This window comes from Onychostruthus taczanowskii, unplaced genomic scaffold, assembly GCF_017590055.1.
Source record: "Onychostruthus taczanowskii isolate IOZ18803 unplaced genomic scaffold, ASM1759005v1 scaffold45, whole genome shotgun sequence".
Lineage (NCBI taxonomy): Eukaryota > Metazoa > Chordata > Aves > Passeriformes > Passeridae > Onychostruthus > Onychostruthus taczanowskii.
In genome coordinates this window covers 96739-240917 of record NW_024502014.1, presented here as the reverse complement: position 1 = coordinate 240917, position 144179 = coordinate 96739, and the positions used below count along the sequence as shown (strand labels likewise).

Genomic DNA, 144179 nt, shown 5'->3' with positions numbered 1-144179 from the left:
TTGCCACCCCCAGAGATGCATTTTCCCTGTAAGTGTGACCCCTTGGTTTAAAATTAGAAGATTTTCACCAAAGGAGAGAAAAAAATCACACAAGATCCTATAAGGGGACTAATAAAAATTGCAAGACAGAAAACCCCTGCCCCTAAACCCTAAAAAAGGGCTAGCCTTGGCTCTTTCCCCCACACATGGCAGAAAGTTCTTGTGCCTTCTGAGTTCACTTCTGAGAATGAAACGCTCTGGCAAACAGGGTGAAAGGAGAGGGTGGAGAAGAGGGAATGAAGAGGATGAATGGGAGGGATCCAGCCCTGTTCTTATCTGATGGCTGCTGAGTGAGGCATGATGAATTCCCCAGCAACAGGTCTGTTTTGTCAGAAGGCCTCTTATCAGATGGCAGAAGCCCAGTGGTCTGGCCATGGCCATTAATCACCTATCAGCAGCTCTCCTCCAAAGAGAAAAGTTTTCCCCCTCCTTTTCCCCGTTGGCCCCAAGCCATGCTCCCATAAGCTGCAGGAAGAAACTTCTAACCAGCCAAAGCCCCCCACCCCCAGAGGAGCACAGGAGATGGCTCCGAGATGGGGATGGTGGAGACCTCACACCCTTCAGATAAGGGATTGGAAGTGGGTGTGAGGTGTGGGAGAGCAAACTGCCCCAGTGCCACCAGCCCTCTTCCCCTCTGTATTGAGTGCCCAGGACATGGTGGCCAGGCCATATCTGCTGGGATCAGCTGGTGTCCATCCCTGTGCTGGGAGGAGCAGGATGGGCCAGAACAGCAGGGTGATCGGGCATCCCAGACTTACATACGGCCCCCTTGTCTCATCTCTGCCACCACAGCCAAAGCTGCAGAGCCTCTGGCCCAGCATCCTCATGCCAGGGGCTTTGGGAAGCAGGTTTGGTGGCCGGTTTGGCTCCCACAGCAAACCAGGGGCCCTGGCACCCCCCTTGCCTGTACTCTCTAATCCCCAGGCTGTTGCTCCGTCCTCCCTGCACAGCAGCTGCCGGCTGCCCGGAGCTGCACAGGGCTCTCAGCTCGCTCCATTTTCTCACGGTGCTTTGTCTGCAGCTGGTGGTGGGTGACAGGCTCTGCGAGCTGAGCTCTAGAAAACCCTTTTTCATTTTATAACCTGTCCTTCCTTGTCTCTCTGGGGTTAGCTGTGTCTCAGGAGTGCAGATGCCCCTGCTCCAGGGTGACAGGGGGACAGGAGGAGCCATGAGAAGCAACTTTAATGCAAAGCAATATGTCAGAGCAAAGGGAAAATATGCAAATGTGCATATGTGTCATCTTGTAATGTATGTGGGCATATCAGAGCCCAAACATCAGGGTGGCCCCAGAAGGTGGGAAGACGCCTCATGATCAAAGATGTCCCTTTGCCTGTGTGACAACCCCTTGCAGCACGTGGACTGTGTGTGGCCCTGGACCTCTTGGGGACACCAGTGGGCTGCAACCCTGCAGGACTGCAAACTGTTCCAGCAGTGAGACTGTCTCCATGTATCACCATGATGACACACTGGAGGGAAATGCTGGATACCAGCTCAAACATGGACACAGATCAAATCCAGGAAGGGGTAACCAGGAATGAGAGTGGTGTTTGAAAGGCACCAGAGACGAGAGAGGCCAGGGGAGAGGGAAGAGGGGGATGCTCATTCCATCTGGCCACAGATGCCTCAGTCAGACCAAAAGTGACTGGAGTCCAGCTTTTCCAAGCCAGAGGAATCACCAATCCACTGACACATCTTCATGCAGCATGCAACTGCCCCTGTAAAACCTTTGGTATGCTTAAAGCATGCAGAGGTGAAGCTGCATGAAGAAGGCAGGTGGGGCTTTTTTTAGGGTCACACTGCCTGGAAGCAGAGCAGGAGTATTCCTGTTCTAGTGCTCTGCAGGATGCAACTGGAGTGGGACATCTGCCCCTGGCCCTGGCTACAGTGGGACTGCAGGCTGGAAAATTTCAGCCAGGAGGAGAAAGGAGGGGTCAGTGTCAGGAGCTGGCTGCAGTGTGTTGGTGTTCTCTTACCTCCCTCCAGAGCAGTGCCAGGGCTGCTGGAGGAGCTGTCTGCGTGCTTCGGGTCTGGTGCCATCAGCATAAAGGTGACATTTGTCCCCTGGTCACACTTTCCCCATGCGCAGATGGTGCAAAGTCCTCACTGTCCCTGTGTCAGCTGAGGCATGGAACAGGGATGCCAGCTTGGCAGATGACACCGAAGCCATGTCGGGGGGTGCAGGGAGGGGATTGCCATGTGTGGCTCCCACTTCAGGGAGCTGAGCACATCCACCCTCCCTGGGAGATTCTAGAACTAGCTGTCTGTTGTCACAAAGAGGACAAACAAGGTTCTTCTGTCTCCTGACACTCATTCTGTGAGACATCACATGGGACTGCTGCAGCAGTAGGCCACTGTAGAATGGGGGTTTACTGCCAGAAGATTCACCCTGGAAAAGCAAGGCTTTGACCCAGGGTCTGACTGAAGGTGAGGTCCATCACTGCATGGTGGCAATCTGTTTGCTCAGCTCCTGGTGGAATCCTGGGTTGTGCCAGTGAGGCCAGCACTGGGCCCCACTGTGCCATGCCAACTTGATGTCACAGGAAGGAAAAATAGCTGTGAATGAGAGCTCATGGCCATGAGTAATGGAAAGCAGTTGTCTCTTGTAATGCCTGGCCATAAAATGTCAGATAGATGTAAAAGTTATAAATACATCATAGAGCAAATAATTACAGCATGGCTCTAACTCCTTGCTTCAGGAGAGCTGCTGACCTCCCTGGGCAGTGCCTAGCCCTGGGGAGATGAGCCAAGAACAACCTGAGCATGGGACCAAAATGTGTGCAAGCTCCCTTTGCTGGCAAGTGCTTATCTGCTGCCTCTGGCAGTGTGGGTGAGTGCTGGTGCTTGCAGGGGATCTCAGAGCTGCCCAGTGCATTGCTAAGTCTCACAGGTGAGATATCTGAGTGCAGCTGTGTTGAAGGATGTTGTGTGCCTCGTGGTGTGATTAGCCAGGTAAAAGCCAAGGGCAGACATGTGCCCAGCTGCACTGAACATGGGAGGCAGCCACCTGTAAGGTTTTAGGTGGGGCATGTTCTGATGGCAGGGAATTTTGCAGCATGTGGGAGGAATAGCTGTACAGCAGAGCACCATGGATTGGGTTGTTCACGTACTTCCCAGTGAACATGCATTGAAGGAGGAACAAGAGTTCCAGATGCCTCCATCCTAGCCACCACTATGCAAATAATAGTGGCACAACCATCTGGACAAGGACTTAGGATGTTCAGCATCCCCTTGGTACCAAACTGATGGTGCAGCATTCCCAAAGCAAGTGTCTGTGGGTGTTCAGGAGGAGCAGCCAGAGCAGGGTCCTGCTGAGGACCAGCACTGTTAGAAGGGCTGGATACACTGCCCTCAGTGCCAAGAAATTGCCCTCTGCTTGCTTGCCATTGTGGTGGGATGCCAGAAATTTCCCATATATATATATACACACATACACTCATACATCTATACATGGCTATAACAGTTGAAGCAGACCCCAAACCCTTATAGAACATTCCTGAGAAACCTCTTGCTTCTGCAGTGCCAAGACTTCAGAGCATGGCCTCAGAGCTCCAAAGGTACGACTCAAGGGTGAAACACAAGCCCAGCATGGAATTCCTGCAGGAGGGTTTCACAGAAGGGCAAGATGCAGAGGAGAAGGAGGGCTCAGAGGAACAGGTGCAGGCAGTCTTGCAATGCTTCCCTCTGTCTACAAATACACCAGTGGAAATAGTGAGAGGAGCAGAGAGCAACGATGCAATAAATCTTTTAAAAGAAACAATAAGAGCAGGACAGCTGGCATAAAAAGGAACATGTTCCCCTGGCTACCAGTGGCTTTAGGAATGAAAAAAGTGGAGTGAGTGAGGGACAACATAGTGGCAGGGTAAAAACAATGATCCCAGAGAAATTTAAATCCTGGGATCCTGAGAAAGATTCCTAGGAAAACTGGGTGTTTTTCAAAAGACTTAGAGGAGAGTTAGTCCCTGTCCAGAACACCATGTGAGGAAAAGAAATGCCAGAGATTGTGGTGCTTAAGCTACATACAGAAAGAAAACCAACACAGAATATGTGAAATCATTGGTGTACTGAGGAGGTATGGGAGGAGAGGCTGCTGAGGGAGCAAGTGTGGAGGAAAAGCACCCATCTGAGCTCATCTGTGCACTTTACACATTGGTGTTTCTTCCCAAGACTCATAGGGTTTATGCCTAACCTTCAGTCCCCAGCACCTTAGCCAGAGAAGCACCACTCTAATACCCAGCTCCAGCCTTGGCTCACTGGTGTCTTGGGCTGAGTTTTCATGTCTTAATAATCTGTTTCCTTCTGTGTCCAGCTGTGAATTTGCTACTATTTAATTTCTTTGCCTTACCCTCTTGGTCTGGTATTGCCAGAGACTCTAACACAGGCTCCTGTGCTCCCCCTGACTCTCCCCTTCTCCTATTCACAACCTCTTTCCAACATGAAATGAGAAGCAGCTTCCCCCCAGGCTGCCCCTGTGTATGCCTCCAGCTTGTTCTCTTGGCTACGTTTCTGTAGAGGAACATGCTGGAATGCTAAAGCTGTGGTAATGAGTAACACACTTCTTCAATGGGACGATGCTTTCTGAATGCACTGTGCTTTACAGCTACCATAAATAATGAAATCAGTATTTGTAAACTATACTTTAAGGAATCCATTCTTTTCCAGAGATTTCAAAAGCGTGTCATTTTCCAGATTGAGAAGCTTGCCAGTTCATCTATTTTTAGAAATTCTCACTCTACTGATGTGGTCAAGACAGTCCTTAAACAGAAAAGGGTGGCTGCATGCCTCGAAGGTATAAACAGCCAGACATGTGATGGGAAATGCTTCAGAGGTGAGCCCTGCAGACTCCTAGACATCAAAGTTGTTGGGTGGTGAAACTGCAGGGACAAATCAGTGTGCGGGCTGGAGAAACAGGCACTGAAAAACATCTTAGAAGTTACTTTTCTTGGGGACCTGAAGAGTCCTTAAAATAGTCTCACGTCCCAGGAAATGAGACAGATCCTGTGGAAAACTGGCATCGTGGCCTCAGCCAGAAATGCACTTCCTTGGAATCCTTACTGTCTATAAACATAAAAGTGGGAGGAATAAACAAACAAACAAAAAAAAAGCCCCACAAGCAAGCCAGGCTGTCTGAGAAGGTCTTCTGGGCTGTGTGGCTCTGCCAGAGCCACCAGCTCCCTTAGATGGCTTCTCTTGCATCCCCCATCCTCATGCCTCAGCCCATGCAGAGCCCTGAGGGTTGCCTAGGGAGCAGGGACAGCCCTGCCCTGAGCAGGTGAGGGCTCCACAGTTGTGATAAAGGAACACAGACCCAAATCTGAAGACCTCCCAGTATTTGAAATCTCCCAAACTTGGTAATGTTATGGATCCAGCTGACTGTGATCCTGCCCTTTACCCTGCCTCCCGTGCAGCACAGCATGATCTGGTCAAGCTGCTGGGACTTAGAAGTTCTTTGAGGCCTCTATTCCTAACTTGTTTAGTATAAGTCAAATTTTTACTGCACTTAATGTTTCAAAGATGCTCAATTTGGTCAATTTCCTTCCTGTGTACATGCTTTTTTATATTTAAAAGCTGTTGATTCTTTTGCTTAAAATGCATGCATATATTTATTTGGTTACTAGATAACAAAACGGGATAATGCCTTGCTGCTGCAGTCTTCTCATTTTGATTAAGATAACGGACTTTGAGTATTTCTCTATGTATTCAGCTTAAAAGTTCTTGCCTTTATCTTTCACTTTTCAAGCCCCAGCCTTATGTTCCCTGCAGAGAACACCAGCTGCACAGAAGGAGTGTTTCTCCCACTCCACAATGAGACCTTGTCCTTGTTTGAGATATGCTGGCCAGCCCCCCTGGGAAGGAGTTATCCTATGTAATTTCAGGTCCCCTCTTTGCCACAGACAGTGTCTTGTCTCCAGCTGCAACTCTTCTTAAGTGCTCCCAGGAAAGATGACAACCCTCCTGGCTGCATAGAACCAGTGCCACTTTTGGAATGAAGGACCTCTCTGACTCTTGCAGGTGCCTCAGTTATCTTTGAAACTTCTCTCTGCTGAGCTGGACCCCTTTTGCCTCTCATCTCAGGGCTTGCCTAGCCAGGCCCTTTCTTGGCCTCTCCTTGTGTCCCACATTCTCCTCCAGGTGCCAATTTCAGCACTGATTACTGCATCTTCTCCCATCCCGGTTGCTCCTTCTTTAGATTCCTCAGGCCTGAGCTGGGGCCTGGACCCATGGGGACTCCCAGGTCTTCCTTCAAACCATGACGTTCCCAGGCACCCCTGGCTTCCTGGGCTGACCACTGGGGATCTATTAGGACTGGCTGTGATCCCACAGCCAGGTGTGACCCCATTCCTGGCTGCAGAGGGTGAAGTGTACACCCTGGAGCAGCCCCTCTCTTTGTGCTTTCACACCTGGAGGACAAAGCAATGGTGCCCAGTGCATCACAGGTGGGGACAGCCCTGCACTGTGGACACCGAGCTGCTGTGGCAGCATCCTTCCAGCCCATGGGCAGAGCTCACACAAGGGTGTGCAGCTCCCCTTGCAGAAGTCACCCCAGCTCTGCTCTGAGCTGCCTGTTGGGACAGGAGGCAGCAACACACAAACACCTCCCTGCATCCTGTCTCCCTCTCAAATCTGTTTTTTTCAAACCACGAGACTCCCATCAAACCTGGCCCTGCTCCAAGGTTCACACAGGCAGTGGTGGGGTGGGAGGAGGAGGGAAGCAGAGAGCAATCCATAACCTTTGTAGCACTCTTGAGAGCAGCTGTCTGGCAAATGTCAAGCACTGTCTAGGGCTATTTTGGGCACTTTATTTTTATAAAGGATGCTTTGAGCTGGGGGAAGGGTGCAAAGGGGGTTTTCTCAGTGCCAGCACCTTAAAGAATAAAATCCAGAGAGGAAAATTGAAGAACCCTCCTTGGCTATGTGGCTGATGCCACATCCCACTGGAGCATCCCTGGAGGCTCTCAGACAGGCAGGACAGTGGAGAAAGGCCTTGGCTTCTCTTGTGATTAGAGACCTCCTGGAGGAGCTGAAACTCCTTGGGATCCAGGGTGAGGATGTGGCTCATGCTGTGGACATGCAGGTACCATTCCTGCAAGGGGGACCAGCACCCCATGCAGCCCAGCCCCAGGAGGATTCCGGGGTGAGAAACCACCACCTTTTGAATGTTCCTTCTAAGGAGCCTCATAAATATCATCTTAATTCTGGATGTTTTCCACTGCTGTCCCATTGAACTCTCCAAGGCCCAGGAGCCCTCAGACTCCTTCACTTTCAGCAGAGTTGAGCCCCAGTGCCAAGATATTACACAAGGAGGAGCAGAACATCTGAAAGATCCTTGCCTGAAAGATGTATGGAGCATAACTGGAACATCCAACAGAAAAGCATTCCTATTGACAAGAAGGGATGTTCTTCCAAGAGTGGAAACAGTTGCAGAAAGTCAGGGTGTTTGTCTTTGTAAACATTTCTTCCGGTGAGCCTGGAGAAAAAAAGTAGTTCGCATTTGTAATAATTGGAGACTTCAGTCCCTCCAAAATATGCCTCTTTATCAGAGACAAAAGTAGCATGGAAGTAGGAGAAACAACCCCTCAGTATTTTTTACTATAAAATGTTATGTGGTCCATTTAGTGTTTTTAGACTGGATGATCCATTTTAGGATTAAACTGGGATCCAACTCTGTGCAAGGATCTCAGAGCCATCAGTGGCTGGGAAGATGCTCTCAGTAGCCTGAGACCATCAACCACACTACCCATCTAACTGAGGGAAAAAGGAGTGGGAAGCTACAAACCCCTTCCCATCCCAGAAAAATGCTGGCATGAATAATCCGAAGCAGTTTTGTGAGCATCTGGAAGTTAGCACAGAGATGAGTAATACCTGATATAACTTTGTCAAGAATGAGACACGTCGGGCCAGTTTAATTTCCTTCAGCAGCGGGGTACAAGGAGCCTGCAGATGGCGAAGCAGCGGTGCCTGTGGGACGGGGATGCTGTGCTTGCCCTGCTGCAGGACGGGGAACAGGGCCAGGCAGGGTGCTCAGGATGGGTGCAGAGGGAGCGAGGGGCAGTTCTGCGAAAGCAGCTCTCAAAGGCTCACTGTGGGGCTGGAAAGCCGCAATTGAGCACTCCCATTAACAGCCAGCATGGAGAAACAGAGAGAGTATTTATCAAATTTGCATGCCAAGAAAGACCGGGGCTGCAGACAGAAGAAGGATTGTGGCAAACTTGAGAAACGGGATGAAAAGCTGGGAGGAGACTGAGAAGGAGGGGAGCATGCTGTGGCATGCTCCTGCTCAAAGGGGCAGGGGAAGCTGTCCCCTGGACTGCTGCTGCCTGCTGTCACCTCTGCTGAAGCCTGGAGCTATGGAGGCAGCCCCAGGAGGTGCTGCTGACCATGCAAATGCAGAGAGGAGAGGTTCAAGTGCAGTCCTACGGAGCCTGCAGTGTCTGGGCAAACACAGGTGACAGTCACCTGTGGGCATCCACCACACTGGACCAGATCTGACACGTGTGAAGTGCTATCAAACTGATATACCTTTAATTCACAGCACTGTGGTCTGAGCCATTTCTGTATTAAATTGAATCGATTTAACAGGGGAAGCTGTCAGCACCAGCTGGGTGGCCTCCGTTATGGATGGTAGTGCAGGGGGGTAAAAACCAGCAACAACTCAAACCTCCTGTACTGGTCCCAGGAAGCTTGTCCCTTGCTGGAAGGAAAGGCATGCCTAGGAACAAAACCCTGGTACCCAGCTGCAGCCAGCTGCTTTCTGCCAGTGCTGGGATAAGGGATAGCTTACAGTGAGCTACTGAAGGCCACAGTGAAAAATGAAATACGAGTAAATGCATCTCCCTGCAGCCCCTGCCTGCAATGGAAAGAGGATGCTGAAGCGGGGATATGACTGCAGGAAAGCTGGGCACCCCACAGCTGAGAACCAGTGGAGCTGTGGGGCAGCTGCCAGCCTGGGCAGGGATGTCTTTCACCCGCAGCAGCGTCAAACAGAAATGGAAAAGAGTTTACTTCTCTCTTTGTCAGCCTGTGGAGCCAGAGTGGAAACAACCCCCCAGATCCTGTTTTTCCGTACTCTCAGAAGAATGTAAACCTTTTTAAACAAAACCAAAGCTTCTTAGCAAAGGAAAAATAGAAAGAAAAAAATAAAGCCGGTCCAAACTTAATTTCTGTCAAACCCCAGCAGCTCAACAGGAGGGAAACCCTGGTGGGGAGGCACTGAGACCTGCTGACAGTTCAGCTCCCTGATGGGACGTGACCCCCTTCTTGCCACCCAGCGAGAATGTGACATCCCAAAGCTGTCCCACCCCAGTCCCAGAGCAGGGGCCGGCCACATCCTGAGCCACTGTGGCCCCACGAGGGCTCGTGCCGAGTGTTGGGAGCAGGACCCCAGCTCAGCGACAGGCCGGGGTCAACGGGGGAGGCTGGGGCAGGGCAGGAATTTGCCGGCGGGCGCTGGCTGCCTGGCTGGTCCCCCAGTGCAAGGCCATGTGGTTTCCCTGTGCAGGGAAATAAAAGGAAGGCTTTGAAAGTTGGCGTGTGACGGGGCGTCCCCCCGGGGAGCGGGGAGGCAGCGAGCGCGTGCGTCTGCGAGCGGCCCTGGCCGGCCGCCACGCTCCTTCCGTTTATTTACGGTGCTTTATCAGGGGCTGTGGGCTGCGATAAAGCTTATGAAAATAAAAGGCATCTCCAGCAGGCCGGGACGAGAGCAGGCCCTGCCGTTTCTTTCCCACACTGATTAGGATCTGGGCAGGCTTCGGCGCTCCAGATCTCCGATGAAAGCTGCAGGACCGGCAGTGCTTCCCTTCCTGGCCCCCACTCAGGGCCAGAGGCAGCGAGAGGTCAGCGCGCCACAGGCCGCGCCCCACACAGCACGGGCTGCACGCACCGCGCCTCGCACGGGCCAGCGTGAGGGGCACCGCGGCGCCAGGCACCGCGGCACCGGGCTGCGACACACCGGGCTGGGACACACCGGGCTGGAACACACTGGGATGGGACACACCGGGATGGGACACACCGGGATGGGACACACCGGGCTGGGCACTGCAGTACCCTGCTCAGACACACTGTGCCTGGCACTATGGGCACCATGCCAGGACACCCCGTACCAGGGACTGTGGGCACTCTGCACCGAGCACCCCACACTGGGCACTGCAGCACCCACCATGTACTGAGCACCGTGCTGTGCCAGCCAGGCACTGTGGACCTCATGCCAGGCAGCCCCCCAATTCCCTGTGCTCCCACGCTCCTCTGTTGGACCTGGGGAAGGTCCCTTTGAAGGACCACATGGGACAGCATCAGGGTAAGGCATCCGGCTGGGATGCAGCTGGGGCAGGAGCAGGCCCGTCCCCAGCATGGGCAGCCGTCCCCATCCCCAGGGTGTTGGCCAAGGTCATGGCCTCTTTCCGTCAATTGTCTGGTGGAGGCCAGGCTCTGGCTTCCTCCTGGTCACGAGTCTGACTCTGACCATGATGTGAGTGCCAGGGCTGGCGCCTCAATCCCTGCTGGGAATGGGCATTTCCAGGGCAGGCAGGCTCCAGGGAACAGAGTCTTCCGCAAGCTTTACCTTCAGAATTCACTGGGCTGCGCTGCCAGGCAGTCTGGGCAGAAACAGGCACATGAAGAACAAAACACGGGGAGATTTGCTAGCTGGAAAATGGGAGGGGTTAGGAGGAATTTGGGCAATGGCAGTAATGGAAGGTTCCATCCCCCAATTGCTGCTGGGTTTGGAAATGTTCAGTTAAGTGTGGGTTTTGTGGGGGATGGTTTTATTGCCCCTTTTCACCTCCAGCACACTCTGGAAGAGGTGCTGGGAACCGAAACACTTAAAAGCAGCTCATGATGAAACCTCAAACCACACAAATCGTGCTTGGTCTGGGGTTTTCTCACAGGCTTAGAGTACCGGCATGGTCCTCAAAGGAGCCGTGAATCTCTGAATGAGGCTGGCTGGAGGCTTGTGGTTTTAAGAGAAAGGCAGCTCCTCCTCTCTGCCGCCTTTTCCCTCTTACAGACTGTTTCCCTGCCTGGAAAAATCAGGTGGATGCTCCGAACCAAACCTTGCTTTGGGTGGCACAGGATCCTTGCACAGACCCTCCTGGTGACCTAGCAGCCCCCCTCACCACCACCCCCTGCAAACCAAACAGTGGGGAGGGCTCTTTCCTTTCTTACAGCAAGTGTCAAGATTTATGGGGCACTGGCACCAGATCAAAAGCAAATTCAGTCATTTACAGTAAAATCAAAGCAGGCAGAACAATGAATATGAAGTGAGGTTAAAACACCTTGTTACAGGAACAAATTGTGCAGCTGACATCAAAATAATGGAATTTATGTCCCTGCTGGTTGAAGCCAAATTATTTGCAGTGGCATTTGTCGAAGCATGAGCATCAGGAGAGGTGCTTGATACTGCTGCTGAGATATTTTTGGGGTCAGGCAGCAGCCTCACATGACATGAGCAGCAGGAGAGGGACAGAGCTCAGGATCCAGCCCCTGTCAACCATCTCACATCCTCTGGGGTGGGAGGACGTGGGGAACCCCCTACACCTTCTTGTGTGGTCTGCACAGGACTTGCCCTGGCTGTAAAGCATGGATGCATTTATGTTCCTGGCACCTGCCCAGGAGATGCTGCTTCCTCCCTAATGAGTTCAATGTGCCCTGTAGCCCCAGAGCTACATATTAGGTGTGACTGGCCCACAAGCTCCATGCTCCTCACCTGAGGTCTCCACCAGTCTGGGTGGCATTGCCAGCTCCTTGAGTGGCAGCTGGAGTTTTATCCCACCTCTCAACCCCCTTGTCTTCCCAGCAATTTGGGGCAGCATGTCCTTTTTCCTTGTCTGCTGAGCCCTGGCTCTGCTCATACATCTTGCACTTGTCAGACTCTGGGATGTCCCAACGCATGACATGGCTCTGAAAATCCACCTTGCCCCTGGCACAGAAATAACCTCACTGCCAACCCCCAGGGCATGGATTGGGCTGCCCAATGCCTCCCAAGGGACAATCCCTCCCTATCCCTGGCCTGTGCCAGGCTGGCAGCCCCTCAAGCACCCCCAGGAAGGCAGGTGACATGTCCCACTCCAGCAGCTCTCCCTGCGTGCGGTGTGGCTGGGCTTGTTTTGAAAATTGATTGTGAAGCACTTCATTGCTATGGAGACTTACTTTATGGACAAATAAATATTTGTCTGTTTCTCCTCTTGCCTTAAAAGTCTGTCTCTTCTCCTCGCTCACCGCATCCTTTTGGCTCTGTGTATGGGTTTTATATTGCAGGGTCTCTGCTCCTTCCTCATCCTCCTCTCCTGTCCATTCATGTCCTTCATCACCCTTCAGCCTCTTCCTCCTCCTCAGCCCACAGATTAGTGTGATGGGGCCCCTTTAGAATGAGAAAGAAGGAGAAACCCTCCCATCTTAATTTTTAAGCATTTTTGCTTTTTGCAAGTATGAAAATTATTTTATCCTCTTAATTCTTGGTATTTGCATCTCAGCAGCAGCAGTGCAGCTGCTTGCAGATTTTCTGGTCCCAGCGCTGTCTCCTTGGTTGGGCTCCACTTGCCACGTCCAGTGTTTCTTTCAGGATGGTTGGTCCCATCACAGTTGCTCCTCATTGCGGCCCCCATGTGTCTCTTGGGATTTTTGGGTGGGTTTCAGGAGATCTGGGTGAAGATTTTGCTGGCACAAAGCAAAATCTTCACCAACTCTCCTAACCCCCCCCCCCGCCCCAAAGCCATTAAAAATAGCAACTGGCAAAGCAACCACCAATTAACTGAGCAGGGGAAGGGGAGGCAAGACACAAATGAACCTCCTTCATTAATAAATCCTAGCAGCTGTGGAAAGTTTGAGGCAAGTGAGAGCACCCAGACAGAAAATTAAAAAACTAATAAAGTCCTCAGTGTGGGGGCACTGGCATCAGGTCAGCTTTACTTCTGTAGGCACCTCGTAAAGAGACATTCCAGGACACTAACTCATAAGGGAAAGCTGCAGGGGTCAAGGAGAACAGTGGAAAGCTAACCATGGTAACTCAAGTATACTGGAAAGGCAGCAGAAAAACAGCAAGGAGTTGGGCTTTTTCTTTTTTCCTTCTTTTTTTCTCTCTCTGTTGGTTTTTGGGTGAGCAGAGTTTGGAGTGTCTTGGGCATGGTGGGGCAGCCAAGCGGAGCCCAGTGAAGAACCCTCTCCAGTGGGATGGCTGGGAATGGGAACAGGCTGTTTCCAAGGCAGGAGCAGAAGCCGCTCACTGCCCTCTCCCTGCCCCAGCTGCACCACTCCTGCCTGTCTGGGATGTGCCATAGCCTGAGACCACCTGCTAAAATGCACAATACACTTCAGTGTTAACTGTAAGTCTAAATGGGAATGCTTTGCTGTAATGGGGGTAAAAGGTGAAAAATTTTCCTTAGCACTTTGTATTTCTTTTTGTGTCCCCAGGCTGGTGCTGCAGCTCTTTCTCCTAGAGCATACTCCCTACCCTCCCACTGCCTTCCATCAGGAGGGTGAGGGAAATGTGGAGCGTGGGGTGAAGTATGCTGTCCACCTGCAGCACCTCTGTGCAGGACCAGGCACTCTCACAGCTGGTAGGGGATATGTGTGTGTCCCCTGCAAGGGAAGTGCCGTGCCTTTGGGGGCCCAGAGCCATGCCCAGCAGCATGCTGGCCTCTCTCCTCTTTTCTAGCTATCCTGGTGGAAAGAACAAGGGAAGAAAGTAGTCTTGCCTGCCCTGGGAGATCATGCTCACAGTGAAATCCCAGCCTGCAAATCCTCTTCACAGCTCTTTAAAATAGGCAAATACATCTATCTCAAAATCAGCTTCCCAGGAGTGAGAAGGGACGGGATGAAGGGAGGAGGCCTGGATGTGTGCTTGTCCCATGGCCAGGCAGCACGCCCCAGGAGCGAGCAGCCAGGCCAGGGTGGGATCCAGGCTCAGCAAGCTGCTGGCCAGGAGACCCTCTTACAGGACTCTGGCCACATAAAAGCCTCCTGCCAAGTGCTGGGCTGGTGTCATTGCTGGCCATGGCTGTCTATCAGGCACCTGGACCAGGATGCACAGCTCTTGGCCAGGCTCCAGGCAAGGCACACCGTGGGTATGGTTATTGCAGAGGAGTGTCAGGTGGTTTCCTGGTCCTTGTCTGGTGGCCAGAAGAACCAGGAGTCCTGGTCCCACACCCTCACCCTGCTGCAGCTCACCAGCTCTGGCTCTGGTGCTGTGCCTCTAGTTTGTCTTTTGGTAAATTCACCTCATTGTTTGCATTGCCACATCACCTGTGAGCCCGGGATCCCACGGGGTGAGTGCTGGCCCAGCAGCCCTGCCCTGCCTGTCCTGTCCTCCTGCCTGGGGACACAGCACTCTCCCCGAGGCAGGCAAGGCCACTCAGGGGGTCTCTCTGGGCTTCCAGGGCAGTGTGCCAAGTCCTGCTGCCCACACAGCTTGCTGAAGGAGCCCCCTCAATTTGCCTGCCTGTGAGAAGCAATGTGTGAGTGTGGGAGCAGCTGCATCGAATATTTCAGCAGAGAAACGTGAGTTTCGCTGGCTTGCCAGAGCCCAGCCTGGAGGGCAGTTTCACAGCCAAGCTATAAACCTTGCAACCAGGGGTTTCTAATGGAAACATTGACATAACCTGTAGCTGACAGAGCAACAGCTCTGCTCACGTTAAGCCTGTATTTTCATCCCTAATCCCTGCAGCTCCTGGCCTGTCTCAGGAACGGACCCGTGCAGCTGGCTGAGCATCCCCAGGGATCCAGTGGATGGCTGGGCTGCTGGGGGGGGTTGCAGGGATTTGGCTGCTCCCCACCATGCCAGCCCTGACCTGCCACACTGCAGGCAAGGGGCTGATGGCTGGGGAGGCACAACAGTCCTTTGCCACCAAAAAGGCAAAAGAAAACGGCAGAGTGGTTCAGTTGGTTGTAAAAATTAATGAGTTCAGATACAGACTTGCTTTATTCCGGTCCAGCTGCGTAACCACGGCGATTGTGTCCGGCACACTAGACAGTTACATCAGCTCCACACCCCTGTACAATAAGACTCTGTTTGATCTCAGAAACAAGATCAGACTCCTGGGCTTTGCACATCCTGCTTCCTACATATGTAAAATCATTTTATTACCAGCCAGGAGAGTTCATCTAAGCTGGTCTTGCTGTGCAGCTGATGTGGAGAGAACATGCCCCTGTCTGCACTTCTTTTACCAGATGGAGATCTACCGAGAGATTGAAGAGCTGCTACTCCTCCAAGTTTGTTTTGTTTTGTTTTATTTTCCTAAATTCCTGATCTTAGATTGGAAACTCTGGGGCAGGACCTGAGTGTCCTCATGTCTTTATGCAGTCCCATCACAGTGGGAGGTGTGTAAGGCTCAGCTCTCCTGAATATAAGTGGTAAATAAGCAGCCATGTGTTTCTGCTTGGCTTTACCCCCTTTTTGTCCTATCTACCCAGGAGAGGAAGTTCTTAGAAAAAGTCTGCTCTGCCCTTCAAACATCTGCTCAAATCCCCCTCTGTTTGTCAGGTCCACGATACACTCGGGAGCTGTCAGATATTTCACATCCTCCCTGTATTCAAACATTTACCCTGTCCCACATGAGTAACCAATGTCAGCAAGGCAGTTATGAATGTGCCCAAGCTGCTACAGGCTCAGCCTGACTTGCCCCAGCACCACGACTCTCTTTTGCTGAGCACAGATCACTCAGCAGAGTTACAGGGCACTGACTCCCCTCTAACCACGGCTATTCCAGTTACATGGTCCCACTGGCATTGTCTGCTGCTGGCCCCACGTATCCCAATGGCTGAGCTGCAACACACAGATGCTTTTGTGCTGGTGGCACAGCACTGGTGTGCAGAGACTCCTGGGTTTTGGGATGTGTCTGCAGTGCTGTGCACATCACTGCATCCCCGGATGCCACTGCTGCACAAAGACAGTGCCAGAGGGCTCACCCAAATTAGGGCACATTCCCAAAGAAAATGCACTTTTCAGCCCAGGAGTCCTCTGCTGATGATGTCTGCAGGGCTGTGTGGCCAGAGCTCAGTGACTCACTGCACACAGGTCATCCAGCAGCTGCCGGGTGGTAACTCTTATTTACTGCTCAGTTGTGGTTGGATTTAAACCAGCAGCACAGGGAAAGGGAGGGGAAATCCCCTCCTTCCCTTCCCAGCCCTGCAGAGTCAGCCAGTCTAACTGGAGCAGCTACTCTTGAGTGCATCTAGTTTAGGGCTTTGTTTCACCCTGAGTTTCTAGCTCAGCTCTCCTGGCTTTGTTAAATTTCCAGTCCAAAGGCTTCCGGGCGCTTACAGCTTTGGAAAAAGCTCTTGGAGCCTAAGCCAGGTCACACACCCTGTAGTCCCGCAAATCTAACACCAGGACACATCTGTTCAGCAGCAGCAATGAAAATTGCTGCCAGTCCACACTCACCATCCTGTTTGGAAAGGAGAAACTGCCCAGTGTAGGAGCCACCAGCATGGGCACACGCATCCCCGTCCCATACAGCCCTTATAGCCTTCCTTGGCAGCACTGACCTGCCTGAATCAGGCATGACAAAAGATGCTGATGAATCCTTTTTGCTGAAAGCTATTGTGAGCACATGTGTCAGACCAGATTAAAGTTCAGCTTCCCTGTACATGTACCCTGAAGAGCTTTGCTGATCAAGTCATGCTGTTGGGGCAGGGCCACCATTCTGATTCAGGTGTGATGGCATCCCATGCCTCCCATCTTTGCCTCCTGGGCCCATGAGTCAAACAAGGATCTCATCCTCTCATCCATCTCCTCTCCTCTCCCTCCAAGGCTTGGTTTGGAGAAACTGAGGCTGGCACTTGTGCTGTGGGAAGCTCTGGCCATCAGGGTGGACCAGCACTGTCCCAGCTGCTTTCATGCTCTTAAGGGTGTATTTATCCTATTGCCACCAGGATAATTGCCAAAGATTTTGCATGTAGCAATGACTTCTTCCTCTCTGGGGTGCTCCCAGCTCTTCCAGACACATTCCAGGCAATTTTTTGCTGTGTTCTGTCTCTCCCCATCCTCTCTAGATCCTGTTTTTTGTAAGCATATTTTGACCCCAGCTCAGGACCATGTGTGCGTGTTTTCGCAAGCAAAGTAAACCAAAAAACCCCCAACTGCCTCTGCAGCCATTCCACGGCAATGCTGGAGTGCCTGCCATTGCCAGTGGCTTTTCCTGTTGTTGGTTTGTAATTACCTTGGGATGCCATTCCCCACATTGCTCTGACAACTGGGATTTAAGGCCCTGCAAAGAGCAGAGCTGCCTGATCTCCAAAGCCTCCCAGGTTTACAGCCAGCATCGTTCTCATCAATCATCTTCTGTCAGATGGGGAATTTGAGCAACCCCAATCCAAATCAGAATATGGAAGGGAGGCCTTCCCCAACCCACCCTCCCCTGTTTGACAGCTCAGCTCGAATAAACAAAACCTGAAAGGGCCAAGGCAGCTCAAAAGGAAACTGTAAACGATCCCATCTGTGAGCCTTGGCAATATCTTCTCCAGGAGGGGGGTGTGGGGGAGAGAAAACAAGCTGAAGGGTCTTTTTTTTCTCTCAGAAGGAAATACCATTGTGTTCAAACGTTGCTACTGCTCCAAATGTCATTCCAGAGCCCAGGCCCAGGCTCCTCCTTAGGCAGGTCTCTTAGCCAGGATGGTGGCAGGAGCCTTGGAGAGGGGTTGTCATTTGCGGGAATAATTAATACTACAGGCAGCTGAACACAGGTGAACTGAGCTCGGGGTTGAAGGTGTGGATAGAGGAGCAAAAGCATGGTGACACATGATATGTGTAAAAGTCGTATTCCATAGTGATAAATGTGTTTTGTAAGGCAGTAAAACAACATCCCTGCTCACACTGGAGCACCCCAGTTTGCTGTGTTCCTGCCCATGACCCACAGGCACTGGTGTCTGGGTGCTCAGCTGATCTTGGTGCTCCCAGCTCAGTGTGAGCTGGCTGGGGACCTTTGAAAATGCAGGTCCTGGGGTGGCAATCAGGAAGAGCAGAGCCTATGCTCAGGCAGCAGCCTGAAAAGTTTATCTGTGCCCAAGTTTAGGAGTCAACATAGTCCAGGACCATCAATTCATCATCCCTTCCCCATTCTTGAAACTTGCCCAGTTTTCCATTTTTCAGGGCTACAGAATGGCCTGTTAGCCATCCCCCATTTCCCTGAGCTTTCCTAGGCAGCCCCTCTGCCTTCTGGCCCCCGACTCGGAGGTTGGGCTGAGCACTTGATAAGGGACATTGCAATTGTATTGGCAGCCTCGGTGCATGACAAAAGCACTGGCATCACAAAGCAGCTTTATCTCACCAGGTTCCCAGCTCTGTTCCCCAGTCTCAAAGGCTGGGATTGTGAGTAAGGGCACTTTGCATCTTCAAAGAGCAGGAGCAGTTTCAGGATGAGCCCAGGGTGCCCTGGAGACCTCAGCAATCCAGCCCCGAGGGAGTCTGAAATTCAGGTCGGAGTTGTGGAGCAGGAGCCATGTGTGCCAAAGGCAGCTGGGAGAGCCAGGAGATGCACTGGGAAATGCTCTGTGCATCACCCACAACCACTACAGCTCCTGCTTGGTTATTCAGAGAAACAGCTCACCAGAGACAGATGCAGAAGGCAAAATATTCCAATGCTTTTGATTAACTGTTGGCTTTTAAACAGGAGTTAATAGTTAATTGAGAATTCAACTTTCAAGCTTGCCAGTGAGAGTGAGGAATGTTTAAGACTGCACTGTAGATGAGATGAGGCAGGGAAAGGGACCAGCAAGTGATGAAGGGCTCAGGGTGAGGACTAAGAACTTTCTGGTTCAGAAAGGAGGATGTGTCTCCAGCAGGGTGATGCTGTGGCTAAACACCAAGGAGATCCTGGGACACTGTCACAGGAAAGAGCTTATCAACTTCTTGTGCTCACACTGCAAAAGTGCACTGAAAAGTTGGCAAGTGCCAAGAGAGCCACAAAAATTACTTGAAGGCAAAATGGAGCTTGCAGAGCTCACCCTGTTTTCCATGGAAAAATGATCAGATGGTTAAACCTGTAAAAATGATGATAAGAAGAAATAAAGGAATATTCTATTTAGTAGGGAATGTTATAACAAGACTCAGACCCAGGAAAGGGAATCAAGGCAAATGTAAGAGGAAATTGGGCATTTATTTTTAAAGGATAGGGTCAGGAACCACTGTAACAAGCCAGGAAAAGGAGAAACACATGCTCAATCCAAGGAAAGATTGTTTTCTATCCCTTCGTGGGGTCAGCTCAGGCATTTCTGGGGAAGATGTGATGCCTGTGAAATACACACCTTCCATCCTGAATAAGTCCCACCAACTCCTGCAGTTGTAAGCAACATATGCTCATAGAACCAGGGAGAAAATGAGGGAAATGACATCCAGGAGCAGAGTGGGTGGGTGGCAGGTGCTGGTTCTGAGCCTCCTGAAGCGGCTGAGGATGAAGTAAATGAGCACGATAGTGTAAGTGCAGTGGGCATATGACCTGTGGAGGGCAGGCAGTTCACTTGGTGCCAGTGTCTTCCTTCCACTGCCCTGGAAGTGTCACCCCTTCAGCTCCCCTGGCACAAACTCACCAGGCTTGCCTTGGGATGTGTGGCCTGGCTGGTCCCGGTCCCCTTTGCAAGCACTGTAAAGCAGAGGGGAAATGCTGTTTCTGCAGCTCTGCCTCTGCTCATTAGCTAATGTGAATTAAATCCCTTTTATCTTCACACTCATTTTCTAAGGATAATAATCCCTTTTTGTGTGCACCCACTTTAACTGTTCCCAAACTGAGCTGTAATTGCTGATAGTAATTAAGTTAATACATATTTATAGCCATGTAGAGTTACAGAAGGTCTCCCGTAGTTTTATTTGGGGCATTTTCTTTAACCTGCTATAAAATCATCAACAAGTTGTTCAGTGTTAATTGCCTCCAATGTTGGTCTCATCCCCTTGCCTCCAGACAAGGCAGGGCAGCAGATGGCTTCTCCAGGACAGCCACTTTCTCTCTGCTCCCACCCTACTGCAAGGCAGAAGTGACCTCACCTGTCTTTTTTTTTTTTTGATCCAGTTTTGGCAAACTCATCTCTACGGACAGCTTTCCAAGCCATTTGCAAAAAGAGCCTTGCAGGGGTTGACGTGCCCACGTCCAAGCATGCCATGAGGACGGATGGGGCAGTGGGACCCTGGCAGAGCAGGGGTCCAGCAGGACGCAGTCTCAGCCCCTGCCTGCAGCTCCGCCGAGTTCTGGGCAGCAACCCCCCCATGCCCGATTTTCTCCTGCTTGCATGTGTGCTTTTGTGCTTGCCAAGAGCCCCAAACCACTTGGCAAACAGCGTGTGTGGTGAGAGATCACCCCGTGTAATCTCCGGGCGAATCCCCCCATTATACAGTTGGCTAATTAACTCCGGGTACAGGGTCAGGATGAGCTGTCGGCTCCAGGAATGTCCTCCCCAAAGGGAAGTAAATATCACTGCAAGAGCAGGGAGCCCCTTTCTATGGCAGTGAATCCTGATAAAGAGCTTCACTCCATTCTCCTGCTGTTGGCTCCAGCTTAGTGTTTTTAAAGCTGATTCTCCCTGTGCTAATCTGGAGGGTCCATTCAGCCCCAAACTCAACATCTGAGTCTATTTGCAAAGTGTGCAGCTGTGTCAATTTGCAAAGACAAAGGAAAGCTCCTCTGTCAACAGGTCGGGGAGCTCAGGTAGCACGAGCGAATTGAGGGCAAGAAGTCAAAGTGGTTTCACAAACCATCAGACCATGTTTAAATCCCATCCAGCCTGAGAGGCCAGGGCAGTGCAAGGGATAAAGGGAGCACAGAGGAGTGGACTGAAGGGCCAGGGCTAGGAGGCCACCAATTAGTGCTATTAAAGAAAGATAATTAGATCTGCTCCATGGAAACCCCAGAGGAGGCAGAATGCAATTTCCATTTGGGCCTATTTTAATAAAGGTTAGAAGTGCCAGGAGGTGCCATAATTGTGCTGTTGGCAATATGAGCAGGGCCCTCATTGTGGGGTAGAGGAGTTACAGGGCAGCAGGAGAGGATCACAGCCCTTTAAGGATACAGGAGGCTGTCAGCTCAAGGGATCATACTTTAAAATTTTGAACTTCCAGATAAAAAAATTTTGAACACTTCCAGGTAAAGAAATTCAGCTTTTTTAAGAGGCTTTGCTTATCTGGCAACTTTTCTTTCAACTCTGCACATAGGCAGAAGCCACTGAGATGCTTAGTGGTGATGTGCTCTGAGCTGAGAGCAGGGCTGGAAATGGTCATTCTCAGGGTGCCCAGGATGGAGTTGTGAGGAAGGCAGGAGTCATCCTGATGTCCCCTGAGAGAGCACAAAGTAATAATGGGGAGGAAATTGAACTTCTCACTTAGATCATTAATCTCAGTGCCATCAGGTCAGGTAAATTCTTATCCCTAGTTCACACAAGAGAAAGAGTCTCAGGAAGTGAAGTCTGAGATTTCTGAAGTCAGCCTGTGGTTTAGGATGTGGTTTAGCCCTGTCTGGGCCCTCATTAGCCATTGGCAATTGAGGACCTTGGCACCGTAGAAGCTCTTGGTTTGGTGGCAGGGACCAGCCAGTGTTTGAATGGAATACAGGAATGTCTGTGGGATTTGTAACCTTCAGTTAATGAGAAAAGGGAATAAGGAGTTATCACATAGTCAGTATAGGAGAAGGTCCTAAGTCTCCTCATTTGTAATAATCTAAGATACTTTGCTGTGATTCAGAGATCTACAAAATAAGCTGTGTTTAAGCAAATCCATTTTGCCACTGAAAACTTCCCCATCAGAAAAACTTCCACTGGAAATAAAGGCAGCTTCAATCTTTCCTTGGATTTTTGAGACAAAAAGTAGCATGGTTGGTTCAGAAGGATGTTGCTGAAACTGTAACTTTGCCTTCAGGTTGACACTACATGTGGGAAGAGGAATTTCAAAGATGAACAGCTGGAAGGCTGAAACAGCCGAGTGTGGTTGATTTTGGTGTCAGTCATGTGCTGCTCTCACCCCCAGCAGTTGGCCCTCCCTGTGCCTGTGGAGCAAATGTAACTTCAACAAGTCCCATTGGGAGGAGATTTAGATATTGTCCATTGGATAAATATTCACAGATGTGCAATAATAAACACCATTAAATAGCATTAGTGGATGCAGTTAGCAAAATATACATCACATATACACATATAGGTGGATCTCTAGTGAGCAGGGAGAACAGGTGAATTTCCATGTCATGCCATGACACAAGGTCCAAAATGATCTTCTGCCCACCTGCTTCTTCATTCTAACACAAAATGCCAGGGCACTTATATGGAGATGTATAAAATTTGACTAGATACTACATTTTCCTCTTACAGGTGAGCATATTTATTTTGATAATGTCTGGCTATATAAAACCTGTAACATTAATAAACACTGTCATCCCTTTCAAATATATTTCATACTTACTGATTTTTTTTCTTGGAGATAATAAATCACATGAATAAACCTTATTAATCATTTAAGCAGACCCTTAAAACACTGTTGAAAAGATTTTCCAACTCAAATACCTTTTAAGACGCAATGACATCATGTCTGTCGGGACATTGTTATGCAGTGATGATTGTGAGACATTTTCCCCCCATAAAGTTGCTGTAATAAAGTTTGTTACTGCAGTCATTAAATTCATGTTTTCTTCTCTTACCTTCTTCCTTTCTCTGGTGCTACCCATTGTTAGGGAGAAAGAGAAAACTTGCCACAGTGAAAAATTTGTGGATCTAATAATGGAGCCTCCCACAAAGCAAAATACCCATTGATTTCAGCAAGAGTTGTAATCTGCTTTACACCGATTCCAGGAGTACTTGGATCTTCTTGAGCAGGTAGAACAAGCATGGAGAGAAGAAGGGAAGACACCAAAATCTACCTGGAAATGCTGAAAAACTGAGGAAATTATATTGTTTCATAGAACTGAACATCCTTGGAGGAGCTAATCCTCACTGGAAGCCTTCACTTGTGCATATCCTGACCCAGAGGAAGGTGCTGGCCAAGCTGACGTGTTCAATGGAGCTTTGCCTGGTGATCGTAGCAAAGGTTTGTTTGACTAAGCTAAAAGAGAGAGCAGAAGATGAGGGTAATGAGTTTTATCAGTTGGAGACTGCAGATGCTTGGGTGGTAGCAGCAACTTCTGAGTGTGCTGAAAGCCATGATAAAGATGATATTGATGTCTCTTCCTGCTGTTCCAGGAGTTGAGCTCTGTGCTGTTTTGAACAGACCCTGGAGGGTGCTGCAGACCCTGTGCCAGCAGCTCCCCTGAGCTCACCCAGCTGTGGTGATGGCTCTTTGGTGGTCTGTGAAACCAAAACCTCAGACGTGCCATCGGTGCCTGTGACTCAGATCCGCTGTGTGCCTCCTCCCTCACCCTGCCCAGAGGAAGAGAAGCATATGTGAAAATAAGTTTTGGGTTTGGCTGCTTCAAGAAGTGCCTCTCTGGGCAGATGGTCCCTTCTGGGAAGGGAATGCTGTGGAGTGTGTGTCCTGCAAGCAGGGATGTGTGTCTTGCAGCACAATGAGCAGAGAACCTTGAAGAACACTCTCAGCCTCAGTGTCTCAGAGGTGAAGACTGGAAGAACCTCCTGAATGCACACACAAAAGTCCACCTGAATCCAACCCCCCTTGGTTAGCAGAAGATAGTTCCATGGGGTAGAGCTGTGCCTGCTGCTGGGTGGCCCCAGTGGGGACCAAGATGGAGCTAAACTTGTCTGACACCCAGCATTCCAACTGCCGTCCCAAATTAGTACACACAAAAAAAGCCTAATCCAAGCTCTGACCTAGCCCAGCTGCTGTCCCTGCAGCAGGTTTCCTTCCCAAAAGATACCCTGGCCAACTTTAAGACAATTCCCAGAGGCACACCTGCCTGATGCTGATTAGAAGCCGTCTCAGATGCCCCGTGCCACCACAATGCTCTTGATTCCAGCAGTCTGCCTCTGGGGACAGTGGCACCTCCTGCCTAGGAACCTGCATTCCTGGCTGTCTTCCCTCTTCCCTGAAAACTAGTCAGAGTGCACAACCCTCTTTAACTGAACAATTAAGCTATTAAGTCACTCAGTTAATAAATTCAGATTTTGCCCTAATACATTTCTAATGACCTTGTCTAATAAATTCAAAGCAATCTGGGAAGAATGCTTGTTCTTATATTTTAAAGGCAAAAGTGATTTATATTTGCTGAGAGAACAAAGACAGCCGCATGTGATTTATTACTATCAGTCACTGTATCTTTCATCTCTTTAATTATTTTCTCTACAGGCAGCTTCAAAAGTGCTCTTGAAGGCTGAATGGTGAGTGCCTTTCAAATTCAGATACTGCTTCAGTCTGAACGGCTGATTTTTGTCTTTGTATCTGTATCTTCAAGTATTAATCATGGAAGCTGAAATTTAGTTTGCTTAGGTTGGACTTAATGCAAGAAATGATTTTGCATGCTTGGTACCCTACCAGAGCCAAATGCCTGAAACCTCCAAGGCTTTTGTCCGTCAGTGATATTTTCCAGTGTAAAAGCCAGGAACAACTACCAACATCCATAGGCTGATTGCGTTTATAACAAGGTTTAACTTTTGTTGTCAGCCTATAGGCAGGACATGTGGGACCAAGTCTGAAAGCTGCTCTGGTTTTATTGGACAAAAAGACCAACTTTTCCATCCTTCCCAGAGAGGGGATCTTGCTTGGCATTTGCTGTGCAGCCAAAGGAGAAGATGAACTAAGTGTTGGAAAGCCTGAAGCCAGGACAGGACAAACACAATTACATGAAGAAATCAATCTTGTTTCCAGAGGGAAAAAGGCAGGAATCACCACTTAAAAGCCCCCCTTCTGTCCAGGAATGTGGGGAGGTTTCCAGAGGAGCCACATGGAGTTTGGATCCCATGTCCCAGAAAGATAGGGGAGCCAAGTTCATCCATCATTCATGTCCTTCAGAAAGCCCAGCCTAGAGCAATAAGGGAAATTATTTATATCCTTGCTCTCTTATATACCCCAGGACTTCTTAAGATTTGAGAAAATTTGATTTAATATTTGTCCAGCTTCCAGTCCCAATCAGGGCTCAAACTGTGGGAATTTTTTCTGCCAAGCCTGTCTTCCAGTTATTTCCAGGTAGTCCTCAAAACAGGCCTGGCTGGGATTCAGGCAGGAAAAAACATTTCTACAAGATTTTCTGTCTGGCTTTACAAGCCCTAAAGGTCTGGAGAATACTGGTGAATCATCCAAAACCTCGATAAGTTCCTGTGTGACTCATGGACAGAATGGACATTGGGGATGTCGGACCAGACACGGCTCGGTCCCTGCAGGGGAACCAAAACTGCCTGTCCTGAACAGCCTGGGCTCCCATCACAGGCACTGGGGCAGGAGCAGCTCCAGCCCATCCAGGTCTGCATGGCATGGAAGGGTGTTCGTGCCCAGAGCTCGCCGTGGCAGTGTCGCAATCTCAGGCTCGCACACTCTGCTTACGTGACACGGCACCGGCGTCTCGCTTGGCTCGAGTGCTCTGACTAAACAAGGAGCTTCCAAGGTTTCTTCTTCAAATCTCTCCAGACCCCACTCTGCTCAAGCATACATCTTCTCGAATGACATGCCCTCAGCTGAGTCTTTGCAGTCAGAGGAAACTTGTAGCAGCATTTTTTGGGGTCAGTTTTTCATGACTGAGACCTAGTCATGCAAACAAAGATTTGTTTTTCCTTCTGACCAAAACAACTTTAAGGAGAAAATTCTTTCCCATGACTAAAGCCAGGCTGGAATTTTTTAACATCATGTCAAAGCAGAAAGTTTCAGGGTAGGGGTCAGTTTGGGGCAATTTTACATGTACATTCTTAAAATGGGAAAAAAAACACATCTGGTATTTTGTGATTGTCATGCAAATAAGTATCATGGTCTTTACCAAGACAGGAGTCCTTGCCCATTCTCACTGCTAGCTAGAACCACTACCAGCACCAGTTGGGATTGTTTCTGACAGCATTGACTGGCTTATGTTCTAGTTTCCATCGTGAATGAGGTGAGCTGTCCAGTCATGACAGCCAGGTGAAGCTCAGCTATCCTGTACCAAATGCCTCAAAGCTCTAGAGGTATTTAAAACTTGAATACCATCACCGTCCAAGGGCCAAGATGCACTAACACCAGGACCCTGGGTTTATATTTGATTCAAAAGGCAGTAAGTTACTAAGAGGAACACAGCATCTCCTCAGAGGAGTGTGTGAAGGGCTGTGTTCATCAGCCCAGCTTCTGCTCTGGCACGTCCCTCTCCTAAAGCCATGGGAACTCAGATGGAGGGGCCATTTCTTCTGTGCAGCAGTGGAGGGTGTGGAGCCCAGGCAACAAGGGGCGATACCTTGTTCAAAATCAGAGACCTCTGCTCTGTTTATTCCCATTATTTCAGGGTGTACAGAAAGCAATAATGTGGTATTTAACCACAATAATGTGGTATTTACCACCACCAAAGCTTTGAACTGTCAAGCTTAGAAGGGTGCAGAACATTGCTCTTGCAATTTTCTGCCATGATGTTATAGCTCACAGGCTGTCAGAGGGAGCCCCAGCTACTGCACTGCAGGGAAGTACAACCCCCCCAAAAGCTGCTCCAAAGCCTGGCTGTCCATCTGACTGCCCAAATAAAATGCAGCAACAATGGAAACAGAATTCATTAAACTAAAATAGACATGATTTTATCCTTGTTGGCCTAACCTCAGTTCCTTGTACATATAAAGCTTCTATTTGTGGGCCTCGACATTAACAGATGAGTTATTAACTAGCCATGGCTAATTATAGATAGCTGCATCACCTTCTTAAAAGGGAGACATTGTCAAGGCCAGCTAGGGCCAAGGTTGAGGTCTCATGGAGTTAATCTTATTGTAAAAGCCACTCAATAGAAAATATTTTGTTTTACCTTCAGCTTCCACTGAAAATCAATTTTATGGTAATTTGAACAGTTTCCTAAAGTGTTTGCAAAACAACCATCAAAGCAGGGCAGAGGTAAAACAGGTTAGTCTGTTTTCATTGTCTGAGCTGGCACTGAACAGCATGTATCGGTGAGAAGGAAATCATTAAGCCTTTAAACTTCCTTTCATTTAGATGATATACAATATTGTTAATGAACAGAGTTACGGGCATTTGCCTTCCCCAGCTGTATGACTTTTTACTTAGTACTACACTTTTAATCTTCCCACAGACTTACAGAATTGTTAGCCCTGAAAGGAAGCGAGACCTCCCTCACTGATGAAGATTTACTTTGCTAATGCTTTTTGATGAGGCAGAAACACAGCATGGAGGAATTAAAGGAATAATAAAATAAACATTTCTACCCACAGAAAGAGGAACCCACCCTCCCAAAGCACCCCTTGTTCATGGGTGGGTGTCCTGCCTTGGGGCCACACCAGAGCCTGGGGTCCTGCTAAAAATACTCAGCATGGAGGGCAGAGCAGGGTTTGAATGGTGCAAATGGAGAGAGGGAGGTGAGTTCTGAGGTGGTGGAAGCCAGTGTTGATGCCTGGACTCTGAGCCAGCACTGATTTAGCTGTGAGAATCACGACCTCTCCAGAAAATCTCCAAATGAAGACATGTGTGACATTAGCTAAGGCTTTCTAATTAATGGAGAAAACAAATCTGCTCCACCCCAGGCAGCTGCAGCTCCAGCCAGCATGTTACTTATTAGCTCAAATTATTATTATTATAAAAAACACTTGACTTTCTTGTTCAAAAAGTAAAAAGGGATTAGTGAGGTCTCTCAGACAGCTCTCCTCAGACTAACCTTCAACATCTCAGACAAAGCCTCAACTAGAACAGAGGCTTTCTCAGGGCATGGACAAAACAGATCCCAAATGGTTGCAACAGAAAGTCAAAGGCAGTACTTGACATGGCACTTAACTCTGTTTGCTGACTTTTCCTAATGCATACAATAAAATTCAGGCCAAATATGTCACTGCTGCCAATTACCCAGGGCAACAGCCGGACCCTGGAGCTGGTAAATCACTGGAGATGCCAGAGAAAGCTGCTTTCCCCAAATGTGAAGTAGGTGGAAGACCATAAATGTGAGAAGCACACCAGGAAGGATTAGAGGCTGCAGAACAAAATGTGCTGGGGGAGCTCCAAGTGAGTGGGTCCCCTGTGGCCACCAGCCCTCCCAGCTTGGGCTGAACCCAGGGCTGCACAAACCTGTACCTGGAGAGGCTGCACCCCAGCCCACTCCCACCTGGAGACCAGAGAAAGGGGGGATGATTCATCAAGCAAATGAGGATGCCAGGAAACCCCCATAGGAAGTCTGAGCTTCACCAGCGAGGGGATGGGGCTGGCTGGAATGTCAAAGCCAGCTTTCCCCAAGGCAGCAAAGCCCCAGGCTGCGTGGGAGGGGGCAAGCAGGGATGGTGTTGGCATTTGATTAAAAATTATTTGATTGGCAAATCCAAGCTGCCTGGGACTTGGTAGATAACAAGCCACAGCTTAGGTGTGAAAAGCTCTCTTTAACCTGAATGTATTTTCCTGTTAAGCAAACTGCATCATACACATCCCCATCTCTGCCAGCTCTGCTCACAGACTGAAGCTGTTCCCAGTTTTGATGGCTGAAGCACTGAAATAAGTGGAATCCAGTAATTTTTATGGGAATCCTGAACAGCAGTTGGTGTTTATCATCAGCCAGGCCCACCACACGTGTCTGGGTGCTGTGCAAATGCAGTCCTGGGGGTAGCAACACCTTTTGGGATGAGTTTGGAAAGTGGCTGAGCCTTTTCCAAGTGATTTCCTCACCTGTTCTTCAGTCCTTATGGAGAAAAGCTGTGCCTCACAAAGAGCCTGCCAAGGACCGCAGTGTTTGTGTCAGGAGGATTTTGAGGAGCGTGATGTTCCCCCACTCCCCTTCTGGGCTTTGCAGCCCTGTGTGGTGTGTAATGGTCCAGAGAAAATCAATTGGACACTGCATTTGAGAGATAAGGGTTAGGATATTATTCTGAATAACCTGGTGACCCCAATCAATCTCTGTCCCCAAACCTTCTGAAAGTTTGATACTTTAGCCTGCAATTAAGCCTCCACAGCCAAGAACTCCAGCAGATGTTCCAGTTAAAACACCTTTATTAACTATTTATTTTTTATTAATATAATGAAATACCAGCCAATGCATTTATAGGCACACCACTGGTTCTGCCTGACTGGTACATGGTCCATCTAAGGTTTTGAGCTATTTTTGACCTGCTTTTAAAGTCTTTGCGGTTTTTTTATGCTGATAAAACTAAAATAAACTGTAAAATCCCTCAGACTTCCCTTGTGATAGTGACTCTGGGAAAATAACTTTAGCCACACTGTCACAGTGGGAAGAAGAGAGCTTGAAATGTGATGGGGTATGAAAACACTCTGTCTCCCTCTCCTGAGAGGGAGCAGGGCTGGGATGATGCTGGGTGCACTTGTTCCCTTTCAATCAAACAAGAAATTACACCTGGTGGGAACGACTGCTGCTCAGGGCAAAGCAGATGCAGGAGACAAGTCTGGAGAACAAGTATTGAACATAAAGGTTAATTCCTCAGATAATAACATTTCTGCTGAGCCAAACTTAAGCTCTCTTCCTGCTCTGTGATGCCTCTGGGTCAGCTGTTCCTTGCAGTATGCACTGCTGCTGCTGCTGCATGCCCTCCTTGTGTGCTTTTGGGCACGGTTAGCAGGGGACAAGAGAGGAATAAATTCTGTGCTTGTCAGGCAGTGCAAGGGCACACAAGGAAGATGCTGTCCAGAGTATGCACAGAAAAACTCTTTCCCACAGCTGCTGCCTTCAGATATGGCCAGGACACTCCCTAGTGCAGCAAATTAATGCACATAGGGCCATCCTACCCCAAGGGCAGGACTTTTGGCTCTGTACCATGCTGCAGAGCCCTCAAAAGCCTTTCCCTGTCTGCTGGGCAGCTCCTGCATATCCATCAGCCACACAGTTGGCCACGCAGGGTCTGACCCTGAAGTCCCCAGGGCACTTTTTCCTGGTGGATATTAAAGCTGGTGAGTGATGCCCATTTACGCACCCTGCACAGCTGGCTCTGCCTACACCAAATCCCCCCGAGCTGGCCTGTTCAGGGCAGGGGGAGAAGGGCCCTTTGGCGGGAAGGTGTTTTTCATCACCCCAAGAGCTGTGTCCGATGGCATTGTCAGAAACAGCAGGTAGCAGTGACAGGCAGGGTCATTCCCCTGCCCAGCCCCAGCCCCTATTGTGCCGCCTTTCAGTGCGAGCGAAAGGTCAGCCCGCAGCCCCAGCTCCCAGCCTTCGCTTTTTTGTTACGATTGTCACAAGGTAAATTAATCAGATTTACGGCATTAAGCCTTGCCGTATCTTGAGCCTTTCAGTCCTTTCTGCCCCCAAAACTTCCCTCGTATGAACAGATTCTTTGTTTATCCTTGCCCATACAATCTTCATTTGGTGATGGGGGAGCAGTAGAGGGACAAAGACTAGAGGAGAGGGCTGCTGCCCACAGGTACCCCATGTCACAGTGCTCACCACCCAAAACACTGGTGGGTCCATTGCTTCAAATATTTATCCTAGCTAGCCAGCTGGGGAAGATCCAGTTTTCAGAGCTGCAATGCCACTAGCACATCTTTTGGGAAGAGCTGCTGCCCCTCCAATCAATGAAAGGCAAGAGCAATTCTGCAGCAGGGGCAAGACGCCACCACCGTGAGCACAAAGCACAATTTATGTCCCTCTAATGTACCTACAGCATATGGGACCATTTACACAGTTGTTTGCCATGGTCAATGGGGCTGCTGAGCCATTGGGGAGCTGGGTCTTATTTCACTTTCTGACGGGAATTTGGAAATGACCGGCCCTGCAGCCAGCACAGGGCTCCCCAGCCACGCTCCCAGCGTGAGCCAGCAGCGAGGCCGGGGGAGGTGACAGGTATCTTTATCCCACCACCCAGGAGAGCTCCAATGTCCTGCTGGCAGGAATTTGTCTGCAAATTTTCCCCCATTGAAAGGAACGAGGTGGCTGATATGAGCACTTGATTAAGGGGCAGGCGAGGAACACTTCAAAAGACTGTGCTCCAAGGAATTCCCTTCCCTATGGGAGACTGTGATCCACTGCTCCCCTCTATTTCTCACTCACAGGATCTCACATCTACAACTGCCAGTTTTGTCAGTAAGTCTGATTTCTGCAGAGCATACAGCTTAAAAAGACCTATACCTAATCCATCCATATGGAAAAGAAATCTTTAAAGGAACAGCAATGAAACTCAGAGAGGGTAATAAATGCAGCTGCAGTGAAACTCACAGCCAGATTGGGAATGGTTGGGAAACAGTATCAGTGACCTTATCTTCCATAGGTGCATTTGATTTTGATTTGATTATCCTCAGGGCAACTCATAACCGTGAAACATAAAATACATTAATGCATTTGGTTTGGGCAATGGCATGCAGATAAGAGGAAGATTATATACCACATTTGAATGCTGGGTTTGTCTTGACTTTTCTGCTTCCAGTTTTTTAACTTTTGCACAAAGAAAAAAGAAAAAAAAAAAAGCAAGATGATGGCACATAGAGTGTACATTCAAATGACCTCTCCATAATCAGAAAACTTTTGGCGTATATTTAAATCGAAAAAGGAGAACCAGATTGATATCCTAAATTCTCATCATCCATCATTCTTTGCAAAAAGACCTCTTCCCAGAGACAGCTGGCAGGCTGACTGCCTTCTCTCCAAAAATAAGCAGCGTGGGTGAGTTTGCATATAATCTTTTGGCCTGGTACTGATACACAACCAAAGATGTCTGTAGCTTTTGGAGTGTGACTGGTGTCACACTGAGTGAAAAATGAGACCTTCTGGTGAGCTGAGGATGCTCTGTGACTCAGAGCTGGTCTGTGGATAAAGCCAGCACTGCTTCCTTCCCCTGCACGGGAGCTGGCCCCCCACAACTCCTGGCCATGCTCCTCCTTCTGCAAACCCGAGCCCATGATTCATTAAAACCATGAGGGCATCAGATGTCTGGGTCGGATCTTCCCAAAGAGCAGGAGGGTGAACCTGGCATGAAACTGTAGTTCTGCTGAGTATCCTGTGTGGTACCAGCAGCAATTCATCCCTAGGTAAGATTCTGTTGAGAGATATTAATGCTTTTTAATGAAAAACGTAGTCCAGCTTTGAAGAGGAGATTGATTTTTTTTTATTGTCACTCCCTATTGACACTGTCCCACTGGAAAGCTGCCAGAACTCCCCACCTCTGCCCAACCAGCACACATGCTCTACCTGCTTCACAGGGATGAGGTGTTTGCAACAGGTTTTTTTTGCATTCTCAGATGGAAAAAGCCTTAATCAGTATAACATATTTCCTAAAAGAAGAAGAAAATAGATGTGAGTCATGCTTTTGGGCACACATCTACTTAAATGTTTTGCCAGTGTACATCAGCTACAATCATCATGGTGATTTCCTCAAGATTAAAAAAAAAAGGACGGAAGAACAGTCACTCCTGCCTGTGCCTGCATTTTTAAAATGGCGTCATTTTTTTGGCTTTGTCATTATTTTCATTTCCCTCTTCTCCCTCTCCCTAGAAATTATTAAATCATTAAAATTATTTTAAAAATAGCAAAGCAGATGTCTGGCCTGTTTGATCTCAAGCCTGAATACGGAAGAAAAAGAAGTCAAGACTCTGATTATGGAAAAAAATGTAGAAGAGAGGAAAAAAATTCTAACAGGAAAGTCATGAAGGAGAAGATTTGGCTTTGATCTCCACACTGCACTGGCTTTGCTGGGTGGGGGGCTCTGCTGAGCAAAGCTGGGCTGTTGTGTGGCTGCTTCACGGGCTCACAGGGGCAACACTTTACACCATCTGTTCAAAGGCAAACAAGTCACTCTGAGCAAGATTTCCATCCTTTGGCTCTGAGAAAGCAAGGAAAATACGTATTTGATGTTTGCAGAATGAAGCTAGACCTCAAATCACAGATGCTGTTTTGATTTCTACACAGCTAGCCTCCTTCAGCTGAAGGAGACTGATAAACAGGCTGCAGCCGTGGTTTGCTTAATCATTTTAGTGCCTTATTTGGATACCCTCCTCTTTGCCTGCTGCAGGGAATCCAGAGGGTAGGAAACAACCATTAGAAATCAGAGCAAAGAGGGTTAGCAGGCATGCAAAGCTAACCTGCTCACACTGCTCCTGGTGATTTTCAACAGCAGAAAGTATGCTGGGAACAACAAGGGATCATTTGTCATGGAATCACTGCTAGCAGAGTCTGTAGGTATGTTGGACAGAGATTGAGATTTCAGCCACTTACATTTCCACCAGGTCTCCATTGGTCCTTTGCCTTTGAGGATTTGTCATTTCAATCAGTCTCTCAAGGCTGCTTGAATTGCTTTCTATCTTGAAGGAAAAATATAAAATTATGAAGATGGCCTGAGAGCAGGACATATCACTCAAATCCATGCAGAATTTGGCAGCTCTGATAAAAATATGTGTGGTACCATGGTGTTTGGGATTGCAAGTTCCTCCAACTTCACAGCCCCACCAACACATTCCAGCCCTTTCCATAGTAAGACAGAGAAAGAGGACAGGAACTATTTTCCTGGACCTGATTTTGTTTGTCTGAGGAGCTGTCATACTCAGAGGAGACCCCAGTGAATATAGTTCAGACTTGCTTAGCATACCTACTCCTTCCTGAGCCATGGGTTTTACCTGCTGATTGCACAGCCCCCCTCTGAAAGTCCATCTCAGATGTTTCAGAAGGAGAAAGAAGTCCTACAAAATGTGGTGGTGGGGAAATCTACCCCACACAGATCCCACCTGCATGACCGGCAGTGAGGTAAGGCATCGACCTTCCAGGCATATTTTAGGATTCAGCATCTTAAAGTCTACATGTCTGAAAACAATAGATTCCTTCTTTTTGTCAGTGCAGCTCCAGGGGACAGAAGAGGCTGCTGTGATGTCTTGGGCACCAACACCCAATGCAACTTTTTTCTGCCAGCAAATCCTCTGTGGGTGGTGACTGTAGACTAAAGAGCTCCAGGTGTCTGCATCCATGTAGGGCTCCTGGAGAGAAATTCTTCTTTTCAAACATTGTGTAGAGATGTTTCCAGGAGATGATGCTAGGGGAGAGTCATTCTCCTGAAGGATCCATATTATCCAAACTTTTCTGCCCTTCAGGTGCTACGTGCAAACAGCTTCTCACCAGCCATGACTGCCTCTTTGCCTGCTGGAAAATTTGCCAATAGCAGTTTGAATGAGAGCAGACCAGTCCTGACAATCTGCTGCTTGGAGTATACCAGGCATCTCATTTTCCAACTGGAAAAGTCTTTTACCTTAGCCCTGCTGATGAAAATTAATTGAAGACACATGTTCACAAGACCCAGAGGACATCTGTGTAAAGCATTCAGTAAGGAGATCAAGACTAACTCACACCAAGAAGCCATGTGCTTAACCAGCATCACCTGTACTGCTGACTGCAGGAGGAGGCCTCAGCATGCCAGGACACCCAGTTCTCATGTCAGCCACACAGGACACAGCCCTGGCTGTCCCTGGGCATGTTTTCAGCTATCACCTCCCTGGAGATGCAGTCCCCAGGAGCAGACAGTGGTGTTTGAATGACAGGAGCAGCCTCTGATCAGAGAGGGAGCCCAGATCTGCTGGGACAGGCAGTGGCATGAGCAGAATCCAATAGCAGGCAGCTAGTGCAGAGGATGAGCAGAGCAGACAATAATTGCAGCTACACAGAGCTGTCCCAGCTGGGAGGTGTTCCCAGGGTCAGGGTGGGCTCTGGTGAGGCTTTCAGAGGGATGGCACCTGGCAGCCTGGTCCCTGTCTTTGGGCTGTCTGTCCCAGCCACGTGCCCTGAGAAGTTGGCTGCAGCTGGGAGGGTCCTACAGTGTCATCTGGGGAGGGCAGACAGCCTCTGCGAGGTGCCAGCCATGGAAAGGGCCTTTCCAAAGGTCAGAGCAGGGACAGATGGAAAATGGTCTTTATTTAGCTTGGAAAGCTTTCCTTTTGGGTGGATCTAGCATAAAGGTGGGGGTCCCCCCCGTGCCCTTTCCAAAAGAAGGCAGCAAATAGAACAAAGCTAAAATAAGAAAACCTCAATCACACCTGATCAAACAGAATATTTAACTCAAACTAAGAGAAAATATTTTGTTTTGTTTTCATGTGTTTCACTCATGGTATTTTTGATTCATTTGGGGTTTTTTAAAGTCTAAGCTCATGTATTAATTAAAAAATAGTAAATTCAACATTTCGTAGTGGGACAGCAGATCAACACAATACACAGAACTTTCTCAATTCAAAGTATGTGTGTTATATTCTTTTTTAATGTTTATTCTCCATCTTTTTTCCCTCTAAAATTATCCACTGAATGTGATCCTAATTCATAAACAGCCCCAGCCACTGTGAGTTTGGCCACACTGCCTTTACACTAGACCAACAACCAGCTCATAATGTCAGTCAGTGTTACTGGTGCCATCAGTAACAGCTGAGAAAAGGGATCTTCTGATATTTCACCAGCATTTCTGAGACTGTCTGAGAAGTTTGCTCACTGGCCTGCCAAAGGTAATACCAAATTTTTAAAACCTGAAGGTCACAAATCAGACTTTTGGGCAGCTGAAGAGAATGTCCTAGGCTGTGAGGGTGTATGAACCAGCACTGATATACTGCTGTAGTCTTGGTCCTGCTGGTGGATGCTTCCTACAAAGGGACATAGTAGGTAGAAAATACAGATTTTTGCCTCATCAAGGCTCACCAGAGCTCATCTGGAGGCCTCCTTGAATAGTCCAAGGGAGACCTGTCTACTTTGAGCTAGTTTGCACATGAAGTTAAAGCAAGTTAAGTCCAAGTGTCAATTTAAAGCACGGTTGATCAAAGCACAGAAACACAAGGCAGCATTATTCCAAGCTAAGAATTCACCCTGCTGTCAAGTGTCTCCTCAGCACCTCTACCAGGCACTGTGATCTTTCTGTGGCTGTCACCAGCTGAGAGCCAGAGCACGGAGGGGATCCTCCACTGATGGTGCCTTTGACACACACCAATGAGCACAAGTGAGTCTCAGACTGGGGAAGGCTGGGAGGAAGCACTGGATCCCCCAGCCCTCCTTGCCCCTTGGGCAGCAGGAACAGCAATCCCTCCACTTGCTGCTGTGGGGAACATGTGCTGCACAGACATGGCTGAAAAATGTGGTTTGTACTCATCCAAAAACGCGGGGCAGAATGAACTGCTTTAAAACTGGGCTTTTAAGAAAATAGTTTCATTGCTTGAAAAGTTCCTGGTCCCAAATTAAGAATTATTGCTCAGTTTCTGAAAAAAAAAAATTCATCGTGTCAAAAAAAAAAAAAAAAAAAAAAAAAAAAAAAAAAAAAAAGCAAGCAGTAAAAGTATCAAATCCCAAATGTAGGCCTTATCCAACCACATTTCTATAGAAAATACTTCTCATTTTCCTGTCTGATTTGGTGCTGAAGACACACTTCCAAGGAATACAACATTGGGTACTCAGCCAGGAGCATCTTTGCACCTCTGCCTGCTATGGATTTTGCCACTGGCTTCAAGGGTAGCAAGAGCCAGCACAGCACCCCCAACACAAACATTTGGAACCGGTTTGCTCTGCATCCCGCTCCTCACTTGGTAGGGATTAAGGAGAGGCTTTTGAAGCTGTGGGCTGGTGGGATGAGCTGTGGCTGCCTCTGAGTGTAGGAGTGGCTGGAGCCCCAGGGAGAGAACTTAGAGACAGCAGCACTGCCCCTGCCAGAAATGTGTCCCACAGCATGGCGTTGTTCCCTTCTCCCAAGGGTTTGTACTCCAGCTTCATCTTCAGAAACCTCCTCAGATTGCAGGAGGCACCTCTGCCCTGGGCCCTGGGCAGCATAGCCCCTGCTTTGGAAGGAAAAATCCTTCCACTGCTGGCTGTGTAAGGCACGAGAGCCTGCATATCATGGCACAAAGCTGCTGCTTGAGGCCTGTTTAATACCCTTACGTCAACAGCTTCCTCCTGGTTCTCACAGGCACGAGTGATGTAAAGGCAGTCCAGCCCACAGCACAGGAGTGTGTTCTTGGCCAGAGCAGCTGCAAGTGGTCTCCCAAAGCACAGATAAAGCCTGAACCACTTGGACCAAAGCCATGAGCAGCTTTGGGAAGTCCTCAGTACTGATGCTTGCAGCTGGGCCAAAAGTGTCCTGGCAGCAGTATGCTCCTGGCCCTGCCCCAAGCAGCACCTTCCCCAGCAGGTCCTAGGGGCTGGGAATGACATCTCTGCTGGGCTTTGATGGGGTGTCTGGGGGCACATCACAGGTTGCACAGGAAGAAGTGCTTAGGCCTGCCAGGGTGACTTCTCCCCTCCACACTGTGGGCATCCCTTTGGGACTGTAGAATGAAAACCAGTTCCATCTATCCATCTGCTTCTGCTCCTTCCTCACATGCTAGCAGCCATTCTGCTGTTCGAGGTGGCATCTGAGCCTGCTTCAGAGCTAGAGCAGAGGCATATGAAAGCTGAGTTATGGAGAGACTCCTGACAGGCTGGCAGCAGCCTCAGTGACTCACTAACTTGTGATTTCCTCTGTGGTGGTTTTCCAGCACAGCTGCTCCCGGCCGCAGCACATGGCGAGTGCTGGCAGAGTGAGCACCGTGTCATTTCTCAGAAGGCCAGGCTATGTGGGCAACCTGTGCATTGCTCATGCAGATCCCCACAACAAACTCTAGTAATTGCCTCAGAGGATAACAGGCCATAAATCTGGGCAGCTGCACATGTGAGGCACGCATGGTCTGGCTCCTGGAATCAAAGCGCGTGTGTTTTTGCTGTTTGCAGTGGCTGAATGTGTTTCTCATTCTGGATTCCCCTTTTCAGAGGAAACTCCCTCCATCCCCCTCACTTCTCTCATCCTCTTTACGAGAGGACCTCAGGCACTCTGGAAACATGGGAGAGGTTTATACCACTCCTGTGAGACATCTCACAACTTCTTCGTGCCATTTGACGCACGAGGAAGCTGCACACAGTAATTTTTTACACAGAGCTTGCAGGAGATGCTGAATGAAGTAAATGGCAATTTTCTGGTATCCTGATCTGATATTTTTTTCTCCAGGTTTGAAATCATAGAATTTTTGTTGTCCACAAGTTTGATTATAAAACACCCAGACTGCTTGGGTTACAAGCTTATTTGCAAACCTGAAACTTAGTTCTAGGGTCATAGACCTATTTTGTGCAAACTCAAGGCTAAGGTTTGAGTGAAAGAAGAAAGAAATCTTTTTACTCACAACTCCATGGAGGAAAAAAAAATGAAATTTAAAGAGGCTTTGTCAAACAAAACCCAACCTGGCCGGTCCAGGAACCCCACACAAAGGGGCATTGTGCTCTGCTTAAGAAACAGCAAGTCCAGTCTGTCAAGACTGTGTCCTGTACTGCCAGCGCTGAAGAAATGGACTCAGGTAGCCAAATAACCTGATGACTTCATGTCTGAGAGCTGGGTAAAAAGTATCTTTCTGCCTCCTTTCCCTTCCCACTTATTTACAGGAGGGACTCTGCAGGACAGAGCAGACTCAAACAGAGCTGATAGGAGCAAGAGGGGACAGGGTCAGGGGAGGGGGGTCAAGCACCAACACAGCCAGTGGGACCAGTCAGCAGTGGAACTGCAGCAGGGACTTGCTTACCCACAGAGCTGGCCAGCTAGGAGCATGGGGAGCAAGAGCAAGCAGAAAAAAAGCATGGTTGTTGAGATCAGCAACTGGAAGCACAAATGCACTGGGATGGTTCTGCCCTGTGGCAGAGCAGCCCAACACTGCACCGCACTGTAGTGGCCCAGGAGCCATGCTGGGGTGGCACGTGGAGGTGTCCAGCATCCTGCTGCTCCTGGGGCCCTGGGCAGAGGGCAGAGGAGGGTGACTGCCTGGGCTGTCCCTCCCAGTGAATGCTCAGGGAATGCTCTCTGGAGGATGCTGTCCTCATTTCTCCAGGACTGCTGGGGTTTCCTGGCTTGACATGCTATGGCATGTCCCTCTCCCCTCAACATCTAGCAGTGCACCCACATATTTAATTTGCTGCCCAAGAGTAGAGGGCACTACAGCTCCAAGAAAACACTGAAAAGGTATCTTAGCAGGGGTTTGCACTTCAGTGCCACAGTAAGGAGCTCTAGGAATGGACTCTGCCCCTTGGAAGCAAATTAGTGCCTGTTCCCATCTGACAGTGAAACCAACCCTATGGAAACAAAGGCAGCAGCTGAGATCCCCATGCAGCACGTGTGCACATCACCTGTATGACATCCATACAGCCTTCTGAGAGCATCCTGGGAGCCTGCAGCATTCACAGGGCTGCCAGCATCAAGATTTCTGTCCAACCTATTGCAAAGACCTTCAAGCTAAACGAGTGACCTCTCTGCTGCATGTTGCATGGGGCCTGGTCTCTCCCTGATGTGCCCTTTTCCCATAATGGACCTGAAACTTCAAGCCATGCTTTAAATAAAACAGCTGTTCTGACCACTTACAAGAAGGCAGGGAATGCAGCCACACTTTTCCAGCCCTGGAAACCACATGAAAAGCTCTACAGGCAACTTTCCCCAGCATTCCCACTCTCCTTCATACAGGCTAATCCCAAGAAAAGCCCAGCCAGAAAAAGATTTGCAGAGCTGCATGTCATAAATCCAGGGTTTCACTAACATTTGCCAAAGGGTTTTCCCTCTTCTAGGAGGGTGTCTAAATCATCCTTGATGATTTAGGGAAGTTTTTTAGGGAAGATGATTAAGTTAGGGAACAAAAACCACCAGGTCTCTTTGTCAACAGTATTTCTTTTCTGTTTCTTCCTGATGAAACTGTTAGCTGGATTTCCAAATCCCTCAGAGGAGGAGCCTTTCTATCCCTTACTGTTCATTCTTTCTGATATCCTTCCCTTTTGTTTTCAGTTTTTGTTTTGCATTTTACTGCTGTCAAGCACAGGAGAAACACTGTTTCATTTGTAGCTCTAATTACCTCTCTGGTGTTGATACAAGACTCTTGGTCCAGTCTGGTTTGTAGCCTGCGAAAAGTCCCCTGGAACACAGCAGGATGAAACTTGCAAGTCCTGTAGGAACAATTTTAACTGTCTAAGCTAAGCAGAAAACAAAGCCTTTTCTACAAGGTTTCGGGGAAAAAAACTACAGTTTTATCAGGGAATTCCATCTCCTTGGGTGAATTTATAGATAATTTTAAATATAGAAAAATAAGCACTTCCTGCCTAGAGATCACTGAAATGGAAAGCACTCCCACCCCAAGCATTGTTTTTTCAACTGAGCTAACACTGTGCTATGGAAGTGAAAATGGAGGATGGCTTCTTGAATGTGGGACATTTAACAGGACAAAGGTTTGGGGCTGCAGCAAAACCTGCTGAGATGTTCCTGTACCACAGCTCCAGTGGGTTGACAACCTAAGGCAGACCTGAGGTGCCAAAGTAACCTCCAGAAGTTTTGGGAGAAAGGACATACAGGCTAGATATGGACTTTCTGGGCTTGGCAGAGTTAGGGCACAAGCCACCCATTCAGCTGAGTGGCTTAAGGAGAGGGTCTTGATCCCTGGGGGTTTGTCCCATGGCCTTGGGGGACCCTGGGATTTCCTCCAGAATGGAGCCCAGAATGGAGGAGTGGCTGTCAAACTTTTCCTATGCCCTGGCCCACACCCTGGCCGTTTTCACAGCCATTTTCAGCCTTTGTAAAGGACCTGGATGGGCCCCTGTGGCCTTAGGGCTTCCTTTCCTGTTGCACTGGAGGTGAGAAGGATGGGTTCTGTTCAGCAGCTGGGCTGGCCAGGGATGTGGGGCACACTGAGAAGGGGGGCTGCAGGCTGCTTGCCCTCCCAGGCACCAGTCACCTGTCCCATGTCAGTCTCTGCCACCTGTGAAAAAACCCCATAATCCACATGGAATAAACATAATTTGCTTCTTTAATAAGGCCATTACCAAATTGGTTATTCACTTCCTTATGCACTACTTGCTTTCTCCCTTGCTTTTGGGCTTCACGAGTAATTTTTCTCTCTCTGGATTAAAAAGATTTGTTTTTCTGGTAGATGCAGTAAAATTGCATTTTGTTCCTGCTCTATTATATGGGCTTCCTATTTGCCATTAAGCCTGTTCATCACTTTTAATGGCTGTTCCTTTCTCTCCTCACAACAGGATGGATGAGGAGTATGGCCATATCCTGAGCAACCAGAGACCTTCCTCTCAGAGCTGCTCCAGAGCAGAGGCTCATCAGTTGCTGCCACACTGTGATTGCTGCTCTGTGTTGGTTCATTTATCCCCTCTTGCCCCTTTCCACAGCAGGGCTCTTTGTCATCTCATCTCTAGTAACAGAGCCAGGGCTAGAACTTTTTTCTTTTTTTTTGCCCCAAACTGGTATTACACAAAGCTGATTTCACATTTGGAGGCAAAACTCATTCTTTTCTCCTTGTATTTAAGCTCAGCTGTGAGAAAAAACTGTAGAAAGTGGGAATGTGTGTGACATGGGAAAGTGTGACAGCAGTCAGTTATGTCCCCTGCAGCAAACCTGGCTCCAGTGTGGTCTCAAGCAGTGCTCAGCCCCCTGCAGTGAGCTGCTCTGCCAGGGCTGGCTTAAAGGATAGACCAAGCAGGCGTCTACCCACCCCCAGGAAAAGCCTGGGCTGCTAAAAAGCAAGCTTGCTGAAGTAAAAATATTTATTCTCAATTTCCTGTTAAATTTGGCAGGAACAATGAATTTTTTCTTGTAGTATTTTATTAGGAGATAGGGATTTAATGGGAAAACCCAGCAAAACAATCTGCCTCCCCAGGAAACAGGGTAGGTCCAGGGCGATGTTTCTGTCTCACGGCTTTAACAGGGACACATCCCTCAGCTTCACCCTTGGACACTGTGGAGAAACCTCTGATCCAGTGGCAGGAGACGCAACTTCAGAGGGATCTTAGCAACAAGCCCCTCAAAAATACCTTCAGGAATGGCATTTAGGGAAATAAATGCCTCTGGCAAGAGCAGCTGCAGCACTAAGGTCACCACATAAGCCCGCTGGCCCGGCACTACCCTGCTCTGTCCAAGAGAGTCAGACTCGCAGCCAAGCTTTCAGACAGCAGCACAAATGCAATCCTGAAACAGCCCCTGGCTTGCACAGGCTATGAGGGCAAGACACAGTGGCTTCTCTTCTAGTTGGAAAAAAAAGCTGGAGTGCTCCTTCTCTTAGGAGCATAAGACTGTAGGAGAGGGCAGTGAGCTAGAGGCTTTGTATCTCCAGAGACACCCGTGAGTCAGTCCTAGTTCAGACACCACCCACAGAGGTTTATCTCAATTTTCTATTTGGAGCCTCTCATTAAAGTCAATCACTTTTCTGCTGCCCTGAGAATGATCTCTCCTCTCACCGCCCTTTCTTCCCATCCCTAACACAGAAGCTTCTGGACTACAGCCAAGGAAAGGAAGGTCCCCTCCCCACAAGAGCTCCCTATCTCAGAGCAGCCCATCTCCCTCTGGGGACCAAGCCAGACTGCTCCCCTCCCCTGCCCCAGCACCTCTTGCAGCCAGCACAGCAGTAACTCACCCTCCTCAGGTCACATCAACTACTCTTAATGCAACACACCCACGGGCCTTTTTTTCCAATTTTGCAGTCCCTGCTCTTGGTTTAAACACAGCTGCTCTCACCAGGCTCAGCTGAAGGCTACTGAGATCTGCACACCTTGGCACAGCACCGAGGGAACCCAGAGCACTGCATGTCTGTGAACAGCCACCATGCAGGAGCTCACCCTGCTCACACTCTTCCTGCACTAGGGCCAAGCTCCTTACTCCCCCCTCAAAGATCAATCCTTTTTAGCTCGGCATGCAGAGCATGAGTGCACTGACTACAGAGCCCTTTCTGCAAGCAGCTGTGTGAATACTGTGGATCCTGCAGGAAATTTGGGGAGCACTAGCAGATGCACAGCATGGGGAGAGAAAAAGGACTTGCAAGGAACCAGGATTTACTTGAGAAATACACACCCATCCCTCTGGCAGCCCAGGGGATGCTAAATAAAAGCTCACTGTTACCAGGAAAGCAGCTGGCTTGTGCATAAGGGAGGAAATCCTGCTGCTACCTGGGAGCTTTCCACTGCCCACTGGGGAGAGCAGTCAGGCTTTGTGCACAGCAGCAGAGAAGATCAGTGATCTCTCTCCTGAACTTCCAGCTGGCATGGCCTGAGCCAACATAACCCTGTCCCCCAGAGCAGCGTGTCTCTGTGGGTAGACCTGCAAGGTCAGGCTGTGCCACCCCTTTCTGGCACTCCTGTCCCTGGGCCCTGGCTCCAGGGAGGGTGTGTGTGCCCTGGGGTGCCACAGCCGTGCAGCCAGGGAGGAGTTTTTCACCTTTGCTTAGTTTGCTGGAAACCAATTGTGAATACAATGGAAAGTTTCATGCTGTGAAAAAAAACTCCTTCCCATAAAGCAAACATCTACAGATGGAAAGTTTTCATCCTGTCTAATGCCAGAGCTGGGAAAGTAGGGCTGCACAGCCAGACCAGGAAAGAAAATCCTGCAAATTACTGTGCCCAGCATGCAAGGGAGAGAAGACAGGAAAGCAAGTGTGGTGGACAGAGACCACCCTTGAATGTCCCATTTACACTTGTCACCCAGTACACCCCAGAGTGCAGTCCAAAGTGCAGGTCTTGGTCCCTGTGACCTGCACGGGCTGATAACGTGGTGCCTTCATTTGAAAGGATCCCCCCTTTACAACTTCATCGATTTTGTGTATTTAATGGCTTCAAAGTGGCTTGTGCTAATGGGCTAACTCTTACCTGGTGAACAAGATAACCATCGCTGCACCAAAGCCTGCAGCAAAGTCAATATTGACCGAGCTGGCCTGGCTGCATCGTGCCTGGCCAGGACTCCCAGGTGTGCAGCAAGGTGCTCCTCCAGGAGCTGCTCAGGTGGGGACCAGTGGAGATTAAAACCAGGAGCCACAAAGCGTGTTAGGAACAGTATAGAGAGCAACGTGGGGTTTCACAGTTCTCCAGACACAGGCAGCTCTGTTGGCTACCAACAAATAGGAAAAGATGTGCATGCAAATCACTGTCAGACCAATGCATGCATTATTGATTTTAATAATCAGACACAACTGGAGACAGACATAGAGTAATTATTCCCATATTACAAGAGAACACACATAAGGCATGGGACCCAACAGCTCTGCTGATGGAAATGATCTGTAGCTTTCCTTTCTGCCTCATGCTATTTTTCACTTGTTCCTCTATCCCAAACACATGTTCGTGTTCTAAGTGCTCTGAGCCTTTCTGTGCAGAACTCCCAGGCAGAAGGGCCAGTCCTAGGGGTGCAGACAGTCCCACTGGAGCCAGTATCAGCCCCTAACCCAAACATCACAACTGGCTGTGGTTCACCTCTCCTTAGACACTGCTCAGGGGTCCTGCAGCATGCTGAAATACTCCCCCAGGGTCAGACACAAAGCAAGTAGAGGCAGCAGGCCAGATGCATACCAGCTCCCCAGAAGCATGTTGTGTGGTGCAGGGGTCTCGTGCACAGATGGAAAGACAGTGTTGGCTAGTTTAAGAGAGGGATCAAGCACTGCAAACAGCAAACTTCCAAAAAGGCAGCTGCTACAAATAGTTTGCAAACGGCTTCTGCACTGAAACAGCACTTGAGCAGTCCTGAATGATAAATGTTGAAAGGAAAAGTCAGTTCAAAGAGAAACACTGGTCCTCCCACAGGAAAAAACCCTTGGAGGGAAAGAGATAAAGATCATAAACAATTAAGGAGCAATGGTTATTGAGTGTACTACCCCTATGATTAGAGCTCCTGAGTCTGTTTATCAGGAATGGGATGGGTGCAGTGAATACTGCATAGCCAGAAGCATCCAAATTGTTGATGAAACATGAAGGGCCCTGTCAAAACAGAGATGGTATACAAATGGAAACTCTAGTGTCCCTAGCACTAATGGCTGCTCCAAACAGGAAATCTGTAGTGTGAATTTTATGGTGAACATCTATCTCCAGCATTTAGCTCTGCCCTTCAGAGTTAAGACAGGAGAAGTGAGTTTGTTCAGCCAGAGCCTTTCCTGAGTCCACCACAGAGAAGAGGATTTGTGGTGAGATCTGTTTTTAGGCTGGACTGAATGGTTAACCAGTCTATTTAATAAATGCCAGAAGGAGGAAATAACAGGAAAATTAAACAGAAGAGAAAAAATGTTCCCCTACGTGGCTAGATAGCAAAAGTTTACAAGAATTCTGTGTCTTGTGGATAATTCTCCCCAGCTCTTACTTAACACTGTTTTAGAAGACACGATTGCAGCATCTCTGAAGTACAGAGGTGGTGGGATTTTCCATATCAGCATGTTCCTGGAGGTTCCCAGCCATTTCCTTCTCTCTTCTCACTTCCTGGAGGAAATGAAAGATGGGACACATGCCAGCTGGAAGGAGTCCTTACCTCAGCAGTATTATCTGAAGAAAGATGGTTGGTCATAAAACACTTCTTTTGTTTCTTGGGAAATTATTATATTTTTATCAATTTACTATTAAAATGTACAATTTTTAAAAATTAAAAATTATTTTGCAACTTCTTATAGGAAGCAGCTGCTGTTTTTCCATCTGTGGAAGAACAGAGGCACCCAAGGACTTGTCTGGATTTGTAAAGAGTTGTGTGATGTAGGCAAGAGAGGTGATTCTAGGTATATGCAAAAAAAAAAAAAAAAAAAAAAAAAATCCCAAACCAACCAAAACGGTGGAACATCCAGTGGATGGAAGTGTGGGGGAAGATTTTAATGCTTGTGACCCACACTAACCCATGTGCTACCCTTCTGTGATGATGTTTTTGAGTGTTTAAGAAGCAGAACCTCTGTTGTCCCTGCTTGGGAGCAGAGTTCCAGAGTGTCGCACAGAGCGTGTCTGCAGTGAAGCCGCCTGCAGGACTTGTGGAGATGCAGGAACAGTCGATGCTGTAAAGCCCTCTGGCTCAGATGCCATCAGGGGCAGATGAAGGTCCTCCTGGGCCATCTGTCCTGTTATTACCTTGCATTTTGGGAGCTGTGGGCCACAGTGATGAGTTACTAAAAGCAGTTCCCAATTTCAAGTTACCCAGTGTTTTCACACACGTGGCCATCACAGCACTGCCTACAGCAGTGAGAGTGTTAATCAGGTCAAAGTCATGTAGATATGTGGTGGCTTAGTCCTTATACATACTGGCTTTCAATTTCTTAGCAAGGATCTCTGTATAAAAAGCTGGAAAAGCAAGAGGATAACATGAAACTGAGCCTGTTCCTGCTAGAATTCCCGGTGAGTTTAGACATGTGGGAATGTGAAAATATGCTCTATAAAATGGCAAAAAAGTCTGCTATTTCTAGAGATTTTTCTCCCCACACTGCTTACTTCAGCCTCCTCTCCCAGGCCAGACTAACAGATGGCTCCTGGCTGATCCTACCCACTGAGCTACTGAAACTGATGAACCGAAGGAAAGCCAGTGGGAAGTAATTCTGGGACTCTGTGGTCTATTTCTGCTGCACAAAAGCCTATTGCTGCAGCTCCATCCTGAACACAAGCGCAGCCTGGCCCATCCCTGCATCCAGCAGCTGCCACACAGAGCCCGTGGCTGTGCCCAGCAGGCCCTGGGGGAGACAGGCTCCTGCCTGGGACAGGCTCAATGGGGCTCTTGTCCTCTTCAGCCTCGTGCTCAATTGCCTCCTGGAGCTCTGGAGCCCTCTGCTCATCCTGACACAAACCTGGGAATGAAAAACATGACGAGGCACAAGAAGTTTTTCTGTGTGAGCAGAAAGGACGTGGAGATGATTACTGTGCTCTTCCAGCTCAGAGAATTCAGCTAGAAAGGAAAGGATAGAAACTGTTTAAGAGCAATTGTTTACTGAGGTCCCAAGTATCTAACAATAAACTCAACGTAATGTCAAAACTCAAGGTATTTACCTGCACTGTCATTTACTGGAGCACATGGAGAGCCAAAGCAGGGTGTCTAACAAGGAATTGACACTGACCCTTAGTGCTGTTGAAAAAAGTAAATAAGAAAGCTGCTGAATAATATGTTCAGTGATTTTTTTTCCTCAGGTATGCGAACAGCTATTAATTTATTTTTGTTTACCTATTAGAATTATTTCTGTAGTGTGGTTGAGCCTTGTTTTGGAAGCAGTCTTTCAAGCTCAATGCAGACATTTGATATTCAAAATTGGAGTAGTCTGGGTATGTTGGATTGGACATGTAAACCAGGTGTCATGATTTCTTTGGCCAAATGAATGCAAATCTTGGAAACACTTCAAATGGTCTTTTTTATAGGTTTCAAACTCACTTTGGATAAACATTTGCTAATGACTTCAAATTGACCATGCCAGTAAGCTCATTTGATAAAAAGGCAAGAGAAAATGCATACAAAAGGATTGCAAGTACTGCAGTCAGTTCAAACACAGACCCAAGCAGACCACGACACTAAGGAGAGCTCTGTCTGGTAACACAAAAGTTCAGAGTGTCCTTTTAAGAGCGCTCGTCATTTCCTCAGCCTGCCATGGCTACAACGTGCTGAAATCTGCAGCACGCTGGGAGTCCCAGGACCCTGGGCAGCTCTGTCATCACGGGCTCTTATCACCGGGGATGTCCCAAGCAGCACTGCACACGCACAAGGCCGGCCTCAGGAAGGCAGCCCTGCATCAGAGTGTGCTCATTAACTCATCTGTTCCCTCAAACAAATTAATCCAAAGTATTAGTCACTGTGCCAAAGGATTGGTCTGCCCTGCTCTGGGAGCACACGCGTGCCTGGGCAGTGCTGACACTGACTCCAGCCCTGCAGAAGTGCCTGGATATCTCCTTGCAGCACTTCCACATCTTCCTGAAACTTTGCTGCCTGTAGCTATAAGCACTTTGCCTGGCTCTCATTTCTGTGTAAAGCACCCACCTCACTAATGTACTCACTGCGCCCCTCAGTCCTGTGGCTACAACAGAAATGAGCCAGGGATTGCAGAGATACTCATACAGTGAATTTTTTACATTTTACATTTACATTTACATACAGAGAACATTTTACATTTTCAGCCTAAAAATATATTTGTATAAAGTCCTTTTGAGGCTCTTTTCCATAAGCACTGTTTGCTCCCCATTGCCTGGCTGCAAGGGAAGGTGGAGAAGCTCATGCAAACATGAGATGACAGGATCTACTGCTCTCATACAGTGCTGCAGCTCCTCCATAAACACCAAAAAACCCGCAGACAACTATAGGAACTTTCCAATGTCAGAAAAAAAAAAAAAAAAAAAGAGTAAAGCCTCAAGAGCTATGAAAATTTGCAAAATCTCTGAATGAAAAAGCCTGTCCTCAGAGCCTTCACCCTAAACTGCTCATGCCCTCTGCAACCCCTCAGTCCCCAGCTGAGCACAGCACTGCCAGGGAGGACAGTCCTGCATAAGACACAGGATGTAGCCTGACCCCAGACAGTCACCCTCATCCAAAAAGTGATGCTCAGAGCCCAGATGGCTCTGTTCATACAGCCCCTGGCTGGCTCTTAGTGACACACAGTGCCAGACACACCAAGGAGAGGAGCTGTAGGTGCAGCAGAGGCCACACTGACAATAAAACTCCCAAGCGCACATTTTATCTCTCAGTCATAACATCAAGCTCCTTTCATTAGACACCTACTTTTTTATTTTCAGTCTATCTGTAAAAACATGATGCCTTTTTTTTGTGACATGGTGGAAAGGAAAGCACACAGAGCCTGATATTTAAAGTGTAAGACATGTTGGTTTAATCCTGTCAGGACTTTAATGTAGATTATGTAGGGACAGGCAATGACCAGAAGGAGGGAGAGAGGTGTAAATAATCCAGAGGAGTGTGGACTTGTTGGCAGGGTGGATTTATGTCCTGTCTTAATAAAGTGTCCTTTCATCTCTGGAACCTGGGCTCAGAAGCCAGTCTAGACAGGAATTAATGGGGCTCCTTCTCCACTTACAGATCTCAAGGTTTCCCAACACTGAGACCTCAATCAGCCATGGATACTGTTTTTTTGCAATGAGCTTTTAAACACAAGTTCTGACCATTTGCCCAAAAGAGTCTGCTGCTAGGCCGGGAGACAAATTAAACTCACTTTCTACTTTTTTTGTGTGATTACTTTTTCTAGCTTTTTTATGTGATTACCACCCTAAGATGAAGCCAAGCAATTGTGAGCCTGTTCTAAAGAGATGGAGTAGGGCATGCCAGGAAGATATTTGTGTGCATTGGTATGGACTGGGACTTGGCTCTGCCTGGAAACCAAGCCCAGGAACATGAGTTACTCAGGGCAATACTGCACTAAGGCCTGCAGATGCTGAGTTGTGTGAAGTCTCCTGTTGTGAAGGGAAATTGTTGACTTCTTTTCTGCTTGCAGTAAACCTTCCCTTCTGTTTATTTGTCTCCCTTAGGGGTCCAAAAGAGTAGGTGGGGATGGAGCATTCAAAAGCATTTCTGATAAAGGATCTGGGATTTCACTGGAGTGTGCAGTCAAGAGAAGCAAAGAAAGCTGTGAGCAAAAATGTACATGACCAGTGGGATTTAAAGCATTTAAAGCAAAATTCTTTGGAGAAGGGTTTGTTAAGGATTATAATTTCTTGATCTCTTAAATTGCTTTTCCTGGGTAAAGGTCACATCTTAATCTCTCATCTCTAGCTATGGACAAGGACCCCCAAATGCAGAGAGATTCAGCTCCTAATTTTACATCTGTTTAATCTTCAACAACAGGACACAGGGAACAGCAGGATGCACTGCCAGCTATTAGGGAGCCCTTTTATTATGCAAAATTTGGATCTTGTCTAAGTACAAGGCCTCCAATGAGTAAAGACAGAGCCAGTTAAAGGAAAGGAATAGGAGAACAAAGTGGTCTCCAAAGGCACAGCAAGAGGTAAGAGCCCACTGTATGCAGTGATGGACAATGTGACAGGTTTTCTTCCCAGGGTACTTCTTCTACAGACATTTGGACAGTACAGACAGAAGTGGCCAAAGAACCTCCTTCTGGGAACTCAATAGCTGCTGGCTAGGCAGAAGGACTGTAATTTGTAAACTCTTAAATTAAGATATACAAAAGTCACAGGCAATATGTAAGCAGTCCTCTGCATGATATTTTATTCTGTTTCTATAGCTTAGCACTCAGAATGAAAAAACAATGATGTTTCCTTGTGATGGTTGCCCTGGGCTGCCTGCACCATGCCGAGGGCAGCAGGAGCCCTCTCCATTCTCCTCTTCCCTGCAAGGTCAGTTCATTACAAAAGCCCACAGCCCTGCTCCATGAGGATCCTGTGCCTTGGGAAGGAAGGGTGGCAGAACATTTGTGTTTGAGGAATGATGGCTGCAGGACCATGGGAGATATGCCCAGCTCCATTCATCAAATAGCAATTGCCCTCTTTGTCCCAACCCGGGAGTCTCCTGGGACTGCCTCACAAAGCAGGAGCCACTGCCAGTGATTTAAACGAGCTCCAGGCCAAAATGCAAGATAGTTCCTGGCCTGGTGAAAACCCAGGTGTCCTCCCTGTGCAAGAGCCAGCAGTGAGACCCCGAGAGAGGAAGCACCCAAGCTCAGTTAGCTCACTTCAGGATTATACACCTTTTGGCACCTGCTGATCTGTGCTGCCTGTCCCATTGGAACTCCTCAGCTACAGCAGGAAGCCATGCAGGGCTTGGAAACAAGGGCGTGGAAGAGGATCAAGGGCTGCTCTGTCATGCAGGGTTTTGCACATTAGTGGAATTCATTAGTGGAGCCTGATAATAAAGAGCAGTAATAAAGTGCATTAGACCACCCTGCGCCTCCAGAGCTGTGCTGAGCCAGAGCCAGGCTGTGGCAGGGTGCAGCTCTGGGCTCTCCTGGCTCATATCTCAATCTGCAGCCAGAGCACAGCAGCAGTCAGGGAGATCCAAACCAGATGCAGCCTCTCAGCCTCAAGCAGAGCTAATATCAGCCAGTACAGCCTTGCTCTTCCAGCCTCTCGCCTGGGCCAGCCATGACTAAGCTGGAGCACAAAGCAGTGCAGGCAGTGAAAAAGCAGTGCAGGCAGTGATGACATGTGCAGAGCGAACTTTACCCCTCACTGCTTCAGTCCCAAACATGTGTTGTCTCCATGAAGGCAGGCTGTGCTCCTTCTGCCAGGTCCCACTCTACAGACAATTAATAAACTGGCACAGACTCTTCTGAGATTGTGTTTTGGGCTCTGTGCTGGCCAGCTTTTGGTCCACAGCTTCAATCTTGCCCAGGGCTGGATGTGGAAAGAGCAGAGCCATGGTGGCAAGAGAGCTCTGTGGAACAGAGAAGAAATTCCCCATTACACACCCCCTCCTAAGAGCTCACATGGCAATCTAAAACTTCCCACTCCCTGTTAGGCAAGGAAGACACAGAGAAGTGGATGGGAGGTGGATAGCATTTCATGTGTTGGGACAGCTGGGCCCAGTGCCTGTGGATGACACAGCCAGCCACGAGGGTCTGGCTGCTCTCCCCACTGCTCTCTGCCTCTCACTGCCCTGCAGCCCCTTCCATCCTCTCAGGAAAAGATGCTGCCTAGGAGATGTGTCAGTAAAGGACCAGCCTGCAAGGTCTGTGCTCACAACTCTTTGGACACCTGCATCTGTTCTCTGCTGGGCTAGTGAAGGTGCCAGGGACAAGACCTGAGGCACTTTTTCACAGCAGTCTCTCTGCAGTTATTGAGCCCAGTGACTGCCACTACTGCATGCGCTCAAGGCAGCCTTGTTCCCTGTCAGTGCCAGGGGGCTGTCACCTGGTACTCCAGCATCACTGACACCTGTCCCCATCTGCCCCCACTGCCTGCAGCTCTGCCACTGCCTGGGCACAGGGCTGAGGAGGGGCTGGGCTTTCAAAGGAGCGGTTTGGGTTTATGGCCTCCCAGATTGCTCCAGCAATTTGCACAACTGAGCAAGATGCCGCCCATTGTGGACCAAAAGGGACTGGCCTGAGCTCTTCCTCCCACCTGCACTGTCCCCTCCAGTGTCTTGCAGATGCTAATGGGCTGTGGGGGAAGCTGCCTCCACACTTGGAGATGCCTGCAGTGAATTTTCCTAGGTTCCTTAGATCTGACAAGCATTCATCAAGAATCAAAAACATCAAAACTCAAAGCTCTGTGTCCACAGCAGCTGCAGGTGTGTGGACCCCGGCTCCTGTTTGGATCCAGCACTGCTGAGCTCTTGGTGTATTGTAGGGAGGACAAGGGAAGGTAGGGAGTGAGGAAATGTGAAGACATAGCAAAAGTGTGAGCTGGATTGGATGGACTCCACACTGTAATGAGACAAACATGGCCTCTGACCTGGGAGCAAATCCAACCCAGCAGAGGTGGCTGCTCTTGTCCAGGTTGGTCAGGATCAGAAGTGAGAAGGAGCTGTAAAAGCCATGATGCTCCATAAACCATGCACACTCACAGCCCTCTGGCCTATCAAGGTAAAGGGATCTGGGAGCAGTGGGGTCCCATGTCCACTTTCTTTATTCTCCCTTAACACTTGGCACTTCAGTCCCACTTTGAACCATCCACTCACCTATGAGGACAGTCACCACTGACTCTCACTTTCACTCAAATGAAAGGTGTCAGAGTGTGCCGCTGAGGGCTGGTAGCTCTCTGAGGGTCTCTTCCAGGCTCCACAAAGTGCCATTCCAGGGCTGGCCCGCTGCCTTGAGCATAGCATAATGACAAGGGAGAATCCCAGCTCAGGGGAAGGAGTTCTTAGTTATCTTGGTAGGGAGAGACATGGGAGACCAGTGTTTGAAAAAGGAGTGAGGCGAGATGGATCCACAATCAGTGGGCAGCAGTGGGGTCTTCCCAGGTGGACCTGCATACAGCCAGTGACAACAGAGCCTTTGGTGCCAAAGGAACAACTGTTTCAGGAGTTTGAACCAAAGTGAGCTGAAAATTGTCGTTAATCACTGACCCCTGTGATGCTGAAAGTGCTGCATTAGGGAGGAGTTGAGTACATGAAACAAAAGCCTACAATTCCATTCCAACAGTGATTAAATTGACAGAGGTTGTGTGCTGCAATGCAGCATTATGGAAGACAAGGCAAACAAGATTAACCCACATTGACAAGGCGTTTATCCATGGCTCAGAAGAGACCCATGCCACAGCATCTCTGTCCCACAAGTTTACACCAGCCCACAAGTGTCTAATCCCTCATGGCCTGTCAAGCTATTAGGCAAATCTCTGGCTCTCATTTGCCTAATCCAATAGCTCCCAGCTTCATAAGAAAGACCTCCTAGGGGGCCTTAACAACCATGTTTGTTAGGCCTTATATAAGTAAACAATGCTCTTAAAGCCGAACGGCTTCCTCTTCCATATGGGATCTCAACACTTAACCTGGAGGTAAAACCAGCCACACTCAGGGAAGGAGGATGTGTTTATAACAGGTTGTAGAGGCAGGTTGAGTTTTGCCTCTACAATAAGCAGCATCTGAAGGATTTTGCCATCACTAGCTCTACACTTACTTCTTGCAGAGTTGTCAGGTGCCTTTGTATCTTCAAAATGAGCGTTTTCACCTGAAAATGTTAAAAGGCTTCAAGAAAGGCTTTTTGGCCATTTGAACTGCCAGCCTCTGCACTTGTCCAATCTCCAGGGATGCGAGTATGAAACATTATGTGGTTTTCATCAGTCCAGAGTGGAGTTCCCTCAGAGACTGGCAGTGAGCAGGGACCTGATCTGGAACTGTCAATCCTTCACACCCACCAGCTGAGCAGCTGTTCAGGTTAGGTCTCATTTATATGCAAAGCAGTCCAGCCATCAGCAAAGATCTCTAATGATGCAAAACAGTCGTGTGTCATCCTAGCAATGAAAGTCAAGGGAGCCCTTACTTGCTTGAATCCAGCACATTTCAGCAAAAGTGCCATTTAGTAAAAGAAAGGGGATTTCTACTGTGGAGTGTGGCCCACTACCCTCAGTCACTTTCCAGCTGAGATCACAGCTAAATCACTTATCTTTACATTTTCATACAAATCTGATTATCCTTGAAGAGCTAATTGTTTCGTAAGTGCCACTTGGAAGCTCTCCATTTCCAACACAAGTAAAGAAATTGCACTATAAAACTGTCTGCCTTTGCCATGAGTCACTTTAGCACATCGGATGAATATTTGGCACTCTTCACTTTTTCAGATTAACTCGCATATTTATTTTGGAAGAAAAAAAATGGACTGCTTTAATTCCTTCCCATCAGAATTCCTCATATTTGCTCAGCTTATTGAAACTTTTTTAATAGACCTTACAGTATGTATGTTATATAGTGACTGCTGATGGAGGAGACATTCACATCTCCTTTCATGTAAAGAAAAAGCTGAAAAATATCTATGAGAGCATCTGATATTTCACTTAGAGAGTCAGTAAACCCTACAGATTATGTTACCTGACATGAAGAAGGGTGTCATCCCTTTGGCTGAGGCCATGGAGACATCCAGCAGGGACTTAAATTCAGTGTCTTCTGGATGGAGTATGTGTTTCTCTTCCAAAGAAAAAATCTCTATGCTGTGCATTCTTGGTCAAGTTACTTACCCCAGTCTGTGAAATGTGGCATTAATTAATGGATCTTTAATTAATTAATGAATAACCAGGGAAGAAATTGCAGAGCAATATAATCAAGTGGTATATCATTACGAGAAAGGTTTGTATCAAAGCCTAATATTTTTATAAATGTAGGTGAAATGTATCTATGCAGTGACCTAACCAAAAACTTAGAAGCTGTAGGAAATCAGAGGTACTTCATGCAGGCAGGAGCCTTCCATGCTAACAGACTCTGCCTCTGCAGGAGCTACATGCCTCCATTCCTATAAACTGCAAGGAGGGCTCTGTGTGCTCCTCCCTCCCTAGATCAAAGCCTAAAATTGTCAATTAAGAAAACAAATGTGGGTACTAGACATCTTTTTGTGAGTGTCAGTCCAGCAATCACTTTATTACAAGTAATTTTAGTATTGAATGTAGTGCAATTTTGGTAATTTAGCAAAGTACAATGATGGATTGAAGTGCCTGGTGATAGACGTTTATTTCACCTTCTGAAACACAATTATTATGCACTTTACTCAATAATAGTATCTTGTTCCAACTAAAATACATGTTGTGTAATTCTTTAAGCTGTAGAATCATAGCAATTAGAGAGGGAAATGGCTGATTAGGTCACTGATTCCAAGTTCTTGCCAGCCCACGATTGCTCCCTGCCCTGTATCAACTGGAGTTTTCCCCAAACTCCTTTTTTTTACATGTTTTAGTGATGATCATATACATTAAAAAAAAAAAAAAAAAAAAAAAAGAGAGAGATACTTTAACCACAGTTGAAAGAATCAGCCTTTTACTGGAGAAAATCCTGAATTTTCACAGTGGGAAGGGTCTGAGGGGTTTTTACCTTCTTATGGCAGATGGATGAAATGCTTTCACCCAGAATGCTCTTCAATGACATTTTTTCATGGAAGTAGCTTTACTGAAAAAGTTTCCCAGTTTCCCATCTAAGTTAAAAGTATAAGTCCTGCTTTTCAGTCTGAAGTTCCTCTTACCACTTTTTGCCTCATCACAGCTTAATATTTAGCATTTACTAAAACAGAAACAGAAAGAAAAATGAGTCTGACTGAAGTTTTACTCAAGAAAAGCCACCATTCCTGACCTATACTGGCAGGGGGGTGGCTGGGGGATGTGGTTTCAAGTGGTCTTTTTAGAAAGCTCACCTGCCCAAGCCATGCCAGTGCTTGAAGACCATTCTGCTGTCAAATGCTGCTTTTGTGCCTTCTCTGCCTTTATGTATGGGTACTGTCCTTAAGAACACATGCAACCTATGGAAACAGCATGCCTTAAATAAATAAAAGAGAACTTCTTGAGAAAGCAGGCTTTCAATGTGAACTCATGGAAGCAGGTGGGCAGAAAAATCTGTGGAGCTGTGCTCTCCCAAACACTGAAGAACAGCCAGTAGGGAGCTGCACGTGCAGCCAACACCCCACGGGGTGCCCACCCCTTGCAAGCGTGGTCCAGCTGTGGATGGGCAGTGAGGATTGCCAGGCTTGGCAGAGCCAGCAGTGCCCTCGGTTTGCCATGCAGCTGGCTCCAGCAGAGGACACCATGCCCAGACACACAATATGACAGGCTCTGCTGTCACAGATAAGCTCAATTAATGGTTAAAAAGGAAAGAAATGTGTGATTCTTCCAGGCAGCTCAACCAAGCAAGCAGAGCCACAGCTTCTGTCATCCATCCATAAGCCCAGTCCTCACTCCATCATCCAGCACAGGAAAGAGATTTAGCTACAGCTATTAGAGACAACAGGCACCTCCTGGGCTAAAGTACTTTCCGTGCAAGCCGGTATTAAACTCAGCCCCACGGTCCTTTTCCTCTCTATCTCACCAGCTCTCTGAGCCTTCCTGCCTGCTTATTGTCCCTTAAGGTCATCCTGTAACGGAGCTGCACACAGGGCCATGGGTACAAAGGTGCACAGGTACAACTGACCCAAAATTAAGCACCAAACTACTTCTGTTGAATTTCAGAGTTTTCTGAGGCTTTAGCCACATAGTGAATGCCTGTGAATCTGGAGACTGGGGGGAAATATTCCCCTGGTGCAACTGTCGGGTGCCATTCAACTCCAGCCATGAAATCACAACATTTACTTTGTAGGGCCGTGCCTGTGTCTTGTCAGGGGCACAGCCTCTCACAGCACAGGAACAGGCTCTGTTCCCAGCTCTACCACAGACTTCCCGCATCTGTCTGGAAAAAAATCACTGTGAAGCACATCTGAAAAAATGTTACACACAGCTCCAGACATTTGATCTAACACCTGGCCTAGCTCTCAGCAGCACTGGACACTGCAAACACTGTTAGCCTCGACTGGGGCACTTGTAAAATGCAGACCTGATGGATGCAATGGGGATGGAGGGAACATCTGCTTCTTCACTGCGCTACACAGACTTCACATTAAGGTACCTTTTCAAGGGAGCTGTGTACAAGTCAAACCAGCTAAACCAGCGAACAGTTGCTCTTTGTTCTGCACACATGCCAGAAATTAAAAGCTCTCACAGTTTGGCACCAAGAAGACAGAGACCCAAAGCTAGTGACTGTGTTTGGAAACAGGAGACATAAACTCTTTTAGTTCTGTTTTCCCACGTGTAAACAGAGGATGCCAATTCCTGCCTGGTACTTAGGACTCCCAGGCATTTGGAAAGCACTGAGGGCATCCCATAGACGGCACAAAAAGCTGCTTGCAATACTTCTGTTTTTAAAAAGTTAGTGAGGTGCTGGCTGGACACTAGTAATGTTTGCTATGTCAAGCACAAAACAAAATACTGTTGCTCACACTGTAAAACAAATTTGAATACAGGGGCTGCTTTTTGACATTTAATCTGCTGTATTATATCCTGTCCTAGACAAAGAATGAGTGTGTGGAAATAGCTGAAAACTGGAGATTGCTTTAAAAGAAGATAAAAACAAAGTTTCAAAAGTGTTTCTCTGCCTTGCTGGATTTTTTTTTTGTTTGTTTTTTTTTTACATAGCTCTTGCTGTAGAAGTTTTGAGGAGGAATTCGCCGCTGACAGTGTTTGCCTTTGACAGGTGCCGTGTTGGGGCAGCACACCTGTGTTGCACAACCACCACACACAGCAGAGCTGAGCTGCTCTGCAGTGATGGTCTGAAAGGAGCACTGGAGCTCATGCTCCAGCAAGTGTCCATGCTCTGGATGTGCCATCTCGGCTGAGGAGGCAGAATATGCTGCTTGTTCACTGCCCATCAGTCTTGATGAGGTGGTTTTGCTGGTGTTCCAGGAGCTGTGTCTTCCACTGCAAGAGACCTGGGGATGGGTTTGATGGGTGATGTTTGCTGCCGAGGGGAGAAGAGCAATCTCAGACCTCCTCCTTTGTGAGGTAATGGCAGGCAGCAGGGGTGCTGCAGGCAGCAGGGGTGCCTTTGCTCCCCATCGCCGCAGGGGCCAGTCGGGCGGTGCGTGGCCCTCACTGTCACACTCACTGTCACACTCCACCAAGTCTGCCGGGACATGCCATGCCAAGGATCACTCCTCATCAGGGCTTTTTCAAATAAGCAAAAAAAAAAAGTGAAATGTCAAATAAAACAGAGTAAGAAAATAAAAGAGGCATCTTGTGTTCCTCTTATCTCCTTCATTCCCAGGAGTCTCTGATGCCTTAAAAGAGTGGCAACCTTTCTGAAAGCAAACCTTTTTGATAAATGGTTCAGTTATTTATTTTGCAGAAAGCTGAAATATGTCACGGTGCCGTTTTCAAAGTAACACAGCAGCTAACAAAGAGAATCACTGGCGATTTACTGCATGACACTCCATTTGTCTCAGAGGAAGAAAGACCTTGTTTGAACCTCAGGATGTGAACCTGTAATTCGACCAAACCAAAGGCTCTGAAACCTGAAGTTCAGCAGTTTTCTCCCTGAAGATAAAGCTAGGTTTTCCTGTTCCTCATGAATCACCACAACCCTGCAGGCTGCTGTGGAACATTAATTGCCCACTATACAAGAAACACCAGCATCTGTACATCCCATCAGCAAGAAGTGACCAACACAACTGTGCAGCCATCCATGCCACCAGCTGCTCCTGCTGGTGGTCTCAGGTTGGATGGTGAGGATAAGAGAATGAGATCTGGCATGTGGGATGCCTGCTGTGTCTCAGTGCTGCACACTTCCAAGTTGCTCCACTGTTTATGATCACTTCAGCTTCTCCCAAGGCATCTGACAAACAAACAGTTATTTTCCCTTCCTAAACTCCCAGCTTTGCCTCATGCTGCTCCTGCTAGGGTTGGCTTTAATGATTCACCAGGAGAAATACGTGTGAATCCAGAAGCAGCTGCGGGGGCCACCAGTGCCCATTGCAGATTTTAAGCAGAGGGTGACAAACTTGGAGCTGATCTGGAAGTCCTGCTTAACCTAAATCCCCTCTGTCCACCAGGACCCTGGCATTCATCCTGCAGCTGAGAATGCAAATGCAAACAGACAAATGCAATCTTTACAGCTTGGATCAGCACTTGCCTCCTGCGGGAAGCATGACCCCACTGCTCTGACTGCTGGCTCTGATGCAACAGGCAGCCATTGCACCAGCCAGGACCTCAGAGACAGCCCAGGGCTGCACTATCACTATGAGATAAACACCCCGGATTGCTCAATAGATCCTGTGATGATCTGAGGGTGGAAGGACTGTGCTTTTGTATTCTGCTCGGCTGACTGGGACACCCAGGACCAGCAAACCCAGGCTGACCCTAAAGGGCTGTGGTCCCAGACATCCTCGAGGGAGTCACCCTGAGCCAGACATGCCCATGCTGCCAGGAAGGGCTGGCTCTGGACACCCAGCTACTCTCCCAGCCACTGCCAGTACTGTGGCAGCAAGCTGAGCACAGAAGAACACTGGGGTTTCCAAGGAGAGAATCAAGCAGTTGGTGACAGCATTTTCCCCAAGTGTTTCCCAAATCTGCAGTGAGTTGGAAGAGGCTTGTCATAAATCTGCACTGCCAAACTCTCCCTGAAAGAATCACTCCTGACACCCAGGAGGGCAGACCTCCCTCCCCTGAGAGGAGGGGAAGGAGGCAGCTCAGGTGGGTAACCAGACACTTCTTCACTGTCTCTTCTCTCTGCCATGTGCTCAAAGCAGCCTGCCATGGGCATGTTTTTGGAGGTGGAACACCTTGGGAAGAAGGCTGCTCACCAGGCAGGCTATGGGAGCTGGGCTCTCTGCCCAGGAGGAAGGAGAGGCTGCCTCCTGCCCTGGGTGATGAACCCCCAGCTTTTCCCCAGCTCCTTTGGAGAGCAGCTCGGCTGTACCACCCCTGCTGTGGCTCACAGGCCCTCCCTGTAGGCTCAGAAGACCCATGTTCCATTCCCAGGGAGAAGTGCTGCCCTCTCACACAATTAGAGAGCAACTGCCTTCATCCTGCACGTAGGCTGCTCTGAAGATCACACGTTCACACCAAACAGCAGCGGAACTGGGGGAGGGGAACCAGGTGGGTTGTACGAGGCTCTCCTGTACAAGAGAAGGATGAGGTCATGGCCAGAGCACAGGACGGGGAATTGGGACATCCAGGTAGGATCTGTGCTGACAGACTGAGCAGCCTGGCAGGCACGGTGACATCCCATGTCTGTGTGAACCCAATTCTGCTTAGCTCAAAGCCTTTCTGCTGAGGTCTCCTGTGCTGTGCTGATGCTGTCACACTTGGCATAACATCTCTGTGGGGGATCTGCAAAACAGCTCTAAGAAAGACTTACCTGTCCCACCAATTGCTTCACTTTTTACTACCAAGCTGAAGTAAAATATTTCCTGGTGTTCTGTTGTGGGGAAATGACATTCTTCTTCCCATTTTAGTGTCAAAAGCACAGGAATAACCAAAGAAATGTAGTAAGGTCTGACTCAGGAGATTTTTGGCTGGAAGAAACAAAAAAAAAAAAAAAAAAAAAAAAAAAAAAAAAAAAAAAAAAAAGGAGCAAGGTCCAAGTCGTTAAGGGGGATTCAGGCCAAGCAGGGCTCCCAGATGAGTTCTCAGATTCTCAGTTGCTCCAGGGAAGAGCATCCAAACCAGACCTGAACTGCAGTGTGGAAGCAGTTTGTAAAACAAAATCAGTGACCAACTAGCCCATGCACACATCCTGCCAGGCAGGTGCCAGCAGCACCATTGCCCCCTCTCTGTTAGTGTCATCTGCCAACTGAGAGATCAAGAATGTGAATGCCTGCATCTGCCCACCCATGAACCCAGGGTCAGAGCCAGCTGATGTGACACACCTGTGCCACACCTGTGACACACCTGTGCCATACCTGTGCCTGCCTGGCCCCTGCCCACAGCAGAGCCAAACCTCAGCAGGCTGGTTACTGACAGGGCTTTAGCAGCAGGAAGAATTAGCAGAGAAGCTTTTGTGGCCTTGGATCTTAATGAGATTCTTTTCCAAAAAAGCCCAGGGTCTCATTGCGGTTTCCCAGCAGAAGGAGATCACCTGAGGACTTTGAAAAGGAAAGAAGAGGCACTTCATTAGTGCTACAAGAGCAGAGCTCGGCAGGAAGGGAGAGCAGAGTTGAGCCCAGGCCATGCACATGCAGGGCAGTGTCTCACCCCATCTGTGGCATGGACACTGAGTATGCTGGATTCCAGGTTAAAGGAATCCATATTCTTATCCATAATCCATTGTGCATATTCTGCTATCCACAAGTGAGATGCCACTTAAAGGTCACACTGAAGCTGACCTCTCTGTGATTCCCTAGGAGTAAAATCAGATTTGAGGCTATAATAATTTAAGAAAAAAATAGCAGAATTGCTTTTTAGGCTTCACATAGACTGGGATCTGGTTTCAGGACCTTTGCAGGGACATTCCATGCCACTTCCAAGGGCTTGTTAAAAAATACTTCATACCAGCAAAGTTCTGTGGGATTTTTTTCTTACTAGTCCTGCAGGCTACCATGGGGAAATTCACTAGCAGGATTTCTGTAGGACTCTGACTCACACAGGAACTTTTATTACTGCTTTTAAATATTTGACTGCCTTTTGGCTGCTGGCAGAAAAGTTATAAAATATTTTACCAGACAAGGCCAGAAACTCTTTATAAAAACATCTTGGCCTGGCATAAAGCATATGTCTCTACTTATCTCTGTAGCACGTGCTCAAAGCATTCACATGCCCCTGGCAGTGGAAGAAACTTTGGACCTTCATGTTTCTAAGCTGTGGATAAACAGAGCATCCAGTGTCCTGTGCTCATGTGAGTAGATCTTCTGGTATGGAAATAGTCCTGCTGCAATAGGCAAGATATATCAAATTTGCAGGACTGAAGAGGATGAGGGCCTGGTACAAACTCTAGGTTGTGGTTTACACGCACAAGAGCTCTTATTCTTGCAAGTAGTCAGTGTCACAGGTTGGGTGGCATTTTCATGCTGTGTGATAAGCTGCTTCTTTGCTTGAAGCCCTTTTCCCTCCATTGTTTTTTCTCCCTTCATTTTCCTCATGTAAATGAAGATGAAACAAAGAAAGTGTCCCACAAACCAGAGCAGAGATGAACTCTGTCCCAGTGCTGCATGGAAGAAAGCAGGAATAAAATCACTGCCTCTTTCTGTTTTCACAGCAGCAGTGAATCAGGAATCAGTGAATCAAGCTAAAGCGGCTGTTCAACAGAAGGATGTGCTTGAATTTTGTTGCTCTATTCCCTGATTATTTTGTCGTGTGATACAATGATCAAGAGCAGTGGGTTATCACTAAAAGTGACTGCTGCTTACCTGCTTGGATAGCTGTGCTTCAGGAAAGCAACAAACTTTTCACCTTCTCGGCATCCCTCCGAGAGCATCCCGTATCAGAGCCCGCCTGCGGCGGGGATAAACACGGCGGGTGAGCGGGAGGAGGGAGGATCTGCGGGTCAGGGGCTGAGCAGGCTGGGAGCAGCCCCATCCTACTGCAGGGAGCGGGGTGTGCCTCGGCTGCCCCCACGGTGCAGGGCTTACCCCTGAACGGAGCGGCTCTGGGGCTGCTGGCCGCAGCAGCTCAGGCTCGCTGGGAGCTCCGGGAGCCGGGCTGCTCCGGGCTCCAGGCTGATCCAGGCGCCGGGCTGCTCCGGGAGCCGGGCTGCTCCAGGCGCCGGGCTGCTCCGGGCTCCAGGCGCCGGCCTGCTCCGGGAGCCGGGCTGCTCCGGGCTCCAGGCTGCTCCGGGCTCCAGGCTGCTCCAGGCGCCGGGCTGCTCCGGGCTCCAGGCTGCCCCGGGAGCCGGGCTGCTCCGGGCTCCTTCCCGTGCTGGCAGCAGCGCTGGAGCGGAGCAGCCTGGGCTCAGGGCTGTCCCTGCGGGCAGAGCTCACACTGCTGTCAGCGAGCCTGAACTCCGCTGCCACGCAGGGCAGACTCGGGCCCAGCTCTGACCTGCACCATTTCACTGCGGATTATCCTCAAATTCCGCATTTCAGTGACTTCCCTCGGGGTGCACATGACAGGGTCGGGCCCCGCCAGGCAGGAGGAGCAGAGTGAGGATTCCCAAAGGCTGAGGGTGCCCTCCTGGCTGTGAGCCCCCCTGCACCCCCCATCCCCTGCACCGCTCCCAGCAGCAGCCCCGGGCCCAGGGCGAGCAGCCGTGCCCCGAAGGCGAGGGGCGGGTTCGGTTCGCAGGCTCCTTCTTCCCGCGGGCCGGCAGAGCCGGAGCATTCCCCGTGTCCGCAGGGACAGCCGCACCAGCAAGGGCCGCTGGTGCCCTCTGTTGTCGCAAGAACGCACAGGAGCTGCCGGGACGGGACGTGCCACCCGCGACGGGCCCACGGGCCCCGCTGCTTTGGGGTGCTCTGAGGAGCTCTGGGCTGCTCTGAGGAGCTCTGGGCTGCTCTGAGGTTCTCTGGGCTGCTCTGAGGAGCCTTGGGCTGCCCTGGGCTGCTTTGGGCTGCCCTGGGCTGCCGCGGGTGTTGGGACAGGGCTGAGCCTGCAGCGCGCAGGGAACAGCCCGGGCTCGCTGCAGGGAGGGCTCGGTGCTCCTGCACCCACTCAGGGCAAGCGCAGCTCACTCGGCTCTTTCACCTTCTGGCCGCAGCAGCCAGGGGATCTCAGCGCATCCCAGGGTGCTTTCCAAAATAGTTAGGGATGATCTGAAACAGTCCATAGAAATCGCATCCGTGTTTCCCGGCTAAATAGTACATGTGCAATGGAATCTGCCTTTCCTTTTAAAGGAAGGAGTGCAGCTCTGCTGTGGCTGATGGCTCAACACATGCAGAGGAACCAAGACATCCTTGCTGAGAGCAGGGCTCAGCCCTCGCTGCCCAGCTCAGGGAAGAGCTGCCGATTCCCACATTGCTGTTCTCAACATCACTTAACAGTGAGCTCCAACACCGACTGGTAATTTCCCTAATTTAGGCACAGGATCACACCAAGTACGCGCAAGGCTGCAAAGTGCTGCTAGGAGTGACACAGTGGCCCCAAAAAACCACATTTGACAATCCAGCCTCTCATCTGACAATCCAGCCTCTTTCCCCCATCCTCTCGAGGGGCAGCATGCCTCCCACCAGCTTCCAAGCAACAGCAGAGCCCTCTGGGCATCAATCAAGCACAAGGTTTTGGGCTCTGTGAAGCCAGGCTGCAGTCTCCCACCTCATTCCCAGATATAGCAGGGTGCTTACATTCCCTACTCACCCACTAACAGAAGCCCAGCCCTGCTGAACAGGCATCTGTGTGTCCTGCAGAGTCCTCAGGCTCAGACACATTTCAAGGCTTGCAGATGATATGATGATACAGCCATCACCTTCAAAATTAATATATGAAAACAGGGTCTGAACAGGAGCAGACAGATTTGACTCCATTCAGAGCAGAACAGACACCAGCAAAAAGTGGCTGGGTTCCATGTCCACAGCAATGGTCAGCTGTAATTTTTGTGCACATCACAAGGCAGCACTAGTTAATTATTATTTTAGTTCTATTATTTTTAGCATCTATCACAAAACACCCCTCTTTATGGTCTATACATTTTTGTGTAACCAAGTCTTAGCATTAATTGTTGCTGGAGATGAAAGAAAAATTGCTATCTGGTCAACTGAGTGGAAATTTTACTCTTTGTGAATTATCTCTGGAAAGATGCAATTTCTCCACAAGTGTTATTAAAAACAGCTGCAACAATTGCAGCCTCTGGTTCCTGTTAACTCCTTGTTAATGTGGCAGCTCAGGAGTTTCAGATGTAGCAATTACATGCTGTATTTCTGCTGTTTGGGAATGGTAGTAATGACATACAGGAAATCTCCCCTAAAAAACTGCACTGCTTCCTTCAAACACCACAAACACACCTGCCTCCAAAGACCTCATTGTGAATATCTGTGGGAATTACAGGCTAAGGAGCGACAGCCACAGCTGGGGCAACTCACACAGCCCTGAGAATGAATATCAATCAAATGCTGGGCAGTGCTGTGCCTTCAGCACCAATGACCCTCCCTAGAAGTCAGAGTCTTCTCTGAGAGGGCAGCAGGACTCTGTTTTTCACCAAAGGAAAGTTTTTCACACAGGCAGTCTCAAACTCTGCCCTGTTGCTCGAGCAGTCAGTCACAGAGCAGGAATGCAAGGCCATAGAGCAATCTGGCTGTTCTCTGGGCTCTCACAGGCACAGCTCAGAGCAGACCCTACACTTGCCATGCCAGCTGCCAGGCCAGCCCCCAGCCCTGCGTGGTGCTCCCCACAGACAGAGCCTCTCTGCGCGGGCAGCTCTGCTCACAGCGGAGGCAAGCGCTGCCAGGCTGCACAGCCTGCCCTTGGGAACTCCCGGATCAATGCTATTTTATTTAACAATCCCATTTCCTTTTCCTGAATTTCTGGAAAGAGTGTGGCACAGATCCAGGTTTTTCTCTTTAAAGTGTAGCCTACACATGGAAATAAAAACATTCAGAAAGGTATTGGGCACGCTAATTGACCGAACACCTCCAGCAGCCCCGAGATGCTCAGGGAGCAGAAAGAGGTGTGGAGCCTCACACCTTGTGCTGCAAGCACAGCCAGCCTGTTGGCAGTGCCAGGAGTGTTTGTTTGTGCATTGTCTGCCTCAGCTGCCCCTGTCCCTCCGTATTGATCTGCTGCAGGCAGGGACTGCCAGGCCAGAGCTGGCAGGGCTCCTGCACGCAGAGGGACAACGAGCTTTAGCAAGGATTGATTTCATGACAAAACCCATGTAGGAGCACAGCACACGCAGTGCTCTGCCTGCTGCAGACCACACAGGTGTGCAGAACTCCTTGCAGTGGCCTCAATATTATTTAGACCAAGTAAATGTTAATATAATAAATAACAAGTGGCTTAACTGCATTTTGAAGATGGGTCTGATCCTGTAACAAAGCCTTTGTGGACACCCCCATGCATCTGTATAAACCAGGTAGGATCAGGCAAACTGTTACAAGGATCCTGTTGTGGTGTTACAATAACATCTTCAGGATGTTTGTTCTTCCATCTGCATCCACATCCCCTGAAAGTGCATTGGAAATATTCCCTCCAAAGGGTTCATCCATTGCCATACTTTACAGTGAGATGACAGAGGAGAGCAAACCCCAGGCTAGAACATGCAAAGAAGCACCAAGCTGCTCTTTCATGGCCAAGAGCACTCTCTGGTTCATTTGAACCTACGCAGTCAGAGGGAGTTTGGAACTGTTCAGCCTGAAAAAGAGATTTATCAGTGTGTATAAATATCTGCAGGGAGGGAGGAAAGATGCCAGAGCCAGGCTCTTCTCAGTAATGCCCAGAGAAAGGACAACAGGCAATGGCACAAACTGAAACACAGGTTGTACTTAAACAGAAGAAAACATGTATTTACTGTGAGAGTGGTCATAAACCAGTGACCAAAGGGAAGCCAAAAAAAAGGAAGCTGGTAGTCACATCAAGCTGAGTGCTTCCACTTCTCAGACTGCTTGCTTTCTGAATAGGACAGCCAGGGTAAGCTATTGCTAGAAATATGTTTTTAGGATTATAAATTTAAAAATTTACTTTTAAATTATTTTTTTAAATAAATTTTAGTTTTTGTTTTATTTTTAAAATATAGTGTTTGGTCATTATTCAGTCTGACCTTGTATTTCTCCAGCAAAGTAGGATTTATATCCAAATGCAGCATTTTTCTGGGCTTTTAGGTTCACAAGATAAACACAGTAAAACCAGGTATCTCACCTCATTGCAGGTAGAGAAAAGCACAGATTTCTCGGCATTTTAATCACCCCGTGAAGATCAATGGATGATTTTATGCTTTTTTGTGGAGAAAGACAGGATGGGGGAAAAAACCACATATATTGATTCTCAGGCATCAGTGAAATGAATAATAGGGTGAAACACCCTACGTAAGTTCTTTGCAGGTCTTGTGAAAGCTGCCTGGCAAGGAAATGTAGCTGTGCATGTAGGTTGTGATTATGCTAAAGAGGCACTAAATTAGTACATTACATGCCCCATTTAGCACTACTGTGCAAAATCTGAAAGTGCTAATACATTTTGTTTCTAGGGTCAAGAATCATTAAAGAATGGATTCATGGTCATTCATTAGCCAGGAAATTAAAGTCTGACATCTGCTTTTCAGTTCTGATTTCTCTTAAATGGCAGTGTTATATTAGAACCCTTTTTTTTTTCTTTTAATCTTTGAGTCTGTAGAATGGTATATCATCCTTAAAGCACAGTATCCCCAAGCCATCCAGCCAGACTTTCTTCATAAGAGTGCTGTGTGGCTTTGAGGAGTATTTACAGGAGCTGAAAATGCTGCTGAGTGCTATTGAGAGTGGTTTCTTGCTCAGCTATATGGCTGTGAATGATCCGGGGTTGGAGCTGTAACCCTTCTCGGTTTGCATTACAAAGGCATCCTGCACTGAGCAAGCAGAAACAGGGCTCTGCAGCCCCCTGTGGGCCACCAGTCCCAGGAGGGCAAATGGCAGGTGCCCATGTGTGTTTGGAGAGAATGAACCTTTTTATTAAAACAAAACGAGCAAATAAACAACAGTCCTCAACTCTCAGCTGGGCTCAAGGTAGCAGAAACCCTGCTTGGTCACTAAAGCAGGCACATAACTTGGGAGAAGTCCTTGGTAACCCCAACAAACCTCTTGGGATTAGGGTCTCTGTTCTGCAAAAGCCTCTGCACGTGAGCCACGTCCGTGAGCTCAGTGGCACAGCTCACGTGAAGGCACAGCACAGCTCAGACACAAGGCTTTGGTTTGGGACGTGCAGCCCAAGGGACAGATTAGCTGACACTTGAGAGGCCTTTGTTCCCTGCTCTGCATCAGCACCCACTGCAAACACACAGGCAGACATTCCCCTTTACTCTTTTCCAGTTTGCTCCTATGAAATTTATAACAACAATAGGAAGGGTCCTGCTTGCTGCACACACAGACATCCTAATGAGAGCCCTGCTTTATGCCTCCATAGTGCTGCTCTTCCTGACAGGCCTAAAAGCATCTTGCACACTCCAGCCAATGTCTAAGCATCCTCACTGTCATATGGAGTTAACCCTCATTTTCTGTGTGAATGCAGCTGGTTTTGTGCTCATCTTTCTGAAGGGCTAGTACCTCTCTCTGTAAAAAAGCTGCTCTGAAATGGCAGCTTTGCATGGGAGAAAAGGAAGAAACAAAAGAAAAATTATTCACAGAAAGCAAAACAAAACAAAACCAACCAAAAAAACAAAAACAAAAACAAAAACAAAACACCCCCCCTTCCCCCCCAAAGAAAACCCCAAACCCAAGACAACAAGCAGCCTGGAGCCTCCTATTGATCAGAGCCCATGGCCTACCTTTTATTAATAATCTCTGCATCAATATTGCAACTGACATAATACTCAAATATGTTGCATCAAAAATGCCAACACCCAATTGGATTGGTCTGGTTATTTGTACTACAAGAGACACTCAGTTCCAGTAAGAGGAATAGTGATATGATCATCTGTATGGCTAAAGAGCAGAACTTAGAAAAAACACTTATTTCACATTCCACCCACCACAAAACACTGTCCCTTGCAGGCAGGCCATCAAATAATGGCAAAAAATTACAAAGTACATCTGAAAAACTTGGACACTTAAATAGCAGAAACAGACTAAATTCAATAATTTATTCATTAGTAATTATTTCCCCCCTTATAAATTGGTAGAATCGAAAGGCCATATTTTAATGATAAAGCTTTGCTTAGTTCTAAAGATCCTGTGCTCTTTGATAAATTTATGCTGAGTGCATTTCCCTTTTTCAAAATGTTGCTATCCCCAGAGAGCACAGCAGGAGCCATGGAGCACTACAAGCCTGACTTCAGTCTTAAGTGCTTTATCCAGTCCTGTCTTGGAGGTTTTCTGCACCAGCACAACTTGCCATTATCCTTGAGGATTATTCAGGTGCCCTGATGCCCCTTGTGTGCTGTGCTCCCAGCCCCAGGGTGACGTGATGCTGAATCTGGGTCTTGAGCTTGCTCTGGATAGGAGGAGCTCAGTGAAGATTCTGTCTCTGCATGGCGTGATCCAGGCTGCCTTCCGTGCTCACCTCAGAGCTTTCATGGTGTGAAAAGGACCCATAAAATTATTTCCATGAAGTGCAGCTGATGGTCTGCCATAACCAAGTGAGTCCAGGAGCTGGAGTCCTCCTGAGAGCACACGAGTACCCCGAAAATACTCAAACATCCAGATCCTCAAACCAAACCACCAAGAGCTGCTGACACACAGCTTTGGTGCTGGCAGCCTAGATGGTGCTTTTTCAGTCCCAGCTCAATTCCCTGTTGTATTGGCTGGTACAGTGACAACTGAGCAGGAACGGGGACCCAAACAGCCCTGTTGTGCTGGGACCAGCCTGCACAGGTCCACAGCCATGTTGTGCCCTTTCCTGTTGCTGCTTTCCACTGCTGGCCCAATCACAGCCATCCCACTCCAACAGCAGCTCTGGGCAATGCCTCACAATGCTGGTAATTATTCTCTTGCCAGGCTGTGAAAAAACAACTCTAATTAGTGTTTTCTGGAGAAGCCCCCTCCCTGCCACCCTAGGAAAGATGCTGCAGGAGGCAAATGTGGAAGCACAAGGCAGCGGAAGGCAGAGAGGAGGCTGCTTGCAAATACTCCATGAGGCTCCTGGGCCAAGCGTTATCTCCTGTTTCCTTTGAGAGCCCACAAGACACGGCCTTCCCAAAGCAACCTCTGAGGTGGCCCGTTCAGCTTTTGTCTCTCTCAGCAAAAAAATTTCTGCCCCAGCGGCTCTGAACAAGGCTTCCATTAACTCCGTCCCCGTGAGGGCAGCACGTGGGACAAAAAGCCCAACACTGCGTCCCAGCCCTCAGACAAGCCTGGAAACAAACGTTGCAGGAATTTGTCAGAATAAAATCACCCGCTCGGTGTCACTGCATAAATTTACCTACCTCAGTGCCTATTCAGGGCCCTTCCAAAGGGGCAATATTAACAGAGAGAGATCGGACACCATCTCTATAGCAACACCAACCCGGAAAAGTTATGGTTTCCCCAGCAAAGGGAATCCCTGTTTTAGGCACAGCACCAAGTCTAGGGGTTAGTCTTGGTTTTAAAAACTATTCCCATTCAACTTACTTTTGTTCCTTGCAGTAAAACTTATTTAAGCAACAAGAGCACAGCAACCTGAGTGGAAGGAGAGCAATCAGAGGATGCCCAGCACAGAAGGGATGCAGCAGAGGGATGGTGTGAAGTGCTGCAACACACACGCCTGTCAGCAATGTAAATCACCAGTCTGCTGCTGTGGGATGAGCTTTTCTGGTGCTACTAAACTCACAGCAAATCCCAGGGTACAAAATTTATCTGATGTCACACCTGAAAGCTGGGATGAAAAACATAGGTCAGAGTTCCAGTTTTTATCAAATTAATAATCACCAACTTCTCATTAAAAGAAAGTTCTTGACATTAAATGAAGTGCCTTTAAATTGTGGGGGGGAAAAAAGGTGAGAAAGCAAAGAAAGCTGTTAGAGAGCATGAACTCATGGAGGAAAGTGGGACTTATTGAAATGACAGCTTGATCCTGCAGAGGATATTAAAGCCAATCTTGCCAAAGATCCTTTAACTCAAATCACAGAGACAGGTCTGCTCTGTGTGGGGTAGAAATGAATGAGAATTTAGTTATGCCCCAAACTGGATGAGCACAATGCCCCAGTTTGTGCATACAGAGATTTGAGCCTGAGAGCAGAGACTGGGTGACTAATGGGAACAAGCATGAGAAGCAGTGTCATTTGGGGAAAATCAGCCCTCGCAGGGTTATCCACTGCAGAGCCAGCAGCAGCTCCATCTGCATGCTTTTTTTGCTTGTGGCAGGACCCAGTCTTTAGCCTCTGGTAATGCTTTCCTTGTTGGAAAGCATTCCAAATGCTTGGAAGCTTGGATCTCAGGTGATGAATTTCTAAATTTGGTATGCAAGGATCAGTTTTGGAAGGCAGGCGATCCAGCAGCATTGCAGACACTCTTACTTCATGATTCTTGACAATTTATTACACTGATCTGCATTAAAACCAAATGAGAAAGCTTGAAATAGCCCCACAATTATGCTGCAGAGAAGCCTTAGGTGACCTTCCATTAACACCTGCTCTGCAATAAATGTTCAGCATCAATTCACACCAAGATGAAAACTGGGCTTGTAGCTGGGTTTAACAAATTCTCAGCACCCCATGGCTCCCCTGGTTGCAGATTTGTCCTCCTGCACACCAATATCTTAGTGAAGGTATCCCAAATAATGGCAAAGGCTCAACAAGCTCTCCCAGTGGGGGCTTTGCGTGGGCAGCTGGAGGAAAGACCCTGAAGTGCACAGCTGAGCTATGGCTTCACACAGCTTTCTCCAATCAAAGTAGAGACTTCTAGATCTGGAACTAACATAACTTACTTGAGTCTAATCTGCCTGTCCAAACTCCAGCTGCAAAGTAAACTTGTCCAGCTGAAATTCCACTGGGAAGATTAATGCTTAGCAAATGCATTAAGTGCTGGGAAGGCAGGAGCTAAGGCAGTTGAGATATATAAGGGGAAGTCTACTTCTAAGACACATTTGTACAGTTACGTTTCAAGTATTCTTGCCAGTAATATGTACTTTGGTATGGCTTCAACAAGTAGAAAAAATAAATTGCAGTATATTTGTACCTGATGGTTTCACTAGGAACATCCTGCAGAGGTGCCTTCCCTTCCCTGCGGCTCCTTTCTCTCGCAGATACACCAGACTCCTCCCTCTGCTTGCTTCTCCTTCCCAGAGCTCTGGGCTTTCCCAGTCCTGCAGCACTGGGCCCAGCATCAGCAAGATGATGTGCTCTTCAACATCTTCATAAAGGACTTGGACACAGCACTGGGAGGGATACTGAACAAGCTCACAGACAATACAAAACTGGGAGGGAGGAGCTGCTGACTCCCCCAAAGGCTGGGAGCCCTGCAGAGAGACCTCAACAAACCAGAGGGCTGGGCAATCGCCAGTTGTATGAAGACAAGTGAATTCTGCACCTGGGACGGGATGGCCCTGGAAGGACAGACAGACTGGGGAATGAGAGGCTGGAGAGCAGTGCCACGGAAAGGGACCTGGGGATCCTGGTCACTGGAAAGTTGAATGTCAGCAGTGCCCTGGCAGCCAGGAGGGCCAACCCTTTCCTGGGGTGCCTCAGGCACAGCACGGCCAGCTGGGCAAGGGAGGGCATTGTCCTGCTCTGCTCTGCTCTAGGGCAGCCTCACCTCGAGTGCTGGGGCAGTTTTGGGCACCACAATGTGAGAAAGACACAAAACCATCAGAGAGCACCCAAAGGAGAGCTGTGAATGGGGAAGGACCTTGAGGGGAAACCGTGTGAGGAGAGGCTGAGGGCACTCGGCCTGCTCAGCCTGGAGGAGGCTGAGGGAGGCCTCGGCAGCTGCAGCTTCCTCCTGGGGGAAGAGGAGGGGCAGGCACTGATCTCCTCTCTGTGCTGCCCAGCCACAGGGCCCAAGGGAGTGGCCTGGAGTTGTGTCAGGAGATGTTTAGGCTGGATATTAGGAAAAGGTTCTGCCCGCAGAGGGTGGCTGGGCTGGAACAGCTGCCCAGGGAAGGGGTCACAGCGCAGCCTGGCAGAGCTCGGGAAGTGTTTGGGCAATGCTCTCAGGCACACGGTGTGACTCTCGGGGATGGTGCTGAGCAGGGACAGGAGTTGGACTTCATGATCCTTGTGGTCCCTTCCAACTCAGCAGATTCTGTGATTCTGTGAAGCTTCTTGCTTAGAGCTCTGGGACTCCCCAAGGAGAGATAGTGGAACAGATAAGAAAACGCAGCAGCAGAAAACCCCACTGCATGGCTCATAAGACCTCATATCCATGGCCAATACCCTATCCCAGTTTATGACAGGAAACAGCCCTCTCCAAATACCTGCCAAAAGCTTTCAGAGACCAGTACTGTCACAAGAGAGGCTCCCTTCTTGGTCTGTTGTTTCTGCCCTGCCAGATTTACTGGATAACCTTCTCTGCAAAGTGATTCTCTCATTCCCAATGGTAAGAAATATTTAGAGGCTGAAGCTGCATCTGATAAACAGCCCAACCCTTGGCAGCAGCAAATCAGACCCTTCTCCTCAGCTGTGACCACAGCTTCTCCTTGTTAAGCTCTTTATGCCATTAAGTGGCCCCACTGGGAACAGCAGAAAGCACAAGTGGGAACATTAATGAAGATCTACAGCATTACAAGAAAATGCTCAATGAATCAATGCCTCGTGCCTTATTCCCATGGCTGTGACCTGTCCCCATTAGTAACAGGAGAGGGTTTGAAAGGCGACAGATTTCCCCTTCTCTTGCTCCCTTGAGAAGTTTGTACTGCTTGGCAGTACAGAGATGCTTGCAGCCAGCAGAGGTGAGCTGTTGCCCTCAGGCATCCCTTGTGTCGATCCTCACACCCAAATGCTGCAGACACCAGCAGCTGGGACCACCACTGGCTCTGTCACACACCTCTTCTGTCAGCTGGCAGCAGCTACGGTCACTGCAAGAGCAAACACACACCTTCTCTCGTGACAAAAATGTGCACCAGGGCTCAAAAGTGCAACCAGCAGGAAATATGCAGCAGAAAGGGAGGATTAGGAGATTTTTAGGCTGCTTTAGGAAAAGCCAAAAAGCATGCATGAGACATGCTCAGAGGAGAAGCAGTTCTTACGTCCCGAAATGAAGATCTGAGGCACATGTTCAAAGTGTACCACGGGAACCCAGGTGCATGGCCAGGGGATTAGGAGGGGGCTTTACACCTGCCCACATTCACTCACAGCTGGGTTCACGCTCTGATCGAGTGGCTCAAGCAGCAGGGGGTCGGGTGAAGGAAGGGGTCAGGGGGATGGAGCTTCCTGACCCTTACAAAGTGATTAAGACAGAACCAGGTCTGACCCAGCCACGAGCTGCTGTGCTCTGTGAATGCCACCAGCAGCTCTCGTCCAGGTCCCAGCCCTGCTGCACAAGCCTGTGGGTGAGGAGTGCTTTAAGGGTTCCTGCACCCACAAGGACTTGCTGCAGGAACACATCTGTACTGGGTCACACCATAAGAACATAGGGGTGTCTATCTCCAGGAATGAAAATTGGTGAAAAACTTGGAAAATTTTTTTGATATTTCCTGTACAACCTTGGCAAATAAACCAGTAACCCTGAATTGCTCAACTACATTGAATTCCATACTTAGAGTAATCCAGCCATGGGATAAGGAGATACATGCATGTGCCTATCCATGGCACAAAAGCAGCTCCAAGGCTGACTGCAGGGAATTACTCTGCTACACAGACCCTGCTCTTCCCTTGTTGTTCTTAGTACGTGGTACTGCATTTTTTTGTCAAAAGTAGTAGCAAGGACTGTATAAAATGAAATTAATTTTGCATTTCTTTGCAAGGGATTTTTAGTGGCTTCTCTCCAGCAATGGTAAAATGAGAGCTCAGTGTTCATGCAGGACAGCACTGAGGGCACATGCGCAGTAATAACGCTTATACTGAGGGTAGATCAAAGGGTCTCTGGACTTTTAGAGCTTTCTAGCAGTCTTGGCAGGAATCTTTGCAGCACATTCAACATAGGTTTTGGACACTGATAATAAAACTCATGCTGGTACCAGTCAACCCCATCAACCTTTCCCTGACACACTGCTTTCTTGCAAAAAGGATTAGCAGTAACAGTTGTCTGTGGAAAGGAAGGAATAAAAATTTTGGGTTTGTCTGAGATCCCTGAGAATATGTCAGGAAGTCACAGCCATCCCCTCTTAGACCTGCCTTGCTCCTGATAGAAAAAAATAAAAAGGAGTTGGGTTTTGTGTGAGCCTGCTTACCCCTCCCAGTAAGGTAACAATTCATCTGTAGAAAGACTTAACACTTCCCCACCTTGCTGTAGTTTCCTTAGCCACAATTCACAGCTCCTGCTCTCTCCAATCCCTTCTCCACCTCAACAGCCCACCAGTGCATCTTCTTTCTCTAGGTTTCTCTCCTTGGCCCTGGTGTGTAAGCAGCACCACAGAGTGAGCCCGTTAGGGGCAGGATGTGCTCCTGCCATTGCCACAGTGATACTGACATGGTGACCACCTCTGTTCCTTGCAGGAGAGCTTTCCCCAGATCACTGCCCAGGGACTAGCACGGCCAGGATCAGGGAGCTGCAGTTAGGGACTGGCTGGTTCCACACACGCATTTATCCACGTGTTTGTGATGGTCTTGTTCTGACCTTGCCACCAGGCAATTGAACCTCAGGGATTTAAAATCTTAGAGCAGGTCAGCCAGACAGCAACCTTCCCTCAGACTGGAAAATCCTGGAACAGGACAGTGCAAAGCAGCCCCTTTCAGCAGACAGCAGCTCCCAGTCCAAGAGGGCCACAAATCTCCTTAGGAAGAGAGGACATAGAAGGGACTTGGTCTGTTTTGGCTTCTCTGCTGAAAAGCACAACGAAAGAGCAGGTTAGCCATAGCTCACACTGAAGTCTGCCTTTCACAGCACAACAGTGACCAGGGGTGCTAGCAGTGGCTCCTCTGCCCTTCACAAACACCTTGAGTCCACAGTGCAGTGCCAGCTCTGGGAGCCCAGCTCCAGCTCATGCTGCCTCGTTATCTTCTCAGCCTTGTTGAGTCTTTGTCTCTAGGGTAGATGGTAAACTCTCAGGGGCAGTGACCATGATTCAGTTCACTGAGTGCCAGACAACTGCCAGAGCTCAGTTAATGACCAGACAACTCCCATGGGCCCATTGTCTTAAGTGGGAGTTTTGGCTAAGTGAAGACTTCGGAGATTTGCCCAATAATAAGTCAGTAATTCAGGATGCACTTAAAGACACATTCAATGTGCCTTTGCAGCAACATCCTTGGGAAGTGAGCATTTGTACTCCAGAGAACAACTGTGAGGAAGTCTAATATTAATTAGGAAGCAAACTCAAGGGCCCTGAATAAGCCCTTATAACAAAAGATCTTTTATTGAATAATTGTAGAGGAGTGCAATGCCAAAGTTTCCATGCCAAAGTAACAATAAATGAACTGCAATTAATGCCTTTAAGGCCAGTCTGTAAATTCAGTCTTAGCTTAAACAAAACAAGGAGCTTCTAAAAACATCTTTTAAAAACAGTAAGAGGGGAAAAAGAATGAATATAAACTTAAATAAAAAACACAGGTTGATTCAACCTGTTTCAGCTGATAAACGGCATAGTACTTGTTCTGTGCCAAAGTGACACTTGACCTCTATATATCTTCTTAATGAAGTCAGCAGAGAAAGACACCCAGTGAGCCTTTGTAACACTGTAAGCAAGTTGCAAGCTGGGCTTCACTAATGGGAGCTGTCACTTGGTTTTTTCCAGGTCACAAACTAAGAAGAGCAATTAAATCAAATTGGAGGCTGTACAGATTGGAGCAAGCCTCAATAGACCAGGTACCTAAATCATTAAAGACATAGTTCTTTTCCATGATAAATTGTTGAGGAGAGTGAAACATGCTGCTGGTCATTAATCTAGGCTAATCAGCTTGAAAGCTAGGTTGTTTTATTTAGTAATTAACTGGTTATTTGAAAAAAATGATACATGGCCTATAGAGCTGCCATCCAGCAGATAATAATGCAGAGCAGTGGGGAATCTCTTGAGGGCAATTCATGCCTTTTCAATTATAGCCATTGGCAAACTCTGAAAAATGGCTCTAGGTTTGTATTGACATGTAGTAAAGAAAAACACTCCAAGCAACATAGCAGGCACCTTGTGCATGCTGGTAATTGCTCTGGCCTGCCCCTTACAGACTGCGCTACAGCAAACCAAACATTTTGGAGGAATCCTTCTTCCCATCTCTTGGATTTCTGCTGGACCTGGGGGAGAAGAGCTGCTGCATTTCAGTGGCCAGCTCTGCAGTAAAGGGGGCCAGCCTGCACAGGCAGGGGCTGCATCTCCCCACACCAGTGCTCAGTAACCAGTCTGCACTTCTCCAGAAGTGCCCCGTGGGTCCCCAGCTGGCTGAGACCAAATACAGTCTAAGCAGAGAAGCAGAAGTCAGATGTCTGCAGAACCTGCTGAGCAAGGGCACCAGTGCTGCTGTCCCACCTGTTTATTGATGGGCAAAACACTCAGGACTGGCTGTGCTGCCGTGAGAAAGCATCTTTGCAAGAACACCCTGCTCCTCTGAGAGGAACCAGTCAGGCCCCCTGCCATGGCAGTGACAGGTCAGTGTCACTCAGAGCCAGCCACAGCCATGACAAAGTTGTTTCACACTCAGCCCTTCCACTCATTTTGCACAGGGTCACCCAACACCTTTGCTCCAGCCATGGATGTATAAATAATTTTCCTTTGGTGACTGAGACAGGTTTTTTAGCATCATCAATAATTGCATCCAGGTGTCCACAAAAAGCCACCCAAATGCAGGGATCACACAAGTGAACCACATCCCCAGAATATTTTTTGTCCTTTGTTAAGTTATATTGAACACATAGACAACAGCTCTGGCTCAAAAGGCTCCTAACCAGGAGTATCATGCACCCTCGTCCTGTTTTTCACTCTACCCTAAGCATGTGCTACTGGCTAAGGTTGGAGACAGGATACTGGACTACCCAGACCAGTGGTCTGATGCAGCAGGACTGGTCTTTTGTTAGGTACCTTCTCTCCCTAAGATTCAGAGGGAAAGAAATGTGTGGCTGGCACAGCAGCAGTAAGGATCTGGGCTGGATGAAGGGCAGTACCCTTAGCAGGGTGGGTAAGCACTGTGCAGATGGAGGGGCTTGTTGCTCAGTCACTGTATCTAACCAACTGTACTTCAAAAAATATTTCTTGTTTTGAGAGTCTTTGATGGATATTTCAGAGGCAGGAGGAGAAAAGAATGAGCCTGATCAATGAGGCAGGAAGCAGCGTCCACTGTGCAGAAGCAGCATCCACCATACAAACAATGCTTGCACATACAGGCCGTGCAGGGTTATTAAACCTGGTTGTGGGGGTCAGGAGAGCCCCCAAGCCAGTAACATCCCACAGAGCAAGCAAAGCAAGTTCCAACCAGCTTAGAAAAGCACCCGCTAATGAAAAACTTTACCAGGAAAGCAGATCACATCAAGGCCACACAGAAGCCTCAGATCCTTTAAGCTGCACTTTGAAGACCAGTGGTGACAGACTGACAGATAAAGGCAAGGTCACAGGCCATGGAGACCCCCTCCAACACACCGTGCAGCTGAGTTGAAAAAAAGAAGAAAAATCATTGTTGCTATTTGACTAAACATTATGAACTAAAAATAGCTGAATATCTCTGATTAGGAGAATTCCAAGGGCTTACAATCCTTGCCACTTGGGGTCCAATTTTCCTCTCTTTTATTATGGGCATTAGGGTTTGGACAATACCAGGGCTACAGAGGGCGTATGTTAAGTTGGTCTAAGCCGGCACCATGCAAACCTTTGCACCCTGTAGGCTACTTTGCTGAATATTTCTGTCTCCAAATGAGCTGTAAAGCTTGCAGATTTTTCTGGCAGCAGCTAGCACAATTCCCATTAACACGTTTCATGAGTATAATTTCCAACAATATTAATAATTGTCCTCATAAAAGTCCATGAGAGGAACTTAATAGACTACACGGTTTTATTTCCATGAAATTCCTGCTCTTTTAAAAGCTCTCCATGCCTGGAATTAATATTTTCTACTTTCAGATCTTGACCAACTGTTTCCAGGCATAAACTTTCCTACTTCAAGCGGGCTAATGCCAAACTAAAAGCAAAGTGATCTAAAGTTCTGCCAGACCCCGCAGGTTGGGTTAAAAAAGTCAAAGATGAAAGGGGCTGAACTGCCAGTCACCCCCAGATGACCAGGGTGGGACTTTGGGGAATCATTAGCTCCAAGAAAGGATTTTTTGACTGCACTGAAGACCTCATGAACCTTTGGGAATGCTCACTGCAAGGCCTATCCCACAAGGGATGGCAACCAGCCAGACAGGGCCACACAGACATAAAACCATGATCCAGTTCCAGACCAGGACATCGGGCCTGGGGTCAGGTGGTGGAGGAGCAGCAGCCAGCATTGCTGAGCTGGTTTTGCATGTTTGGCTCATTCAGCCACTCTTAGTTTCCATCAGCAAAGCAGGGTACCAATCTCTGTAGGCACAGAACACTCTGAGCATTGAAAAAAGTTCTGGCTGAAGATATGAGGGTCTGCTTGGAAAACCAGGTTCAATACCTCTGCTTAGGCTAGGAGGGAACAGAATAAATAACCTCCAAGTTCAGCATCCAGTCATAAGTAACACTCAGTGATAATACATCCAATTCAAGACAGCTCTTAATGCATCAGATAAAAGGCAGAATTAAATCACAGCGCTTGAAACTACAGCATAAACTTAGACAAAATAAGGTGGTGCTGTTTACCAATGACTGCAATAAGTTTTGCAAACTTCTCTGGTGACAAGATCCATCACAGAGGATTGTTACATTAGCCCTCCATGCTTCTTTAGTGCAAGTCTGCCTTAGCCCAGCAGAAGTTTGGTGCAGATGATCACAGTGATCCATTCTGACCCATTTCTACCACCTAGAAATACCAAAGAGTATGAATACAAACACTTCTAACAAGCTGCTTACAAGCAGTTTGGATTTTTATTTGCTCCCTGCCATCTCCAAATTCCCCAAGACAATCTGTTATAGGAAAATAAAGAAAAAAATCTCAGACGTAGAAATGCTTTTCTTTACAAAATATTTACCCTGCACTGGAAAATCGCCTTGTAAAAACAAAAAATCAAGCAAGAAAAAGCACAAATGCTGGGTCTGGCTCAAATATTTAATGTCAATATCCATGTAATTTCATTTCCTTTGATTTCCAGTGTAAGTGGAAACAAATAGCAGGAAAAACTTCATCTAAGTCAGTGGACCCCCACTCAAACATTATCAGACAATCCAAGATTCTTGTTGATAGAAGGAGACCAGATGATCATTGGTGTGCATTACACCTCAGAATCTCCTTTTGACCAAGCAAACAACTCACCTTAACCTCTACATCTTGGACCTAAAAGGTCTGTTTTCAGCTTATTATAAATGAAATGGTGTTATCTTGAAATGTTACCTGAAGCCTGTTACACCTCTCACTCCTTCACCCTGTTGTCTTCATTATCACCTAAAGCCCTCAATTTTGCATGGGGGTGTTTGGCTGGGACAATCTTTTCTGAGGTAGTTCTGCCCTTGTTCCTCATTAGAGTAATTGGAAGCAAAGTTCACATCACTGTCCCAGTGATGACTGAGCAAAACATAACTAACAGGAATGGCATTCTGGGGGACCTGAAAACTGGAACACCGGCAAAATTCCTGAAAACAAAAGGATGTACTTGCTTTCTTGGGAATTTATGCCATAGTTCTCCAGAAAGGTTTTGACTTATTCTTTGCACACCCTATCAGCTCTCTGTCATCTAATTTGATGTGATTTCAAGGTGTTCCTTTTGTCTCTTGACAACAAATTAAGTCCTACATACAGGAAAGCTATTTCCAGAAGGACTTGGAGACAGGGGATTTCAGGCACAGCATATTTCAACCATGAGGCATTTCCAGAGCAAAAGGCTGTAGCAAAGCACTAGTTTAAGAATTCTAACAAGCAAAAAAGCCAGCCTTGTACTTCTCATCAGCCACGTGGGTTTGCACAATTAAAACACAATAGTTTCTTCAGGGCTTTGTTGAGCCTGGAATAGCCCTGTGTGAGTGTGCAGTGTGGCATACCCTGCCCATTCTCTTCTCTCTGCAGGTTTGTCTGCCCAAGGCAGCTCCTCTGCTCCATGCTAACCTTCTTCTCCCTGAATGTTGGAATGGAGTTGTAGTTTCCTGAGTTTGAGTAGTGTTTCTGATAATGTTTAGAATGAGGTGTTAGGGAACTCCAGGAAATACTCAGCTCAGGTCACAGTGAAGCCTTTGTTCAAGTCATTATTTCCTTAAACCAGAATGCAGTTTTCACATTAGCATTTATTCTAAAATTATCAGGTGCAATGAACCTGACAAATTCAGGGAAAACTCTCCTACAATACATGAATGAACATTTTGAGAGATAAAAGGTCTTACTCAGGGATTTCTAGGTCTTATTCAGGAATTATTTTCATCCTAAAATCAACTGTGCAGGTAAAAATCAGTGCAATCAAAAGTTCCAAGCTCAATGCTTACTATACACTCTGAATATGGCTTAATGCGTATTTCCACTTTTTCTGAGGTGGAGTTGATGGAGGCTACTTAAAGACTCCTTGGCTCTTTTCTATTACAGATTGTGATTATCAGTGGCTGAAAGAACCATTACCAACATGTAAGTGTTCACAATAAAATTTCTTCTGCTTCTTGGTTGGTTCCAGTTGATTTCTTTATTGCTGTTGAATATAGAGTAAAAAGGCTAAGAATCTCTGGAGCTTCTTTGCTTAGGAACTGGACTTCAGATTTATTAGAAGTCTAGTTCTCAAATATTCTTAACTAAAAAAATTGCCTTTTTGGGGTTAAGATAATTTTGAAGAATGAATTTGAAGACAACAGTTTCTGCAGGAGCAGATTTAATAAACTGGCACCAGTCCATAGGGAGCTCCCAGGCTGCCATACACATATATGCAGTTTTCAAGGCAGGCACAACCCACAACCAAACCTGTGAGAGAGATAGACAAGTCTTTTAAATGGCAATATAAAATGTTCTTGCCTTTGTTTAATACAGAGGCAGCTGTCCATCTGTAGAGGAATGGGAGTTTGTTACCATGTCATAAGTCCATCTCCACAGCCTCAGCAGGGTGGAGAGCGCTGCCAGCTGTATTTGGCTGGGAGGGAAGCTGGAAGATGCTGCCTCACACAGAATCCAGCTCATTCATCAGAAGGCTGCCATTCCCTTCCCACATGAACTCACTGCTGTCTTTACTGAAGTACCAGGCTGTCCTTTCCCCCTCTGCTTCCTTCCCCCAAACAGCCCCCAAGCTCTGGACCAGCCTTTCTGGGAGCTGCTTCCTCCAGAAGGGAAGCCAGGCTCTGCAAGTTAGTTGTCTCATTCCTAGCATAGAGTGCATATAGATGAATGCCATCTAAAAGGTAAAATCACATGAGCTGAGTGTATTGTGTAAAAATGAGCTTTAAACCTGTGAAAGACTCAGACACCAGAACTGGGTAGCAGCTGGGAAATCAGTTTCTGCTGTATCAGGCTTTGGCTGGCTCAGCCAGAACAGCAGCCACTTCTGCCATCCATGCTTGCAGGTGACACAAAAATGCTGCAGCTTTATGGGATGGTCAGGCTCATCTCTCTCATAGGGCTGATGGCTGCTTCCTTTGTCTACTTCACAGCTATTGCTGGGGGAAAAAAAGTACTTGCTTTTGCAAAGCAAGAAACAGGTCTGACTTCTCCCTCCTGGCTGGGATTTCAGTCAAGGCAGCACAGTGAAGGCCTTGTTCTCCCCTGAAAGTTCAAGACAGTTTTGTTTAAGGCAAATAGAGGCTTCACCAGCTGCTTGTTGGTAAAAGGAGCCTTATAGACAATAGGTGAATCATACCCAAAAGCAGTCACTTGACATCAGCCACAAAAGCTTCCAGCCTCATGACCAACAAACCTCTGAACTAATATGGGAAGAATTACGGTGGCATTTTCCTGAAGCGTGCAGCTTTGTCTCTCCCTTTTGCTGGGAACACAATCACAATCCCATCTCTCATTCCCTTCAGCTCTGAGTGACCCAAGACGAGACTGAAATGCAAAGCGGTCACAGGACTTGTCCTGTCTCAGCACCTGGTATTGAAATCCATGCTTGCCTCTTTCTTTTTTCTAGGGCCTTAAATTTCTTTTTAGCATGTGACTGCATTAACTCAAAGGCAAAGCTGTTGGTTTTTTTCCTGAGGCAGAAAGAAAAAGGAAGCACCAGTAGTTCAACACAAAAAGGCAACAAACAGCCTTTGCTGTCGCTATCTGTGTCTCCATCAAGGATATAAAAAGCTGTGGATTAATTTTTTAATACTTCTGTGCAGGGGACCAATCCTCCAAGCTGGTGGGCACCAGTCTAGGACAGCAGGATCCAAATGGCTGTAAATGCTCTTTCTTGCAGATTCACCTCCTAACTGGGCTAATGTTTCATATGTAATGCTGTATCTACAGGTGTGCAGCTACACAGTTTTCAAACAGGTTCAGTGTGATACAGGTTACCAGTATAGCTTGCAAGCTGGTCTAAATAAAGATTCCGTGCACTTTACATGCAAAACAAACTAGGTCAAAGTGAAGATGTGAAGCAAAGGAAGGGCAGATCTGGTTCAATCTTCACCCTTGACCTAAATATGAAACAAATAACAAAGCTGTAGTGAAAAAAGACCAAAGGTAGCAGGGGAGAAAAGCATTGTGAATGACAGCGTTGTTATGGGGCACGTCCCACTGGATCCCACCCAGCTGATGGCTCCACTCTGATCCACAGGGTCACTCACAGCAGCAAAGGAGTGAACCCCAGATGCTGGCAAAGCAGGGGAGAGGCCTTGGATTGATGCTGTGGCTGCTGGGACACAAATGACCCTGGACCTTCACAGGAGTCGTGGGGAGGTTTAATTTTGGAAAGGAGAAGGAAGAGGCAAGGAGCAGTGCTCAGCTCAGGTAACAGGATGCTTGTGATGGAATTTTTTCATCTGCATTTTGGCTCATTAGTTTTTTGCCTCTCATAACATGCTCTCCTGAAAAAGAAAGAATTGACAGTGGACTTGCAACATAGCATTTCCTTTCCAGTGGGATTAGTCTTAACTGAACCAATCCAGAATGATTTTTTAATGTCAATTATTATTTTTCAGACTCTTGAAGCCTAGTCTGGGCTCCTCAGCGTAGATCTGCAACATAATAAGGGAGGGTGGTACAGATAGCTTTTAAAAAGAGAAAAGAGCTCCTCCAACAGCAGTCATGCTGTCATCCTCCACTGTTTTCAGGAAGAGAGTGGATTGTTTCAATATCAGTTTGAAGTAACCATGGCAGAGACAGATGTTTGGTTTTAGAGAGCAGGCAGTAAGTTTATATTGTCAGAGCAAACACTTGGGACTCCAGAGCACAACATCCCGTGTTGTTTACCAAGTGTGTTATGCCAGAATCAGACGTGAAGATGCACTTCATGGTAACAAAGGAGGACAATGCTTTTATCCTGCAATTGTCAACAGTGTTACAGTGCTGAAGACTTTAGTTCAATATTTGCCAAGCAGTAAAATGAGCAATGCCTGTCAGTTTGTTGACCTAGATGCATCAGTTACTAGAAAAACTATATTGAGCAGACAGCAGTTCAGTTTCAATTGCTGGGGACCAAATTCCAGCCATAGAATTAAGTGCTATTAGTTACATTCAGATTAACAGAAAGAACTGTTGAAGTATTGTTTGGATGCTGTCACAGGGACTCAACAAACAAACACCCTTATGCTGAGACACTTTGAAAGCAAGTTTGTAACAACAGTTTTGTCAGAGCCAGGCACTACAGCTTCTGCAGACTGAAATTCCAAGAGGGGTTTAAAATGATGTAACCATCCTTCCTGGAAAGGCTAAAACCCTTTAAAAAGATGTTACCTTTTCCTTAATGCAGAATAATCACTCTGGCTTCATGGACAGATGTTCTGCAAGCATTAGGCTACAGCAAATGTTGGCACGAGGGTACATTTTAACCAAACCATAATTCTGTGATCACTTGCCTCAGCACAGCCAGAAAGGCTTGAGCTGACGATCTGCCTCTGCTGGGAAGGCTGATGGGCCAGGAAAAGTGCCTGCCCTTGTCATATATTAGGGACATATAGGGAGGATTAGTACTCCAGTTTCACCCCGTCCTGGAAAAGTGGCACAGCCTGAGGCTGACAGCAGCCTAAATGTCCTGTGCTTGCATTCACTGCAACACCTCCCACTGCCAAATCACTGCTCTATAGCTGCAATCCATGTACAAGAGAGTCACAACCGGCAGAATGGGCTGACACATTCCTGCAGAGAAAAAACAAGCAACAACATTTAGATGGAGCAAAGATCTAGCATGGTCTCCTCTGTTTACTGCAGGCACTCTTTCAGGCTTCAAAGGGATGACAACACTTAGACTTCAGCTAAAGGCCTGACAATCATCCCACCGGGCTGAACATGCAGCTTCATGCCTGCAGGTAAAAGCTGTCAGAATCAGGACAGGATCAGCATTTGTGAGAATCCCTCTTCACCTACATCACAGTGAGATACTTTTACAAAACCTTGATTGATGCAATCTGCTATAGAATATGCATTGGAGACAAGCTGGCAAAATACTTTTGCCCATCTTGCCCAAGGAATCTCCCTTTCTCAGAGCATCCCCTGCCACTGACTGTCCTGGAGCAGTGTCCTGCATCAATCCCATACTGCAGCTTCTTCCAACTGCATGGACTCTACATCAGGCTGTTTACTGACTAGCAAGCACACCAAAACAAGCATGACAAATACCCAGTATACTAAAGGCAGAGGCCCACAGTTGGCTCCAACCCATGCTTTTCTAAGACAATGCACATATGTCACAGAGATTCCTCTCCAGCTTATCCAAGCTCTCAGAAAGGCTTTTCACTAAGTTTTAAAAGAGGCCTTGGATGCTAAGATACCATTCTGCTTTCCTAAGTAATGTCACAAGACTTCTGGTTTGGCCACACAGTTGCTTTATAGAAATGAAAAGGAGATTCCGTGCTTCTGCTTGGGACAAGTGGCAAAACCACTGCAATCTTTTTTATAAAGAATGGAGGTGAAAAAAAGAGGAGAAAAAAAAAGGATCAGGAACTGAGTTCAGTCACTCTGGGAACTCAGCCTTTATGTACTGTTTACCAAAAGGATGAGCTGGGGAAAGGGGTGAGGGGCAATAGTGTGCATTAGGTCTCACCTGCTGATTCTCAGGAGTCATGAATATTCTCATAATCCCCATCTCTTGGCCCAACAGGCTACAGGCCTTTTCATCACAGAGCTTGATTTCACTGAGGATCTGGGAGTTGCTCTAAGCTTCAGCAAGTGCTATAATATTCCCTTGTTTCCATATGAAAACAGCCTCTTGCCATGAGCCACTCTCCAATGTTTCTTCTCTGTTACTCATCTACTAGTGGCATTTGTCTTTCAGACTGGATTAGATAAATTCTGGTTTGGGCTAGGCAGAGATCAGTCAGCAAGTCACGATTTCTGAGGCACTCAGCACGGTCTTTTCTCCCACAATTACGCATATGTAATATAAATGTTGAGATACAGGTATATTTATAAAATGTGATACATGCCTGCAGCTAAAACCAAGACATTAAAAATAAAACTGAAAAGAGACATGAGCAGTAGTAGACAGAGAAACTTTACCATATATTTTCAAGACAGATTATTGCAAGCATCTGATCTGACTTCAGCACCTCACAGGCCAGAGAATGTCACCTGGTGAGGGTGTAATTTTCATGCACATAGGCAGAAAAGGACAGGGAAGGAGGTTTTGCTGGCAGGGAAAGCAAACAGGGTGTGCAAAAACATCCAACAAAGCAGAGTCCAGAAATGAACCTTTCCAGATAACCTATGGCTAGCTGTACTTCCATAAACTTTACAGAATTCCAATTTTCAGGCACTAGGCAGTGGAAAATGATTTTCTTTTTCTGACAAGGGATGCATTATTTCCTCCAGCTGAAGGGACTTTGCATAAACTGACAGGAGAGAAAAAAGGACTTTTTAAAAGGGAAGCTCTTATTCTCCTTATAGCAATAGTTTCCAGTGGTAACAAGTCTTGGGTCATAAAAGAAACATTTAATAGCTTTAAAAATGCTTTCTTGCAAAAAGATCTAATTGAGCAGAACTTCCAGCTAAAAACTAACCTTCTGACCATTGGTGAGAGCAGAGTTACAAGAAGAACAAAATGGATAACATTGTCTTCCTGGTTATTGTTGGAAGATTTAAAAAAAATTAGTTATTTATATGTATTCTTGAAGGGCCTTTCACAGATAATATTCCTGCTGGTCTTGCTTGTAAGACAAGAGATATTAAGAAAGGCCTACACAAAGCTATACATCTGTAATACTGGAATCTTGTGAAAGCATTAAGTGCTTTAGCAAGGAATCCAGAAAGTGGAGCAGCAAAGCTTTTATCCATTTGGATAAAAAATTTAGTCCATAATTAGTCCCAAATTAAAAAATCGTTTGCATATGCAAATAACTTTCAGTTTAGGTGGGTTTGATATTACAACTGTTCGATGTACTCTTCATCCCCCTGAAATATACAAACACAGCACAGAGGAACCACAAAAGAAGCATGAGCAGAGTTTGTTTTGGGGATGTCACAAATCTGTGCAGGATGTGGAAGTTTGCTTTTCAAACTTAACACTACTTACTCCATAACATGTCATTATTATTACTCTATAACTGTATGCAGAAAATATGTTAATATGCATAGGCATTGATGTGATAGGCAACATCCCTTATGCTTGCACTTTCAAGCTACAGTCTACCAACAGAAAATCATTAGTATCTACATTTTTTAAGGCAACATGGGGTATGACCATCCTCATTCATCCCCTTTATGCCTGTGGCTTTGGTATCAACTCTGAGGCCTGATGTTCTTACAGATTTGTCCCAATGTCTGTTTTGGCTTGTGGAGCCTTTAGGAAAGGATACCTGCACCACAAAGTGATGGGCTTAAATGATAAAAGGGCTCTCACCAGCTTTGTGCTGGTCTGGGCACAGGGAGACTTGAACTGGACACTTCAGGCACAGCAAACTCACTGTGTACAGTGAAGACTTGGAGAGAGCACTGTTTTTGCAGGGCCAGAAGCTGTACTTCAATGATCCTGTGGGTCCCTTCCAACTCAGCAAAGACTATGATTCTATAATTTGTGCCGTGTTCGAGACTTTTGGAATCCATTACTCAGGAGGTATGAACAGTCCTCCAAACCTCCTGGCACTGGCAGTGCAGAGGGAAAATTTATGACTCTGCAGGACAGCTGTAGTGGTATTCACACCTCATGTTTTGCTGCTGGTCACATTCCTCTGTCTTCTTTCTACAAAATATATTCAATGATGCGGAGCTCAGACAACTCTGGTGTAAAAAGTGTCATTGCTCCCAAAATTCAGTCCTGGCATGCAGGACGGCTTTGTCTTCCTTACCATCAAAGACATGATTCAAGATCAATCCCTAAAACAAACCTGACTCTCTTCAAGAAGTGCTGTGCCAATTTCAGACATCAGTCTGAAATACTCCTTTGAAAGCCACTGGTGTTTGGTGTGTGCTGTAGTCAGCTTTTGCCTCAGCCTCACCTCCTGCCCAACTAAAACACATAACACTGGGCTGTTCAAAGGTCATTCTTTGTTTGCTTCTTTACTGCTCTTAAGACAGATGTTCCAGGGCAAGACAGAGGATATAAACACGTGCATACTGGGGGGAAAAAAGGTGTCCAGGTGTTTAAGCAATGCCAAATGTGAAAGAATTCCAATTCATTGCCTTCTCCTTTAATCTGGCAATTCCAAGGGACCAAGCGTGTCAAGACTTGTACCCAGAGCACTTTCCGCTCGGGTGAGTTCAGACAAGGTCTGCATTAACTCCCCAACCTGCGAGAAAATTATTTGAAACAAAAGATTCAGATATGTCCTTTTCCCTCCAACAAGTCTGGAAACAAATGGTACAGGAACAAGGTCAGAAAGGAATCATCCGCCTACCCATACCACTGAATTCATTTACCTACCTCAGAGCCCATTCAAGGAGAGGGGTGGGATGGGGAACAAGGAATGATATAAAGCGGAATGAAGCTCTGGGGTCGCTCGCTACATTACAAGATTTGACAGGCCTTTGCCAGCCTTCAGCTTCTTTGTGTCTTTCACATAATAGAGAAACACAAACTGAGCAGCCTGTGATCTGGGGGTTGCACTATTAGACAGAGCAAACCCTTTGCAAATGCTAATAGTATTGTAGCATCCTGTCAGGCAGCAACACAAAAAAGGATGTTGATTTTCACATGAACCAGAACAGACTCATTGTAAAGAAGGCTGCAATGAATGTTCCATCTCTAAACATCAAAAGCTACAGGCAATTGGCTTGTGGACATGAGGCAAACACTGCTTCCAATGTTCCTAAATATAGGAGGCACACTGTTACCTTCATACTTATTTCATGAGGCTGGCAAAGGGAGGGCAGTTGCTTGAAACAGAAATGAAAATCATTTTCAGTTATGATTTCTGTAGTGAAATAATATCTAGACCTAAAGAGGCTTTTGTTGTGCAATTTACTGTTTTCCAGCAGTCTGTAGGAGATGATCCTTTATGAAACATGAATGTGAAGATTCAGTCCAAGGCAAAGCTTCTGTCACTTCCAAATTGTAAGGTTGGTAGTAATAGAACACAAACATCCCCTGCCCTTTGCCGTTCTAAGGGTGTGGCAGCTGTCAGTCCTGTCCAGTAATGCTTAGTTAGTCAGGTGTTTCCTGGAAAGGTCTCTAAAATGGATGTAACACTCAGGTCTCTATTCTAAAAGTTATTATAGAAGACCCTTTTAATAGAAACTTCACATCTTCCCCTATATTAGTAATGGTATAAGGCAAGGTGTCATTGCACCATACTGACTAACCTTCAAAAAGTTTGTTGCTGTCCTTTGGGTGAAAAACCTGAACAAAGCTCACTTTGCTGCTTGTCCCTACCAAGGATAGTTTAGAAAGCTGTTTTAAAGTCATATTGGGAAACTACCACTGCTCTGGAAGTCTCTTGGAGCCTACAGACTTCCAAGAGCAGCAAAGAAACAGTTTTCTATCAGTGCTCTGCAACATGCAACACAAACCCACAAGCATTTGCAGCTATGCGCAATGAACTGCTTTGCAGCAGATAGGCCTAGAAATATTTCTGGAACTGGCATTGGAACAGCACCCAAAGCCAGTCCCAAGAAACTTGAGTCAATTTCAGAAACGTTTCTAGAACAATTTGTCAGGTTGGCTCTAGGACTGTCTCACCAGTACTTTCAGAACTACTTCCTCAATCACTACTAGTCAAAACTAAAATCATGTCTCTGCCTTTCAGCACTTCTTACAGAACAACAGCCTGGATAATTTCACCTTCTGATGCGCCGAAGCACTGAGGTGATGGCAGATGCAAGCAAGATTTGTATACACAGAAATATGCATGGGTTTTCCATTCCAGCACCACAGTAAACAACCATTACAATCTCTGTACCATTCCAGCTTCTTCCCATCCTTTCTGTATAGTACTTTATACTAAAAAATGCCTGGCAACACCTATATGCTGTTAAAGCTCTGTGATAGCAGCCGTCACTCATAGCACTTGTGACACTACAGCTTTAGGAGTTACCTGTCTTGCAAGGGTTTTATAATGCATTTAATTTATCTTACTGAATAAAAACTAGCAAGTGATTGATCATGGTCTATAAAGATTACTGCAAGGGAAGATGGCTTACTGGACTAATTAAAAAATAGAACAGGATCCAAGAACTTTAGACTGACGTTTAAAAAGAAAAAGGTTGCTTGGATATGGTAATTCACTAAGATGGTAAGTTTCTTCAGAAAGCCATTAATGTTAAGTTCTTGTGAGGGTATTCCCAGAATCTGAGTAAACTTTACCACTGTACATCCCATCTGTGCAAGGAAGCATTGCTGGAAGACTTCCCTAAAGCACCTCAGGACCCAGAAACACATTCCAAACAGTCAAAAAACATGTCACACTTCAGCTCTGCAAGAACACAGAGGTATCTACAGACAGTTCATACAGCAGTATCTTCCCTGACACAAGAACATCCCACAGCTCTCCAGTACCAAATCCCACTGAGAACAAAGAGCTCTAGCTGACTCAAGGGGTCCTGGGTCAGGTTTAGAAATCCCCATATTTCATCACTTCAAATTATGAAATCTCTTGCATATTTTTAAATACAATTGTTAAGAATTACTAAGCTACATTAAGATACATGAAAATTCACTAAAACTTTAGCCTTGGAACTACGTCATAACTCAGTTTATGTTCAAAAATATACTCAGCAAAGAACCAGATTCATGTGGCTTTGATGGTGAAAGAGCACACACCAGTGCGTGTGAAATAACTAAGAACTTCATTGATATATTCACACTCTATGTTTGGTTTTTACACTTCTAAACATTTCCAAAATATTATATTTCTCTCATAGTCTGATTATTTAGGATGAACTTACTTGTAACCTCTGAGGAGTAATTCCTGACATTTGAAAAGACATTATTTGTATATTTTTTATGAAAAAGTGTCAGAATACCTCTTGGCCATTAGTATTTAAACCTTGGCTCATAAATGGTTCATTTTATAAAAAACAGAAATAGCTTAGCATATCTACATAATAGTAATGAACATGCTTTGGAAATGAAATCTCCATTTATGAAACAACAACAATATTTGCATTTGGTGATTCTCCTCCCTAAACTTAAAAAGATACAGAAATTTCAGATTAGTCATTGCTCCTTACAATGAACTGCTGTCTCCAGAATCTGAAGGTAGCCTAAGAAATACAGAACACTTGTGAACTTGTACAAACCAGTTTGGAATAACATACTCTTCAGAACCACATGAATTTTAGGCAGTTCAAATAATTGTGTTTTCTGTAAAGTATTTTCTCAATACTGTTGTAACATTCAGCAAATCCTTATTATGCTGCTTGATATAAGATCTTTGTCTAAATATATTACATAAATGGTACATTAATTTATATAATAAAGACAACAATAGGTACAGTCACTGCTGACCTGGTGCTGACCCAGGTCTGCTCAATCAGGCATTTTGATATCATTAACACATACTGATATCCTTAATGTACAGCTGTTCACAACTTAACAAATGAGAAAAAAAAGGTCAAAGAGACTTCTTAGTTAGGTGCAATAACACCGTGTTCAAAACCCACATTTTATTATTCCTTCAGTTACATTTTTATTCAATAAATACCTAGTTTCCATGGAATACATCATGCTAAGTCTTAGATGAGCAGCACAGAGAAGTTGGAACTAAACCCATAGGAACATCACACTAAAAGAAATGAACGTTGGGCCACTGGATGCGATATTTTGCAACATTTACATTACACCGAAGTTTCAAACAGTGATCTCTAGGTAAATGCAAAAGTTTTTGTTTGTTTCTTTGTTTGGTTTTTTTTTACAAAGTACAGACTTCTTTCACTTGCTATACACAAAGGTGTCTGCCTTCAAAGTTGGGCAAACTTACATTTCTGAAGTTATCTTCAGAGGATGGTCATGACAAAAGCCATTTTTTCATTTTTCGGTTCTTAAACACTCATTTTCAGGAATTAATTTTAAACAGAAAATCTCCAAACATTCAGTTAGATCACCCTGAAATATTTAACCTTTCAACATAATTTTAAGCTCTATGTTAGCTTTTTGTCCACATGGCTGAATATTTTATGTCCAAACATTTGGGGAACATCTTTCCAAAATGTATTGTTTCCTCTCAGAGCAAAACAAAAGAGTATCTGTTGGAAAACATTCAGATTCCTCTCTTTTCATTTCTACATATCAAAATCACTTGCCTTTTCAAAAGGGAAAATAAATCCAGGTCAGTTTTTTAATGTACATAATCAGACAACTGCAACACAAACTGTTTCAGGCCGAACACCTTCTTCCACAGGAGTATTCAGAAGTGTATCCAGATCATTCGTGGCAAAGTGTGGGCAGAAAAATGTGGTGGTGATTAACCACCAGGCACCTATGATAGAGAGCTTATATCATGCTTAAAATTGTCTGAAGTAACATTTCTATGGCAAAACAGAAAGGCAGTTTTCAGTGCCTTACTAATTTTACTGAATGATAGACATCAAGTGGGTGTGGAAGGACCTTGTGCATAACGTTCTTAGATAAGTGATTTTGGTCTTACAGTAGCTATTAGTAAAAATTAAATTAATGACATTTTTCCTTTTTGTTTTAGTTAGGAAGTTGGAGAAGTTGGAATTATACATTCTTTTTACATTTCACATCTATTCCATCAGGTTACTCTGTACCTAAGGTGAAGGGAGGAGTTAACAAGGAAATCTGAGTCTGTGCAATCCCAGAAATGAAATGTAATCGGCTGACATTCAAGAGTAACAACATATATCAGGAAAGAACAGGTAAAAGGACCAGCTGCTGACATTATTTCCTGAGCCTAAACCTTTTAAGGTGTCACTGAATAGCAGTCTGTGCTTTCAGGTGAAAGAACTACAAGAATTGCTTGGCTGACATCTCTCAATAGTTTAGGAGTTTAACAAAATCCACCACTTCCTCTCAGGATGTCAACACAGTGCTTTTCAATCTGTACCACAGTGATCAGCAAATGCTTCAACACAGAGCATAACAGATACAAATGGCATTACTTAGAAGGGCATTTTGATGTACATACAAATACTAAAATGTTATGTCAAACTCCAGCATCATCTGCAGGCAAGAAAATGACAACAGATAAAATCATTTTATGAATCTGATCCAGCTCTACCATACAGGACACACACTAAAAATAACAAGCTTTTTTTCCCCTTTCAGGAAAAAAAGCCACTTAAATGTACAACTTCAGCAAGCTCCCAAGCAATCTCATTAAAACACAAATCAGATTCTTCTGTGCATGTAGCTTCAAAAATTAAATGAGCAGGTGGATTTTAACTGAACTTCTCAATCCCATGGGACATTATTTTCTTTCTCCTTCAACATTTCAGGATGCTCCCCAAAAGATAGGAAAGAGAATGGGACACAAAAGCCATTTCAATTCAGTCTTTGTGCAGGGTATCCTGGAGAAGGCAGCATTCTTGTGTAAAGTTGCTGTTGAAACAGAATGACAATTATTTTAAAATATGTACAAATGTATGACAGCACTTGAGCTCGTGGATTTGAGAATCAATAGAAATGAGATTTGGAAATTACCTGCATGCAAATATTTTTGCTAACAATATACAGTGTCTTTAAGGAAAACAAAAGAACCAAAATACTTCCATAGAAAAGTGTTCCATTAATTTTGATTCCAGCTAGTTATGCTTTCTTCTCGTAATACAAATAAAAATATTGAACTGAAAGTAATCAAGTAGCCTACAGTGATTCACAATACTTAAGTAACTGATCAGTAATTGTATTTTTACTAAGTTTCATATCTGCTTGTAGGGTAAAAGCAGCAAGTGTTGTTCTGCAGATTAGAAGCAAGAAGCAGCAGCAGCAGCCAGAGAATAGAATAAAACAAACAGGAATTTTCACAAAGTCTGTATGAAAACATGCATTTAAATGAGATGGATAATTTTATATAGAGCAATAATATATACAGATACAGATTTTATATAGAGCAATAATATATAGAGATATAGAGAAATTATACAGAGGTAACTGTAGCAATCTCTTTATGATCAAAACATGATTACCTGCTTGAACAATCTACTTTTCTTGATGGAGGGCTTCTATGAAAGCTTCAAGCTTCTCCTGGATTTCCCGAACTTTTTCTGGTGGAAATAAAAAGATCCCTGTTCTAATACTTGTTACTATTAAGTACCTGAAGACAGGTACCAAAAGAAAAGAAAACCCACACAAAAACCATAAACCAAAACATGCAAACACAAACAAAAATTAATTCTGTCATCAATATTACCCTAAGCCTTTTGTTTCTAAATTACAGAGGTTTACAACATTTTTCTGTATCAGAAAAAAGGAAACCCTGTTCAAGTCCTGTTCAAAGAACTACAGATATATTTTATGATTATGCTGCTAATTTAGTAATTCAAAAATTTCCTGAAGGAATCCAATACTAGAAGTGTATTTCAAAAATGTGAAATTTCCATCAGATGATGCACAGCAGAACTACTGTACACTTGTTACATGCAGGGAGCTCTCAGGTTTTAAATAATGCCCACTAGCCCCTTCTTCAACCAAATGTCCTCATTCTCCACAGCAAGTGTAACAAACACCACTAATCATTCTAAATAAAGTTGAAAGCTCATGCCCTTTCACCCAAGAGAATTTCAGGGAAACACATGTCAGTATTCAAGACACCTCCTCTAAAGGGCAGACATGATCTTAAGAATGTTTAAAACTTGCATTTTATTTTCTTACATTTCAGTAGTAACCAGATGGATGTGGGCAGAATCTCATTTTACACAAAAACTAAATCTGGGAGTTTACTTCCCTACCAAAACAAGACTTGACCATAACTACAAATAGTTATTAGGAATGAAAAGGCAAAATAGACTGCAAAAAATCCAGGGGTTTAGGCATTTTTCCACTCTTTTCTCAATTCCATACAACACTTGTCATCATATAACCTATTTGATTTATTAAATTGCTTATGAAGCAAGATTAAGAACGCAGTTGGAATCCAAAGCCTGTGAGATTTCCTGATTCTCTCTCACCACATCCTCATTTGAAGCTCCTTCTGTGTGTGATTATAGGCATGAAAAAAACACACTTCAGAAATATGAAGGAACGGGGGGAGAGCAATAGGACAGACAAAAATAAGTTAGATGAGCATAAACACAGACAAATATTTTTTTCCAAGCTAAAAATACTATTGGATTAAAGCCGTATGTTCCCTTGTCTGAGATACAGGGTTTGAGCTTTTTAAAAAAAACTTTCATTTTTTCTTCTCTTTATCAATACCATATGTTATCAACTTTGCTGAGCTGAAGTAACAGCAAAACAAAAAGAAAACAGTTAGCTTTAAATGGGATATGTAAGCACAAGTGGAAAAAAACGACCTCTAAAGAGAACTCTAAAGTAGATACGGAAACTGGAAGTTTGATCTAACAAAATGACAACCCCACAAACAAACATAAAACCAAACATAAACATAAAATCCATTCTAGAGTAATAATAATAACAACAACAACTCAACAAACCCCTGCAGTCCTGTTCTAACAGAAGTAGAGAATTTTAGTGAGCATTTGAAATAAATGAGTATGAAGTATGAGTATGAAGAAACCTCAAGCTTCTCTCTTTATCTTGCAACTCTGAGGTGATGAGGGGTAAGCCACTGACACTTTCAACACTTCAGCGTGCCCTCCCCAGTGGTGCTTATCTACAAACAGAAGTACAGTGATGCTGAATCACACTCAGCTCCTAGAGAAAACACCGAAGAACCAAAGAATCTTATTGAATTTCAGCTGATTTTTTTTTCTTTTAAGGTACTTTGATATTAAATGAAGATTACAGTCAGTGTGAGGGCAAAAGCTGTACCTTGGCAATTAAGAAACAGCAGTAGCTGATTTTTACCAGGTTAAAAAAAAATTAACTCTGATTTAGTTCAGTAGAAACCTTGAAAGCCATCAATGGAAAAAAAGGTAGTCCTATGATCACTTCTCCTTACTGAGCACATGCAAACTGTTTTCACTACTATATTTTTAAATGAAAAAAAGAATAGGCATTGCATGCCAGTATATAAACCTCTAGTGTATAGAAAATATTTCTATGGCATTAATTCAGGTAACTTAATTAATTAACTTAATTAGCTCAGCTTCCAATACTGTTGCTCAATAAATGTTTACAAAATCAGCCTTTGAAATAATGTTCTACTATTTTGGACAGAAATAACTTATTCTTTGACCTCACTATGCTGCATGGTGCTTTGACCAACCTGGAAGGTGCCCCTGACCATGGCAGAGAAGTTGCAACGAGATGATCTTTACTGTCCCTTCCCACCCCAAATACTTTATAATGATTCTGGGTTTGGAAATTATTAATCCTGGACCCTGCTCTCCAAAATGAACAGCAGCTGCCTGTGATAACTGGGAATGAGATCTCGCAACTCTGAAGATCTCTTTATGTTGTACTTTCAGTGGTTTTCTGTGGCACCTTTTTTCCCAATTGCAACATGTTTTCCCAAGTGTGTTCTTTGTATTGATCAAGCCATTAGACCCAGTGAAAGCAGGCAGATTTAGCAGTATTAAATGCAAGTATTTTCCTTTCTCAACCTCTTGCTAATGAAATATTCCAGCTCTGCAAATTAATAGCATCAGCAAAACCCCGTAATTATTATTTCACCCTTAAAAAAAGGTTTGTGCCAACAAATCTATTCTAATTTTCTGATTAAGGCATATTAAAATAACAGGATAGTAAATATGTATTCCACCAGAATATACTGAATCAGCTGTGTTTGCTTAGAGAACATGTATACTAAAATTGACTGCATACTACGAGCACCTTATTAGTTTTTATACTTGGACTGAATTGAAATGATTACTTAACTGTAGTAATTATGAGGTCTTGAGGTAATTTAATACTTTGAAATAATATGCTGGCTATTCTTAAAAAAGAACAGCTACAATGAGTGCCAAATAGCTGCAATTATTCATGCTATGCCCAGTATTTTTAGCCATGGTAAAGCCTTCTGCAGCAGCAGATCTCAGGCAACCTGTAACACTCTTCTGCAAGTCCATTCTGTAGCTCAGAGAAGCAGTCTGCTGAACTGGGTCACTTTTGAAACAGGCTGAGGGTAGAGTTATGCATTTACACAACACTCATCTTAATAAACTAGTAAATATAAGTGCTTGGAGAGAATTCTAATGGAGGAGTGCATGTGCAGGCAGTGCAGTTCTGGGGTAACTGTGCAGTTACATCAGCACCATGTGACTTTGTACGTGGAACAACTATTCATTCCCACAATTCAATAATCAGATGCTACCCAGCTTTAGGGAAAGTGAAATGCACAAGCTCTGTACCCACATTTATAGGGTTTTGACTGACACTTAGATCAAGCTATCAGTGTTTGTAACAACTTTTACTTGTGAATTACAATGACTGTTTTGAGGAATGCATGCCAAACACAGAAAAGCATCTGGGTTTCAGGTAAGAATACTTACTGCAGAAGTAAATTTTGGGGTAGACAAAAAGTGACCTGTTGCTCTATGTCTTGTGATACTGTGTTTTTCCAAGGATAAGTAAACCACAGATTAAAAGCCTTCAACTTGCTAGCAAATTACTTCTGTAACTGGTTGAACTACCCAAGCTCTTTTATACAATGCTCCCATGTCACAAAAGGAACTTTAACAAAAGTGCTACACTTATTACAAGGTACTGTGTAAGTTTTAATACATATTTACACTGGATTCTAGAAAGACAATGTGCTCTTTGCTAGCTCTAATGCAGACCTGAAGTTACAAATAAGCAATTCTTCCAGCACCTGTTAAACACTGATCAAAAATCAAATTAAATCAATGAAGAATAACTGTAACTAAACCCTTGTTTCCATCTTAGAACAGTAAAATTCACAGGCCTAGGAGCCATGAATGGTTATTCTATTTCCCATTTGCCCCATGTTTACCTAAAAGATAAGCTGGTTCATACATCAACTCATTATGCCTCTTGATCTGGTCATGAATATTCCCATAATCCTTCCTCCATATCCCATAAAACTTCACTGACAGAATGAGGAAATTCTTTATTCAGATGTCTTGAGATCCTCATTCATGCTCAGTGTCTCCTTATCTCCATATGAAATGATATTGCTACCCGCTCATTTTCTTTTCATTAATCCTGTGATCCCAAATCTAAAAGGCTCAAAACCAGACTAATTGAACTGTAATGAGGATTTGGAATACACTGTGAATGCAGAAATACGCAGGCACAGATAGAGTTTGCTTTTCCTACTATCATAACTGGCCAGAAGGGAAGCCCCCTGAAATGTTCAGTTTTACAAGGAAGGTTTGCTTTCTGATTGCTGCCTGAGATACCTCAGCTTAGCTAGCTAGCAATAAACAGTGCTAACATGAAACAGCTGAAGCAAGTTATCAAGCAAATCTCCTGATGTAAGGCCAAATAATCCTAAATAAGAAACACAAATTACTATTTCAAACACACTCCTAGAGGCAAGAAAAGGTTTTCTTGTATTTTCCAGTTGTGTTAATTGGTTTACTAAGGGATGTGGCCTCTGTTCACAAAACCTGTCTTGCTTATCGTTCTGAAGACAAATTTATTTTGAGACATTCAAATACATATTTACCTGTAAAGAACCAATAATTTTAGCACAGAATTTAAAAGATGTTCATGTCTGTCTGTGCCAGAGCACTTTGGGCAAATCAAAAAGCTTTCCCTTCCCAATTACAAATGTGCACATATGATATCAAATTTCAACTGCAGCAACAAAACAAATTCTAAGATCTTTCTGGACACAAATCCATTTTTATTTTGTACTTTGATGAAACTACAGTATAAAATGACCACAAAAATATGTTAATATCTTATTATAAATCCTCCTGTTCTACATTAAACTGACTTCTAGCTCCAACTCATGTTTACATGGCTTTGATATTTGAAAGCTCATAGTTGTTGCTCCTTTTGCTCTGTATTGTGTTTAGACTTGAGTTCTCCCCTTCCCTTTTTTACTTTTTTTTCCCAATCTTCCTTCCTTTCTTAATCCCTTCCTTGCCTATAAACATTCTCACTGCTTGCTGTGGTACTTCTATGTTATGGTTAGTTAACCACAAAGGCAGAAATTTGGAATTTACTGCTGTGAATGCATCATCTTTCTTCTAGTAAAAAGGAAAGCCGTGTCAGTCAGAATTCATCACAATGCCCAGAAATACAGCATTAAAACTAGAGATGTCAATCCAAAGTTTTCTACTGAAAGCTGATTTTTACCTTAGGGCTATCTAAGACACAAACTCCATAGTTGTATAAACCCCTATAAACAGTCAGGTGGACAAGGGGGGAGGGAGGAATCATCTCTTTGGAGTTCAGCCTTTTGTGCCAAATTCCTTGATTTTCTAAGGGCCATGTGAAAGCTTTAGTTCTTGTTAAAATGGTATGAGATAGCACACTCCCAGGCACTCCAAATAATGCCTCACAAAGCAGACTTCCCAGCCACAGTTACCTGCAGCAACACGCTTACTCATGCTTCGTGCAAACACTGCCATAATTCCCTGATCACTGCAAGGTCATGTCCTGCTGAATTTTAGAAAATCCTTTTAAACTACCTATCACATTTTTTGCCAGTTTCCTCTTGTTCACATACTATATTTTCCTCTGGGTAAGACTGAGAGCAAAGCTAAAGTTTTAAGGGGGAAGAAGGAAAAAAAAGGCAAAACCACCCAGGATGCCCTTAAAGAGACAGAACATAATTTGTCAGCTGCAAAGACAGATTTATAAGTAGAGGGCCCCCTCTGTTCCTTTAAGGCTGCAAAACAGATGGGAAGTGAATGGACAGTCAAAGGGTCAAGAAAACACATGGGAGGTGCTGCTTGTATGCTGTATGTATGTTCCCAGCAAAAGAAAGAGGTCAAGATTGTAACTGCATGGTTGGGTGCTGGAAAGGTCTTTTCTTTAAGCTCTTACAAAGACAAACGCTGTTCTTCATCCTGCTGTCAAACCGCTATAAATATTGTTTGTCAAGAGAGTTTCAGCAGCTAAAAGTTTTTTCAAAAGAAAGCTGAGCAGGAGGATGAATCATGTGAATGATTCTTAAACAATTAGCTCATTAGTGTAATAAAAGCACTGCAGAATCCTGAAAAGTTTAAATGGAATTTATAATAGTTCATTTAGTAAATCCATGAATCATTAAGAATATACAGCCTTTAAAATGCAAGCTTGCAGAACGTAGCTGGCATGGTCATTAGCTACCAGTAGTTAGACTGAATGAAGATGCCAACTGATGTTACATGGTCGTACCTGTCTTTTAATGTTATATTTTTTATATGTGTTGCAATCTATCAGGACATTTGAATTTGCATTCAGTTTGATCTCCTTTTGCAGGTCCATAACAGGAGAAAACTTCAAGGAGCCTGTTTCCTACAAAGATACAGTTTTGTTTGCTCTGTTGTAGGCAAATCCTTCTCTTAAACAGGAACAGATCACCTCCAAGTTGTATATTTAGCCTGATGTAGAAACATAATAAAATCAAGAAAAAAATTCTTAGAAAAAAACCCCAAGTCACAGCTGCCATCACTGAAGTTACTTTGTTGCAAGTATTACTATCATATGAATTATTAATCCCTTCATAGCACAACTGAACAAAGCTGTCAGCTGCCTGTATGAAACAGTATTACCTTTATTTCACACTAAAGATAAACAGGCAGCAGCAGAAGCAGCTTGTCTGAAAACACTTCAGCTATTTTTGCAAGCTACTAAGCGCTGCAACAATTATTTTAGCATTACTAACAATGATCTTCAGCCCCAGAAATGGGAACTGTGTATTGTGCTGTTGAATTACTAGACTACTAATCAATGTCTTGATCTAGAGCTGCTCCAGATTTATTGGCGAGAGATCTCAGTTTAACAAAACAGTTTTGGCCACACATTTGCCCCCTCTTTGGTGGAACAGGAAAACAGAACAGAAGCGGGCTGAGCTTAGAGCAATCCCTGGGGCTCCTCAGGCTGGTAAGCATGAAATCCTGTCTCTGACAGAGCATTTCAGAACTGAGCTATGGGGCTAAAGCAAAACTGACAATTATGTAGACTACTGACTTTATATAACAGACATTTCCATGAGCTATTCATCCTCATGGAAATCCTGCTTGTCTACAAAAGGAAACAAAATATTACCAAACTGTGATGTGAGGTCACAAACTATTTCTACACTGTCATTGAGGTCAGCCTATTGTACCAGTGATCATTACCCTGTATTAAGTTGCAAGTTTATAGGAGTCACAAGGTCTGCAATATCAAGGTAGGACTTGGGCATCTCTCAGTCATCTGTCTCCATCTCAGAAGTTTTAATTAAAACTACTCTAATAACTCAGTCTTTCAACAGAACTTAACTGTGTTGCTTACTGGACAGCTGGAAAGAGCACAGTAGCAGAATGACAAGGCAACCTTATAAAACAATCTCATACTCTGAATCAGACTTACAGATACAGGAAGATTGAACTTCCAAATCAAAACACGATGAATCAGAACATGGTGATGCTCATTATTTGGTGTGCAAATAGTGAAAAGCATAGAGGCAAATCAGAAATACTACCCAATGATTTATGCAGTGATGTAACAAAAGACAAACTTTTCCTCATGCAGAAAGGATATACACAGCGATGAAGATAAACTACTTATGTAAAGGCTACTGTAACCTTAAGGCTATAAAACTGTAAAGACTTTAACATAGAAAATAACTGATATATTTTTGGGTGTTTCTCCACCCAAATGAAAGCATACTCAGTAATTAGTTAGATAATGAAGTAACATGCCATCAGGACTATTTAAGTTAAAGTGTCTCTAGAATATGGCAGAAAATGAAATGGTTAGATGAATTTTTAGATTATAACACTTAATAGTCAGAAATTTAAGTCCTCATATCTAAATGGTTCTATTATTTTTTCTTTGCTATCATTCCTATGGGCAAAGTGGAGTCTACTGCAATTGACAATGTGCAACATACACGACAGTGACCTCTCCAGTTTTTGGAAATGGCAATGTTACATTCCACAGCTCCATACTACTTTAGAACAAAAGCACATATTGGTCCATTTACAAGCTTGTAATTTATACCAACAGTAAATCTCTTCATGATAAGTTAATCTCTCCATGATAAGTACTTAAATTTTGATTAATAAGTACCCTCACAAGGAACCAGTGCTGAAGAGAAAATAGCTTCCAATTAGATGTTTTGATCCTTGCATCATTCAGAAAATTTTAGCAAAAAAATAAATTCAGCAGACAACACCACAATGACCCTCAAGTACAAGAGACATGGGTCTAGAGAAAGATTAATAGGCATTAAACATGTCATTATTCATGTAGCAGTTTATCACTATTTTTCAATGTCAACTTTAAGTGATAGGCTTCTTTTAGTCATTGACAAATGTGGTGAACTTTGTAAGGATCCGTTTTAGGACCTGGACATCAGTGCCTAACTCTTCATCAATAACTAAGAAATCACAGCAGACAGGCTTTGGTCATCTGGGATTCTTAAGTTAAGTAAACCATCACTCCATCACAGGATGTCTGCAAGTGATGTATGTTCTCCCTTGAGGATTACTTCCCTCTGTGAGAAGATGCAGCTTTCTAAAGCACTTTCTGCCATGACACAAAGCAGGAACTACCTTATCTGCACTTTGACACACAGACCATCCTACACATTCTTCTGGTTTTAATTCATTAGTTTCATGCTGCTGCCCCAAAACTCAAGAGAAAAAAACAAACCTGAATCTGAACATTTAACCAGTGTCTTTCACATCAAAGTACACTTGGCTTGGGTGAATTTCTTAAATTATCTACAGGGAATTAAAAACATGATAGTCACGCAAAAATAATTAATTTGCATCCTCACAGGAAGCTTGCAAGTCTACTCTGAGATATTGCTTGGGTTCAAACTTAGGGGAAATCGAAGACACGACCATACAGACCGATTCCAAGCACACTGTCCCCAAGTTCCTGTGTCACAGAGCACCAGGACCTCTACAGAGCTCAAAGGGAGCACAGGAGTCATGCTGCCACCAGCACACTGGTGACACCAGCACAAGCCTGAACTCGTTAAGAAACAGACAGCCCACACTTTGTGACTGATTGAGATTTGGGCAGAATCGAATGTGCTCTAAATGACAAGCAGCCCCTGATAAGACACAGGCCACACCAATGTCCTCAGGGAAGCTGCTGGCAGGGGACTGTGAAGACAGCAGCTCCCTGCACATGCTTAACAGAAGTTGGAGATCTGTTTGGTGATTCCCAGAGGGAAATGGCTGCTGTGCATCTCTCTGGATAGAAGGCCACACTACCTTCTGGGTAATGTTCTACCAGCCCAGGATGAGATGAGCGAGTGCTCCTCACTGCTATGACCAGGTGAAAGGAGAATGAGATCAAAGCGAGACTGCTGACACCTCTGGAATTGTCTTACAACTACCAAGTAACCATATTTTTACTTAAAGAGCTTCTAAAACTCCAATATTTAGGCACTGTGGAAGAAATAAGAACACAAAATAACCCTAATTAATCAGATTCAAATAAAATTACTCCTCCATTTGCATTTCCTAAGATGCTTTCCTCTTTACTATATCTGTCTTTGGGCAACAAGGGTGACATTTGGGCACTACCTTCAAATATCTTGAAAATGATACCTTTTTTCTGTATTCTTGTAAACATTGAAAAACACACTGGTTCTGATCTAAGAACTACTAACCACTGCCTTTTGAGCTGTTTTGTCTGCCTCTAGTTTCTACAGGAAACTCTTACCTATGATCTGCTTATTTGAGAGATCTTTCCCCCTACAGCTGAGCTTTGCCCCTATGAAACACTGTGACCTTTTTAAAAAAAAGTTAAAGCTCATAATAGAAGAGCAAATGGAAGCAAAGGCTTTAGAAAGCCAAGTCAAAGCTTGATTTTAAGGAGCACATGTAATCAACAATGTCATGAAGGATAGAGGTCAAATCAAAACACGATTGGCAGTCATCTGAAGGAACTGAAATTTAATTAGGCTACAGTAATGACCACAGTATAGGATTACTTTCACACAACATTTTTGTTCTACAGCTAACAGCAATGAAAGAAAAAATGTAACCATGGAGCAAGTAATTATATGCAAAGTACTCTTCACAGACTTTATCCCCAACTTCGAATAAATGCGTAACAAAAAAGGGGACTCACTTGGATTAAAACCAGTTTGTTACACAGAACAGACACAACAGAACCCACTCGGCTTAGCCAAATCACAGGAACTTCAGGTCCTGAGTCAGCAACTTGCATGTGGAAGTGCCAACCTTAGCTTTCTAACTCCATCAAAATGGCAAGTTTATTATATGACTATATGATATTAAATCATTCATGCTTCAAGTTGGAAAATGGCTTACATTCAACAAGAGAAAAAAATAAATAAAAAATTTAATGCTGTGACTGCAAAGCAATGACTTTAGATATAAAACTTGAAACTATTTCACTGTAACTCTGGTTTAGTTTTTATATGTTTTAGTCTTTACAAGAAAATAATTAAGTTCTGCAAACTATTACATTTCATAGCTTACAAACCTATGACAGAATTGAAACAAATGGCCCTAAGCTGTATTTTCTTCATGTGAGGGCTAACTCCTCAAATGTTTCAAAAAGCTTTTGTGCAGAACAAAGTCTCAGCTAGCTCACGACACCTGTACAGGTGTCAACATTACTGACAAATGAACTTGGAGGCTGATCCATTCACATTCATTCCTGGCAATTTCAGAATCAAGTTTCTACAGGCATTCCCACCTCCTGCCAATGACTTTCCCATGCATATGGTTTAACTTATAATTTGGTGAAGAACTGGGTTTTCATTTCCAACTTGTGAGGACACAGGATATTGGATGAATAGTGTGCTGACCTACGAAAGATGCTTTGTATGTCCTATGTTTTGTTTATCCTGTGGCTTTGCAACATTCATAGTTTTGCTGTCCAAAAGGAGAAGAAATAAATGAAGATAGGACATATGTATTTCGTTTTGGTCTGTGAGATTTAAACTCTAGGGAAGTGAATGGCAAAGCTCCTGCTGCCTGCCTGAAACTTGGATTCACCTGAAGCATTCAACATCCATGTGCACCATCTAGCAGGCTTTAGGTGCCACTGCAATAGGGAGAGATGACACTTAGTTTTAGGATAAGACACTGGAAGATCCACTTCCTTTCTGAAATGATTAAAGGATTCAATTCATAACAGTCTTTTCTTAATAAAGCTTACTAAACTTGTAATTTCCATGCAGTTACTAACCAGAAACGTGCACCTGAGAAAAAAAAATGACCGTCCTTTACAATCTTCATAAATAACATGTCATGCAAACAAACCAGAAAACGTCGAGAGGGAGTGGAGAACAAGAGGGACAGGGACAGGCAAGCGCATCTTGCTGCCGGCGGCGGGTGGAGAGCCCCGGGAGGAGAGCCCCGGGAGGAGAGCCCCGGGAGGAGAGCCCCGGGAGGAGAGCCCCGGGAGGAGAGCCCCGGGAGGAGAGCCCCGGGAGGACAGCCCCGGGAGGACAGCCCCGGGAGGACAGCCCCGGGAGGAGAGCCCTGGGAGGAGAGCCCCGGGAGGGGAGCCCCGCGCTCCCTCCGCGGCCGCTCAGCGCCACCGCGCGCTCGGCACCGGCACCGCCGGGGCTCGCCGCAAGCGCTCCGGCCCCGCGGACAAACACAGCACGGCCGGCACCGAGAGATCCTGCGAGCAGCGAGCCACTTCTCCCAAGTGTTTTACTGGGAACTCAACGTTTTCAACAATTACCATGTTATAAGCTGATTTATCCACGTGCTATCAGGTATTTCTGCTGAAATTACTAGTCTGTCATTTGTGTTAAAAATAAAACAGGAGAAAATTCATTAATCATGTTCAAATTCAAGTCTTTCACCTAGGTATTACTTTCCTTTAAAAAAAGTATTGCCCAATACTGAAAGACATAATTAATGCAGTTCTAGGGAAGGTGTGACTTCAAATATTGTCTTTTATAAACAACCAAGCAAGCTGCCATTTAAAACATACAAAACATTTAAAACCTTCAGTAACGTCAGAGGCAGCCTGCATGAATATTCAATATCATTCACTTAAACACAATTACTGGAGTTAAACACAATTACTGGAGAAAACAGTAGGAACTTGCAAATACTGCAAGTGTTCACTGATAAAATTAAAGGACATATATTGACTCATCCATTTTCAAAGGTACTGTAGAAATAAACGGTAATTAATATCTAAAAAAAAGAGCAAGTGGAAAAGATTTGTGTAGAGGTGCACACACTTGTGTGTAACAGCTGCAGGAATTCGAAGGGACTGACTTGCCACCATGAGATTTTTCCCTCCAGCCCAAAGCAGTGCCTTAAAGCCTGCAATACAAACAGTGCAGTCTTGCCACGAGGCTTTTCTGTGAAATTCTTCTTTTAAAATATCAATGTTTACCATTGTACTTTTAGCTCCTTCTATCCCATTTTACTTCTTATGGAACACAGCACATTTAAGATACTGATATAGCTAGGCAAATACTTAGTTGTGTGAAATATAAATTTCAAATCAAAGTATTTTGTCCATCAGCAATGAGCACAATCAAGATGCAGGTGCCAACTGGAAAGTAAATGTGATTCCTCCTATTTCTGGTGAAGCTATCCAAGTCAGGGCTGTTTTCCCCAAATGGCAGACAACTTTGGTGAAGAACTTCATTAAAATAATGCCTCAGAGTTGTGAGGGAGGTTGTGAATAACTGCATTAAAACAGATTCCTATCAACCGTTCAATAAACCTACAGTACCCAGTTATGCATGTAAGAGACAGATAGCAAATTACTCTTGTTTCTGAATCTTCATAATAAAAAACCAATTAACATATCTCAACTGTACCTACAGTTTTAAAATGTGACACGAAAAGGAAAATATCATGGCTGTTACTTTTCACACAATAACTTGGGAGTTGTAGCAGATAGACCACTGCAGCATCAGCTCACTATTCAGTAACTGGCAAAAGAGAAAAAAAGACTACAGGGAATTACTGTAAAAAGACCAGAATAAAACCCAGAAAGCACCATAGCACAGGTGTATAAATTCATAACATAGATACATTTCAAATATTTTGTGCAAGGTCTGCTCTTTCACCTCAAAAAGTGTTTAGTGGAACTAAGAAAGAGGAGAAGAGTGGCAAGGCTGACTGAAATAAAGAAAAAATGTCCATGCAAAGAGCAGCTACACTGACTTTTCAAGTCAGAAAAAAGAACATCAAGTGCAGGTAGCATACTTGTCTGTGAAGTCATGAATGGCAAAAAAAATGAAAAGAAAAAGATTACTGAATGTTTTTCACAGTGCAAGAATTAAGGAGAACCAAATGAAACTGGCAGGTGGCTCAGAAACAAACAAAAGGAAGTACTTTTTCTCACAATGTGTAGTTGAACCCTGGAACTAATTGCCACAGGATGTTGCAGATGCCAAAGTTTACATGAGTTCAAAAAGCAATTAGAGAAATTCACAGGAGGAAAAAAAAAACCTCCATGAATGCCTATTAATCACAAAGATATTACCTCAGGATTAGGAAATCTTGGAACCACGGATTGTGGGCTGCTGTGAGAGCGTAACAGGCAAGTACTACTGTATGCTTATGCTGTTCCCACGCCTGCTCACCGCCAGGACTCTGGGACACATCAACCACAGGTGTATCTTTCACTACAAGCATTCTTACAGAGTGATTGCATTTTTAGGACATTTTTGGAGTCAATTTTCCCAATTCAGCTATTCAAATTCTCCTCTGCCCCTTTTTGCACCTCATGATCCTTTCTTCCCAAAGGACTCTAATTCCAGGGCTTCTTTATTTCCATAAACTTAGTAACCATTTACTGGTAAAAGTACCATGACAATACTTATGTTAACGAGTACATTTATGCTACATTTAAAGCATATTTTTGAAGGAAAAGCAACCTTCAGTATTTAAAAAAATTAACAATTTGTTTCAAAGATCTGTTTACACTCTTTAAAATAGCTAGAATAAAACTTGAGATATGAACAGCAAGAAGCAGCAAGATTCAGGGCATAAATGTCAGATAAGGAATATTCTTGTATAGGATTAAAGTATCATTCAAGGCTGTAGAATACAGACAACAAAACCTCCTCAGGTAAGTTTTGAGTCCTGTATGAGCCCCCATCATGAGACTCGGTTACCCATGTTAGTAATAGCCATTAACCAGTATCCTGAATAAACAATAGAACACTTTCAGTGCTTCAGCATTAAAAGACTAATAAAACAGCAGTGAGACAGTGTTCCCATATAATCAGCATCAAGAGGAGTCATCCCAACCTCAGGTGTATAAATAATTTACATTTGCAAGTAGAGTTTCTAATCAGGAAGTGAATCCCAGCCCCGTATTTACAAATTTAGACTGGAAAATAGAAGTCTATTTGTAACCACCAGAAGAATGACATCCTGGAACATGTTTTCAGTGTCAATAGTGAGCCCCAACAAGTAACTGATTTGAAGACAGAGCTCAAGATATTCGAATCAGCTGGGTTATATAAACACAGCTGCATGGAATAGAGAGACTGCACTTTGTGACTCAGGAGATCACTTCCCTTCCTAATTAAAATACCAATACTTTATGAACGTGTGTCAGAAGAGTCAGGATTCTCCTTTAGGAGAGTCCTGAACTTTACTAAGTGCTACTAGAATGAAATTACAGCTATCTGAGAGTTCAATGCTCTATGCTACAAAAATCTATCTCAGGGGTATAAAAAAACCCTCTGCACCATAGAAAAGCGTTCCATTCAGCAAGGGAAATGCAAAGAAACCCCCTTTTCGAGACATATTCCCATAAAAATCACTTAGCAATAAAAGCATGCAGAAAGAACACAGCTGATCTGAGTACAGAGCTAAGAAGTGGTAGTTTTAAAATCTTCCCACAGGTACAATAAAGCAGAACATGTCATCATACATTGTTTTGTACTGAGTAACAATTATTTCTTTAGAATAATGTGTGGGGGATCTATGACCTCCCAAATTTAAAGAAATACAGTGCTGTGACATGTTTTTGCTACACAGTAATTTATGAAATGCAAACCATACACTTAAAGCATTTATACCAGTGCACTGACACCTCAGGTTATGAACACACACAGGCTGCTCCTACAGGTCTAGTCTTAGTTTACAAAATAATGACCTCAGCTGCCACTGCTTTGAAATGGGAGCCTATTGCTGAGGCTGGGGAAAAGCAAAGTTGACAATACAAAAATTCTAAGTCAATTTCAGTGCAAAATAAAGACACGTCAATTTAAACATCATGGGCATGTTAGGGTCTTTTAAATTTTGTTTTAAAACACGGAATCCTTGAGGGTAAATCAAAACCACCAAGGTTCACTCTATACCAGTGTTTGTGCAGGAAAAAAGTCCAAAAAATCAGCATCCAGCATCAAAGCAATAAAGCAAGCAGCACTGCTTGAAAAAGAGAACTTCCTCAATAGAAGTCTACATTCTACTATGTAGCTACCACTTGTTTTACCTCAACATATACAGAGAGGAGGAGAACCTCTTACACTGTAAAACCTGCTCTACCTACTCTAAAAGACTGTTTACATAAAGGTTGATGCAGGATTTCAAAAGCCACACAGGATGTTTGGAAAAAATTATGCACCTATCATGAAAATTATACAGGCATAGCACCTGTTTCAGAGATCAGTCAAGAAAACCTAGGCAATTTGCCCTAGATCACCAAAACTCCTATTCACAATTCCAAAATATTACATTTTCTAAAGGAAAACAAACACAATTCACTGGGATTTCAGTAACAATACTTCCAATAAGTATTTTCAGTGTAGCCAAACCAGCATTATTAAAAATAAATACTTAGATTTTGAATTTATTTTAAGCAAAACATTTACTTTTTATTATATTTTGGATGTAAAATATGAAAAATATGATTCATACTTAGATAACTAACAGCTATGGCAGACTTCTCTGTCCTACTGAACCCTGGAAATAAGAACTTTCCTAATTACTTAGTTAATTGAAAGAAAAAACACTGATCACAATATTCATTTATTCTGAATTAAATATCCTAAGTCATATTTTAAGACAAAAATTAGTTTCTACATTAAACAAAAAATAGAGATCTAAGAAGAATGGTCACCTGTGATGTGAACATGCAGGTGTTTATGTAACTACAGGAACTTCATTTATCACTAGATTTTTTTTCTTTTCCCTTTTGCACAGCACTGTTTTTTCCCCTCCCAGACCAGGTGCACAGCTGGGGTTTAAGTGGAAGTCTCACAGAATGGCAGAATGCTGCCAAAAAAACAATGGTATGTGTGCAAGACAAGGTCCATCAGCTAAAAGTCAGTCTAAACCCTATTGGGTGTGCAGGCAGACAACAGGAGACAATATCAACCTGGACTGCCACCTTAAAAACTTTCACTGTTTAAAATCTTATTATATTAATCATAAAACCCTAATGGTTTTTGAGCACTTTTTGAGCTACCCAGAGCATTAAACTACTGTAATCCCTCTGTAAGGGGAATCTCCCTTTAAATATTACTCTGTATTAACTACATTTTTTCAATACATTTATATAAGTGAAGTGACATCTAGTGTAAATTATATTATCACACTATACTACCCATGTCCACCTTAGAATCAGTAGACCATATTTAAGAAAAAATCTGTATGATATTAAATAAATGCCAGCACACGAACAACCCACATCACACTGAATATTCTCAGGGACAGTGGTACAATTTGCTTCATTTCAAGCTCATTCCAAAACACTGTAGAGTGGGTACTTACTGAGATCTTCTGCAAGCTGGACTCTCTTGCCAGTTAGGAGCATCACCTTCTTTTCATTGTCTTCAGCAAAATCTTCAAGCACTTCCTTTACATTCTTCTCCAAGCGCCTTACTGGAAAAAATAAAACAACAAAGCAACCAAAAAAAAGTAAGTGGCAACACTTTTGCAACTCCAGTGACCTAAGGACAGAATTTTGGGAAGGTCTGCTGGACATACAATATATATTACCATACTTATTAATCTGATAGGAAAAAAAGAAAATTTCTGAACACAGAAGCCCTTTCTTTAGGCCACTAAGAATGGAAATTCTTTGAAAAAGATTTTTAAATTTCAAAGGGTATTTCCCCTCTAAGCAAAATTGTTACTGGATGACTTTTTTAGAAGGAGACAATTTTTTGTTTCAAACCTTTCCACTGAGTGAGCCTTACCTTCAGTGTTGGTGAGCTGCTGCCTCAGGGTATTTGCTGTAATGGCCAGCATTCGCTGTATTCGCCAGAAGAGGACAATGTCATTACATTCAAGCTGGAACGACAGAACTTGTGGTGTCAGACCCCTGATGTCCAGTGAACATCCCACACACACAAGAATCTCTTGACACTTTCAGCAGCAACTGTAACCTCATGTATATATATCCAGACCTTGCACAAAAATCCCACAGAATTACTGGTGTAGGTAACAAGGAAACACAGCAAAAATACTTCACAAGAACCACATCAGCCTTATTTAACATACTGCATCACCTTCATGTCTGCTATTTTCAACAGAAAGAGCTGAATCATGGGAAACCATGGGAAAACAATTTGCACACACTTTATGCAGGCTGGGGAATGTAACCTGATGCTCACTGGAACACCACTGCTGGTAGCAAATACACTGAGAGACAACAGCTGAGCTCCAGACTGTGCCTCCTTGCATGACAAATGCTTCTGAGGACAGCGCTGAGCCAAGGGCTGTATTTGTTAACAACAGAAGAGACAGTTTCTACACCTGCAAGGATGGCAGGAGGGAGCATTAAGTTCACATTAGGGCACCTTAAAAAAGACAGGAACATGACTAGGAGTTTAAGTGTCATGAAGAGGTAGCTCTCCATATTGTGATCTCCTTCTCTCTTACAGGCAAAGGTATTTCTAAAGTAACAAAGATTTCTGGCTTCATAGCTCATTAAGAGAAAAAGTGAGGAGCTCTACCTTTCCAGTAATTTCTCTTTGATTTAAAACATAATGGTAAGAAAATAGTGTATTCTTTGAGTGATTTGATGCATACTGTCATTTCTTGCACAAGCTTGGGTTCACAAAACTGGATAAGTTATTTATAAAGACCTGTTTGGAAACTTCATAGCTGTTCATTTTTTCCCCCAGTGATCACACATGGTTCGAAGCATTAACTATAAACATTTACTGACCATAGTCTTCTTATAAATCCATAGGGATATTTTCTAATTTTTTTTTTATAAGTAAAGCAAATAACTATCAATGGGAAAGCAGGATAAATGGCTATCAAAAACATATCAATAGCTGTACACTGCTGGTTTTAACTGTGCATTTTCAATACACATCCATTAGAAACAGATGTTTAGGTCATGGCTGATACCTAGTGGTCATTTTACATAATTACCACCAGGATGGCATTTTATCCATTACAAGTTTCATGTAAAATGTATCTGAGATCACCAGCTATCTGGTCAGACTACTTTGAAGTATTATTAGATTCTTTTTTCAACTGAAATAGAAATATTAAGGCGAAATACCAGTGTAGATGAAGAACACCTGTTCTTCAATTTACCTCTGAGTCCACAAAATGCCTCTGATAATAATAGAAGCCTCTTCGACATAGATTGCAGTGGCTCAAAGCAGACTTCAGGAAGTATCTTCTATAAATTTGGTGCCATGTGTCTTTAATCTAGGAAAAAAGTATTTAAATTTGACTAAATAAATAAATACATACACTCACTATCGTGCTTAGATTAATGACTGCATTTAATTTTAAAATGTAACTCCAAATTCCACTGTTCCTATCATGTAACATACATCTAAATATTTCTCAGCAATTTGTCTACAACTGGGATGTGATTAATGTGCTAGTTACACTTGGCAAACACTACAGATGACTTGTCAATTTAAAAACCTACTCTTCCATGAACATAACTGAATGCTTAAAAATACTGTTTGTGGCCAAAACACATTTAAGTTATATACTACAAAACATTCTTTACATTAACACTGAGAACACATTTTTGAGTTGTACCCATTAATTTACCAATTAAACCAGATTAAAGCTTAGATAAATATTGAATGGGTCTTACGTAAACAAACATAACTTTTCTTGATTAGGCTTATTATGTTTCAATTCTTCAAAATTAAACATGTATCAAGATGCCTCTCTGGAAAACCCATAAAACATAATTAAGAAAATCAGCTGGTTAGCTAGAAAAAACCTCAGTTTGCACTCAGCCTCCTCGTGCAGAGGATGTGGATCACTACTATAACCTTTATAAAAAATGCTAAGTGCTGTATAGGAAAGGAGTAGCAGATATTGCAACTCTTCTTCCTAGAAGTGGTGCGTGTACTAATGGTGCAAAGATAGCCAAAGTTGTTGCAGAAAATAAATCACTGCTATAGAAAATCTACATCTATTAATTATTAATGTCTGAATTCTCATTTATTTAAAAGCTCACATTTAATTAGATAAGAGGTCTAATTACCCTTAGGGGCATTTCACTGCAATGAGATATGTAATTTTGCAGAGCATTTCAGATGTATAATACAATCCATTAGGACACTCAAAAAAATCCTGCCTTTTTCTAAGTATTTTAAAAAAATTTCTATCTCTTCATTGTACCAATGAACTGTAAACTTCACACACAACCACACTGAAAGCTTTAGGATGCATAGTATGTTTTTACTGTAACTTGCTCGCAAAGGCCTTGATTATATCTGAACAATAATTTCTAACAAGCTTTGTTACAACATAGACAAGAAAGTCTGCTCAGCAGATTCTGATCCCAGTCTGAAGGGACAGATTCCAAAGTGCTGCACAGCCTTTGTCTGCCAGCCAACACAAGTGTGTGAATTGCGTGCAAGCAGCCACTTAGTGATTTGTTTGGAAACATCTGCATTTCAAACTCAGGATCCAGATGAAGTCTTTTCTTTGGCATCTAGAAACATTCAAATGTTCACAGGGGGCTTCCATGTGTCTTGTTACAATTCTGCATCTCACCAGACAAGGATCCACTGCTACTCCTCTTGCTTCCAGATTCTTTCTGACAGTCGTTACTTCATCATTTGCCAGATAAGCCGGATGATCTTCATTGCACTTGATTAATTTCTCAAGTTCATTTTTTGTTTCATTACGAATATTCTAGGATAAGAATGATTAGTTGGAATTTATTATTAGCAACACAGGGATCATCAGCACCTCCTCAATAAACACTCTATTTGCTTAATAAGCCAGGGCACAAAAAACCTCTGACACTATTAACTATTACTTTTAAGTCACTTCAAAAGGAATTTATGCAAAGGCACATCAGTGGATATGTCCCTTGGATAATTCACTGTCATTTTAATTTTTTTCCCTTTTCATTATACATGGAAATGCAGACCAAGAATAGAAGGTTGGGAAAAAAATCATAGGTGTTAGTGCCCTTTCCCCTACGTTAATATCTGCTAGCAGGTTTCACATTCATATACCCCTTGTGACATTGATTAAAACAGTAATTTTTGACTATTAGCTAGCAGGAACTCTCCATGGGTTCATACCTTTAAGTTGCTGTTCATAAAAGTTAACTAATACAGGCTGAAGTCACTACCATGCTCCAATAGCTGGCTGCACATAGCTGACTGTAAAACTCCTTTCTCTGAAAGGAGTTTCTCTTACTCTATCCTTTTAAATTCTGCTTACTTCTTTAAAGTAAGAATCAGTTTAAGAAACATCTAGGAAAAGTGATATAAAAAGCCTATAATCTCTGGGCATCAAACAAAAGGTGCAATTAAAATTCAAAGGAAATTTCCAAAAGCTATGGGCAAATGAGAGGAGATGTTATGATGAACATGGCCAATCAGAAGACACATCTGTGATTACAATGCAAGTGATAATGTTATCACATACTAATTAAATCCAAATAGAGCATGACAGGAAACTGCATTCTGCTAAAGGTAGTGAACTGTAAATTCTTTATAATTCTTTTCCTTTTACCTGTTCTTTGGTGCGGCCTACCCAGTACAACCATCTTTTTTTCCAGTCTGGACCCACCATATCTTCAATAACAGATTCAGCTGAAAAAGGAGGCATGATATTAACTATCAAACAAAATATATGCAACCAGCCAAACTTATACTTTCAAAATTAAGTATGTGAACAAGAATGAACATTTTATGTTGAAGAATATAAAATACACCACACTGAGTTAAGTCAGGTGTATTTTACATCAAGCAATGGTTGATGTATTTTACTAAAATTTAAAAATTACTTCCAACCAGTAGCTACTTCAAGAAGTATATAAAAAACACAACAACCCTCTACTGAGACCACCCTCCTGGTTCCAAATCATGCATTAAAAAAACCTCAAATCTTACCTTGGCTGCAACTTGCATCAAAACTGATTATGCTAGAAACCATAAAGAGACCAACTATTTTCCTTGAATTTACCCAGTTCTCCTAATGTGCATTTAGACCATTTTTTGACTCTATAGATCTCTACTGCTTCTCATTCAGTTGCCTCATTTTAAGAGCAAGAGCACGGGAGCTTTTGAGGCTGTATTTTCTATCGCTATCAGTACCACTGTGTCACTGATACGAAGGCTGCCCTTCAGTGAAGTGAGCTAGCTCAAGACTGGCTCAGATTAAAAAGGGAAGAAGAGTGGAATACATGACACCACTCACTGTCTTTGAGCCGACTTTGGAGCGTCTCTTCCATGAAATGAATGGCTGCATCCCACTGCTGCTTGTCAGATATTGACCGATCTTCTAAAGCGTTGTGCTGGATCACCCGCTGCAATGTACAACGTCACTTTAGCACACAGCAAATCAGGATTAAATTATTCAGGATTTAGTTAATAACCCATTTCTAGTATTCTTTTCATTTTTTAATGTCTGCTCAAACAGATTCTATTGGGCATGCACTAGATATTCAAGAGGCACCTTTCAAAGCACTGCCAAAATTATTTTTGTGTGCTTCTCATTCTTTTCTACAGCCTGCATAAATAATGGAAAAAATAAAGCAAAAGATACAAAATTCCTCTGGATTACAGAATCTATTAAGATGGAAATGAAATTATATTATTTTATAGGGCTACACTGAACAGAACAAGTAAGCTGATGCCACAAAATTCTCACCAGGCTGCCCTTGTTATGGAGGACATTCATGAACCAACCAAAACAGTTTTATTAGATACTATTTAGGGCAATAACTAATAAAAGATAATAATGAAATGAGAAACACTGAATTTAAAAAGGTGAGATGGACACAACAATAATCATTTTATGATTACAGCAAAAGAATGCAAAAATACTGATTATCCAATTATAATAAAAACATTTCAAGGCAAAAAAGCCCACTACATTATACCAGGCTATCCTCTGCTCTCTCATTCCATTTATGTCGCTTAATAGTTTCTTCTTTGACAGCTTGCTTCAATTTATCAAAGATATCATCATGCTCTTTTCCTTTTTTTTCTGTCATGAAACGGGAAAATTCTTCTTGCAAAGTCTCCCATGCCACCTGGAAAGTTAGCAAACAATTTCTCCGAAAATGGACCATTACACAATGCACCAGCTGATAAAGGCACATTTACTACAATTCTTTTAAGTATGGCATTCTGGAGATTTTCCAAAAAAACCCACACAAATATAAATCACTGACTTTTCCTTTGCTGCCCTATCCACTACTAATAAAAGCAACACTAAACTTTGCTTCACTGTATTGTAGGAAGCAGAATTCTGTTAAACTTGCATAAATCTATTAAATGTGAATATATCTACTTGAGGGGTTTGTTAACCTTGCAAAAATATTTTTTTTCTTTAATAAACAAAATTCACCAGAAGAGCAAAATACAATGTTTTTGCTCTGAATGGTTCTGGGACATCAAGATCTTGTCAGCCTTTTCTGATCTGTAAGCTAGTTAAAAGAATGCAGTCAGCCATTCAAACATTTCTGCTCCATCTTCTCTGGAGCTACACTTTCATTTTACATTTTAATTATGTTTTAATTTGATTTTTTAATTTAAATAAATAAATTCTCACCTCTACTGCTTTATTAGGCAGTTGCTTGTCAGTCCACTGCTTCAGTTTGATGTCCACAGTGGTGTTAAATGTCCCTGAGTTTGCAGTCTGTGCTGCTGGCAGGTATATGTTCTCAATCACATGAGTAGATACCCTTTCCCATAAAGTTTTCTCAAGCATCTCCTCCCTAAAATGAGAGTTGTAACACATGTGATGGTTTCCAGTACACAAGTGACTAATAGGTGTGCATTCAATTTGTTAGGAACACAGAAAACAAGATTACAGATCACAGGAACACAATATATTGTCCAAGAAAAACAGTTTCTTACTTATAATTGATAATGTTGTTTTCTAGAACTCTATTTTAAAGGCAAACTTCTCCTAGTAAATTATGGGAAAAAAAAAAAAAAGAAAAAATTACTGTACCAGTGCTTTGGGGTGACCTGAGTCAAACTTATGACTTCATCAAGAATCTCATTCTTTGCTTTCTCAAACAGTTCATTCTGTGCAAAAGGAAATAATAACATTAAGTGTAGTTTGATCATGTCGCCATATAAAAGGTAAAAAAATTCAAGACCTTTTCCTTAAGACCTTTAAGCATCAAATGATGCCTCCTGGTCATGCTCTGAACAATGTGTGTGTATATCATCAGCTACCCTGGTTTACCATACACCTTCCCTACCATCTCTTGCATGCCTTTGTCCAGGCATGGCATTTCAATATTCAGGATCTCTATAAAATAATTACAAAATGAGATCCCAATTGTTTTGTTACTCTGTCTGATAGACCAGGCAATGTAACTTCTCTTTGCCAGTTCTGTCATGATCACAAAGAAACACTGATCTGTCCCTGGAGGCAAGTTAGGTCAGGTAGCTGTATATTAGAAGAGTGAAGGACTTAAGTGCTGAAGCATCACAATTTTGAAGAACAGTATTTCCTTCCCCTACAATAATTTACACTGTCCTAACATTCTGAAATGTCAGTACTTTATGTTAACTTTAGGAAACCTTTACAAATGAAAACAAAAGGCATAAATTTGGATTCATAGTCTTCAACCCTTCGTAGCACACAGTAATAGCAGCAGTGTAATTTACCCTGTCAAGCTCTCGCAGCCGCGGGTAATTGTTCTTCCATTCCGTCTCAAGATTGAAACGCGTGGCTGCAAAAATCAGAAACAGGGCCTGGTTTCTTTAATTGTCCATAAGCACTTCATGACTACCTCAGAAGTTCAGCAGGCCTTAAAATTGCAACAAGAACTTTAAGTGTGTCTACAAATGAGCAGAATTTTTTCTGTCTATGCCAAGATACTCTGTCTACAAATTGCAGAACTCATGCATTTAAAAAGCCCAGTGGAGTCACTCAGCTTCCAGCTCTGCATACATCAGCCCTGCACTGGCTGACCAGATGGTACCTTTATATAGGAAGCCATTTTAAACATCATAATCCAGTGCAAGAACTGTGTTTTGCCCACAAAAAAACACCCAAATTGATTTTTATTTTTCATAGTTTTTTACTCCTTTGGTTTTTAAAGTAAGTGGTACTTTGCAACATAAATTCCTTTTTTAGTTTTTTTTCCTAGAAATTGCCTGGGGCAATTATCAATTAATGGGAAATTCTGATAATAAAAAATGTATGAAACAATTGCCCAAGCATGCTGGCAGAATAGTATTATATGCACACAGAAGAAATAACTGTTTAACAGCAAGTTGCTATTTTACTTTTTTTTTCAAAACATGTTTACCTTTAAAAGCATCTGCTTGCTGCTCCACAGACTCTCTCACCATTTTCCAAAAGCAGTCTGACACAGCAAGACTCAAGTTCTTGGTTGTTACCTGATGTGCTTTCAGCATACTTGTCCTGTAAAGTAAGACAGACAGAGGAAGTTCTCTGCCTATCTATGCTTTCAGGCCCCCATTTTCTGCTCTCTAGAATAAAGCTTTGCTTCTTGGAACAGAAAATAACATGTAACTGTGTACCTAACCCAAATTCCAGTTTCTTCCTCTAAAATACTCAGTGCAGATCATCAGCAAAGGAGAAAAAGCCCCCAAAACAAAACATAGGAACAAAAAGCCCCACCCTAAATAAGTTTTTATTCTAGAGGTTGCAATGCAGTTACTACAGTCCCAAAGATCATGTACTGTACTTTGCTGTAGAATACCAGCCTGTGAAATGGAAACGCCACTCACTGAGCTTCCCTCAGAGCACACAAACTAACCCTTTAAATACAACACGGTCACACCAAGACAAGTTTAGAGGCACTAAAACTCACTTTTGGGCTGGATTTACTCCTCTCAGCTTTAAGTGCCTAGACAAGCTGAAACTTATTTCTTGTAGAGCTGATGGAGAGACACACAAACCTTGGAAGAGTGGCCCAGAACTGCAGTGGAATCAGCTGCTGCCTGAAGATGCCTGTTGGTCTCCACTGACTTAGAGCAAGCATTAGGAAACCAGGATAAACTGGTCACCTCAACATGATACTTTATTTAAGCATATTAAACCTCAATTAGTGTGTCCACATTGCAATCCTTTTAAATTCCACAAGAAAAACTGATGCTAGCATTTACCAACACAGGCTTGTTTTAACAGAAAGAATAAAATAGCAACATACTTTAAAAGCTTTGAATTTTGAAAGAATTCCTCTTCATATTCTTTGATAGATTCAATGCTTTCACTGCTGTTTCCTGCAGAAAGAACAGAGTGCTGCAACAGTTCCATTTAGACAGCTTTCTGGGCTACCAAGGACAAAATAAGAAAAGCTAGAGCTCTCTTTACCTTTTCCAGTAACAACTGCAAAATAACCCAAAGCTTTCATTGGGAAGAGTTTGCCTTCAATGATTTGCTGGATCTATGAAAAGAAAGGATTAAAAAAAACATCACTAACTTTGCACAGAGACATTCTTTCCTTCAGCACAGTTTTAAGGCCAGATCTAGTCATAGTTATATATAGACTACAGCAGGAAGCAGTTTGTCATGGGACTATGAGTTCTACTGAGATTGAAAACTAAACAAATGAAAAAAATAAAGGCATAAATCTAATAAGGCATAACACAGAATACAAAACACAACAAAAATGCCTGTATGAGAATATCCTTAGCCTTTTTGGGAAATGGAACTTGCTCAGATCACCTTCATGAAAGGAATCAGTACGATAGCAAGCTGAAATTGAAGTCCCATAGCTGATCACTAAAAGCAAGGCCTGAGAGAGATTAAAACAACCACCACCAAACAAAAAAAATCATACTGAATACAGAAATAAGCACTCAGAATTATCTAGAACATGCAGTTGAGGTCTAATATCTCTGCCAACATCTCAAGTATTTTACCATGTGTGACTTCAACCAGCACAATGTGAAAAAAAGAGTTTCATCTGTTTGGACTCACCCTGTTTGGACTGGCCACATTTTTCTCTGCAAGATCAACCTTAGTCAACACAAATATTGTCCTTTTTCCTTGGGGATCCATTTGGCTGACTAAGTCTGTGACAATACTGCGTTCTGCATCCACTGACCCATCTAAAATAAATACAAAGTTTATTTTAGGGACTATGTAATCCAACACGCAGTACTGAAAACACAGTAGCCATCATCAGGTAAGTTTCATGTCGCAAATTTAACCCCATGAAAGTAGACTTATGTTCCATTTTTGGATACACATAGTGGAAAAATTGCTTTGTTCCCAGAATCAAAACAAAGCAGTTTGTTGTAGTTCTGCAAGTTTTCAACAAGTAACAGCTTACTCAAAATATTCAACATTATATTATGTTCAATATAATTGCATGCTACCTCCAAAAACACTTCTGTGGAAAACTTGGATTTTATTATCACCACCATTTTTCTTTGATGCTAAAAAAACTCTTAGCAAAAAGTTGCTTTGGCCACAAATTTTGCACAGATTGCCTTAATTTATAAACAGATATTCCACAGCATGCTGTTTTGTACACTACACACATTATCACAAACAAAAAAATTCCATCAGAACAGACTCCAGAGTAACATATGAGCCATGATTAAAAACACAAATGGATAATTGTTTAGACTCTTAGTACCTTGAATACAGAGGATGATGGCATTAGGATTCTGCATGTAGGCTTTGCTGATGCTAAAGATAGTTTCCTTTGTATCTGGAGCCATACCTGATGTCACGGTCTTTAATATGCACATGGAGATAAATATTTGAAGAAAAACAAAGAAAAAAAAAAGTTAAAAAAACCCCAACAGCTAATGTTCTCGTCAATAACACTACCTCATTTACAGGTCTTCATTTATTAAGTTATTGCATACTCACACTAATGACTCCAGGTAAGTCAACCAATACCATTCTCTGCAAACCAGGACCTTTCACACTTAAGGAGATGGTCTGTGAAATAAAATTGAAATTAGAAGTTTATACACCATCTGCTTTGAATATAGTTACATAGACAAACACATATATAAAACTATATTATATATTATATATTCACACATATATGTTTTATTCAGCAACAACCTGTCATTTTAAATAGGAAGTACAATTTTTAATGAAAGTATAAATGCAGTATTGTTGTATAAAACTGATTTTAACAGCCCAAATACATTTTGTATACTGCAAAATATGAAGTATATGCAGACTGGATTCATCACAGTCCCCCAGATGAAGAACACTTCCAAAACACATACACATACAGATATTTACCATGAAATATTTGAAAAGTCTTACCTCAGTGCTAACAGTGCACCCTTCTTTCACACTATTTCTCATTCTGATTTCTATTTCATTTCTCAAAGCTGCAAGCTGTTACAAGAAAAGCAAAGTATCAAACAGAAAGCTCTTTATACCTGTGATAGAAGAAAAATTACCTACACAGAAGGTGTAGGTAATTACATTAGGGATGAAGATCTCAGTTTACAAGTATTATTTACACGTACTATTTCAAATGCATGTTTAGTAAGTCTGGTAAATGGGGAGGGCACTACATGACAGAATACCTCTAGATCCCTTCATGCTTCAAAAAGTGTCTTGCATAAGGAGCACTCAACATTTTATCCACTTCAGTGCCAATCAAAGAGATAATTTAATAGCTAATACAATGCTAAACATCTTTCACTCAAATTAAACAGGGGCTTAGAGATCACAGAGATACAAAATTATTCAGAGAATCAGCAGAAGTCTCATTAACTTCCAGTCACTTTATTATACTTACATCCTCCTCTTTGGTCAGATCAAACTCCCGAGAGCTGTCTTTGAATAAAGCCACATGGTGGGGACCTTCACTAAGGGTCACCTAAATGTAAAAAGCTTTAATGAGAAAGTGTAGCAAATCTAACACAGAGAAACATGAGAAGTACATGGCATATGTACACTTCCCTCTGTAGAAACACAATTATAGTTAATGCTCTTTTAGCACAAAATTATTAAATGGTACTGCTACTACTCAGACAGTACACAGGGATCACATACAGATCTGCAGAGCTTCTGCCATTGGCTGAAACAACTCCCTTGCTTACAGGCCATTTTATAAACCTATGTACATGTACATATGCTTCAATCAATGTCATAATCAGAGGGAGAACAATAGAGCAAATGCTGATTCAGAGATCAGGATGTTTCTTACCTTGACAGGGGAACGTGTCATCATCTCCCCAGAGCCTCGAGGGAATATGCGGGCCTGGGCGATCATTTCTAACACGCTGGTTTTTCCTGCACTTTGGTCTCCAACCACCACCACCTTAAGTGAAAGTTCAAACAGCCATTGGCTTTTGGAAGGATATCTTGGAAGTTTAGACAAAAGCTGACTAGGAAGACACACACCTGTATCAACACCAGCTGTATTCGGCTTGATAATAAATGCACGGGTATAAAGATGGAATCTTTGAAGAAATACTAAATTGTAGTCAAGCAAAAAAAAAATGACTTGTGCTTAAGACAGCACAGTGCACAAAGCACCCTGCCAGGGCATCTAATGAAGAAAGGGAGGGCTTGTTGTTCTTGTGGCAGGCAGCTCTTCTCTTGCACAAAATCCTTTCAGCAGGCAAAACACTACTCATCTAGTAGATGCCGCTTCTGCCTGGAAAGAGGTGAATCCTGAGTTTCTCCATCTTAGTGGCTTCCTATAGAAGCTACCAATGCTACAGGTGGTTGTGCAAGCAGGAAGCATTCCTGGCTCTCTCCTGTACCAGCAGTTAGGCTAACCCCCTCCCAAATCCCCCCCCAACAGCAGCATGCTGTGGGGAGATGGACAGGGCACCTTACTCACTCAGCTCCACCTGAGCCCAGCAGCAGTAACTGAATCTAGACAGGGTTTATCTAAGAGCCAAAACTGGCTTAGCTAGCTAAATTTGTTACTTTCAAAATTATCTTATTGCTTTTAAAATGAAATACATGTCTTAAGAAAAAAAGTGGAGTTACAAGAAAATAGCCTAGCACTAACTCTGGATTATTCTGGAATATAATGAAGTGCTCTATTTAACTGCAAAACTGGTGTTTCAGTAGAAATAATTGAATTTGTTATCTACTTACTCGAGGTAGGTGATCTTGAGTGTTATAACTGGCATCATAATCAGACAGGATGTCAAGTACTTCAGAATACATATCAATCAAGGACTTCTACAAAAAAAAGTACAGAGAGAAAACACAGTCAAATAAAAGAACAAAGGTTTCAGACTACTTCTTTTGTAAATTTGTGTGAAAATGTTTTTACTTTCTCCTGATGGTTTGAAACCACAGCTGTCCATACTGCACCACAGATCTTTGTTCTATGAAATACCATACCAAGTAAAGTCACTCCTTGACTCCTGTGGATGAAGGAGGGAAGTGAGAGCTCCTATGTACAGCATAAGAGAACAACTGAGTGCAAACTTCACAGCTTTCAAGTCAAACGAAATTAGTTTCTTCCATTAAAAATCAAGACTTAATTAGTTTGATGAACAATTAACATTAACAAGGATATAGAGTTATCAGTCTTATTCTGCACAAGTAGGATTCACCTTTCAGTTCCCAGAGGAAAGAACAAGATCCATACTGGTTAACAAATGACACAGAGAAGCAGAAAATTCATTTTTAGAATGCTCAGGATCTTGGCAGACAAAAACAAAAGCCAGTCTCACTGGATTTTTACAGTCATTAAATGATGTTCCCTGACCCCGTAACTTACTCCTACCAAACTCAGTGAGACTCATGACAAAACACAAAGGTATCAGACTGTGTGTGCAAGAAGAGTTGGAAGCAAGATGATCCAAAAATACAGTGAAGGTACATGAAAAAACCAAGCCACATTTCCACATCACTTAGGTAAGTTATTTAGTTAGACATGGTCACCCCTTTGTGTTTTTCAATTGAAGCCGCTTCCAAAAGTTATACAGTTAAAAAATAAAGGATGTATAGAAGTCCTGATGACTCAAAAAATTAACAGAGGTATCTTAAAACAAATGTTCGAAGTTTATATATTAATTAACAAATGTAATTTAGAATTGCATAATGGAAAATATGGTGTAACTGTATTTCAATGCAGTTTTGTAACACATACCTTTAACTTCCTCTGATGAATTCCCTTGTCATCTCTTTGCAGTACCAATTTTCTCAATTCTTTGTTCTCCTTCTCTAATCGCTCGAGCATTCTTTGGTATTTGAGCTATAAATAGTACAAACATATTTGTGTAATCATGGACATAACAGATTCACGTGAGCAAAGTTTTACCTATGAAAAACTTATAATCCTTCAGGCAGGTCTTTCAAAAATATAGAAACCCTCATGATCACTAGTTATTAAGAATACAAGGTCACCAAGAGAAGAGTGTTAGAATTACTTTTTTTTTTTTTGCAATGCAACCATTTTGCTTTAGAAGTTTTTTAAGAGCATACTGTTCAAACCTCAGGACACAAAGATCAATATTAAAGCATCTTAAGCATAATTTTCAAAGAAGCTACACATATGGAACTAGACAGAAATCAGTGTCAGTGGGAACTGGCCATTCAATCAAAACAGAGCTTGAATGTAAATATGCAAGTCTCATTTAGACCCTTTCTTCAGCATAAAACCTCAGATCAAGACAACTGTACCAGCTTAGCCCTCTTTAGGAGACTGCAGTAGTACTCTGAACATGAGAGACGTATATAGTTTTGATATCTACTCTGAAAATGCTTTTCTACATGTGGAAATGTATTTGCCCTGAGTGTACATTAAAAAAAAAAAAACCCTAAATTTCAATATATTAAGAAAAGGTAAGTAACAAATGCACTCAAAACTAGCAAATATATCAAGAGATTAGGAAAGCCCGTATAAAACAACATAGCTGAGCCAAAGAGCCAATCAATTTAGAATCCTGCAGATAAAAGATTAATTGGACATTAATGTGAGCAAGAAAACCAAAACATTGACACAGATGACCAATGTGCATCATCCCTGAAAATACCTAGCTTACAAATAACTAGTTCTGTCTTGCTAATCAAGGCGACCTTGGTTGGAACGAGGTCTTGCATACTGTAAGTCATTCTCAGAGAAGAACAGACTAGACTGACCTGACTCTGTGCCAACATAAGGAACTCAGCAGTGATACATTCAGAGACTGAAAAAAGCACTGCATTTTCACCAAATATACTTCAGGTGTGCTTTTGTTTAGTAAATCTGAGTCTGCTGCATATAAATCACTACTTAAGGTATCAATAACTCAGAAAAGTCACCTGAGTGCGTAATAGTTCTTCTTGGAGTTGATCAATCTTCTCTTTGTCAGACACCTACAAAGAAAAATAATCATGGCTACCAACACTTGCTTAGTTTAAGCACTGTAAGTAACCAAATTATGAACTGAAAGTTTCATTCCACATAAGAAAAGTGACTTGACATGCATTTTACAGCAAGTAAAATTCTTCAATTAGCATTTGAAATTTAAAGTTGATGGAAAACCTCATATGCAACAGAAGCTTTACATCAAAGAACTGACTGAATTTCAGTACATGCAAATGTAAAAATTAACCCTTCAAGACTTAATACTGGGGAAATGACTTAGGGAATAGCAGCTTCATATGGTGCTGAAATTTCTGGCCACTGAACTAAATGTAATTTTAGCGGTCAAACCCTCAGGATCTTGTATATCCACTTTCTGAATTAGCACCATCTTAATGTGATAAAATCACTGAACAACTGCTTGCTACAGAAAATACCTTCAGGTGAGTATTTACTATTTATGAATATTCATAAGCATTCTTATTTCATATTTGTTTGTCAGAATTCTAAATGTGCTACACAACTTCATACATTTTAGATACGCAGGACGGTCTTGAAGGGTTATTTCAAAATTATTTCAATTACATTAAAACTGGAAAAATTAGGATATTACAGTACAAGAGATCTTGAGATTCAAGAAATTAATGTAGTAAGATCAAGCACTAAGAAACATACTAAGCCAAATGTTCCTAAAATGTGCTCATCAAGATGCAGTAAACAGTTATTTTAAACAATCCCTTTTTAATAACACAATGACAAAAAACATTAATGATGGAATACAAATTCTTATGACGTAAATATTTAGAAACAGCAAAATCTAATGGTTGACTGACGAAATATTCAATTCAGAAAAAATGATAACCTAAACAATTACTTAGTGTGTCAATATTTAAATAAAGTTCATGTGATAAAGCCCATGAGACATCTACAACTCAAGTTGGCTTCAAATGAGAAAGAGCATATTATCTAATATGTAGAGGACAGCTGTTATTTAGACATAAATTAATTCCATTACTAAAAGTTTACAACAGTTGTTACAGATGAAACAAGAATATAACCCACAAGTATTCATAGTGGTCAATATCATTTAGCTGTTAAGCCTGAAGAATTGTGTCTGCACTTTATAGAAAAAAATCCAAGCTGACATTTCCATCTTATTGCCATTATTTTCTTTCATAAAGAGCAAAGACAAAATGCTGTAAATTAACTTTTCATTGCTGTTGATTAGTTCAGTGGTAGCAAAAGTGCATCAGAAACAGGGTTAGTTGAACAGAGGACTTGATGCATGCAGCCACAAGCTGCTATATGTAAATAAACATTTACATATACATACACCTTCAACACCTCAGAGATAAGGGGAAAATAAAAACAGGAGGCAGAGAATGATGCGCAGAGCCAAAAGAAGCAAGAAAATTTAGGAAATAAAAGGAAAACAAAGTGTTTCCATGTACTGCAGACTTTCAAAGGAGGTAACATTTTCCTGCTCTCTGCTGTTCTCAAAGGATTTGTGGGGCCATGATGCACCTCTGAAGTGCTCCCCTACAGACACCTCCAACGACAGGCACTGTCTGTGTGGGCTGATGCTTCTGTTCAACACAGAAAGCCAAAATATTGCACAGCCTTGCACTGCGAGATCTGAAGCAAAGAATTATCTAGCACTAGATGATTAATTCTAACAAGAACTTTAGGTAAGTTATGTCAAAACCAACAAACAGCTCTAGAATGATGTCTTTGCCTCAGTGCTTGGTGCAGGTGTGATTTCAGTGTTAGTATATACAGTATTTTGAATATGTGGGCCATAATATTGCTAGAAATTTTAAAGTTGCCAATAAAAGCTAAAATATCAATTTGAAGTACTAACAGTCACATAAGACTGATTTCTGATTTCTATCCCCCCATCAACTATTAAAACATGCTTATATAGGTAAATGAGTATTTGTTTAAACCAGATCAATACGGTTTGTAACTCAAGATTACTCCCTCTTTCCCCACTGCCACCATAAAGAATTATGAGAAAAGAATGCTGGATACTTATTTTTAATCAAGGGCCCTTGCACACAGGTATCTGTTCACTGCAAATAATTTTAAACCGATTATGTGCAGAACTACAATAATTTCCAATAATTTAAATGAAAATATTAAGGCCCAGACAAAATGCATTCAAGCAGCCACACAGATTGCAGTTGTAAACAATTTTACTGCTAAATATTTAACAGCTTGCCCAAAAAAAATAAAAATCAACAAGATAACATTAAATTTTTGGTTTTAGTATCTTCTCCTGATTGTGAGATGGCTTGTACTGTTGGTCAGTTTACAACTGCAGTAGATTTAATACTGAGTAAATAAACTAAAACAGATAAATATGCAAGTAAAGTGGGCAACAAAACTTTCAAGAACAGAAATAAAAATATCATGTTTTATTATAGACATGCAAGCAAGACAACTCAGTTAAAACATAAAAAGAGTTAGTTTATGCCCTGTCAGAAGGGCCTGCAATGTCTTACTTCACTGACAGTCACAATTTGTTCTTCCAAAAGAGAATGCGGATCAATAATTGGATTCTTTGACCCATATCCTCATCTCAAGGTATTAAAGAAAATAGTTTACCATCTCTTACAAATTGATCCAAACATAAAAGTTAGTGTGACAAACAAGACTCATTCTTTGTCTTAAGGCATGTATGCCCAACAGCACATCGAATGCTAAGTGAAAATCTTCCATCTGCAAAGGAAGGCAGACCTACAATCCTGTCAAAACACAATACTAGCCACGGAGGGCAGGATAACATTTACAAAGACAGCTCTTGCAGCTGCTTCACAGCTTGGGAATTGTGGAATTAGTTGCAACAAAGTACTAACAAAGTAGAATCTCAATCATAAACAAATGTAGTATCAAGCTCATTTTTTTTCCTGAATGTGTTTATTAGGCTGATAAATTTTTATATATCAAATACTGTGTTGGTTTTCCAGCAATTTTTACAAGTTCATACATTTTATTATTACTTCACTCTATTATTCCATACTCTAGCTCTCTCAATAAACTGTATACAATCTGACAAGGGAGCTTGTAACTCTAAACCATATAAAATAATATGGCAAGAAAGCAAAACATTGAAGTACTACTATACTTTCAGAGAACATGGATTTTCCTCTGTTGATGGAGTAAAAAGCATGACAATTACAGCTATGCAAATATGTCTGAAAGTTTAATTCATATTTATTTCATTTATCTTTCTGTGGGATTTATCTTCAGATGTACAGAAGATCCAGTTCTGTATTCAGTGCTCAATTCCAAAGCTGCTGAAAAGTATAACTAATCAGAAAGCTTTTAAGGAGACACAAAAGCAGCCAACAAAGCAATGTGGTCAAGAATTACAGATTGCAACAGATCAGACAACTAAAACATCCCAATTTAAGAGGAATTTCCAATCAGCCATATAATAATTAACAAAATGATCAGAGCTTAATTTAAGTAAGTAAAGAGAAGTACAGATGTTCAACAAGCGCAACAAATCAGTAAAAATTCTGCTTTAAGATGGAAAACAGACAAGGGACTACCGCTGATGGAATACATAGTAGATACTGTTACTATCAGCAGTATTCAATTGTCTGTGCAAAATTATTACTAAGGAGCTGCTGTCATTTTCAGATTGGCAACAGTATAAAGCAGGGGAGAAAAGCTCCCAGAGATATATTCCCTGTAAATAGCTACACTCTTAGAAAGCAGAGCTACCAGAAACAAGCAACAGTAAACAGGTTTGACATTAATTCATGTACTTTCCTTAAATGCATTTTTTATGTATGAACTTTAAAAAACAGTTTTTTAAAGGCAGAGATAATACAATTTCTAAGTGACACAAAGTACCTGGTTTGCTTTTAACATCATGCTTTAAATGCAACTTGGTTAAACTGAAACAGGACTACACATCTGTAGTGAAGCTGGCCAATTACTTGCATCCACGATTTAATTAGTTAGATTTTTCTACTCAAATGCAGAGAGCTGAAGTATTGGATTAGAGTGACTGCAGAACATATCGTCCCTTAAGGCATCACCTTTCGCTTCTGCTGGGAAGAGAAGCCAGCGGCTCTGCGCGCTTCCTCTTCGTGCTGCTGGATTTGCTGTTGTAACAGAATGAGCTCCCCAAGCAGGCCCTGCCGTGAGTTTATAATAAAAAGGAGAGGAAAAATTTGGGGTGTAAGGAGAACAAAGTTAAACCAAAATCCATGACAAAGACAGATGAGAAACAGGTATGAATGGGTCAATTCAAATGCAAGTGGAATTTCATTAGCAAGATCTCTTGCTAGCTGGAGTGGATAGAGCCAGCAGAACCAGCATTCTGCAATTCCAGGCAGAACAAAGCAACCAACATTTAGCTACATTTTACAGTTATATTGAACTTTAACTAAGCATCTAAATATTTTAAAAATTCCATCTATAACTATCCCAGCTTTAAAATATTATCAAACTGTTCAGTTCAGCTTTGTCAGTAAAAGTTCTTTGGAGTATTTTTACTTTGTTTTTATTCCTAGCAAAATACAGACAGTTTATAAAAAGATTGTATTTGGCTGGTACTTAACTTTCTAAAACTAGCAGAAGAAAAATAGTTTCTCGAGCATAAAAAAGCTCCCCCTCCACTTCTGCAACACACTGCAATTTAATTTCATGCTGTCATAACCCTTCCTGATCATTCCAAAAATCCCTAAAACTTGATGCTTATTCTTTTACTCATTCAGCATTTCCACAAAGCTTAGTTCTCTTCCCCCTACATGCCAAACAAACCTATAATGGTGAGCTGTCTTTCAAAATTGGTTGAGAAATACCATGCCAGCCTCTACCAGAAGCATATGAACTGTTTATTTCAGAGAATGAAGAGAAGAATATTAATGAAGTATTTAAGTAAAGCGCTTTAAAAAAAATATATCTTCTAAGAAAACATTCAGTGAAATGAAATGTTTCAAAAATGTACTTCAAGAATCAAAACAAGCACTGAAACAGAACTTTGGTGTAAGAATTCAAGACATCCATCATCAAGGTATACATTTGTTGCATGAAATACACACACAGGCATGTACACATAAGGATAAACAACACGAGAGAATGGATAAAAGGACAGACACAATCAAATGACCAAATATAAACATTTGTTAAACAGTGATTTGTATAATTTGAAGCACAGAAAAATTTTCTTGCATTTTACTGAACCACTTTCAGATTTACTAAATGCCTCTAATGCCAGACTAGCAGATGCATTAAATGCACTAAAACTGAGCCAGGAACTCAGGAAAAAGATTTTATTCCTACACAGCAGCAAGGAGAGGAAGCCTCATGGCTACACTTAGTATTAGAAGAACAGTAATTATATTTTGCAGACAAGGAAACTCTCGGTATGACCCAACACATTCCCTTTAAACATTATGCTGTGGGTCCAAAAATAGAAGAAAAAACACTGAACAAAGTCTGCCATGAAGGCCTTTTAGCATTTAAACAGGAAATGTAACAGAAGTTTGAAGTCACCAAATCTAATTATTTAACTAGCAATTCCTTTCAAAGAAGTCTGGTACATTTGACTGCTATTCCACAATAAGGTATGACAAGAATAATTTTCAACTACAGTCACACCATTTAATAAAATTTTAAAAAATTATGTCATTTAAAAGACTTCTTTGATAGATACAAAGATGATAATGTTACAATCAGTAATTATTATTCCTTTATAGTTTAGATCTTAATTTACTGTTTTAGATTTTAAAATAAATTAATATTAAAAAAATAAGACCCTTAAATAGCACAGAACTATACACACAGCACCCCAGCTGGCATAAACCGAGACACACACAAAAAGATTTGTATCTCTGAAGAAAAAACACTGAACAAAGTCTGCCATGAAGGCCTTTCAGCATTTAAACAGGAAATGTAACAGAAGTTTGAAGTCACCAAATCTAATTATTTAACTAGCAATTCCTTTCAAAGACACCTGGTACATTTGACTGCTATTCCACAATAAGGTATGACAAGAATAATTTTCAACTACAGTCACACCATTTAATAAAATTTAAAAAAATTATGTCATTTAGAAGACTTCTTTGATAGATACAAAGATGATAATGTTACAATCAGTAATCACATTATTATTTCCTTTATAGTTTAGACCTTAATTTACTGTTTTAGATTTTAAAATAAATTAATATTAAAAAAATAAGACCCTTAAATAGCACAGAACTATACACACAGCACCCCAGCTGGCATAAACCGAGACACACACAAAAAGATTTGTATCTCTGTCACTGGACATTATCACTGCATGTCCCCTTCACCAAAATCAATCTGTCCTTTAAAGAATTTTTGCTAGAAAATCAACACAAATCAATGAATGCGATTTCAAAAATCAAGTTCTTTACAACCATTACATTATTCTTTTCATTGTCAAAGAAACAATGTAAAGGGTAGGGAATAACAGGAGCTAAAAGACTGCAGTAGTTGACATATTGGGACAAACTCTGACATTGTTACTGTGCATTCTTTAAACTTCTCCCACCCCCATTATCTTGTATCAAATGCTAATATACTGTACTGCAGCTGAGTATGACTCTCTCTTTAATTTAAAAGGGATACAAAGGAGTGAAAATGACAAGATAGGTAAAGAGATCAATTTTTAAGAATTTGAATAAATGTAACAATTTTATCCAGAGCATTTCTAACATGAAACTGGAAATTAAGTTGGGAATACAACAGCACTCTTAATAAAACAGAGGAAATTATGGAAACTTTATTGCATAAGTTGCAAGGAAGAACAAAACAAAAAACAAATGTTTAAAAAAAAACCAAAAACAAGTGAGTGACAGTCCTTACTCAAGTCTCTTTCTCACTTTCCAGCAGCAGCTGTGGTCAAGGGCTGTGGGATATTGTGCAGCTCCTTGCACCAGCTGAAGGTGACCCAGTGCAGGCTGAGTGAGACAATCACACACTGCAACTGCTCCAGAGAGCAGCAAGGTCTTCACAGCACGACATGGTACCAAAGAACCAGAGCAGAGAAAGGACTCTAAGCCCCACACCAAGACCTGAGTCACAGTTTTCAATCCAACTCCATCACAGCTATAACCACTGTATGTGTTCTTTAATGGTAAAGGCTAAGCTTTGGAATTTGTCTGCTTTAAGAGGAAACTACTTCTTAAAGAAAATTTTCATGGGGACAGACAATAGTGCAAGATAACCTAAGAAGGTAACGCAGATGTTTCAAGCAGAAGCCTCAACTAGATCCTCGTTTACAATACAATATTTTTACTTCAGTATAACTTTTATAACTATCTTTACTCTTCTTTCTCCCAGGCAAAATTTACTTATTAATCCAGGTAAAAAGAGATTTAGATGCCACATATTTAAATTACTTACCTGAACACTCCAGTAATTTTAGTTTAATTCTCTTGTAAAAATATTCTACTTTTTGGATTAAATGAGAGATTATAAGATAAACACATTAGCTGACAAGAAGCAGTACAGCCTGATTTGGTGTTTCGGACATCTTTCACTCTCTTATAGTTACTTGGCAAAACAACTGGTTTCTCAGTCTACTGGAAGCCTTTAGAGACCTGTCTAAGGATCACATCCTGTATCAATTCCACAGAAAATTCCCCCAAACAGATAATTTCTAGATTTATTCATTACTAATCTCCTCAAAACAAAACAGAGAAAACCAGCTCATCAGGCACATTTAGTATCATACCACAGCACCCATACAATCACTTTATGAACCCATACAATCACAGTTCTTAAACTAGCATTGGTTGGCAGTGGTAAGCACTGAATGCAAAAAGGCCATCTTATCCATTGTCTTAAAAGTAGTAATTTTGCCTGCCAACAAACTTGGTGATTATGCTCTGTTAGGTATTCATATGTGCCTAGTCTGAAATATTCTGTCCAAACTGATCAAATTAATTAGCAAATTAACAGTTTCTTTTCAGATATAATCATTAGACCAGACAAAATTTTCTTAATCATATTAATCTGGTGATATTTTCCACATCACAGTCAAAGTTAAAATGCAGATATCACTGCATCCAAAACAATTACAGGATCATAACAAGTTTTAATGATATTACTAGTATTCAATAAAAGTGTCAGTTATTTCAATCATCAGAGACAATAAACTAAGATGGTCACTTCTTCACAAATCAACAGTAAAGTATTCTTTACGTTTTGTACAGTGAAACCTGTGCAAAGCAATCACTCTGGAGAAAAATATAGACAGTTTAAAGACAAAGGGGAAATAAAAAGCTAGGTTAAGTCTCATATAAAAATCTATCACTGTTCTACAGGGGGAAAAATGTTTGTAAGATCTGAACTTTGTACATGTTTCACTATGTTACCATGCAGAATTAACACAGAATAAATGTATACATGCCTGCATATACAGAAAAGTTGTTTATGGAAAAGCCCCAGTTATAGTTCAGAAAATTTCAGTTCAAAAATAACTATAAGATAATTTACTAATTCCCTGATATATATTGTTTTCGTTCCATTTTTGTAAAACAATTTTTAAAAACAGACACAGGAAAAATAAAAAGTCTTTAAAAATGAGCAATATGACAATTTAGGAATTTAACAGAAATGTTCATGAAAACAAAAAAATAAACTTCACCTTCCTGACTTCAAGAAAAAAAAGTGCTAAAACTTTAGGTTATCAAAATACAGTAACATTATTTTCCAGAAAATAGTAACAAAAATATGAGGTATGCTTTATCTAGATAAAGAAAGTAAGAAACAGACTACTTTAAGAAATAGAAATTCTTTAAGGCAGAAATTCTTAAGTAACTTAGAACTGTGAAAATGTCAACAGAAATGTGTTTGCAGGCAGAAATTCTTAAAAATAAACACCTAAACCAACTTGAGTAATAAGTTATAAACTCAAGTGCCACGGAGACCAAAGCCTGGAAAAACTGCAAATGTGCATACAGTACCTAAAATTACATTCTTATTACAGACCAATTTTCTTAATAATGCAATTACTAAACATTTTCTTGTCTGCCTTGTGTTTCCTTACACCAAAATATTTATTATCCCTGCAATACTTTTATATACAAAAAGCAGTAATGGATACTGAACTAATATTCAACAATAAATTCTATTCAAGCTGCTTCAAATGAACCTCTGCAATGGGCTACTGATGCACTTTCAAACATTAAATATCTGTTTATAGAGACATGTTCAGGTCTGCAAGTGAGTAATTACCTTCTTGAACTGTTTGTCATTGTCATATCCCTGGTCAGTAGCCCGGAATGCTGTTTCTCCTGGAGAACCTAGGACACAATTACAGAAACTAATAATAAGATGCAAAAGGCACTTAAAAATTCTCCAACTACTGTTACTAGAAAATTAAAGCTTCAACTCCTATGAGTTAGTAATTCAATAATCTCTGAAGTTCCTGTAAAAAAATTTCTTCAAGAAACTGAAGAAAATCAGTTTAAAACTCATCTGAAAATTTTATATCTAGTTTATGACTCAGATCAATTATATCACAAGGGAGCAGGGAGCTTCAGTTAGACTATTAAAGGTTCTCAAAATATTGTAGAATTAGTTTTTGAGAAAGACAGAAGGATAATACAAAATCCACTGATGTTACTGTAATGAGAAAAAAAAAAATCATTCCTATTGTAATGACAGGTATTGAAAGGAAGCTTCTGGAACAAGCCTGAAATAAAAAGCATCTGCTAAGGACTGTGGCAGAGATATATCAACCATTCACATATTCATTCTCCCAGGAGGGGACCCAGGCTAGGTCAGGAACAGGTTCCTCACCCAGAGGGTGGCTGGGCACTAGAACAGGCTCCCCAGGAATGTGATCACAGCATCAAGTCTGGCAGAGCTCAACAAGCTTTTGGACATCTCTCTCAGGCACATGGTGGGATTTCTAGGATATCCCTGAAAAAGGCCAGGAGTTGGACTCAATGATCCTGATGGGTCCCTTCCAACTCAGCATATTCTGCGATTCTGTGATTCTATGAAGTATTTTTCAAATAGTTGGAAAGTATTTATAAATACATATTAAGTTGCTGTAAATAGCTGTATTTATATTGATATTCACTTCTCTTAGTATAGTAGTGCTTTAAGAGTTTGCTGTAAAAAGGCAGTTTAAGGGCAGGAAAAAGGGCTTTTACACACCTAACAACAGAAGTAGATCAGAAGCTCCTATGACTTCACTAACCAAATTGTAACCTGTGAAAAATCAGCAGAAGAGGGGAAATAAAAATTATAAACACAAAACAAAATGCAAGATAAAGATGAGGGATCTTTGCTTCATTTGGAGGACCACACAATCATAAAAGGCACACTGCCAGTGTGAGTACGATAACAAGTAATAGGCAATTTCACTATTGGTCAATAACAACACAATTTGAAACTGTTAAAATTTTAAACAGCCAAAATACATAGGAGATTGCAATCTACTTGTCACTCTGCTGAACTTGGCCCCTACTTAGATTCTTGCTGCTTTTGTAAGATTAATTACTTCTGCTATTGACAGTATTTCAAAGAAACGAAAACACACTGATATGGAAATATTTTTAAACACACTTAGAACAATGATATGACCCCTCACAGATAGAATCTTTCATGAGTACAGATTTATGAGGTTTCATAATTACTAAGGTATATAATACAAATAATCTTGCAGTTTATTATAAGAATGAATGAAGATTTCAGCTGTGTTCATTAACAAGTCAGATATGATGATCAAATCTAATTGTTCTCAGTTTTAAAAAGCCCAGTGATAGAAATGTCTTATTTAAGTCTGCTAAAACCTGAAAACCATTAAGCCTCCTACTGCCTGGACACACTGAATAGACAAACCACCCCCATGCCTTTTCTGAAGGATTTAGAACTCACCTGCTCCTTTGAAACACTGCCCCACCTAACCTAAATCTCCAAGAAAGTTTTCCTGGGTCCATGGCAGGTCAGGAACAGGTTCCTCACCCAGAGGGTGGCTGGGCACTAGAACAGGCTCCCCAGGAATGTGATCACAGCATCAAGTCTGGCAGAGCTCAACAAGCTTTTGGACATCTCTCTCAGGCACATGGTGGGATTTCTAGGATATCCCTGAAAAAGGCCAGGAGTTGGACTCAATGATCCTGATGGGTCCCTTCCAACTCAGCATATTCTGCGATTCTGTGATTCTATGAAGTATTTTTCAAATAGTTGGAAAGTATTTATAAATACATATTAAGTTGCTGTAAATAGCTGTATTTATATTGATATTCACTTCTCTTAGTATAGTAGTGCTTTAAGAGTTTGCTGTAAAAAGGCAGTTTAAGGGCAGGAAAAAGGGCTTTTACACACCTAACAACAGAAGTAGATCAGAAGCTCCTATGACTTCACTAACCAAATTGTAACCTGTGAAAAATCAGCAGAAGAGGGGAAATAAAAATTATAAACACAAAACAAAATGCAAGATAAAGATGAGGGATCTTTGCTTCATTTGGAGGACCACACAATCATAAATGGCACACTGCCAGTGTGAGTACGATAACAAGTAATAGGCAATTTCACTATTGGTCAATAACAACACAATTTGAAACTGTTAAAATTTTAAACAGCCAAAATACATAGGAGATTGCAATCTACTTGTCACTCTGCTGAACTTGGCCCCTACTTAGATTCTTGCTGCTTTTGTAAGATTAATAAATTACTTCTGCCATTGACAGTATTTCAAAGAGACGAAAACACACTGATATGGAAATATTTTCAAACACACTTAGAACAATGATATGACCCCTCACAGATAGAATCTTTCATGAGTACAGATTTATGAGGTTTCATAATTACTAAGGTATATAATACAAATAATCTTGCAGTTTATTATAAGAATGAATGAAGATTTCAGCTGTGTTCATTAACAAGTCAGATATGATGATCAAATCTAATTGTTCTCAGTTTTAAAAAGCCCAATGATAGAAATGTCTTATTTAAGTCTGCTAAAACCTGAAAACCATTAAGCCTCCTACTGCCTGGACACACTGAATAGACAAACCACCCCCATGCCTTTTCTGAAGGATTTAGAACTCACCTGCTCCTTTGAAACACTGCCCCACCTAACCTAAATCTCCAAGAAAGTTTTCCTGGGTCCATGGCCAGATGGAAAACATCATTCGACCCAGAATACCTTTGTTACAAATCCCCCTTTTCACAGGCTTGCAACATTAAGAATCTTTGCTCTTAATAATCCACCTATTTTCTCCTGCAACAGCTGTGATATTGCTGCTGTCCAGTGGCACTCTCACAAAGTTCTAGCTGGACACATCCAGCTTCTCTGACTCACTGAAGAATTGAGCTTTCAAGCTGAAGAAGTTCAAGCTGAATAGAAGTTTTCTATTCAATTTCACATTACAGTTGTCTGCACTTGCTACTAGAATTCTCACTTTTAAAAATACATTACACTTACCTGTGTCCACAACTCTTTCAGAAGAGATATTCAATGAAAACACAAACATTTTCAGGATCTGCTTTGTTTTAGCATCTAAGGACATACCTACACCCTCATCATCAAATAGGTTTAGCTTTTGAAATTAAAACTTAGCTGAAAATTTGTTCTCACCAGGAGAAAGAAATCCTTTCAGTGAAGCAAGGCTCTCTCCAATCTTGTCAAAGTCAGGCATAAGTTTGGCAAGGTCATCTGCATCAGGGAGGGCTTTGAGAAGTTTTTCTAGGAAAACAGTAAAACAGTTAGTGAGTTGAGCTTTTTTCTATTATTTTTGGGAAAAAAAAAAAGCTTAAGCTATAAAACCTAGCAACTGTTCCAGGATAGGTCGTAAATTTTTTTTTTTAAACAAGTATGAAGAAGTTTCTTTCCATCTGCACCTCCCCCCACTACTGTTGGGAAAGACTATCAGATCTGAAAAACCACTTGCTTTTTTAGACTTTGAACTTCCTGATAAGTTAGCTGCCTCAGGTACTTTATAATTGCTGAAAACTTATTGCTACATTTTACCACATTTCATACATTATTCTTTCCCATACTTTGTAATGTTTTAAATGGATGTTTTAAAATTATGTGAAACTGTAACTATGTTCATGTCTTGAATCTTTTTAAGAAAAGCTTAGTTTTCAATTTCATAAACAAGCCAATTTTGGGATCCTTAAATGTAAAAATCATTACCTTTAAAGTACTATAAAAATGTAGTGTCCATTTGCAGTCAGACAAGAAAAACTTGTATCAGTTTTCAATCTCTGCATTTATCTATGCAATTCTCACACATGGCATCGAGGTTGGAACTGAATATCTCTAAGGTCCCTCCCAATCCAAAGCATTCTATGATTCTATGCAGTAAAATCTACATAGAGATGATTCTTTAAAAAAAAAAAATCACAACATTTCTACCCTGCATATAAAATATAAGTCAGTGTTTTGATTTGATTTTCAGATTTCTGTCTTTCATCTAAAAATACACAAGAGCCTCTACTGCAACCTGAAGGCTCAGGAAAGCAAGTCTCTATTTTTCATTTTCGTTTCTTCTGTACCTTCAAGACAATTTTGTGGATAGGCAGGTTCACTGTTCTGCATTTTCAACTGGTATTTTACACATATGCAGTAAAATCTACATAGAGATGATTCTTTAAAAAAAAAAAATCACAACATTTCTACCCTGCATATAAAATAAAAGCCAGTGTTTGATTTGATTTTCAGATTTCTGTCTTTCATCTAAAAATACACAAGAGCCTCTACTGCAACCTGAAGGCTCAGGAAAGCAAGTCTCTATTTTTCATTTTCGTTTCTTCTGTACCTTCAAGACAATTTTGTGGATAGGCAGGTTCACTGCTCTGCATTTTCAACTGGTATTTTACTCACGCTTATTTTTTACTATCTATTTATATCTTCACTTTAAGTCAATCATATAGAAAGTAAAAACTTTCTGCATAATACTACCAAGACCTGTGTGAGTCCCCTTGATCACAGTGCAACTCTCCTTTCTGAGAGACTAATGGGACTATATGGCTACACAGAGCTTAATTTCTTCTTACAAACACACTGACACAAATGCTTTGGTGAAACACACATCAAACTCCAAAAATAAAAGTCCCCTCAAATTACACCTGAAAAGCTACTCCTGGAGTGAGGCCCTGAGGACCTACACTCCCGTGTTTAAGTTTTACACATGCCAGTCTTTAGACAGAGTAACATCATGGCTTTGTGATACCGAAGTCAACAAGTTCATCAAGCTCCCAAATGAAGTCAGGAACAATCCACTTATAATCCTCGAGATCTGGTATCATGTCCTTCCACTGCTCATATGTCTAACAGAGAAAGGAAAAAAAAATCATGGCAGAAATAGAAAAAGAAATGTACATAAAGTGCATGAGCAACTACTACCTACACATAAAACACACTAACCCACCATCTTTAGATATGAGTAGTACTTTGATCTTTTAAGATCTATAGCAGTTTCCTAAACAATGTTTTCCATATTCACTCATCTTTATTATCACCAGTTAACCAAGCAATGGCATCCTCTATTTTTGTAGCTATATAACAAGAACTTCTGTTCTGAAGTATGTAATAGCAAAGATAAAATGCATGAAATAGCTTCCAGAGATAAATACCTTCTTGGCTGTGTAGCCACCTCCTACTGCAGATCCCAAGATGAGATAGCGAACTCTGAGAAGCCTAGAGGCTAATCTGGCCAGCCAAAAGTTCCTGTGGGACTGGTATCCATGTTTTACATTTAAAAGTTTTGTTTTGTGAAGGGGAAGACGATTCAGAGAAGAGAACTGCTGAATGGATATCCTTAAGGGAGGTCTCTGGAACTTTGGATAGTAGGGATGATGTATACTTCGGGAAACAAGATGCAGGTTTTGGAGCGGCGATTTTCTCTTTATTCCACAGCTGCTGTTTGCTAGACTCCGGCAGATGACACTGAAAGAAAGAAACAAAAACCTCAACTGCTTTCTTCAACACACCATTAACTCCAACACCTCTTTAGAAGCAATCCACATCACACTTCAGCTGGTTGCAGATAATCTTATTACATCATTTTGAATCCACAATTTCCAGCTACTGCTGCTACGCTTACGAAGAAAATAAGCTGCAAACATTGTTAACAGCTATAGTGTTTCTAGGGGTCACAGACACAAAACCTTAACTACAAATTCTGAGATCTGTCATGGATTACATTTAACTTTCAAACTTCAGTAAGGTAAGTAACACGTGGTAAGGCATTGTTTGGGCTAAAGAGCCCACAAAAGACTTCCACCATACAGGAAAACAGTTTGGCCTGTCTTATTCTCTCAATGAAATTTTAAAGAACATTAAGTTAGCAGAGGATTTCCAAACTTTAAAAAAAAAAATAAAACAAAAAAAAATTATTTGCAGAATACATTTGTCCTACTTAGGCCAAGCATGTGCTTAATGACATCTTTCAGCTCCTTTCACTTGCTGTGGTTGTAGGATTACAAGATTATGGTTTTGTCTTGGGTCATGCATAGACAAGGTTAGTTCTGGAGGTGGCTGCACCAAGTGCACTGATGCTTTCATGAAGGAATTCAGATTTAAGAGGGAAAAGTCTGCAAGATTTGACTCTGAAAGCAGAGCTCAGCCATGAAAAGCACATGTTAAAACACAGGAACCTAATCAATCCTGCCTATGTTATGCAAACACATGGTCTGGAATAAAACTTGTGTACTTTTGATTACACTATCTGCACACTGCAACGGTTTGAGGCAATTTTGTTAGTTCAGGGAAAAGATAACTGCTCTGAAAAAAGTAATTTCTTCTGTAATTTCTTGGATGTACCATCACATCAGAATGGTTAATACTAAATCAATTAGTGAATGCAAAATACATGTGACATTACAGGCTTGAAATTTTAAAAGTTGAAATGAAACCTTGTCCTTTGATGCTTTTTTCAGGGTTTTCAACATTATCAAGTGAATTTATTTCCAAATAGGACAAATAAAAAAAAGAAGTGTTTCATATCACTGAAATGGCAACTTACTAATCCCATAATCCTAAAATAGTCAAAATTAACACATTTTAACAACAACAAGTGAATCGTACTTAGTGGAAAATATTAGAGCACTTTCTAATAGCATGCTTTATGATCTGTACAGTTCTTTGCCTCAAGACTGTCAATGTACCAGAGATGACAGGCACGTTCTTAACGTCCAAAGAAGTGAAAGACTGACATAAAAAGACTTTTAATCCAGAAATGGAACTTTTGGAAGAGAAGTTTAAAATCAGAATTGAGACATTTTTTTCTCTTTAAGACCAATTTTGCCAATGATCTAAGTTTAGGAATTTCCAGGGACTGCTCTGCAACTCCTCACTCCTAAGTCACTGTGGCTGTGAAGGACACCCTTTGCTGCTACACTAAATTATCTCTGCAAGGCTGGGCTTTGGCAATATGAAACTTAGAACCCAGAAAGAGATTAAAAAGCAGGAACAGAACAATTCCTGAACCAGTAAAGCATTTCTCCTCTTGGACATGGAATTACAAAAGGCTCAGAAATTAACTACAAAGAGAGCCAATAAAAAAGTGCCTCCACACTTGAAATGTTCAATTTCCCAGTTTTGAAGGCAGGCTTTTAAATCAGGGAGTGACAAGCCTGTATGAAGCATGCCAGTGACTGGGCTGTTCATGATTTTGTTTTGCAGTCATTATTATTTCACAGGTATTTGTTATTTTCAGCAGAGACCATGTGGTAGCACATAGTACAGCACTCACTCCTCGTTATTCATCTTCACCTGGGCTAAAGGCATTTTGTGTAATATTATGTAACTTTCTTCTCTGTGATTTTTCTTTTAAAACACATTGTGTTTTACAGCATTGTCCGTGTGCTTAAACTGAAGGGAAAACTGAATTCCATCAGTTGTCTGGCAAAACCTCAATCCACAACTTCCTTTTGAGTGTTATTGCATATTTCAAACTCAACTGCTTTACTTGCACATCTGAAATATTAGAATTCATTAAAACCCCCACCACTCCTCCATCACACCAAAACTTCCACTTTCTATTTCCTCCCTCCTCCTGCTGCTAAGTCTCCTGATGAATACTGACCAAAAAATCACCTTGAGATTTTCAATGAAAAATACAGCCAGATTGAAAAGGGTGGCACAACAACGCCATTAAATGAAGCACTCAATGAGTTCCAAATTTCAAGCCTCTGCTACGTTGGTTTTAACAATAACAAAACCTATCCTTCCAGACATGAGTGCTCTGCCTGATTACAGGCCTGCAGCACTGCACTGAGATTATAAATGTTTTGTAAAACACGAAAAAAGTGCCCTGCCGTGCCTGTGACTGCAAAGCAAACACAACCCAACAAAAAGCAGGATGGCATTTCCTTTCTTCCTCAGCACGAGACAACGCTTATTTTCCCACTGCTGCTCCAAACAGGGGTTGGAACTAGATGATCTTCACGCTCCCCTTCCAACCCAAACCATGCCAAGACTCTGTGAAATCTGCCAAGGAACATCGTGCTATTATCCTCCAGTCACTGTCACTGCTCCAGCCGGGAATGCTGTAGCAGAAGGGGGGAAAACAAGCGGGACGCAAGGCAGCTGCTGGCAGGGACAACGCCTGGACACGAAAGCGGCCCGAGCTCCCCAGGGCGAGAATGAGGGAGAAGCAGCCCCCTCCCACATGCACCGCCTCCCCCGGTCCCAGGGGAGCTGAGGGTGGGAAAGTGCCCAGCCCGGGGCCACCAGGCTGTCGCCTGCAGCAGCCTCAGGCCCAGCCCTGCGCCACTCACTCACACCCGCACCCCAACCCGCTGTGCCGCGCCGCCTGCAGCCCGCCGGGGCCCGTCCCGCTTACCAAGCCGCCGCCACCCGCGTCCGCCACATGGTAAGGGCCGGGAGGGAGCGGGAGCGGCCCGGGAGCCGCAGGAGCGCGGCCGCGCTGAGGGCAAGGGCAGCGGCAGCCGCTTCCGGGCACCGCGGTCCGCGCGGCCCGCCCCGCCGGAAACCGCGCCTCACGGCGCGAAGGTTCCGGGCTCGGCTGCGGAGAAGGAGGGTTTAGAGGGAGCACCGCGGGGGCTGGTCGGCCGGGAGCGGAGAATCGGGGAGGGCTGGATCTGTAACGCTTGGATCAGGGATCCCGCATCGGGATCAGGGAGCCCTCGCACTCGGATCGGGGATCCCGCACCGGGATCAGGGAGCCCTCGCACTCGGATCGGGGATCCCGCACCGGGATCAGGGAGCCCTCGCACTCGGATCGGGGATCCCGCACCGGGATCAGGGAGCCCTCGCACTCGGATCGGGGATCCCGCACCGGGATCAGGGAGCCCTCGCACTCGGATCGGGGATCCCGCACCGGGATCAGGGAGCCCTCGCACTCGGATCGGGGATCCCGCACCGGGATCAGGGAGCCCTCGCACTCGGATCGGGGATCCCGCACCGGGATCAGGGAGCCCTCGCACTCGGATCGGGGATCCCGCACCGGGATCAGGGAGCCCTCGCACTCGGATCGGGGATCCCGCACCGGGATCAGGGAGCCCTCGCACTCGGATCGGGGATCCCGCACCGGGATCAGGGAGCCCTCGCACTCGGATCGGGGATCCCGCACCGGGATCAGGGAGCCCTCGCACTCGGATCGGGGATCCCGCACCGGGATCAGGGAGCCCTCGCACTCGGATCGGGGATCCCGCACCGGGATCAGGGAGCCCT

At 43.6% G+C, this 144179-nt stretch overlaps 1 protein-coding gene across 4 annotated transcripts; it reads right to left on the bottom strand.

The window, feature by feature from the left end:
* Window positions 1–91357: 91357 nt before the first annotated feature.
* OPA1 (OPA1 mitochondrial dynamin like GTPase) lies at window positions 91358–143452 on the bottom strand. Of its 4 annotated transcripts, XM_041414324.1 has the most exons (31): window positions 143329–143452; window positions 140117–140429; window positions 139714–139810; window positions 138114–138221; window positions 136859–136912; window positions 134756–134823; window positions 129583–129681; window positions 125488–125541; window positions 124334–124438; window positions 123328–123414; window positions 122423–122536; window positions 122012–122092; window positions 121528–121602; window positions 121117–121188; window positions 120878–120977; window positions 120214–120344; window positions 119605–119677; window positions 119441–119513; window positions 118574–118689; window positions 117927–117991; window positions 117259–117335; window positions 116854–117019; window positions 116180–116332; window positions 115495–115603; window positions 114808–114887; window positions 113833–113973; window positions 112399–112515; window positions 111045–111138; window positions 110617–110727; window positions 93874–93951; window positions 91358–93286 (listed from the first exon to the last, which is right to left on the bottom strand). In XM_041414324.1, the coding sequence occupies exons 1-30, from the start codon at window positions 143355–143357 to the stop codon at window positions 93887–93889; spliced, it is 3027 nt and encodes a 1008-aa protein (XP_041270258.1). In that variant the 5' UTR covers window positions 143358–143452; the 3' UTR covers window positions 91358–93286; window positions 93874–93886. The 4 variants fall into 4 exon arrangements, with proteins under 4 accessions (XP_041270258.1, XP_041270260.1, XP_041270259.1 ...); XM_041414326.1 differs by lacking the exon at window positions 129583–129681; XM_041414325.1 differs by lacking the exon at window positions 136859–136912.
* Window positions 143453–144179: the final 727 nt, after the last annotated feature.

What these genes read in the sequence shown, in the direction of transcription:
- OPA1 (XM_041414324.1), bottom strand. Translation starts at nt 143,357, where the DNA reads ATGTGGCGGACGCGGGTGGCGGCGGCTTG. An exon ending in ACGCGGGTGGCGGCGGCTTG is followed by an intron (nt 140,430 to 143,328) that starts GTAAGCGGGACG and finishes TCTTTCTTTCAG; the next exon opens with TGTCATCTGCCGGAGTCTAG. An exon ending in GGCATTTTGTGGACTCAGAG is followed by an intron (nt 111,139 to 112,398) that starts GTAAATTGAAGA and finishes CTGTCGTTCCAG; the next exon opens with CTTGAATGTAATGACATTGT.